Genomic DNA, 144179 nt, shown 5'->3' with positions numbered 1-144179 from the left:
AAGACCATGAGCCAACTAAAATAGTTTAATTTCAAGATTAACTATATGCTTGCCTCACTTGAGCTCACCAGACCAAAGCTACTATGTCATAATTTCTGCCCAATCCTCAACCAGTTCTCCACCTTAAAACTACCCAGCCCTCACCCTAACTTCTATAAGTATCCTCCTGACTTCTCCCTTCTGGGATATTACTAAGTCTCTGTCAAGGTGATGTTTGCCCTTATTACAGTAAGTCTAATGCATTTAGATTTGTTTGATCAATAACTTGTTTTGTTTTTCTTTTCTGGTGGTCTTTTGGAAAGACAATAGCCAATATTTTACAAATGAAGAAATCTGCCCAAACATACAGTTATTATGAACTACTTTCTTGAAGAGCCAACAGTTAAACCCAGCTGTAACTAATTCTGAAGGTCCTATTCTATCCACAGATGTATACGTTTAAGCATAAGTGTTAGATTAGATAAAGGAAACACAAGCTTTTACTGTATATTCTTAGAAGTTCACAAGTAAACAACTTTAAAAGAGATGGCAGATTAAAAATGGCAGTCTATAAATGCAAGGGAAATTCAAGTCCTTAAGTCAAGTCAAAATTTATTCACTGCCATCTGTTCTTCACAGTGACACAGCAATAAAGTGCATAAATAAATGAGTCACAGGCTTTAAAAGAGTTGCCCAAATGAGTCTTCAAACAGATACAAACAAAAAAGAACTGAAATCTAAGTATTGATTGTTAACAATAAGTGGAGCTTAGAATTTTCCACATGATCCTGAGAAAAATCTCCTAAGCCCTCTTGAGTCAGTGTTCAATTTGCTCTATGATCATAGACTTCTGAGGCCTGAGCATTGAATGGTTATTGAAAACACAAAACATCAAATAAAAATGCAAAAGTATTTCTGTTTCAAATGCATTGAAGATACTTTGTTGACTTCGAAATAAAGCAAAACAGAAAGACTGCGAGACACAGAGAAAGGTGAAGTTTGATCAATAGTCCCAGTTTGATTCATTCTGAAAGGAGGTAGAGAAGAGGTAAATACAAAAGCAGAGTCAAATGAAGGAAAACAACAAACCATTTGCCAGAAAATATAAGACACATTCTGTACTGACCAAGGGCTCTCAGCTCAGCAAGAGGGGTTCCAGGGTCAGGATGAAAAGCTGGGGTCAGGGTGTGGTGAGTATTGACACTCCACCATTAAAGAGAGTCCAGATGGACACAGACTAGAGCGTACAAGCAATTTCCACAGCAGGGAAAGTTTCTCTCAACTCCTGGTAGGGAGAGGAACCATCACCTTACCATTAAAAATATTTGAGAATGCAAATTGTACCGTTGATGAATGAGTTAATAACAATAACAGGTGGCTTATGCCTGTAAGCCCAGCACTTTGGGAAGTCAAGGAGGGCAGACTGCCCAGGAATTCAAGACCAGCCCGAGCAACATGGCGAAACCCCATCTCTACAAAAAAAACACAAAAATTTTCTGGGCATGGTGGTGCATGCCTGTAGTCCCAGCTACTCAGGAGGTTGAGGTGGGAGGATCACTTGAACCTGGAAGGTCAAGGCTGCAGTGAGCCATAACCACACCACTGCACTCCAGCCCGGGTGACAGAGTAAGACCCCGTCTCAAAAAATAACAACAAAAAAAGTAAAAAACCAAAAATAAATAAATAACAAAACAAAAATAATAGCTAACATTTTCATGTAGTGCTTGTTCTGTAGCAGGCAATGTTCTAAGCACTTTACATATATTAACTTATCTAAGTTCACCCTATGAGTACCTATGAGGTAGGCACTGTTATCGTCATTCTATATATGAGATAATTGAGGCATAGGGAGATTAAGTGACTTGTCTGTGTCTCACAGGAATGGCAGAGCCAAGATGAATCAATCAATTAATGCAGCCACTTGCGATGCTCTGCCTTAGCAGATAGAAACACATGCTATTTTTTGCCCTCATAATGTAGAAATAGACTTTACACTCAGCAGTCCACTTCAGACCTCAGTACTGAGTGCTCGTCAGTATTCATACAGAATAGAGCCTTCTCACCCTTGCTGTATGGCATTTTGTGCTTATTTATCACTTACAACGCACACAATTTGTCACATTTTATCTCCCATTTCTTTCTTATTGTATATATTTATGGGGTACAATGTGATGTTTTTATATATATATATAGTGGAATCATTAATTTAAGCTAATTAACATATGCATTACCTGACAAACTATCATTATTTGTAGTGAGATCATTTAAAAATACTCTTAGCCATTTTCAAGTGTACAGTACATTAGTATTAACTGTAGTCACCATGCTGTACAACACACATCTCTAGAACTTATTCCTCCTGTGTAACTAAAACTTTATACCCTTTGAACACCTGCCATTTCATTAGAACATCACACACACACACACACAAACGCACATGCGTGCGTACAGGCACACACACACACACACCTGGGTTGTCCTACTTAAACTGTGCTCTTGGGAGTGTATTTAGGTAGTTGGCTAAAACTGATTTATTTATTTATTTACTTACTTATTTATTTATAAAACAGGGTCTCACTTTGTCACCCAGGCTGGGATACAGTGGTGTAATCATAGCTCACTGCAGCCTCCACCTCCTGGGCTCAAGCAACTCTCTCACCTCAGCCTCCCAAGTAGCTGGTCCTACAAGCACACACCACCACACCCAGCTAATTTAAAAAAAAAATAAAAAATTGGCTGGGCATGGTGGCTCACTCCTGTAATCCCAGCACTTTGGGAGGCCGAGGTGGGTGGATCACAAGGTCAGGAGTTTGAGACCAGCCTGGACAACATGGTGAAGGCCTGTCTCTACTAAAAATAAAAAAATTAGCTGGCTGTGGTGGCACATGACTGTAATCCCAGCTACTCAGGAGGCTGAGGCAGGAGAATCGCTTGAACTCAGGAAGTGGAGGTTGCAGTGAGCCGAGATAATGCCATTGCACTCCAGCCTGGGCGACAGAGCGAGACTCCATCTTAAAAAAAAAAAAAAATTTGTAGAGATGGGGCCTTGCTGTGTTGCCCAAACTGGTCTTAAACTCCTGGACTCAAGTTATCCTCCTGCCTCATCCTCCCAGAGTGCTGGGATTGCAGGTGTGAGCCACTGTGCCCAGGCTGATTTGTTATTTTTTAATTCATTTTCAGAATTATATTTAGCCAATTTAAAGGATAATTTTTAAATGTTTATATTTGGTATAAACTTTTTATTTTGGAACAATCTCAAACTGACAGACAAGTTGCAAGTAGAGTTCAAACAACTTTTCTTCTGGAAGAAATCATTTGAGAATAAGTTTCTAACCTGATGCCCAAATACTCACAAGTACTTTAGCATGTATTTCCTACAAACAAGAACATTTTCCTGCAAATTCACAATAGAACCATCAGAATTAGAAAGCTAACACTGATACTACAATGAAATTTCATCCTCAGACCCCAATTGTCCCATTAATGTCCTTTATAGATCCAGTTAAGATCACATATTGCAGTCAGGTGCGGTGGCTCACGCCTGTAATCCCAGCACTTGGGAGGCCAAGGCAGATGGATCACTTCAGGTCAGGAGTTTGAGACCAGCCTGGCCATCACAGTAAAATCCCATCTCCACTAAAAATACAAAAATTAGCCAGGTGTGGTAGTACACACCTGTAATCCCAGCTATTTGGGAGGCTGAGACAGGAGAATCACTTGAACCTGGGAGGCACAGTTTGCAGATGAGCAGAGATCAGGCCACTGCACTCCAGCTTGGGCAACAGAGTGAGACTCTGTCTCAAAAAAAAAAAAAAAGGATCAAATATTGCGTTTGGTTGTCCTGTCTCTAGTCACCTTCAGCCTAGAACAGTTCCTCAGTCTTTCCTTGACTTTCATGGCCTTGATATTTTTGAAGATTACAGAGCACTTATTTTATAGAATGTCTCTTAATTTGGAGTTGTCTGACATTTTCTCATGATTAAATTCAGGTTATGTGCCTTCAGCAGGAATATTACAGAAATTATGATGTGTTCCTCTCATTGCATTTTTATTTGTTCCTTTACTGATAATATCAGCTTTAATCATTTGATTAAGGTGGTGTCTGCCAGGCATCTCCACTATAAACTTACTCTTCTCTTTATAATTAATGAATATTTTGTGTGGAGTCACTTTGAAACAATGTAAATAACCCATTCTTTATCAGATGTTCCATTTATTAATTTATATTAGCATGGACTCATGACTTCCTATTATAGTCAGTGGGTTATAATCCCTTAGATGATAGATACCATTTTTTGATGCTCAAATTGTCAAGTGAAATCTCCTTCAAGCTTGCTTCTGGGTAATTTTCACATGGTCCTATAATTTCTAGGATAATCTTTTGATCTCTAGCTCAACAAGACATTCCAAAAGTTTCATCTAAAAATGGAATTAGTCATATCTCTGGAAACCCCTTTGTCCTTTTTAGTAGAAAATGACATTTAAAAATCTGGGTGAAAGTTGTGCTTATTTCTCTCGGGGGGTCGTTTGCTATTGCAAGGCCACACATACACACACATGCACATGCACACACACACCCCTATTTTTAGTGCTATGTTTATCTTATTGATTTAATATTATATTTACTGAAAACCATGAGTTCACATAGATACAACCAATTCTAATCTGACATCATAGCATTCATTGTAGTTTTCTCCCTTTCTATTAGACAGTGAAAATCTTGACTTCCCTTTTTCTTGAGATCTTTACTTTTTTATCAAGCCCCTTGTTGTAATGAGTCTCCCATGACTGCTTCTGGGTCTCTCCTGCCTAGAGGCCCTCTTTATCCTGCCAGGAAACCTCAAGCCAAGCTGCCCCCATGCCTGGTGACCTTACCACCCTGCTTGGGCTCTGGCACTCCCCACCAGAGAGCCCCTCCTCATGAATGTCCTCGCTACCCCACTCAGGGCTTCACCCCTGTATGGCAGCCTCTTCCTCCCATGTGGTCTCTGACTCACCTGGTCAGATTGACCCCTAGAAGGATGCTCCTCACACCCTGCTTGTGACCTGGTTCCCCCTTGAGACTGCCCACCTCACAATGTGATAACCACCTTGCTCTGTCACAATCCTGCCTTTATAACTGAACTTTTTTTTGGAGACGGAGTCTCACTCTGTCACCCAGGCTGGAGTGAGTGCAGTGGTACAATCTCGGCTCACTGCAACCTCCGCCTCCCAGGTTCAAGTGATTCTCGTGCCTCAGCCTCCTGAGTAGCTGGGACTACAGGCACGTGCCACCGTGTCTGGCTAATTTTTGTATTTTTAGTAGAGATGGAGTTTCACTATGTTGGCCAGGCTGATCTTGAACCCCTGACCTCAGGTGATCCACCTTCCTAGGCCTCCCAAAGTGCTCGGATTACAGGCATGAGCCACCACGCCTGGCCTATAATTGAACTTTTCAGAAAGGGGAAGGGAAACAGAAAGGCAAAGGAAGCCAACACATACATTTCAAAACATCAGCATTGTTCAAAAAAAAAGAAATCACCAGAAACTTTTGTTTTCAAACTGCTAGAGAAAGATTTTCAGCAAGTCAAAGCACTGTTTTTAAAAAGGAAAACAATTCTAAGCATGAAGAAAATGTTTATTTGCCGTGAAGATCCTACATCAACCAGTAAACAAAAATGTATTAATCACATGCTACTTTCTGGAACTTCCCCTAACATTTGCATGGCCCAGGACAAAAATACAAATAGAGACCCACATACCAATAGAGAAAATACTTAGAAGTTATCGGCAACATTAATAAACTTTCAGATAAAATATATTCTAACCTCTTACCTTGACAAATTACCTTTATAAACAACAAAATTTTAAAATGTATAAAACTATGTTTTTATATGATCACAAGTCAGGTAAATATCAAAGACAATTGAATTGAATTACAATTGCACATGTCAGAGTGTTCTGTTGATGAGCCAGTGAAAACTGGGTAACAAAGGCATACATAATTCATTAATTACACTGATTCTATAAAACTACTCTTACTTCCTGGTTTTTTTTGTTTTGTTTTGTTTTGTTTTGTTTTGTTTTTGAGACAGAGTCTCACTCTATCACCCAGGCTGGAGTGCAGTGACGTGATCTCAGCTCACTGTAACCTCTGCCTCCCAGGTTCACGCTATTCTCCTGCCTCAGCCTCCCAAGTAGCTGGGACTACAGGCACACGCCATCATGCCCGGCTAATTATTGTATTTTTAGTAGAGACAGGGTTTCACTGTGTTAGCCAGGATGGTCTCGATCTCCTTTCCTCGTGATCTGCCCACCTCGGCCTCCCAGAGTGCCGGGATTAGAGGCGTGAGCCACCGCGCCCGGCCTACTCTTACTTTCATTTTACCAAAATCACTAATTATGTGGTCATAATCAAATTTTTACACAATTTGCTTCTACTATAAGTAACTCTAAATTAGCCTTTCTTGAGCCACAGAAGTCCCTATGTAAGTTTGTTTTTTCTATTTTTAGCAATTTCAATTTGGAGAGCAACAGCACTGAGACAACAGCAAGTGAAATAAAATTTCTAAAGCAATAGTTAGATTCAGAAACAAATCATGAACTTCATGTTGTATGTCTAAACATTGTAATGAAGCCACATATGATAAATTATTGTAATTGCTAAAGTATTACAGAACACTTAATTCCATCATGTAAGTCATTATCATATACTAACTTTTGCCATCTTTTAAATCAATATTAATATCCAAGCTTTTATGTGAAGAATCAGTATCATGCTTCATGCATGTTATATCTAGACCTACATATAGGTAGATTTAAGAGTAATACAAACCAGGCCGCGCGCGGTGGCTCACGCCTGTGATTCCAGCACTTTGGGAGGCCGAGGAGGGTGGATCAGGAGGTCAGGAGATCGAGACCATCCTGGCCAACATGGTGAAACCCCATCTCTACTAAAAATACAAAAAAATTAGCAGGGCGTGGTGGCGGGCACCTGTAGTCCCAGCTACTTGGGAGGCTGAGGCAGGAGAATGGCGTGAACCCAGGAGGCAGAGCTTGCAGTGAGCCGAGATAGCGCCACTGCACTCCAGCCTGGGCGACAAAGGGAGACTCTGTCTCAAAAAAAAAAAAAAAAGAGTAATACAAATAATTTAATATTGCAAAATGTTTCCCAGGTGCCATGTTAAGAGCAAGCAAGAAAATGGATGCTGGGCAGTATTGGGATATAATTCATTATGCAAAAATACATTTATATCACCTGAGAGGAAAGAATTGACAATTTTTTTTTCTCTTACCTAACCACTTCTACTGCTCAAATACTTCCCTCAGAAATGGTATGTTTCTGAAGTTGGCAGTGGCCCAATCTACAACCTTCACAGAACTCCGACACAGTCTCCTTTTATTTTAAGGACACAGGGCAAGAGATGACGAGATGAATGCTGCTATTAGTATTGAGAGGGGCTGTTGGGATTACAGGTCATAGTGTGCCACAGCTGAGACCATACCACAGGTAACTCCTGCCTATGGATTTCTTAATAAACTTATATTTTTGTTTTTGTGATATATGGAGCTCTCTAAGACATGGGGCCCAAGGCAAAAACCCCTTCTCTGGGGCTGAAGGGCCATGATGCTATGCTGTTTCCACTGCATAAAGTGCTCTGGGAAGTAAAAAGTGAGGTTATGAAATACAGCAGAATCTTCAGGAGAGTTGAAAACCTAAATAGGGAGCAGGTAGAGTACTAGGATCCATAAAGGGAACAAATGCAGTAAGAGAGACGGTTGCCCAAATGCTGGAGATATGAGATTCTTTGTACATACCCATGAAATCCTAGACTGCCCCAAGGGCAGGGACAGTTTCCAGAGCCTCAGAGCCTTGCAAAGCACCTGGTGCAAAATCAATGCACAATAAATGCTGAGGATGAAAGAAAGGAGCACACGGCCCCTGAATTGATGAACTCAAACTTCTGATGCCTTAAAATAAATGTTCTCCCCATTTGTCCTCCATTTCTTTCTCTTTCTCCCCTGTCTGCCCAGAGTTTCTCCCTATTATCCTTTCTTGTCTCCCATGGACACACCCTTAGTAGTTAACCTTATCCCCTCTCTTAGGTTCAAGATACCAGTGGGTATTTGATATTTTCCTTCCATTTAAATTTCTTTTAATTAGTGTTTTCCATGGGGATGTTGTACATACTTATATACGCATTTAACTGACATTAGGGTTTTTTTCCTATGCATCCTATGTAATATCATTTCCATTAATGGAGTTTCTAACAAGGAATTGGGTCACAGAATTGTTAACTTTGTTAAAGATGCTTTTACAACAAAGTGACATTTTTGAGGTGACTTCCTGGGCCCATTAAAAACAGGAAGTCAGGCCAGGCGCGGTGGCTCACGCCTATAATTCCAGCACTTTGGGAGGCCGAGGCGGGTGGATCGCCCGAGGTCAGGAGTTCGAGACCAGCCTGGCTAACATAGTGAAACCCTGTCTCTACTAAAAATACAAAAAATTAGCTGGGCACCGTGGTGGGCACCTGTAATCCCAGCTACTCTGGAGGCTGAGGCAGGAGAATCGCTTGAGCCCTGGAGGCGGAGGTTGCAGTGAGCCGAGATTGTGCCATTGCACTCCAGCCTGGGCAACAACAGTGAGACAATGTCTTAAAAAAAAAAAAAAAAAAAAAAAAAAACCGGAAGTCTTCATCATCCTCAGTAATTAAGAGAAAATAAATAGCTAATATGAAATGAACCCAAATTGTTATTCATCTGTTTTGGAATGGAGAGATGTACTGTATATGCACAAACATTCCCAGGCATGCTCTAATTCATCCTCTTAAATGCCTGATATTTTATCCTATCTTGGTTTAGTTCTGGCAGCTTTAATTATGATCAAATGCTGAGAGTCAAGAAATAAACCAGATATTTGTCAAGCACCCACAAAGTTCATGGTACCACATGAGGTTCTCAGAACACAGTGCACAGAAGAGCCAGTCTTCTTAAGGAGTTCATAATCTAAGAAGAAAGGAAACAGAAACACGCAATTACAGTAACTGCAAAATGAATAGGTCAAAGACTGCATTTGTAAATTAGAGAATGGACTGAATAAATTCAAGTCCTACCTAAACACTGGTTTGCATGAAAGCGTACAAAAAAGGAAATAAAGAAGCCAACTGAGAGCATGACACATTCAATTTAATTTTTTTTATTGAAGTAAAATTTACTTACAGTCAAATGCATAGATCTTAGGTATGTAAGTCAATGAATTTTAACAAATGCATATACACATAACAATATATCATTCATGATGCTCTGGTTTCTCTTCAGAACGAACAAACCTTTCACCTTTTATAATATATCATTTATGATATAGACTATTTCCATCACCCTGAAAAGTTCATTAACATCTTGGCCGGGTGCAGTGGCTCACACCTGTAATCCCAACACTTTGGGAGGCCGAGGCAGGTGGATCATGAGGTCAGGAGTTTGAGACCAGCCTGGCCAAATGGTGAAACCCCATCTCTACTAAAAATACAAAAATTAGCCGGGCGTGGTCGTGGGGCCTATAGTCACAGCTACTCCGGAGGCTGAGGCGTGAGAATCGCTTGAACCCCGGAGGTGGAGGTTGCAGTGAGCCAAGATCGCACCATTGCACTCCAGCCTGGAGAACAAGAGTGAAACTCCATCTTAAAAACAAACAAACAAAAAAAAAAAAGTTAATTAACATGTGTAGGATCTATATAGTGACATCCCTCTTTCATTCCTGATTTTAGTAGTTTGTGTTTTCTCTCTTTTTTTCTTGGTCGGTTAATTTTATTACTCCTTTCAAAAAAACAGCTCTTAACTGTGATTCTTCATTGCCTGTTCATTTTCTATTTTCTTTATTTCTGCTGTTTATTATTTTCTTTCTTGTACTTTTTTGGCTATAATTTTCTCTTTTTTTAGGTTTTTAAAGTAGAAAGTGAGATCACTGATTTAAGACATTTCCCGTTTTCTTTCTTTTTTTTCTTTTGAGATGGGGGTCTCACTGTGTTGCCCAGGCTGGTCTTGAACACCTGGCTTCAAGCAATCCTGAATCCCTCACCTCAAGCGATCCTCCTGCCTCAACTTCCCAAAATGTTGAAATTACAGTCATGAGCCACTGTACCCAGCCTAATCTTTGCCTTTTAATTGGGTGTTTAATCTATTTATAGTGAATGTAATTATTGATATTATTGGGATTGAGTTTACCATCTTGCTTTTGGTTTTCTATATATCCCATCTGTTATTTCTTCTCATCATACTTTTTATGTTTCTTTTGGTATAATCAAATATTTTTAAGACTACATTTCAATTCTTCTACTGGTTTTCTAGCTATATGCCTTTGAATTGTTTTAAGTGGTTGCTCAGAGGATTATATGTACCTGAAACCTACTATAGTCTAATTAGGGTTAATAGTGTACACATAAAATGCAAGACAGTAAAATTGTGTTCCTATTCCTTCGTTTGTTTTTTTTTTTTTTTTTTTTGAGATGGAGTTTTGCTCTTGTTGCCCAAGCTGGAGTGCAATGGCATGATCTCGATTCACTGCAACCTCTGCCTCCCGAGTTCAAGCGATTCTCCTGCCTCAGACTCTGGAGTAGCTGAGATTACAGGCTTGCACCACCATGCCCAGCTAATTTCTTGTGTTTTTAGTAGAAATGAGGTTTCACCATGTTATCCAGGCTAGTCTCAAACTCCTAACCTCAGGTCATCTGTCTGCCTTGGCCTCCCAAAGTGCTGGGATTACAGGCATGAGCCACCGCACTCGGCCAATCCCTTCATATTTTGTGGCATTTTTGTGATACACTTCATTGCTACATATGTAATAAATTCGACTGTGTAATGTTACTATGTTTGCTTTAAATAATTTCTAAGAAACTAAACAATCTAATATGTATGATTGGAATTCCAGAAACAGAGAAGAAAATGAAGGGAAAAGAAAATACATTTGAAGAAATAATTGCCAAAAACTTCCTAAATTTTGTGAAAAACATATACAGACTGAGCATCCAAATCTGAAATCCATATTACTCCAAAAATTCACATCTTTTTAAGTGTTGACATGATCTTCAAAGGAAATGTTCACTGGAGCATTTTGGATTTCAGATTTTTGGATTTTGGATGCTCACTGATAAGTATAATGCAAATATTCCAAAAAAAAAAAAAAAACCCACAAAGCCTGAAGCACTTTTTAATCCAAGCCTGGGTTCACTAAACACACACAAACACCCGAAGTACATCAAAGTCAAACTGCTAAAAAGCAAAATAAACAAAATTCTTAAGGCAGCCTGAGAAAAAGAGATACATTACATACAGGAGAGTAATGATAAGAAAGATAATTAAATTTTCATTAAAAAAAATGGAGACCAGAGAAATGAACACCTCTTTAAATGCTAAAAATAAACAAGAAAATCAACACAGCATTCTAAATGCAGCAAAAATACCTTTCAAAATTAAGAGTGAAACTCTTGTTTTCCTTATTTATGGAGTGAAGAGTTCAAGCAAATTCTTCCACAGAGAACAATTATGAAATCCACAGAGAACAATTATGAAATCTGAACAAAATATTGCTTAAAAAACAACTACTTAAAGGCATTTAAAAGCGACCAGAAGCAGTCAGAAACCAGAAGTGAGTTTACACTTGAAAATCCACTTTGGAAATGGGTCAGAATTGTGAATTTGTGATGGTTTTGCCCTAGGATGTTTCCCCAAACTCCTTATCTCCAGAAGCAGAAAACTGAAGCCTTACCCACTCAGTGTGACAGAGGACAGAGTTCTTTCAGGGATGAAAGAGCAGCTGGAAATTTATAACTCTGCAAGTGCAAGAGTGTCAAAATCTCTGTAGGCTCTACACATCTTTCCATATCCCTGATCAACCATTATGAGTGCATGGGAGAAACTGATGGGACGATAATAGTTTTAGTCCAAGCAAGTTAATTGCCTATTAAAGTAAAAGCCAACAATCATCAGAAGAACATAAGAGTGTCCAGTGTTACTACAATGTATCACCTACAATATTCATTTTTCAACCAAAAATTACTAAGCATGCAAAGAAACAGGAAAGCATGACCCATATTCAGGATGAAAGGAAATCAATAGACAGTGATTCCAAGTGGGGCCAAATGCTGTATGTCGGGGTCCCCAACTCCTGGGCCATGGACCAGTACCAGTCCGTGGCCTGTTAGGAACCCCCCTGCACAGCAGGAGGTGAGCTGTGGGTCAGCGAGCATTACCACCTGAGCTCTGCCTCCTGTCAGATCAGCAGCAGCATTACATTCTCATAGGAGCACGAACTCTATTGTGAACTGTGCATGCAAGGGATCTAGATTGTGCTCCTTATAAGAATCTGACTTGGCCCGGCGCAGTGGCTCACGTCTGTAATCCCATTACTTTGGGAGGCCGAGGCAGGCAGATTGCCTGAGGTCGGGAATTCGAGACCAGCCTGGCCAGCATGGTGAAACCCATCTCTACTAAAAATACAAAAATTAGCCAAGTGTGGTGGCAGGCTCCTGTAATCCCAGCTACTCGGGAAGCTGAGGCACGAAAATCACTTGAATCTGGGAGGTGGAGGTTGCAGTGAGCCGAGATCACGCCATTGCACTCCAGCCTAGGCAACAGAGCAAGACTGTCTCAAAAAAAAAAAAAAAAAAAAGAGATCTCAGGTGAAACAGTTTCATCCCGAAACCATCCCCCGCCCCCATGTAAAAATTGTTTTTGACAAAACCCATCCCTGGTGCTGCTGCTATATACAGAAGTCAAAGATTTCAAAGCAGCTATTATAAAGAATTAAAATGTGTCCAAATAATTAAAGGAAAATTTTGTCTCAATACATGAACAGATAGAGAATCTCAACACACAAGTGGAAATTACTTTCTAAAAAGAAAAAGTTGAAATTCTAGAGTGAAACGTAAAGTGATAGAAATAAAAAGTTCACTACATGGACTCAATATCTCATTTGAGATGACAGTGAAAGGGGCAGTGAACTAAAAAGAGATCAAAAGAAACTATCCAACATGAAGAACAAAGAGTATAAAGATTGACCCATTTCAGAAACCTGTGAGACAAGGTAAATGGAGTCTCAGAACACAAGAGGAGAGAGGAAGGGTCACGCAAAATATCTGATGAGTAATGAATGAAAATTTCCCAAATTTGGTGGAAAATATTAACTTACAGATCTAATAAGTTCAACAAACCCCAAGCAGGATAAATACAAAGAAAACCACAGCTAGTTAGCACACTGGAGTCAAACTGCTAAAAATCAAGAAGAAAAATCCAAAAAGCATATATTTTGTCTGGTTTTCTTATTGTGTGTGGTAGGAAAGAAAATCCAAGACCAATTACTTTGGTAATGATTGGAAATAAAAGTCCCATACATTCCTTTTAAATCTGGCTCTCAAAAGACCTACTGATTAACTTGTACTCATTCTATCTCTATTTCTGTTATGCTTTATGTGCACCATCACTTACTTTTAGGATGCTCTGTGCATCCCATGACAACTACTCCTTTAAACCTGTCTATATTAGTCATCTATATGGTATAACAAAATGCCATAAATTGGATGGCTTAAACAACAGCTGTTTATTTCTCACAGTTCTGGAGGCTGGGAAGTCCAAGATCAACATGCTGGGAAATTCACTTCCTGGTGAGATTCCTCTTTCTGACTTGTAGCTGCCTGCCTTCTTGCTGTGTCCTCACGTGATGGAGAGAGAAAGAGCTCTGCTCTCTCTTCCTCTTCTTATAAGGACACTAATCTCATAATGAGGGCACTACCCTCCTGATCTAACTATCTGCCAAAAGCTCCACCTCCAAATACCATCATATGGGGGGTTAAGGATACAACATAAGAATTTGGGCAGGGGGGAACACAAACATTTAGTCCATAACAATCTCACTGGTCCTCTTAAAGTAATGAAAACAATCTGAATTTATCAGTAACTTTTGATAGAGTTGTGGTTAAGCCCCTAGCATTAAAAGAATAAACGAACCCTTGGATTTCTAAGGTAAAACAAACGTTGTTCGAGCAACAGGATACATTCAAAGATTTCAGTTTAGGAAGAGTGATGGAAGAAATGATGCTGTCTAATCCAGTGCTTTTAAACGTTGTCAAACATTCCAGAATGATTCTTCATCTGAACCTTTCCTTTCCTTCTGTTATCTCCTTCTGAGTCACTGCCTTGGGGTTGGAATAAGAATACAATTTAACATATTGTTCAAATAATCATAGGAGGAGAGAGACAGAACATTCTGTGCCCTTCCGCCCTTTTTGGACCCTAAGGTGTTAAACTGTGTTAGCATCTTTTTAACCCATAAGCATCATTGACTTGGCACTTCTCAATCTGTTTTTCCTTTACTTCACAGAAAAGACTCTTCTCTTAGCAAGGGCCAAATGCTAGCACAAAATAAACTTATTTAATTGGACTTGTCCTTTTATTTCCAAGACTGATTTAACTGAGGTAGCCTAGGCTGACACACGAACAAAATTGAAACAATTCAAACCTGGAAACAAATTGCACCCATTTGCTGAACTTGAGTACTACATTTTAGCTGCACTTCAGATAAATTTAAAAGATTTTCGAAGTACTTTACCACTTCAAATTGGAAGTGAATGTGTAGCTATTTTTATAAAACTACTGAGTAAATTTGGACATTAAAATATTCTCCAAAACATCCTAAAGTGAAGTAATACTCATATGGTGGAGTTTCTGTTCCTTGAAAAGTGAAGCGAGTGTTTTTACCTTGGATATATGGAATGTCTCTAGGAGGAATGGAAGTTTTGTTTTTGCTTTTTAAAGAAATTACCACCTTTAATACAGTGACAAATGGCATGCTATGAGGGAAGAATAAGGGGTGGAAAAATCAAGAGAAAGAGCCATGTCGGAACTCCTTCAGGCTAGCCACAGTAGGATGGCGATCCCCCAGGCCACAGTCAGCACATTTCAACAGAACCACACTCTGGTCTGAGTTTGGTGGCTTTCATTTTCATTTGTAATTCTAATCACATTTTTATTTGTTCCACACTGTCTTCTTGGCACCTCCTAATTATTGACACAAAGGACAAATTGGTCAAACTTCTGGCTAGAATTGGGATGCCTCATACCTGACAGGACTTTGTGTTTATCTTTTACTGCCTAGAGTATAAGATTCTACCAGAAATTGGGCAAGTGAGATGTTTAAGATGCAAAGGGTGGAGATGGAAATTTCCAACCCTTGAAATGCACGAGAGAACAAAAAACATGTATTCTTGTACTTTTAGTTTAGGCTCATTTATTTTTCACAGTACATTTTACCCATGTGAAATATGAGGGGAAAATTACTTTACTTTGGATCTCTGTAAATTTCAAACTTCTTGAGCTGTAATACAGAGAAAATTTGACAACTGGCCCAGATGGTTAACTGTCTATTAATCTGATTTTGCTCTCCATGTTGAAACAAACTCAACAAGCTTGTCAGGGAACCAACAGCCTCCTCAGTTTGCCTACACTTTCTCTCTACAGAGTTCCCTTCTCACCTGTCCAACTGTTTGAAACCTTTTCCATCTACCCTAACACTCCAAATTCTAGACATCAGTTTTTTTCCATCTCCCTAGCCAGAGTGTGGATAAAAGGCTTATCTCCTACATCTTGTTTTAAGGGGTCTGACCACATGCTCACTTAAAGGATAAAGCAGGCTCAAAGCCTGCCTATTAACTATGATGTATAAAAGGAACCAAATAGCTTCTTTTTTTTTTTTTTTTTCGAGACGGACTCTTGCTCTGTCACCCAAGCTGGAGTGCAGTGGCATGATCTCAGCTGACTGCAACCTCCACCTCCCAGGTTGAAGCGATTCTCCTGCCTCAGCCTCCCGAGTAGCTGGGATTAAAGGCGCGCGCCACCATGCCTGGCTAATTTTTTTGTATTTTTAAGAGACAGGGTTTTACCATGTTGGTCAGGCTGGTCTCGAATTCCTGACCTTGTGATCCACCCACCTCGGCCTCCCAAAGTGCTGGGATTACAGGCCTGAGCCACCGCGCCCAGCCGCATTTTTAAATTAAACTCAGGAAGTTATTCAATACTTGTATCTAGAGCATGTGCCTCCAGGTTCATTGAGCCAATACCTGGGTAAATGAGAGAAAAGTTGCATTTTGAAGTTAGAGAAGAGTGGTTTTTGTTATATGAAGGTTTTTCAACTCTATTAGAAAAGCTTCTGTGCGGAGGTCAGAATTTCTATGAACTGTTAAATTTCCCTTACGAAGTAAATCTGTCTCCCCAAGAAGTATAGAAATAGGTTACCCCAAGGATCAGGCCCGCATGATTCATAGCTACTTATAGGATCTGAGCCCACACGGTCAAGCAACACGGAGTGCATGGCAGTCCTTTGTTGTTTACAATGGTGATCGTGGGCAAAGTAAACAGCTGGTATGAATCCTTTAGGACAGCTGAGAAGCCCACAGACAATCACACAATTCAATTATTTTCATTTTGTGAGAAATCTGTTGGTATGGGAGAGGGAAGGCTGGAAAAACTCTCAAAACTGGCTTGATCCAGTGATTTCCAAACCTGAGTAATTATAAAAATTATCTGGGAGTTTGTGAAAATGCTGATTTCTAAGTGTCACCTCATCTACTTGAGTCAGCAAATAGAGCTCTGATAATTATATCATTTTAAAAGCTCCCTGGGGCCAGGCAGGGTGGCTCATGTCTGTAATGCCAGCACTTTGGGAGGCTGAGGCAGGTAGATTGTTTGAGCCCAGGAGTTCAAGACCAGCCTGAATAACATGGTGAAACCCTGTCTCTACAAAAACTATAAAAATTAGCCTGGCCTTGTGGCACACACCTGTAGTCCCAGCTACTCGGGAGGCAGAGGTGGGAGGATGGCTTGAGCCCAGGAGTCAGAAGCTGCAGTGAGCAGCAATCGCCCCACTGCACTCCAGCCTGGGTGAAAGAGCGAAACTGTCTCAGAACAAAACAACAACAACAAAAAACTCCCTGGGTGATCAGAGGGCAGCTAGGTTTTGGGGATCTACTATTTTCTCATTTATTCTTATGTAGAATAAAAGAATTATTAAATTACAATGATAATATATCACATTATAGATTAATATCTGCATAACTCAGTGGTTTTGCATAATGACCAAAATAATGTTGGCAAAGTTAGAAAAGTTTTCCTGGAGTTATTCATGAATTCATGGCTGTGCACAAAGCCAGCCTGACTCTGGAGGGCTTTCTCTGCTTAGTTGCCCTTCCCCTCGCCACCATCCCCTTCATCTGAAAAAATTACTCTTGTTCCCCAATAAAATCTGTATTGTTATTTGTTAGATTATACAAACAGTGTATGCAGGGCAAAAAATAAAATAAACAACACATAAATGAAACAAAAGATATAAATGATTTCAAACTCTATCATGTTTAGATAACTCTCATTCATTTGGGACCCATTATTTCATAAAAATCTTTATGCATATGTATAAATGTATAGCTCTAAATATATATATATATTTTTTTACATATATATATATTTTTTTTTTTAACGGAGTCTCTCTCTGTCACCTAGGCTGTAGTGCAGTGGCACGATTTCAGCTCACTGCAGCCTCCGCCTTCTGGGTTCAAGCAGTTCTCCTGTTTCAGCCTCCCGAGTAGCTGGGATTACAGGCGCCCACCACCACAACTGGCTAATTTTTATATTTTTAGTAGAGATGGGGTTTCACCATGTTGGCCAGGCTGGTCTCGAGCTTCTGGACTCAAGTGATCTGCCCTCCTCGGCCTCTCAAAATGCTGAGATTACAGGCGTGAGCCACCGTGCCTGGCCTAAATATATATATTTATGTAACTGTTGTAGAATAGATTATTAATCAGAAATATTAACCCCCTCCCCTACCCCCACATCCATGAGTAGAATATACTTCCCTATCCCTTGACTTTGTCACTTGCTTTGGCCAATGAAGGAGGAAGTTGACAATGTGCTAGTTTCATAGATGTCCTTCACTTGACATCTTGAGTTTCTGCCATTCCATGAGAAGAGCCCACAAGACAGCCTGCTAATACCAGGAAGAGGATGAGAGCCACATCCAGCGAAGCCTTCCCTGTAGGCCCAGCCCCACTTCCACTGATGTGGAAGCTAAATAAATATATGTTGCTCTATGGCACTGAAAGTTTGCAAATCTTTGTGACATAATAGCTAGGCAATGAAAAATCTTTTTTTTTTTTTTGAGACGGGTCTCACTCTGTCACCCAGGCTGGAGTACAGGGGCATGATCTCAGCTCACTGCAGCCTCCGCCTCCCCAGTTCAAGCAATTCTCCTGCCTCAGCCTCCCAAGTAGCTGGGATTACAGACACGCACCACTACGCCTGGCTAATTTTTTGTATTTTTAGTAGAGAGGGGGTTTTGCCATATTGGCCAGGCTGGTCTCAAACTCCTAACCTCAGGTGATCCATCTGCCTCAGCCTCCCAAAGTGCTGGGATTACAGGCGTGAGCCACCATGCCCAGCTGAAAAACTTTTTTAAAATAATAAATTACATTATATTATCCATGCATACATGGTCATGTTGCATGATACCGTATTTTTGTAAGTTTTTGTGGTTGATTTTTGTTTCCTTGCTACATCTTTCCCATCCTCCTTACCATAACCTCCCCTCCAATACCCATGTAGCCAATGTTACCAATCTAGATTATATCTTTCCATACCTTTATCCATATAGCTATACACAAACATAGAAATATCTACATGAAGGAAGTCGTCCTAGTTTGTTTTATGAAAACGGAATAATATTATAATTATGATGTCATGAGAGAGAAGTATGGTCAGATACCTATACATATATACATGCTTATGTGTATCTATATATGATACACATGCATATGTATACACACATACATATATACATACATACATATGACAGAGGGATGTAGACCTCTCTCAGGATGAGAAAAGGCTTCCCTGAGGGACTGATACTTAAGCTGAGCCATAAGGATGGTGTTATAGGCTAAATTGTGTTCCTCAAAAGTACATAAATTGAGGTTCTAACCTTCATTAGCTCTGAATGTGACTTTTTGAGGATAGGGTCTTTAAAGAGGTAATGAAATTAAAATGAGTTCATTTGGGTGGGCCCTAATCTAATAAAACTGGTGTCCTTGTAGGAAGAGGAAATTTGGACACAAACACACAGAGAGAAGACCATGTGAAGACCCAGGGAGAAGACGGTGACCTATAAGCCAAGGAGAGAGGCCTCAGAAAAAACAACCCTGGCCAGGCGTGGTGGCTCACACCTGTAATCTCAGCAATTTGGGAGGCCAAGGTAGGTGGATCACCTGAGGTCTGGAGTTCGAGACCAGCCTGACCAACATGGAGAAACCCCATCTCTACTAAGAATACAAAATTAGCCAGGCATGGTGGCATATGCCTATAATCCCAGCTACTCAGGAGGCTGAGGCAGGAGAATTGCTTGAACCCGGGAGGCAAAGGTTGTGGTGACCCGAGATCACACCATTGCACTCCAGCCTGGGCAAAAAGAGCAGAACTTCATCTCAGAAAAAAAGGAAAGAAAGAAAGAAACCAACCCTGCTGACACCTTGATCTCAGACTTCAAGCCTCCAGAATTGTGAGACAATAGATTTTTGTTGTTCAAGCCATCTAGTCTGTGGCACTTTATTACGGCAGCCCTAGGAAACTAATATAGATGAATAGGAGTTTTCCATTACAGGGAGATAAGGAAAAGGGTACTTACACATTGCTGGTGGAAATGGACATTTTAACAGCCTTTTTGGATAGCAATTTGGCAATAGCTATGAAAAATTTGTTTCCAGTTCTTTTGCCACTACAATGCAATTTAAAAAACACTTACATATTTATCCTCACTTACTGAATGGGCTTTTATTTCTATGAACAGATTCCCAAGAGTGAAACTGCTGGCATGAGATCTTGTTAAAAAATGCTTTTCTTGTGGGTTTCCCCAGAGTCCTGTTGTCCCTACAATTATACTATAAAACTGCTGATCTCAGAATATTTCATTTCCTAAAGTTCAAGTTGTATATCAAGCATAAAAATCAGTTCGAAAAATTGCTCTCAACAAAATAAGAGGTAGCAAAAGTCTATAACTATGCAGATTATATTAGTTTTCTATCGCTGCATAAAAATCACACAAACTTAGGGGCTTAAACAACACACATTTATTATTTCACAGTTTCTGCAAGTCTGGAGTCCAGGAAGGGCTTAGCTAGGTTCTCCTCAAGGCTGCAATCGAGGTGTTAGTTGAGCTGTGTGCTCATCTGGATGCTCAACTAGGGGAAAATCTACTTCCAAACTCATTCAAATGGTTGGCAGAATTCATTTCTTTGCAGTTGGAAGGCTGAGGGCCCAGCTTCTTGCTGGCTGGAGGCTGGAGGTCATCTGCATGACCTTATCATATAGGTTTCCCCAATATTGCCATTGACTTCATCAAGCCAACAAGGAGAGTCTGTAAAGTGAGTCTGTTAGCAAGACAGAGACTTACATAATCACAGAAGCGACACCGCATCAACTTTGTCATATTCTATTGGTTAAAAGTAAGTCACAAGTCCTGTCTATGTTCATGGGAAGGGGATTACACAAAGACATGAACACTAGAAGGCAGAAATCATAAGGGCCACCTTACAGTCTGTCTGCCACACAGATTTGAAACCTTCCTTGTCTGTGGCTAGGTGAGGTGGCTCACGCCTATAATCCCAGCACTTTTGGAGGCCAAGGCAGGTGGATCACCCGAGGTCAGGAGTTTGAGACCAGCCTGGCCAACATAGTGAAACCCTGTCTCTACTAAAAACACAAAAAATAGCCAGGCGTGGCAGTGCACATCTGTAATCCCAGCTACTTGGGAGGCTGAGGCAGGAGAATCGCTTGAACCGGGGAGGTGGAGGTTGCAGTGAGCCCAGATTGTGCCACTGCACTCCTGCCTGGGCAACAAAGTGAGACCCTGTCTCTAAATAAATAAATAAAATAAAATAAAACAAAATAAAATAAAATAAAATCTTCTGGGCCAGCGTGGTGGCTCATGCCTGTAATCCCAGCACTTTGGGAGGCCAAGTCATATGGATCACTTGAGGCCAGGAGTTCAAGACCAGCCTGGCCAACATGGCAAAACCCCATCTCTACTAAAAATATAAAAATTAGCTGGGCGTGGTGGTGGGCATCTGTAATCCCAGCTACTCAGGAGGCTGAGGCAGGAGAATCGTTTGAACCTGGGAGGCAGAGGTTGCAGTGAGCCGAGATCATGCCACTGCACTATAGCCTGGGCAACAGAGAGATACTCTGTCTAAAAAAAAAAAGAAAGAAAGAAAAGAAAAGAAAAAAAGAAATCTTCCTTTTCTGTGAATGAAAATACATAATCTTTTTTTGGTATTCCACTAATCAAATGTATCAATGTGCCTGATTTCTCAAAACAAGACAGTAAAGATACCTGACGTTCCTTGCTTCCTTCCTTGGCTTTCTATGGCTTGATGTTTCTTTCACTTTATTACAATTAAATTGAAGTCAACAAACATTTGTGAATACCTGCTAAGTATCAGTCTTTTCGGAGGTATTGAGAGGCCTAATCACTTCCATTTTTTAAGACTACCCTTATACTATAAAATCTGAAGAAATGAGTAATAATGGTTACAACATTGCTGTATATTTTAAATGGAAAGTGTAGAACTGAAAAAATGTAACATCCAAAATTAAAAAGTCACTGGATGAACTTTATAGCAGAACAAACATAAGAGGGGAAAGTCAGTTAATAGAACAATAAAAATTATCCAATCTGGAAAACAAATAAAACATTTTTTTAAAAAACTAACAGAGCCTGAGGAAGCTGAAGGACAATATCAAGGGGGTTGATATAGGGGCAACTGGAGCCCCAAAAAGAAAGAAAAGAGAAAATGCAGTAGAAAAGAAATGTATGAGGAAATGATAGCAACAAAACTCCACAAATTTGGTGAAAGACAGATTGATAGATTCAAGAAACCCTAATCAGGATAAATACAAGGAAAACCACATCTAGACATATCCTAGTCAGACTGCTTGTGATAGACAGTTTTGACATGGCCCCCACTGACCTCAACCTCCTGGTGCTCATGCCTTTGTATAATCCCCTTCCCTCAAGTGTGAGCTGAACCTAGTGACTTGCTTTTAATGAATAGAATACAACAAAACTAATGGGATGTCACTTCCATGATTAGGTTACAAAAATTGTGACTTCCATTTTGGTAGGGCGCTCTCTCTGTCTCTGTGTCTGTGTGTGTATGTGTGTGTGTGTGTGTGTACATGAAGCAACCTGCCATGTTGTGAGATGCTGTATGGAGGGGACCATGTGTCAAGGAACTAAGGGAAGTCTCTGGCCAATAGCTCATGAAAAACTGACATGTCTCTGGCCAACAGCCACAAGGAACAGAATGCTGGCAACCACCACGTGAATGAACTCTGTGAAAATTCTTCACAGTCAAGCCTGAGAAGACCATAGCCTTGTGAGGAGACTCCAAGCCAAAGCAGAGGACCAAGAACCCTTAGCTACACCCAGATTCCCAATCCACAGAAATTATGAGATAATAAGTGTCTATTGTTTTACCAGCTAAGTTTTGGAACAATTTGTTACACAGCAATAAATAACCAATACACTGCTGAAAACCAAAAATTAACAGGAAACTGTGAACGTAGCCAGGAAAAAAAGCAATATATTACATTCCAGGGGGAACATTATTCAATGGCATTGGACTTTGTATCAGAAGCTGTGGGGGCCAGGAGGCAGTGAATGATATTTTTCAAGTGCTTGAAGAATTAAAGTGTCATTTCAGCATTCTATATCCAGCCAAAATATCCTACGAAAATGAAAACAAACAACAAAAAAACTAAATAAGTGTTTAAATAAAGGAAAACTAAGAGACTTCATTACCACCTGATGTGCATTACAAGAAATGCTGGACCGGACAACTCATGGCGGCGGTGGCGGCAGCTGCTTGGGCGCGGTGCGGTGGTGACTGAGTTACAAGCCTGGCGGCGGGTGTGCGCCGAGCCCCGGCCCAGCGCGGCCCCCGCGTGCCTCCCAGGCTCCGCACCCCCGATGCTGCGCGGGTGCTGAGCCCGCTCCGGCCGGGACGATGGTGAAGTATTTCCTGGGCCAGAGCGTGCTCCGGAGCTCCTGGGACCAAGTGTTCGCCGCCTTCTGGCAGCGGTACCCGAATCCCTATAGCAAACATGTCTTGACGGAAGACATAGTACACCGGGAGGTAACCCCTGACCAGAAACTGCTGTCCGGGCGACTCCTGACCAAGACCAACAGGACGCCCCGCTGGGCCGAGCGACTGTTTCCTGCCAATGTTGATCACTCGGTGTACATCCTGGAGGACTCTATTGTGGACCCACAGAATCAGACCATGACCACCTTCACCTGGAACATCAACCATGCCCGGCTGATGGTGGTGGAGGAACGATGTGTTTACTGTGTGAACTCTGACAACAGTGGCTGGACCGAAATCCGCCGGGAAGCCTGGGTCTCCTCTAGCTTATTTGGTGTCTCCAGAGCTGTCCAGGAATTTGGTCTTGCCTGGTTCAAAAGCAATGTGACCAAGACTATGAAGGGTTTTGAATATATCTTGGCAAAGCTGCAAGGCGAGGCCCCTTCCAAAACACTTGTTGAGACAGCCAAGGAAGCCAAGGAGAAGGCAAAGGAGACAGCACTGGCAGCTACAGAGAAGGCCAAGGACCTCGCCAGCAAGGCAGCCACCAAGAAGCAGCAGCAGCAGCAACAGTTTGTGTAGCCAGCCCACCACCACCACAGCACCCCAGACAGCTAGGCTTAGCCCCTCTGCCCTCGCTCCATTGTACTTGATCATTAAAAATCAACTTCCAGCCCTATCTACTGTCTGGGTGGTGGGTTGTGGGGATGCAGTTTGGCATCTGCAGTACACCAAGCACATGATTCATGTCTGAGCCAGGTCTGCTTATTCTCCCATTAGGCAGCTGAGGACCGAGGCACAGAGGTGCGGTGACTTGCCCGGGGTTCCAGGTAGCCTCCAGGTTAACTGGCGGTAAGTGCTAGACTGTAAGCCCGACGAGGGCAGGGCTTTTGGTTTTGTCCTCTGATGTGTCTCAGTATCTAGCACATAATAGACACTCAATAAATACTTGTTGAATTCAGTCAGCCCCCCCCCCCCCAAAAAAAAGAAATGCTAGAGGGAGTTCAGCAGATTGACAGAAATGACACCAAAGGAAAACTCGCATCTTTAGGAATGAATTTATTTATTAATTTATTTAGCGATAGGGTCTCGCTGTGTCACTCAGGCTGGAGTACAGTGGCATGATCGTGGCTCACTGCAACCTCTGCCTCCCAGGCTCAAGTGATCCTCCCACCTCAGCTTCCAGGTAGCTGGGACCACAGGAGCATGCCACCACACCTGGGCAAATTTATTCGTATTTTTAGTAGAGACAAGATTTCGCCATGTTGCCCAGGGTGGTCTCAAACTCCTGGGCTCAAGTGACACGCCCACCTTGACCTCCCAAAGTGCTGAAATTATAGGCATAAACCACAGTGCCCAGCCTAGGAATGATTTTAAATCATCAGGAATGGTAAATATCTGAACACATTACAATTTTTCCTCTTAATTTATTTGGAATACATATAGATGTTTAAGTTATAGCATTTATAGCATTATTTTTTGAAGTTTATAATGTATGTAGATGCGTTACATATGATACCTATAGCACAAAATGGCAAGTAGAGTGTTAAATGGACCTATACAAATGAAGTAGGTCCTATACTAACAGAAAATAAATTAAAAAAAAGCAGACCTAAATCAAATCATGTTAATTATTATATTAAATGTTACTGGATTATGCACTGAGAAAAGGGTCGGGGAAGGAATTATAAGAATAGTTTTTTGTTTTTTTTTTTTGAGACAGAGTCTTGTTCTGTTGCCCAGGCTGAAGTGCAGTGGTGCAATCTCGGCTCACTGCAACCTCTGCCCTCCCAGGTTCAAGCAATTCTCCTTCCCCAGCCTCCCGAGTAGCTGAGACTGCAGGTGCATGCCACCACGTCCAGCTAATTTTTGTATTTTTAGAGGAGACAGGGTTTCGCCATGTTGACCAGGCTGGTCTCGAACTCCTGACCTCAGGTGATCTGCCTGCCTCAGCCTCCCAAAGTGCTGAGATTAGAGGTGTGAGCCACCATGCCCAGCTTGAGCCACCCTGCCCAACTCAGAATAGATTTTAAAAAGGAAGATGCATCTCAGAAATGTATTTAAAATAATGCTTGTTAACTTTTATCTAGTATTTCCAGGTATTTTGAGCTGAAAGATTTTTATAGCTACTATTTTTCTGGTATCAGAAATCTTGAAGTCTTCTTTTATTGTGAGATTACTTGGAAGAGGAAATAAAATGACAACAACTGTGTACCAATTCATACCCTAACTTCTACTCATGGTTGGAGGGTGGCCTTAAACAATAGAAGAGGAGGTTAGAGGCAAATGAGGTCATGGGCATCTAGATCAGTAGGTAACTTCTAAACAGCGGTATGTTGGATCATGTTCTTTGTGGTCTTTGCGTCTTATCTTTTTTCCTCTTGTTTCTTATTTGACCAAAAAAATAATAATAATTAATACCTGTGCACCAGGCACTGTGCTATAGCACAGCGGAAAGACAGGAAAGAACAATATAGACACAGTCCCTGACCTTAAAAAGCAGCCCAGTCTGATAAACAAACATTTAAAAATTCTCAAATAATTATTTCATAACCATATGACAAGTGTTAAATACAAGTTACCATGAGAGCCAGGTACAGGGCCAGTCAGCTGAATTCCTAAGCCTCATCACCTGGGTCCACTCAGTTATCTTAGAGAACCAAAAAGAAAACTCAAAAAAACAAAAACAAAAACAAAAAAAGCCTAAGTAAGGTAAATACAGGAAAAGCCTGAAGCTAGTTTAAAATAGATGTCATACAAGTCATGCACTTTATGTAGACATAAGATATTCAAATTAATATTATACTTAATACTTATCTGGTTTCCCTTGGCAACCATGCAGGAGTGGCTCAACAGAGAGGAAGAGAAAAAAAATTGTATCATTCTGGCAGCTTCAAGAAGTTACCATGGAGAAGAGAGATGCCAACAAGAAAGAAGACATTGTTATGACCAAAACCAGAATAACAGTATGTAATGTGCAAGCTCCCCGCCTTACACACCACACAATTTCAGAGGCATCAGTGAGGGAGAAGACAGCACAACTGTGAATCAAGATAACACAGCAGTGATGGCTCATGCCTGTAATCCTAGCACTTTGGGAGGCCGAGGCGGGCGGATCATCTGAGGTCGGGAGTTCGAGACCAGCCCGGCCAACATGGCAAAACCCTGTCTCTACTAAAAAAATACAAAAATTAGCCGGGCGTGGTGGCATGCACCTGTAATCCCAACTACTTGGGAGGCTGAAACAGGAGAATTACTTGAACCTAAGAGGTGGAGGTTGCAGTGGGCTGAGATCATGCCACTGCACTCCAGCCTGGGTGACAGAGACTCTGTCTCAAAAAAAAAAAAAAAAAAAAAAGATAGCACAGCAGCCTGGCAGTACTCAGGAAGAAGAGGGGTTAAGTTCTACCTGCCTCATCTCCCTGAGGTATGCCATTTTTATCACAGACTAGAAGAACATGTATCTGTTTACCTCCATATTCTCAGTGCCTGGAAAAAAATAACATTCAATCAATGAGTCATGTATAAACACAGTGATGCCTCAAAAAGTGTTAAAAATTATGACCAATATATTCTAGTGGCAAATGCAGGTGTGTATCAATTGCATTTTGAAAAGTACTGTTATGATAAGCACAATCTGAGAGATATGCTACAGAAGACAGGACCAGAGAGACTTATTGGGTTGGTGAAAAGTAATTGTGGTTTTTGCCATTAAAAGTAATTTAAAAGTAATGACAAAAACCACAATTACTTTTGCACCAACCTAATACTTCCTTAAGAAGGAAAATGGCCTGATAGAGGCCACTACCCTGATTCACAATGGGTAAAAGGCAAAGGTTTGGTTCAACATTGTTTACTTAAGAAAGAACTGGGCCAGGTGCAGTGGCTCACGCCTGTAATTTTAGGACTTTGGGAGGCCGAGGTGGGCGGATTGCCTGAGCTCAGGAGTTAGAGGCCAGCCTGGGCAACATAGTGAAGCCCCGTCTCTACTAAAATACAAAAGAAATTACCCGGGCTTGGTGGCGTGTGCCTGTAGTCCCAGCTAACCTGGGAGGCTGAGGTTGCAGTGAGGGGAGATCACGCCACTGCAGCCACTGCACTCCAGCCTGGGTGACAGAGCAAGGCTCCATCTCAAAAAAAAAAAAAGAAAAGAAAAGAAAGAACTATATTTCTCCCTTTCAACTAATCCATTTGGCAGTTTTTGTTTTGTTGCTAATCAGACACCCTTCTGTTGGGATGGATGTAGTGGAAGAGATAGATACACAATGATCAGTTGTATGATTATCCCGCAAGTGAATAGGGCAAAAGAAATGCTTTAAGAATTACAAAAGCCAGCTGGGCCCAGTGGCTCACTCCTGTAATCCCAGCACTTTGGGAGGCCAACGCGGGTGGATCACCTGAGGTCAGGAGTTCGAGACCAGCCTGACCAATATGATGAAACCCCATCTCTACTAAAAATGTAACAAATTAGCTGGGTATGGTGGCATGCGCTTGTAATCCCAGCTACTCGGGAGGCTGCCAGGAGAATTGCTTGAACCTGGGAGGCAGAGGTTGCAGTGAGCGGAGATCGCGCCATTGCACTCCAGCCTGGACAACAAAAGCAAAATTCCATCTCAAAAAAAAAAAACTACAAAAGCCATCAACTATTTGGTGTAACTAGAACATGTGAACAATTTAAGAGAGCCTAGTAAGTAGCAATTGGAAATGGAATGGGTCTTTTAATATTAAAAGGCTATATAGGCTTTAGACTTTTACTTTTTAAGTCTAAAGTTAAGCTTTTTGGCCTGATGCAGTGGCTCACGCCTGTAATCCCAGCACTTTGGGAGGCTGAGGCGGGCAGATCATGAGGTCAGGAGATCGAGGTCATCCTGGCTAACACGGTGAAACCCGTCTCTACTAAAAATACAAAAAATTAGCCGGACGTGGTGGCAGGCGCCTGTAGTCCCAGCTACTCGGGAGGCTGAGGCAGGAGAATGGTGTGAATCCAGGAAGCGGAGCTTGCGGTAAGCCGAGATCGCGCCACTGCACTCCAGCCTGGGCGACAGAGCGAGACTCCGTCTCAAAAAAAAAGAAAAAAATTAAGCTTTTTAAGAGAAACTCTTATCAAATGAACACTCTCATCAAGAACAGGTATAAAGCTAGATAAAAATACGAAAAAGGCAGTTATTTGAAGATATTGAGAAGCTACCAAGGTAACCAGGGCAGGGAAGTCAAGATCCTAGAGGAAAAGGAAACAAATTGGAATAAATCAGACATTCTCCACCAATGTTTTCTCTTGGGGCACTTACCATTTCCTGGCTAGGAGATAGAGATATAGCGGAAAGTAGTGGCCAGGAGTTTTCAGTAAGTTTGTGGGGATAGGAAGACAAAAATTGGGGTTCAAGACAAGTGGAGCAGCCAAGACATGAACAGCCAGGGTCCCAGAGAGAAGAAAGTCACAGAAAAATAAGTGTGAAATTTTGCAAGGATTTTACCTCAAGGAATCTTCTGAATCCTAAGTCACTGAAGAACAGGGAAAGGAGTAGGAGCAGTTACATAAAAATAAACAAACAGGCCGGGCACAGCGGCTCATGCCTGTAATCCCAGCACTTTGGGAGGCCGAGGCGGGTGGATCACAAGGTCAGGAGATTGAGACCATCATGGCCAACATGGTGAAACCCCATCTCTACTAAAATACAAAAAATTAGCTGAGTGTGGTGGTGCACGCCTGTAATCCCAGCTACTCAGGAGGCTGAGGCAGGGGAATCACTTGAACCCGGGAGGCGGTGGTTGCAGTGAGCAAGATTGGGCCACTGCACTCCAGCCTGGCAACAGAGCAAGACTCCATCTCAAAAACAAACAAACAAACAAACAAACAAAACACAGTTGTTAAGGTGTTTAAGGGATAAGCAGTGATTTGGGAAATCTCAGAGAACTAAACAGACAAAAACTGGAGTTCAGAGCCTGAAATGGAGAAAGAATCCTGGACAACATGCCAGGTTTTAAGTAGAGATCCCTGAAGGACTATTTTCTAGGTTCAAGGGTGTAACCGTAATATAGCATGCCTCATAGAGCCTTAAACTCAGCCTCTAACCATCTCAAAGCCTGATCAAAATGAATGACATCTATCTCTAGTTAACTGCTGGCAAGGCCGGTGCAGTGGCTCATGCCACCCAACACTTTGTGAGGCCAAGGGAGGAGGATTGCTTGAGCCCAGAAGTTTGAGACCAGCCTGAGCAACAAAGTGAGACTCCTTCTCTACAACAAATTGTAAAATTAGCCAGGTGTGGTGGTGCACATCTGTGGTCCAAGCTGCACAAGAGGCTGAGGGAGGAGGATTGCTTGAGCCCAGGAGGTCAAGGCTGTAGTAAACCATGTTCACACTACTGCACTCCAGCCTGGGCAACAGAGCGAGACCCTGTCTCCAAAAAATACAAGGATCAAAAAAATATATATATTGTAAAACAAACTTATAAGACATGGTTTTAAAAAAAAAGGGAGGCCAACATATGTCTAAATGAGAAGAAATAGAATGGTCCAAATAATATTTGAAGAGATAGTTTCTGAGAATTTTCCAGAATTGATGAAAGACCTTGAACTACAGATTCAAGGATCTCTAAAAACTTCAACCAGAATAAATACAAACAAAATCAAATCTGGACATTTCATAGTAAAATGGTTTAGAATTAAGGAGAAAGAAAAAAATCTTAGAAGTGACTGAAATAGGAGAGATGCATAATTTTAAAGGAGTAACAATAAAACTGATAGCTAGCTGGGCATGGTGGCTCGTGCCTATAGTCCCAGCACTTTGGGAGGCCGAGGTGGGGTGGATCACCTGAAGTCAAGAGTTCGAGACCAGCCTGGCCAACATGGTGAAACCCCATCTCTACTAAAAATACAAAAATTAGCCAAGCATGGTGGCGCACACCTGTAGTCCCAGCTACTTGGGAGGCTGAGGCAGGAGAATCACTAGAACCCAGGAGGTGGAGGTTGCGGTGAGACAAGATCTCGCCACTGCACTCCACCCTGAGCGATAGAGTGAGACTCTGTCTCAAGAAAAAATAAAAATAAATGAAAAATAAAACTGATAGCTGACCCTTTCATAGAAATATAAAAGCAACTAAACAATGAAATAAAATCTTCAAAGGGCTGAAAGAGAGTGACAACCAACCTGGAAATCTATAACCAGGCCGGGCACGGTGACTCACGCCTGTAATCCCAGAACTTTGGGAGGCTGAGGTGGGTGGATCACTTGAGGTCAGGAGTTTGAGACCAGTCTGGCCAACATGGTGAAACCCTGTCTCTACTAAAAATACAAAAATTAGCTGGGCATGGTGGTGGGTACCTGTAATCCCAGCCACTCAGGAGGCTGAGGCAGGAGAGTTGCTTGAACCTGGGAGGTGGAGGTTGCAGTGCACTGAGATCGCACCACTGCACTCCAGCCTGGGCCACAGAGCAAAACCATGTCTCAAAAAAAAAAAAAAGAAAAAAAGAAAAAGAAAAAGAAAAAAATTTATATTCAGTTATATATATATATATATATATACTTCAAAAGTGAAGGTGAAATAAAGACATTTGCATATGCACAAAAACTTGGAAGAATTTAATGGCAGCACATCTCCACCCAAGGAAATACAAAGAGTTTTCCAAGCAAAAAGGAAAAAAATCCCTAATTGAAGCTCAATAACACAGGTGTGTAAAGAAATGGTAGTGATATAGTTAAAACTAAATGAATATTGACTGTTAAAACAATGATAATATCTTGGGGAGGTTAAAATATATGTAAAAATACAGAAAATTTAAATACATTATATCTCCTGCTATACTTCATGGTAAAAAAATGAATAAATACATGATAAGGATGCCAAAAATAGGTGCGAAGGGAAAAGGAGTTTAACTACAATATTTTTCAAGAATAAGGGTAAAATAAAGTACTTTCAGTCATAAAATAACTTTTTTTTCCTTTTTAGAGGGAAAGAGATGGGGTTGTCACTCTTTTGCCTAGGCTGGAGTGCAGTGGCATCATCATAGCCCACAGCAGTCTTGATCTGCTAGGCTCAAGAGGTCCTCTCTCACCTCAGCTTCCCAAGTAGCTGGAACTACATGCACATGTCCCCACATCCAGCTAAGTTTTTTATTTTTTGGAGAGACAAGGTCTCACTGGGTTGCCCAGGCTGGTGTGGAACTCCTGGGCTCAGGCAATCCTTTTGCGTCAGCCTCCCAAAGTGCTGGGATAACAGGCATGAGCCACCACGCCTGGCCATAAAAAACTATGAAAGTTTAGTACTAATAAGCTGTTGGTGAAAAAACAACTAAAGGATTTTCTTTGGCAAAATTTAAAGGAACCCAGAAAGAAGTGGTGGGAGTAAATATATTGGTAAATGTTTTGGTAACGTTAAACAAATATGGACTATAAGGGAAAAAAGGAAAGAAGGAAGGGAGGAATGGAGGCAGAGAGAGAGAAAAGAAAGGAAAACAAAAGAAAACGAAAGAGGGAGGGAAAGAAGAAGAGAGGGAGGGAGAAAGGGAGAGAGTAGCAATAATAATAAATCACTAATTTGAGAAAGTTTAAAAACAAGCTAGAGGCAACATGAAAATGGGGACAGTGTTGTATCTAAAGTTATAGCATTCAAGTTATATTTTTCTCTATGCTTTTTGTCTTTTCAACATTTTCTACTCTGGTGTGTGCATTATTTTTGTAATCGGGATAAGCTATAAATGCTGGGGGTATTGGTTTTCATTTTTGTTAATAAGATTCTACATCTGTAGAATGATTAACTATAAGGTCCAAACATATGTTCTATAGATCCATGATCATAGATAATACAATTAAGATTCAAGAAGTTAATAAACTTGTTAAGATTGCACACTGAGCATAGGGTGGGCTAGAAGAGAATTCTGACATCCTCCCTTCCAATTTCACAGTGGATTGAAAAAAACACATCAGTTCTTACTTAACACCTGTCACCAAAATCTTACTCATAATACAGACTATGGACCAGGATCTGGACTTTTTTTTTTTTTTTTTTTTTTTTTTTGGAGACAGAGTCTCGCTCTGTCGCCCAGGCTGGAGTGTAGTGGCACGATCTCGGCTCACCGCAAGCTCTGCCTCCTGGGTTCACGCCATTCTCCTGCCTCAGCCTCCCGAGTAGCTGGGACTACAGGCGCCCGCCACCACACCCAGCTAATTTTTTGTATTTTTAGTAGAGGCGGGGTTTCACCATGTTAGCCAGGATGGTCTCGATCTTCTGACCTCGTGATCCGCCCACCTCGGCCTCCCAAAGTGCTGGGATTACAAGCGTGAACCACCGTGCCCGGCCAACCTGGACTATTTTTAAGCAGGTTTTTATTTCCCTCAAAAAAATGAATTAATAATGAAAATAACTCAGGAGGAGTAATAGTTGGCAATTTAACATTTTAGGTTTTCTCTATGACCTGTAATACCAGCTAACAGCATAACCTTAAAAAGGGTACTCTAAGTACTATTGCTTTTTAAGACATCCACGATTGGACGAATCTCTTATCCCTAATTAGACTCTGGGTCAACTTGTACATAATGTTCTTACCAATAATACAGGAAAGCTCTCTTGCTCAAGGAAACATGGCCAGTAATCTCAAATAAGTAAATATGTGCTATGCTGTGAAGAATATGCAAAGGCAAAGAGGATGATTCTCTTATAATCTCCCTTGGTTATCATATTTAACACACTTTGGAAATGTATTTTTTGGTTAATTATGTAGTTAGGCCATCACACAGCATAGCAAGTAAATTGAGGCAGTTCTTTGTTTCAAAACTTAGCAGATTTTGGCATCCAAAAAGTATAGATGAGGTATGCTAAGGTTCTGAATATTTGGGCTTACCTCATGTAAAATAAACTTTATTCATTTATTCAACAAATATTTACTGACCACTTCAAAGGGTCAAGGACAGTTTTAGGGACTGGAAATTTGGCCATGCAAGGTCACTGCCTTAAAAGAGCTCACATTCTAGTGGATAAAGCTAAGAAATAAACCTTTTATTTTTTATATATATATATATTTTTTTAAGACAGGGTCTCGCTCTGTCACTCAGGCTGGGGTGCAGTGATGCAATCATAGCTCACTGCTACCTCAAAACCTCAAACTCCTAGGCTCAAACCATCTTCCCACCTCAGCCTCCAGAGTAGCTGGGACTACAGGTATGTGCCACCACACTTGGCTAATTATTTTTATTTTTGTAGAGATAGGGGTCTCACTATGTTGCCCAGACTGGTCTTGAACTCCTGGCCTTAAGCAATCCTCCCGCTTCAGCCTCCCAAAGTGCTGAGATTACAGGTATGAGTCATTGTGTCCACTGGAAACCATTTTTTTAAATTTACAAGGCACCTACTGAGTGTGTTGCATGCTATGATTGAACTCTACAAAATGATATGATGGAAGGAAGTGGGAGTGCTATTTTAGATAGGTAACAGGGAAAGCCTTTAAGGAAGGTATTTGGGATGCTGGAGGAACAGAAACAAGACCTGGATGGCTGGAACCCAGTGAATGAAAGGGAGGGTGGCACAAAATAAGGATGGAGAGGCAGGCGGGAGCCTGATCATGCAGCTTCATACAAACATTTGCTTGGCATCTCCCCCTTTCCTGTCTTTCTCTGTTTACTAGGTTTCTGTTCATTTCATCCCAATGGCCACAGTCTTTGCTCTTCAGAAAAAGATATCTTAGGAACATAACCTATAGTTCTAATATTCTTGTCTACTTATCTCTAAAATTTAGTCATGCATTCTTCATAGTGCTTAAAATGCCCTAATAGAACGAATTTCTCTGCAGATCCAGGATAATTGGCAAAGGAGTCAATGAAAGTGATTGTTGAAGACAACAGATAACTTGGGTCTAGCGGTGGTAGAGGTCCTTGGCAGAATTTTCTTTGCTATTTGAAATGTAAATTTATTCTCGCTGTAAAGGCAAACTCAATATTCAACACAAAAATATAATTATTTTATCGGTACAAATTTACCATCTCTTTAATGCCCCCTACTGTGGTATCCTGTTAACCACAGTAATATATTAAAACCGGGATGGAGTCAGCTAAGCTGTAGCTTTCCAGAAGAATGCTTTTTGAAGCTTACCTCCTTCTTCTAAAAACAACATCCTTACTTAACTCTCTGGGTTATAAAATGTTTATGTGAAAAACCTTCCAAAAGAGTTTTAATCAAAAGTCAGAAGCTTATTAAACTTTTTTCTTTCTTTAGTATTAGGATACAGTGCATTAAAATGCATAAGAACAGGTAACAGATGAAGCTTTGTTCTTCAACCCCCTTGATACCTGCAGATTTGATACTTAAAATTACCTTAAGTTCGAGGTAAGAAAGACTTTTCTTCTTGTTTCAAAGCCCTTCCATATCAGCCTCTTACCAAAGCACTTGGAGATAATGTGATGAGAAATGCAAACTAGGAAAGGGAGAATAATCAGTATTTCAAAAGTAATTTCTCTTTTCAAGGATCCTAAAATGTTTAATAGAATATTATTTTAAAAGGCTGGGCATGGAGGTTCACGCCTGTAATCCCAGCACTTTGGGAAGCCAAGGCGGCTGCATCATGAGGTCAGGAGTTTGAGATCAGCCTGATCAACATGGTGAAACCCTGTCTCTATTAAAAATACAAAAAAATTAGCTAGGCGTGGTGATGCATGCCTGTAATCCCAGCTACTCAGGAGGCTGAGGCAGGAGAATCGCTTGAACCCAGGAGGCAGAGGTTGCAGTGAGCCAAGATCGTGCCACTGCACTCCAGCCTGGGCAACAGAGCAAGACTCCATCTCTCTCTCTCTCTCTCTCTCTCTCTCTCTATATATATATATATATATACGTATTTTAACATGTTATCAGGGCCTCACAGACAGGTTGCAGTGAGCCGAGATCGTGCCACTGCATTCCAACCTGGGCAAGAGAGCAAGACTCCATCTCAAAAAAAAAAAATACATATATATATATATATATATATATATATATATATGTAATTTTGAAACATGTTATCAGGGCCTCACAAACACTTGATATTGAGCAAGAAAGTTGCTTTCCAAAAAATTGGGGGAAAACTTTAGAAAATCCTCTTCTGACCTCACTTAGGATGTGTTATTCTATCTACCCAAAATCTACCAAAAATTTGAAATAAAACTACATATCTAACAGTGATTATAGAAATGTGATATACTTCACAGGAATTTGTACCAATATGGAATATAGCCCAATGTCTTTGTTGCCATATAATATCCAGAAATTGTTTTTAATAATTAACAATGATGTAATTTGTAATACTCCCTAATTAGTTTTGCATAGCTTCTTATAAAATAAATTAAAATTTATTATTGCTAAAAGCTTATAAGTTGCTAAATCTCATGTCAATTCCCTGTCCTCACCTTGTTTACACAACCACAGCATTTAATGCAGATGGTCACAGGAGTGACTTGTCTCGTGGTTTCCTGGACACCACACTCTCCCGGTTTTCTTCACCCTTTCTCCTCTGTTGGCCCCTCCTCATTTTCTCAATCCTTTAATGCCAGAGTGCCTCCGGAGCCAGCGTGTGGTCCTCTTCTCTGCTCCATTTACACTCACTCCCTTGAAGATCTTGTCCAATCTTTAAGTACCAAGTGTATGCCAATGACTCCAAAACAGAGCCAGCTTCCTTGTAAGCTGTGCACTCACAAGCCCCTCCCTCAGAAAAGCCCTGTGCTTTAATGCTCTGCTGTTGCTGAGACAGGGTCTTACTCTGTTGCCCAGGCTGGAGTGCAGTGTTGCAATCATGGCTCACTGCAGCCTCAACTTCCTGGGCTCAGATGGTTCTCCCACTTCAGCCTCCTGAGTAGCTGGGACCACAGTCATGCACCACGACGCCTGGCTAATTTTTTTAATTTTTAGTAGAGATGGGATATCACCATGTTGCTCAGGCTGGTTTCAAACTCCTAGGCTCAAGTGATCTTCCCACCTCAGCCCCCCAAAGTGCTGGGATTATAGGTATGAGCCACCACGCCCGGCCATTGAAATTCTCAATAATTTTTTAACAAGGAGTCTTCATTTTCATTTTGCATTAGGTCCTGAGTATGACTTATCCTTCTCCCAGATGTATGTATCCAAACTAACCCTCTCTCCAGACTTTTATAATGAACTGCCTACTCCACATCTCAACTTGAATGTCTAATAGATATCTCAAACTCAACAACATCAAAATCAAACTCGCATTTCCTTCCCCAGACCTGTTCTACCACTAGCCTTCCCATCTCAGTTAGAAATACCTTCATGTTTCCACTTGCTCAGACTACACACTTTGCAGTCTCTTTTGATTCTGTGGCTTCTCTTTTTTTTTTTTTTTTTGAGACAGAGTTTCACTCTGTTGCCCAGGCTAGCGTGCAGTGGCGCGATCTGTACCCACTGCAAACTCCACCTCCCAGGTTCACACCATTCTCCTGCCTCAGCCTCCTGAGTAGCTGGGACTACAGGCACCCACAACCACACCCGACTAATTTTTTGTACTTTTACTAGAGACAGGGTTTCACTGTGTTAGTCAGGATGGTCTCGATCTCCCGACCTCATGATCCACCCGCCTCGGCCTCCCAAAGTGCTGGGATTACAGGCGTGAGCCACCACACCTGGCCAATTCTGTGGCTTCTCTTACAGTCCACCACCAATCTGTCAGCCAACCACATTGGCTCTACCTTTAAAACCTATTAAGTAGTCAACTGTTTCTCCCCATTGCCACTACAGCCATCCTGGTCTGAGTCACCATCACCTTTTTTCCTGGATCACTGCAGTAGTTTTGAGAGGTGAAGCTGGCTGGGCTTCTGGGTCGGGTGGGGACTTGGGGAACTTTTCTGTCTAGCTAAAGGATTGTGAATGCACCAGTCAGTGCTCTGTGTCTAGCTAAAGGTTTGTAAGTGCACCAATCAGCACTCTGTAAAAATGGACCAATTGGCTCTCTGTAAAATGGGCCAATCAGCAGGATGTGGGTGGGGCCAAATAGGGGAATAAAAGCTGGCCACCTGAGCCAGCAGCAGCAACCCACTTGGGTCCCCTTCCATGCTGTGGAAGCTTTGTTCTTTCACTCTTCACAATAAATCTTGCTGCTGCTCACTCTTTGGGTCCGCACTACCTTTATGAGCTGTAACACTCACTGCTAAGGTCTACAGCTTCACTCCTGAAGTCAGCGAGACCACAAATCCACTGGGAGGAACAAACAACTCTGGATGCACCACCTTTAAGAGCTGTAACACTCACTGTGAAGGTCTGTGGCTTCAATCCTGAAGTCAGCAAGACCACGAACCCACCAGAAGGAAGAAACTCTGGACACATCTGAACATCTGAAGGAACAAACTCCGGACACACCATCTTTAAGAACTGTAACACTCACCGCAAGGGTCCGTGGCTTCATTCTTGAAGTCAGCGAGACCAAGAACTCACAGAAAGGAACCAATTCCGGACACATTTTGGCAACCCAGATGGGACTACCACCTATCGCCAAGCGATGAGTACCATCGGACCCCTTTCACTTGCTATTCTGTCCTATTTTTCCTTCAAACTCAGGTGCTAAATACCAGGCAGCTGTCAGCCAGTTAAAAGCAACTAGCGCAGCCACTGGACTAAAAACATGGGTGTCAGGCTTTCTGGGAAATGTATCTCTAACAACCCCCAACTCTTCAGAGTTGGGAGTGTTGGTTTCCCTGGAACCAGCTTCCACTTTTCCTGTACTTCTGGGCTGAGCCAAGGGTCGACAGAGGAAAGCCATTCAGCTCCAGAGTCCTGAAAACAAGTTGCTTGATCCTGCAGCCATGAGCAGAACTCTCTGAAGGGGTTTCCTGCCCCTCCACACCTGTGGGCATTTCTCGTCAAGTGGGACGAGAGACTGAGAAAAGAAAGAAGACACAGAGACAAAGTATAGAGAAAGAAAACTGGGCCTAGGGGACTGGCGCTCAGCATATGGAGGACCCACACTGGCACTGGTCTCTGAGTTCCCTCGGTATTTATTGATCATTATCTCTACCATCTCAGAGAGGGTTATGTAGCAGGACAATAGGGTAATAGTGGGGAGAGGGTCAGCAGGAAAACATGTGAACAAAGGTCTCTGTGTCATAAATAAGTTTAAGGAAAGGAAAGGTACTGTGCCTTGATATGCACGTATACGAACATCTTGGTGCATTAAAGAGCAGTATTGCCACTAGCATGTCTCACCTCCAGCCCTAAGGCGATTTTCTGCTATCTCAGTAAACAGAACATACAATCGGGTTTTATACCGAGAAATTCCATTGCCCAGGGACGATCAGGAGACAGATGCCTTCCTCTTATCTCAACTGCAAAGAAGCCTTCCTCTTTCACTAATCCTCCTCAGCACAGACCTTTTATGGGTGTCCGGATGGGGGACGGTCAGGTCTTTCCCTTCCCATGAGGCCATATCTCAGGCTATCACGTGGGGAGAAACCTTGGACAATACCTGGCTTTCCTAGGCAGAGGTCCCTGCAGCCTTCCGCAGTGTATTGTGTCCCTGGGTACATGAGATTAGAGAATGGTGATGACTTTTAACAAGCATACTGCATTCAAGCACTTTTTTAACAAAGCACATCCTGCATAGCCCTAAATCCATTAAACCTTGAGTCAACACAGCACATGTCTCTGCGAGCACAGGGTTGGGGCTAGGGTTACAGATTAACAGCATCTCAAGGCAGAAGAATTTCTCTTAGTACAGAACAAAATGGAGTCTCTTATGTCTACTTCTTTCTATGCAGACACAGTAACAGTCTGATCTCTCTTTCTTTTCCCCACACTCTCTAAGTCATGTTGCCCAAGTGAGACTTGCCCATCTAACCTATCTATACTGACCCTTGCCTCCTGGGTCCTAATGCCTGTCAGACAAACTTCCTCCCCACTCTCTTCTCTGAGGCTAGTCCCGCTTCTAAAAACCACTCCTTGTCTCTGGTGCTTTTCTAGTTTCTCCTGTAAGAATGATTTCTAGTATAAACTTCAGAACTCTGTTACCTTCTTTAGGCACCCAGGCTCACCAATCAGAAAGACATAATTTTTGCCCAAAGCCCCATCATAGGGGGACTATCTGGAATTTTAGGATCCCTCCTCAGACAAGCAGGCCTAACAAAAGCTATTCCTGAAGCTAGGATATGGGGAGCCTCAGAAATTGTATTCTTCCTATTCATATAAGTGAGGACAAAAGGCATCATTCTTCCAACTCTGGAAATCCCTTCCCTCCCTCAGGGTATGTCCCTCCACTTCATTTTTGGGGCATAACATCTTTATAGGACATGAGTAAAGTCCCAATACTAACAGGAGAACACTTAGGACTCTAATGGGTTTTCAAGAATGCATCGGTAAGGGCCACTAAATCCAATTTTTCTCGATCCTCTTTGTGGTCTAGGAGGACAGGCAAGGGTGCAAGTTTTCGAGAATGTGTCAGTAAGGGCCACTAAATCCGACATTCCTCGGTCCTCCTTGGGTCTAGGAGGAAAACTAGTGTTTCTGCTGCTGCGTCGGTGAGCGCAACTATTCCGATCAGCATGGTCCAGGGACCATTGCAGGTTCTTGGGCAGGGGGAAAAATAAACAAACCAAAACTGTGGGCAGTTTTGTCTTTCAGTTGGGAAACACTCAGGCATCAACAGGCTCACCCTTGAAATGCATCCTAAGCCATTGGGACCAATTTGACCCACAAACCCTGAAAAAGAGGTGGCTCATTTTTTTCTGCACTATAGCCTGGCCCCAATATTCTCTCTCTGATGGGGAAAAATGGCCACCTGCACCTGAGGGAAGTGTAAATTACAATACTATCCTGCAACTTGATCTTTTCTGTAAGAGGGAAGGCAAATGGAGTGAAATACCTTATGTCCAAGCTTTCTTTTCATTGAAGGAGAATACACAACTATGCAAAACTTGCAATTTACATCCCACTGGAGGATCTCTCAGCTTACCCCCATATCCTAGCCTCCCTATAGCTCCCCTTCCTATTAATGATAAGCCTCCTCTAATCTCCCCCACCCAGAAGGAAATAAGCAAAGAAATCTCCAAAGGACCACAAAAACCCCTGGGCTGTCGGTTATGTCCCCTTCAAGCTGTAGGGGGAGGGGAATTTGGCCCAATCCGGGTACATGTCCCCTTCTCCCTCTGTGATTTAAAGCAAATCAAGGCAGACCTGGGGAAGTTTTCAGATGATCCTGATAGGTACATAGATGTCCTACAGAGTCTAGGGCAAACCTTCTATCTCACTTGGAGAGATGTCATGCTATTGTTAGATCAAACCCTGGCCTTTAATGAAAAGAATGTGGCTTTAGCTGCAGCCTGAGAGTTTGGAGATACCTGGTATCTTAGTCAAGTAAATGATAGCATGACAGCCAAAGAAAGGGACAAATTCCCTACCAGTCAGCAAGCCATCCCCAGTATGGATCCCCACTGGGACCTTGACTCAGATCATGGGGACTGGAGTCTCAAACATCTGTTGACCTGTGTTCTAGAAGAACTAAGAAAAATTAGGAAAAAGCCCATGAATTATTCAATGATGTCTACCATAACTCAGGGAAAGGAAGAAAATCCTTCTGCCTTCCTCGAGTGGCTATGGGAGGCTGTAAGAAAACATACTCCCCTGTCACCTGACTCACTAGAGGGTCAATTGATCCTAAAAGATAACTTTATTACCCAATCAGCCACAGATATCAGGAGAAAGCTCCAAAAGTGAGCCCTGGGCCCTGAATAAAATCTGGAGACATTATTAAACCTGGAAACCTCAGTGTTCTATAATAGGGACCAAGAGGAACAGGCCCAAAAGGAAAAGCGAGATCAGAGAAAGGCCACAGCCTTAGTCATGGCCCTCAGACAAACAAACCTTGGTGGTTCAGAGAAGACAGAAAATGGAGCAGGCCACTCATCCAGTAGGGCTTGTTATCAGTGTGGTTTACAAGGACACTTTAAAAAAGAATGTCCAATGAGAAACAAGCCGCCCCCTCTCCCATGTCCGCTATGCCAAGGCAATCACTGGAAGGCACACTGTCCCAGAGGGCAAAGGTTCTCTGGGCCAGAAGCCCCCAACCAGATGATCTAACAATAGGACTGAGGGTGCCCAGGGCAAATGCCAGCTCATGTCATCACCCTCACTGAGCCCCAGGTATGTATAACCATTGAGTGCCAGGAAATTGACTTCCTCCTGGACACTGGCGTGACTTGCTCAGTGTTAATCTCCTGTCCTGGACAGCTGTCCTCAAGGTCCGTTTCCATCCGAAGAATCCTGGGACAGCCTGTAACCAGGTATTTCTCCCACCTCCTCAGTTGTAATTGGGAGACTTTGCTCTTTTCACATGCATTTCTTGTCATGCCTGAAAGTCCCACACCCTTATTAGGGAGGGATATATGAGCCAAAGCTAGAGCTATTATCTACATGAATATGGGGAACAAGTTACCCATTTGTTGTCCCCTACTTGAGGAGGGAATCAACCCTGAATTCTGGGCATTGGAAGGACAATTTGGCAGGGCAAAAAATGCCCACCCAGTCCAAATCAGGCTAAAAGATCCCACCAGTTTTCCTTATCAAAGGCAATATCCCTTAAGGCCTGAAGCTCATAAAGGATTACAGGATATTGTTAAACATTTAAAAACTCAAGGCTTAGTAAGGAAATGCAGCAGTCCCTGCAACACCCCAATTCTAGAAGTACAAAAACCGAATGGTCAGTGGAGACTAGTGCAAGATCTTAGACTCATCAATGAGGCAGTAATTCCTCTATATCCAGTTGTACCCAACCCCTATACCCTGCTCTTTCAAATACGAGAGGAAGCAAACAGTTCACTGTTCTGGACCTCAAGGATGCCTTCTCCTGTAACCCCCTGCACTCTGACTCCCAGTTTCTCTTTGCCTTTGAGGATTGCACAGACCACACATCCCAACTTACATGCACCGTCTTGCCCCAAGGGTTTAGGGATAGCCCTCATCTGTTTGTTCAGGAACTGGCCCAAGATCTAGGCCACTTCTCAAGTCCAGGCACTCTGGTCCTTCAGTATGTGGATGATTTACTTTTGGCTACCAGTTCGGAAGCCTCATGCCAGCAGGCTACTCTAGATCTCTTGAACTTTCTAGCTAATCAAGGGTACAAGGCATCTAGGTCTAAGACCCAGCTTTGCCTACAGCAGGTCAAACATCTAGGCCTAATTTTAGCCAGATGAACCAGGGCCCTCAGCAAGGAACGAATGCAGCCTATACTGGCTTATCCTCACCCTAAGACATTAAAACAGATGTGGGGGTTCCTTGGAATCACCGGCTTTTGCCAAATATGGATCCCTGGATACAGTGAGATAGCCACGCCCCTGTATACTCTAATCAAGGAGGCCCGGAGGGCAAATACTCATCTAGTAGAATGAGAATGAGGGGCAGAAATAGCCTTCAAAACCTTAAAGCAGGCCCTAGTACAAGCTCCAGCTTTAAGCATTTCCACAGGAAAATACTTCTCTTTATACATCACAGAGAGAGCAGGGATAGCTCTTGGAGTCCTTACTCAGACTCATGGGACAACCCCACAACCAATGGCATATGTAAGTAAGGAAATTGATGTAGTAGCAAAAGGCTGGCCTCACTGTTTATGGGTAGTTGCAGCGGTGGCCGTCTTAGTGTCAGAGGCTATCAAAATAATACAAGGAAAGGATCTCACTGTCTGGACTACTCATGATGTAAATGGCATACTAGGTGCCAAAGGAAGTTGATGGCTATCAGACAACCACCTGGTTAGATACCAGGTGCTACTCCTTGAGGGACCAGTGCTTCAAGTGCATACATGTGTGGCCCTCAACCCTGCCACTTTTCTCCCAGAGGATGGGGAGCCAATCGAGCATGACTGCCAACAAATTATAGTCCAGACTTGTGCCTCCTGAGATGATCTCTTGGAAGTCCCCTTGGCTAATCCTGACCTTAACCTATATACCGTGGAAGTTCATTTGTGGAGAATGAGATACAAAGGACAGGTTATGCCATAGTTAGTGATGTAACCATACTTGAAAGTGAGCCTCTTCCCCCAGGGACTAGTGCCCAGTTAGCAGAACTAGTGGCACTTACCCGAGCCTTAGAACTGGGAAAAGGAAAAAGAATAAATGTGTATACAGGTAGCAAGTATGTTTATCTAATGCTACATGCCCATGCTGCAATATGGAAAGAAAGGGAGTTCCTAACCTCTGGGGGAACCCCCATTAAATACCACAAGGAAATTATGGAGTTATTGCACGCAGTGCAAAAACCCAAGGAGCTGGTAGTCTTACACTGCTGAAGCCATCACAAAGGGGAAGGAGAGGAGAGAACAGCAGCATAAGTGGCTAGCAGAGGCAGGGAAAGACCAGCAGAAAGGAAAGAGAGAAGGAGACAGAAAGTCAGAAAGAGAGAGAGAGAGGAAGAGACAAAGACAAAGAGGAAGTCAGAAAGAGAGAGACAAAGAAGTCAAAGAGAAAGAAAGACAGACAGAAGTAGTAGAGAAAAAACAGTATACCCTATTGCTTCAAAAGCCAGGGTAAATTTAAAACCTGTAATTGATAATTGAAGGTCTTCTCCATGACCCTATAACACTCCAATACCACCTTGTTGTCAGTGCAAACAAGGGCATAGCCTGAAAGCACTGAGGCCACTGACAACCCATAGCCTTTCTATCAAAAATCCTTAACCAAGCAGGTTTCCTAACAGGGGATCTAAATCTTAATTAATTGCCATACAAACGTGTGAGTTGTTTGCACTCAGCCAAATCTTAAAGTACTTACAGAATCAGGAAGGAGCCATCTATACCAATTCTAAGTTAACACGGACTGAAGGAGGTTTTATTAATAGCAAAGAAAAATTAAAATCCCAGACTTACAAGGTTTTCAATAAAAGTAAAGTTTTGCTAAAAGTTAACAGTGTAACATGTATTATCCTAATATCACACACTCTCAAAGGATTTCTCAGACAGTTTGCAAGAAATAACAAAATCTATCCAGTAAGGATAGTAACTACAATCCCAAATAGACTCTTTGGCAGCAGCAACTCTCCAAAACCGCTGAGGCCTAGACCTCCTCAATGCTGAGAAAGAAGGACTCTGCTCCTTAGGGGAAGAGTGTTGTTTTTACGCTAACCAGTCAGGGATAGTACGAGATGCCACCCAGCGTTTACAGGAAAAGGCTTCTGAGATCAGACAATGCGTTTCAAACTCTTATACCAACCTCTGGAGTTGTGCAACATGGCTTCTCCCCTTTCTAGGTCCCGTGACAGCCATCCTGCTATTACTCACCTTCAGGCCATATATTTTAACCTCCTTATCAAATTTGTTTCCTGTAGAATTGAGGCCATCAAGCTATAGATGGTCTTACAAATGGAACCCCAAACAAGCTCAACTAACAACTTCAACCAAGGACCCCTGGACCGACCCACTGGCCCTTTCACTGGCCTAAAGAGTTCCCCTCTGGAGGACACTACAACTGCAGGGCTCCTTCTTCACCCCTGTTCAGCAGGAAGTAGCTAGAGCGGTCATTGGCCAATTCCCAACAGCAGTTGGGGTGTCCTGTTTAGAGGTGATTGAGAGGTGAAGCTGGCTGGCCTTCTGGGTCGGATGGGGACTTGGGGAACTTTTCTGTCTAGCTGAAGGATTGTAAACACACCAATCAGCGCTCTGTGTCTAGCTAAAGCGTTGTAAGCGCACCAATCAGCACTCTGTAAAAACGGACCAATTGGCTCTCTGTAAAATGGACCAATCAGTAGGATGTGGGTGGGGCCAAATAAGGGAATAAAAGCTGGCCACCTGAGCCAGCAGCAGCAACCTGCTCGGGTCCCTTTCCACACCGTGGAAGCTTTGTTCTTTCACTCTTCACAATAAATCTTGCTGCTGCTCACTGTTTGGGTCTGCACTATCTTTATGAGCTGTAACACTCACTGCTAAGGTCTACAGCTTCACTCCTGAAGTCAGCGAGACCACGAACCCACAGGAAGGAACAAACAACTCTGGACGTGCCACCTTTAAGAGTTGTAACACTCACTGCGAAGGTCTGTGGCTTCACTCCTGAAGTCAGCAAGACCACGAACCCACCAGAAGGAAGAAACTCTGGACACATCTGAACATCTGAAGGAACAAACTCGAGACACACAATCTTTAAGAACTGTAACACTCACCACGAGGGTCCACGGCTTGCAAGACCAAGAACCCACAGGAAGGAACCAATTCCGGACACAGTTTCACACTATTTCGTGTACTTAATGCCATAGGTCTCATGTCTTTTATCCTTACTCCTTCCAGTCCATTCTCAACACTGGAGCCACGGTGGCCCCTTTAAAACATAAGCCAAATCATGTCCTCTTCTGATCAAAACAGAGGAGGCCCCCTATGTGACTCACAGTTAAAGACCAAAAGTCCTTACCAAAAATGGCTCAAGATTCTACTGGATCTTGTTCCACCACCACCACTACACCCCAACCAATTTCTCTTCCACTCACTCACTGCACTTCAGCCATCCCGGATTCCTTGCTTTCCCTTGAAAATGGCAAGCTAGCTTTCATCTTAGAGCCTTTGCACAGTCTGTTTCCTCTACCAGCAATGCTGTTGCCCTGCTATCTTCATGGCTAACTCCATTACCTCCTTCAAATCATCTTGAGTTTCAACTACTTATCAGGACCAACTTTGAACACCTATTAAAAATTTCAACCCACCCACTCTGCACTCTCAATGCCCCTTATTATGACCCACTTCTCTCTTTTTTCTATAGCACATATCACCTTCTAATATGAAATACTGTAATATAATACATTATATACTATATATTTCTTTTTTTTCTTTTTCTTTCTTTCTTTTTTTTTTTTTTAAGACAGGGTCTCACTCTGTTGCCCAGGCTGGAGTGCAGTGGTATGAACATGGCTCACTGTAGTCTCAGCCTCCTGGGCTCAAGTGATCCTCCCACCTCAGCCTCCCAAGTAGCTGGAACTACAGGTGCATACCACCATACCCTGCTAATTTTTATATTTTTTTGTAAAGATGAGGTCTCCCTACGTTGTCCAGGCTGATCTCAAACTCCTGGGCTCAAGCAATCCACCCACCGCAGCCTCTCAAAGTGCTACAATTGTAGGCATGAGCCACCGTGCCCAGCCAATTGTATATTTCATATATATTTTATATAATGTTTATTTGTTTCTTTTTATTTTTATTTTGTTTCTTTTGAGATGGAGTCTGGCTCTGTCGCCCAGGCTGGAGTGCAGTGGCATGATCTCAGCTCACTGCAACCTCCGCCTCCCGGGTTCTCACTGCAACCTCTGCCTCCCAGGTTCCAGCGATTCTCCTGCCTCAGCCTCTCAAGTACCTGGGACTACAGGCATGCACCACCACACCTGACTAATTTTTTGTATTTTTAGTAGAGATCGGGTTTCACCGTGTTGGCCAGGCTGGTCTCAAACTCCTGACCTCAAGAGATCTGCCCACCTTGGCTTCCCAAATTGCTGGGACTACATGAATGAACCACCGCACCCAGCCATAAAAATTGTATTTAAAAAACTATATATTGGGCCGGGTGTGGTGGCTCATGCCTGTAATCCCAGCACGTTGGGAGGCCAAGGCAGGCAGATCATGAGGTCAGGAGATCAAGACCATCCTAGCTAACATGGTGAAACCCCGTCTCCACTAAAAATACAAAAATTAGCCGGGCTTGGTGGTAGGCGCCTGTAGTTCCAGCTGCTCGGGAGGCTGAGGCAGGAGACTCACTGGCGTGAACCCAGGAGGCGGAGGTTGCAGTGAGCCGAGATTGCACCGCTGCACTCCAGCCTGGGTGACAGAGGGAGACTCTGTCTCAAAAATAAATAAATAAATAAAAATAAAAATAAAAAACTATATATTTATCATGTACATGTTGTTTTGAAATACGTATGTATCGTACAATGGCTAAATCAAGCCAGTTAACATATTAATTACCTCCCATACTTATTTTCTGTGGTGAGAACACTTAAACTCTACTCTCTTAACAATTTTCAAGAATACGATACATTGTTATTTACTATAGTCACCATGCTGCTCAATAGATCTCTTGAACTTATTTCTCCTAACTGAAATTTTGTATCCTTTGACCAGTGTTACTGAAACACTCAGTTCCTGGTTACCGTTATTCTGCTCTCTGCTTCTGTTAACGAGTTCAACTTTTTTAGATTCCACATATAACCAAAATCATGCAGTATTTATTTTTCTGTGCCAGGCTTATTTCATTTGGCATAATGTTCTCCAGGCTCACCCATGATACACACACACACACACACACACACACAGAGTTTATCGTTCATTTTCTCTGACTAATTTGTAAGGCTCATAAGAACGGGGATATTTACTAAGAACAGTATCTGACACATAGTAAGCACTCGATAAATATTTGCTATTAAATGAACAATGTAGCGTACAATCCATATTTATTATGGAAAAACTTTACACATGGGAGTTAATAAGCATTTGAATTGTTCCGTTATTTATGTAGAGGCCAAGGTGATCCACTTAAACTCCTTCCTCAATATTTAGCATAATGCAAAGATAAAAACTTTTCTTTAACTGTTCTTTAATTGTTTATTATTCACATAAATGCTATTCTCAACTGTTCATTATTCAGATAAATGGTATTGCTGTCAAAGAGGGCACAGTGAGTGAGCAGATCAAGAACAAATCACTGTTAAGTAGGATGCTCAAAGACGATATGCTATAATGATGCTGATTTAGTAGCATCTTATACAGAAAAGGGAAATACAGGAATTTTGCAATAACGGAGTATAACATTTCCCCTTTAGGTTTCAACTACAAATAAGCTACTTAGAAGTCTGTAGATCATAGGTTTCTGAGGCTGGGAAACAGTATTTGCTGGTGAGCAGTAAGGCAGTCAATCTCATTTGGATGTTGACAAAAGCAATATTGCTTCTTCCAGACTTAAAACTTGCCATATTTTTCTTTGGATCAGGGGATGTTAAATATTCTCTGTTATTTAAAATAATTTCAAAATTAACTATTTCAGGGCTTTCAAAGAAAAGTTATTGAGAACAGTAGCGTGAATGAGTCTAATGCTACAGTGAGGAGAATGCAAATGAGTGAAAAATACTCCACCTCTCTGAAAGCTAGAAATCTAAGTCAGGCCTAGGAAGTCTATCCTGGCCTGGCAGAAGGGCATATGAGACCTAAAGAATCAGTATGGGGCTATATTTCTGACTGCAATTTAATGGGTTTTCAAAAAAACAGTATCAAGAATTAGTGTGGGCCAGGCGCGGTGGCTCACGCCTGTAATCCCAGCACTTTGGGAGGCCGAGGTGGGCGGATCACAAGGTCAGGAGTTCGAGGCCAGCCTGGCCAGCCTGGTGAAACTCCGTCTCTAATAAAAATACAAAAAATTAGCCAGGCATGGTGGCAAGCGCCTGTAGTCCCATCTACTCAGGAGACTGAGGCAGGAGAATTTCTTGAACCCGGCAGGCAGAGATTGCAGTGAGCCGAAATCACACCATTGCACTCCAGCCTGGGCCACAAAGCGAGACTCCATCTCAAAAAAAAAAAAAAAAAAAAGAATGTGGTTGGAAATTAAGACCTATCAAGAAACGTCAGAGTCTTGCTCTGTCATCCAGGCTGAAGTGCAGTGGCACGATACATAGCATACTGTAACCTCCAACTCCTGGACTCAAGCAATCCTCCCACCTCAGCCCCCCAAGTAGCTGAGACTATAGATGCACATCACTGTGCCCTACTAATTTTTATTTTATTTTATTTAGTTTATTTTTTATAGAGACAGTGTCTCGCTACGTTACCCAGGCTACTCTCAAACTCATGACCTCAAGTGATCATCCTACCTCAGCCTCCCAAAGTGCTAGGATTATAGGCATAAGCCACTGCACCCTGTCAGAAGATTCATTCATGTCATATTTTACAAGTTACGTATTGTTTCCCTATATATTACCTCATTTTGTCATTTTGATCATGACTAAGCTGTCTACCAAATAGGTTACATAATTTAAAAAATAATAAAAATGAGTTTTTTTAATTTTAAATGAGATGTAAATATCTTTTTGTTTTGTTATTTTTACAGACATGACTTCAGATATATTACATTTCAAAATTATTGTTACGGTATAAGGACTATTGCTTTTTATTACATAGGACAGATGGTCCCCAAGTTTAGACAGGGTTGAAGTTAAAGGAAGATGAGACAGCCCTGGCTGGCTATGCCTGGGTGAAGGGCAGTCTGTCCCTGAGACTGTCCACACTCAATTTTGTCGTGTATCCAGAGTTGGTTCAGCTTTCAGGCTTCCTCTTACTAAACAAAAACTCAACAAAGCTGAAAGAAGTATTTCCCCATTGTAATTAATACAATTACTTCCCATTTTATACATATTCAAGGACTTTGTGCTCCAACAAAAGGAGACAAAGAAATACATAAACTCTCTTTTTTTTGAGAGAGAGAGTCTCACTTTGTCACCCAGGCTGGAGTGCAGTGGTGCGATCTCAATTCACTGCAACTTTCGCCCCCCCGGGTTCAAGTGATTCACCTGCTTCAGCCTCCCAAGTAACTGGGACTACAGGCAGGTGCCACCACACCCAGCTAATTTTTGTATTTTTAGTAGAGACGGGGTTTTGCCATGTTGGCCAGGCTGGTCTCGAACTTCTGACCTCAGGTGATCTGCCTGCCTTGGCCTCCAAAGTGCTGGGATTATAGGCGTGAGCCACCATGCCTGGACTTTAATACATTTTAAATGTGAAGATTAAACAGTAAGTACAACTGAAAATTATAACAATTTAAATATTAAATGCAAATCATCAGTCTGTTATCAGTTGTCGGGTAAAATGAATAAAGTATTACAAACAAGCTAAGCTAAATGCTATCTAAAATAAAGAAAATGTAATACATGTATTACAAAAAATAATTTTTTTTCAAAAGTTGTTTCTCTAAGTGTGTTGATTGGTTACTATTAGTGAACTTATTTTTGTGCGAATTTTTCCTGCTGCTGGAAAAGCTATTCGTGGTTCTATAATAGCTGGAAAAGAGTACAACAGACAAACCCCAGATGGAGAGGGAGAGGCAAGCACCATGAGCTGGAGCTGAGATATTGCCAGGATACACCGAGGGGAAGCTGAAAGAATGCACAGAGAACTGGTTGTCACAGAAGCGGGGGAATAAAAGATGGACCAGGTGAAGCCAAGACACTCTGAAGTGTGGCTGGGCACGGTGGCTCACACCTATAATCCAAGCACTTTGGGAGGCCAAGGCGGGTGGATCATTTGAGGTTGGGAGTTCGAGACCAGCCTGGCCAACATGGTGAAACCCCGTCTCTACTAAAAGTACAAAAATTAGCCAGGCATGTTGGTGCGCACCTGTGATCCCAGCTACTCGGGAGGCTGAGGCACGAGAATCACTTGAAACAGGGAGGCGGAGGTTACAGTGAGCTGAGATCGTGCCACTGCACTCCAGCCTGGGCGACAGAGCGAGACTCCATCTCAAAAAGAAAAAAAATTGGGCCCACCCATCAGGAATGAGATTCACATATATCTGTGCAGTCTGACTGGTGGTCCTGGGTAAACTAAAGAGATAGTCTTTCCTAGTCCTATGTCTTCCCTACTCCCATGTCTTCCTGGAAGGATACCATGCCCCAGATTTCTTCTCAGGGCCCAGTAGTACAGAGAGCAGTGACACACAGCTGAACTAGGGAAAATGCAGGCACCTAAAGAGATCCTAGGCAGGCGTTTAAGGGAGAAGTTAGATTGAATCAGCCTGGCATGGTGACTCACGGCTGTAATCCCAGCACTTTGCGAGGCCAAGGCAGGCAGATCACCAGGTCAGGAGTTCGAGACCAGCCTGGCCAATATGGTGAAACCCCATCTCTACTAAAAATACAAAAATTAGCTGGGCGTGATGGCGCATGCCTGTACTCCCAGCTACTTAGAAGGCTAAGGCAGGAGAATTGCTTGAACCCAGGAGGCAGAGGTTGCAGTCAGCTGAGATCGCGCTACTGCACTCTAGCCTGAAGACACAGCGAGACTCCGTCTAAAAAAAAACAACAAAAAATAAATGGAACCTGCCCCACAATCCTTCAACAGTAGATGACATTGACCTCTATGAGGAAAAGGGAGGTAGAAGCTTGGGTTATAATTTGGTGGCAAAGCGTGTGATGGCTTCTGGTTTTACAGGGAGTGGTATAAGCTAAGAAGAAAGATCATCTATAAAGAATAAGGATAGGTGAGTAATGGGGTTGTAGAAGTGAGAAAGATGGAGAAAATCTGAAACCACCCTTGTTGAGAATGAGAAAATGAGCTGACTTTTAAAAACAGTAGGATTTCTGGGAGGCTTGGAGGATCACAATGAGGTTGGTGCCAGTCACTGGCATAGCAGTTTGCCCGGTGGCATGATTCTCAAGCTGTGCTCAGACCCAGGTGCAGGTTCACAAGAGTGGGTCCCTCCCCACTTGGTAGATTGCTTCTTACTGGTGATCTCAGTCATTAAAATCTGCTCAACCGATATAGATTTTTGTGTCTATTTCTCCATCTGTAAAAGGAGAAGGAACAGGAGTATGTGACTGAACAGAGACCTCTGACATGCCAGGATTATGTTTTTGGCAAGTCTGTTTTACAAGGCTATGGGCCCTTAAAGCAATGGACTATGCTTTATTCACTTTTGGGTCCCAAATATCTCACAGTTATGTTGGATAAATGGTCGTGGGATAAATGATGGAATGAATTTTAAAGTCTGTACATTCCTCAGACTTAGTTTGTGACTTTTTTGCTCCTTCAAACTAAGACATTATTAAAAAGTAGGAAAAAAAATTTAAGAACTAGAAAAGCCATTTGTGTTTTATCAGTAAGTAGAGAGGAATAAAATGAAGAATGAGGTAACCTTAAAACCCAACTTAAGCCAAGCATGGTGGCTCACGCCTGTAATCCCAGCACTTTGGGAGGCCAAGGCAGGCAGATCACCTGAGGTCAGGAGTTCAAGACCAGCTTGGCCAATATGGAGAAACCCCATCTCTACTAAAAATTTTTTTAAAAATTAGCCAGGTGTGGCGCATGCCTGTAATCCCAGCTACTTGGGAGGATGAGGTAGGAGAATTGCTTGAACCCGGGAGGTGGAGGTTGCGGTGAGCTGAGATCATGCCACTGCACTCCAGCCTGGGCAACAAAAGCAAAACTCCATCTCAAAAAAAAAAAAAAAAAAACGAAAAAAAAAACTTAAAACACAGCTTTCAATTTATAAGAAAAATAGTTTACAATTTTGAACATTTGGTTGGCATAAATAATCATATGTGTATTTGTATTCCATTCTGTTCCATGGGGATTTGAAATTGCTTTATGTGTTTGTAGAAAAAATAATACAATTACATAAGAGCCTTGTTTAAAAAGGAGTCATGTGCTTCATAATAATGTTTTGGTCCAGGGTGGACAGCATAAACATGGTAGCATACAATGATAGTACCTAAGTTGTTTTTGTTTTTGTTTTTTGAAACAGGATCTCTCTCTGTAGCCCAGGCTGGAGTACAGTGGTGTGATCACGGCTCAGTGCAGCTTAGGCCTCCAGGGCTCAAGTGATCCTCCCACCTCTCAACCTCCCGAGTAGCTGGGACTACAGGGCTGTGCCACCATGCCCAGCTAATATTTTGTATTTTTTGTAGAGATGGGTGGGGTTTCACCACGTTGCCCATGCTGGTCTCAAACTCCTGGGCTCAAGTGATCTGCCCGCCTCAGCCTCCCTAAATGCCGGGATTACAGGAATGAGCCACCACTCCCAGTCAGTAGTCCTTAAGATTATAAAGGAGCTGAAAAATTCCTATCACCCAATGATGTCGTAACCACGGTAAGTTGTAGTGCACTGCATGACTCACATATTTTTGGTGATGCTGGAGAAAAACAAACCTACCAAACTGAGCTGCCAGTTGTATAAAAGTGTAGCACATACAATTATGTACAGTACATAATACTTGATAATGATAAACAACTATGTTACTGGTTTATGTATTTACTGTACTTTATTTTTTTTTTTGAGATGGAGTTTCGCTCTTGTTACCCAGGCTGGAGTGCAATGGCGTGAGCTCAGCTGACCACAACCTCCACCTCCCGGGTTCAAGCAATTCTCCCGAGTAGGTGGGATTACAGGCAAGTGCCATCATGCCCAGCTAATTTTGTATTTTTAGTAGAGACGGGGTTTCTCCATTTTGGTCAGGCTGGTCTCAAACTCCCGACCTCAGGTGATCCACCCCCTAGGCCTCCCACAGTGCTGGGATTACACGTGTGAGCCACAGGGCCCGGCCACCATATTTTTATTGTACTCTTTCTATGCTTAGATACACAAGGACTTACCAAGTGTTCAGGATAGTAACATGCTGTACAGGTTTGTAGCTGAGGTGTATAGTAGTCTATATCATCCAGGTTTGTGTAAGTATGTACTATGATGTTCAAACAATGATGAAATCACCCAGCAACACATTTCTCAGAACATGTCCCTGTCGTTAAGCGACCCAACATTGTATTTACAGTGAGTTATTAAATCCCTAAGGATGCCGGGCACGGTGGTTCATGTCTGCAATCCCGCACTTTGGGAGGCCGAGGTTGGTGGATCACCTGAGATTGGGAGTTCCAGACCAGACTGACCAACATGGAGAAACTCTGTCTCTACTAAAAATACAAAATTAGCCAGGCGTGGTGGTGCATGCCTATAATCCCAGCTACTCAGGAGGCTGAGGCAGGAGAATCTCTTGAACCCGGGAGGTGGAGGTTGCGGTGAGCCGAGATTGTGCCATTGTACTCCAGCCTGGGCAATGAGAGCAAAACTCTGTCTCAAACAAACAAACAAACAAACAAACAAACACCCTATGGATATTCAGTGGTGGGCTGGGGATTCACAAAACTACAGGATGAATATGGCACATCTTCAAGAAACAACAGCCTTACAATGATTTTCATAGGTGAAGGTGTGGAAGGAGCTGCCTGAGATGTACATTGGAGATGGTTACCATTCTCCTAAAAAGCTACAGCATAAAGAGGCTATGATGTTTATTTTTAAATTTTTATTTATTTATTTATATATTTTGAGATGGAGTCTTCCTCTGTCATCAGCTGGAGTACAGTGGCATGATCTCAGCTCACTGCAACCTCTGCCTCTCAGGTTCAAGCGATTCCCCTGCCTCAGCCTCCTGAGTAGCTGGGACTACAGGTGCACATCACTGCACCCTGCTATTTTTTTTTTTTTTTGTATTTTAGTAGAGACAGGGTTTCACCATGTTGGCCAGGATGGTGTCATCTCCCTACCTCATGATCCACCCGCCTCAGCCTCCCAAAGTGCTGGGATTACAGCATGAGCCACCACAGCCAGACTTTTTTTTATTATTATTATTTTTTGAGATGGAGTCTTACTCTGTCACCCAGGCTGGAGTGCAGTGGCACAATCTCAGCTCACTGCAACCTCCACCTCCCGGGTTCAAGTGATTCTTCTGCCTCAGCCTCCTGAGTAGCAAGAACTACAGGTGCGCGCCACCACACTCGGCTAATTTTTGTATTTTTAGTAGAGATAGGGTTTCACCATATTGGCAAGGCTGGTCTCGAACTCCTGACCTCGTGATCTGCCCACCTCAGCCTCCCACAGTGCTGGGATTACAGGCGTGAGCCACCACGCCCAGCTGATGTTATGTGTCAACTTTACTGGGCCAAAGGGACCCCAGGTATTTATTTGGTCAAACATTATTTTGGGTGTGTCTGGGAGGGTGTTTCTGGGTGAGATTAACATTTAAATCACTAGACTGAGTGAAGTACATTATCCTCCATCATGTGGGTGGGCCTTATTGAATAAGTTGAGGATATCAGAAGAGATAGGGCACATTCAGGGTGGTATGGCCATAGACGAGGATATCAATACAACAAAAAAAGCTGACCCTCCTTTGAATAAGAGAGAATTATTTTGCCTGATAGCATTTGTTTGAGCTAAGACATCAGCTCTTCCTGGATCAAGCACCAGCTAGCCTTCAGACGGGAACTACGGCATTGCCTCCCCTGGTTCTCAGCTATTCCGACTCAGACCAGAAGTAAACCATCAGCTCTGCTGGGTCTGCACCTTGCAGACTCACCCTGCAGATCTTGGAACTTACCAGCCTCCATAATTATGTGGGCCAGTTTCTTATTTCATATACACATACATATATATATATTTCATTATAGACGTATAGACATTATATATATATATATATATATATATATATATATATATATATATAATGTCTATATATATAATGTCTCCTGTTGGTTTTGTTTCTCTGCAGAATGCTGACTAAAACCCAGGCTAAGAACTTTAGTATTTGGCCTGTTGATTTAGAAATAACTTCTTTCCCGCAAAGTAGGCAAGATGGCGTCGAGCGGCGGGGAGCTAGGGAGTCTATTTGATCACCACGTCCAGAGGGCGGTATGCGACACGCGGGCCAAATATCGAGAGGGACGACGGCCTCGTGCTGTGAAGGACAGCCAAGAGAAAAATGGATGAACAGAGTTTCTTCGGTGGATTGCTTCATGTGTGCTATGCTCCAGAATTTGAAACAGTTGAAGAAACTAGAAAAAAACTACAAATGCGGAAGGCATATGTAGTAAAAACTACCGAAAATAAAGACCATTACGTGACAAAGAAGAAATTGGTTACAGAGCATAAAGACACAGAGGATTTTAGACAAGACTTCCACTCAGAGATGTCTGGATTTTGTAAAGCTGCTTTGAACACTTCTGCAGGGAACTCAAATCCTTATCTTCCATATTCCTGTGAATTGCCTTTATGTTATTTCTCCTCAAAATGTATGTGTTCATCCGGGGGACCTGTAGACAGAGCACCAGACTCCTCTAAGGATGGTAGAAACCATCATAAAAAAATGGGGCATTATAACCACAATGACTCTTTGCGGAAAACACAGATAAACTCTTTGAAAAACTCAGTGGCCTGCCCTGGTGCACAAAAGGCTATTACGTCTTCAGAGGCAGTTGACAGATTTATGCCTAGGACAACACAACTGCAGGAGCGCAAAAGAAGAAGAGAAGATGATCGTAAACTTGGAACTTTTCTTCAAACAAACCCAAGTGGTAATGAGATTATGATTGGACCTCTGTTACCAGACATCTCTAAAGTGGATATGCACGATGACTCATTGAATACAACGGCGAATTTAATTCGGCATAAACTTAAAGAGGTAATTTCATCTGTGCCAAAGCCTCCAGAGGACAAGCCAGAAGATGTACATACAAGTCATCCATTAAAACAAAGAAGAAGAATATAGAGTGCCAGCAGCAACTTAGTATTTTCTAAAGGGAACATTTATTATTTATTTTTAGCCTGTCATTTTAATTCTTCAAGAGATCTTACTGCTGGTATTTTTTAATGCACTCCTCTTTGTAATTTCATTCAAGCTATTTGTCTAAAGTCATTTCTTTGTTTTTTTGGAGATGGAGTCTTGCTCTGTTGCCCAGGCTGGAATGCAGTGGTGTGATCTCAGCTCACTGCAACCTCCGCCTCCCGGGTTCAAGCGATTCTCCTGCCTCAGCCTCCTGAGTATCTGGGATTACAGGCGTGCACCACCATGCCTGGCTAGGTTTTGTGTTTTTTTAGTAGAGATGGGTTTTCACCATATTGGTCAGGCTGGTCTCGAACTCCTGACCTCGTGATACACCTGCCTCAGCCTCCCAAAGGCATGAGCCACCGCGCCTGGCCCATTTCTTCTTTTTTTGACCCATACTTAATGTTGCAGAAACTATTCTTGTCATAACATTATCTCTCATGTACAGTAATTATATGTAAATTAATTGAAGCAAATATGGAAACTTTACAATAGAAATAAAGATAGGCAGCCAGCGTCTGTTTCCAATTAAAAAAAAAAAAAAAAAAGAAATAACTTCTTTCCCAATGTCTTCACAGGTATCTGCTAACCTTGGTAAACAAAATTATAATCACTTCATTTCCTAAAAGCTTCAAATTGAAATTGACATAAAAATAAATTATAGAATGCAGGTGGCGGGTAAATTAATTCTCCCTGTATAATTCTTTCTACTTTTCTGTGTGTTTGATAATTTTTATAACAAAATATTTGGAAAAAGAAATTGCTGGCCAGGCACAGTGGCTCACGCTTGTAATCCCAGCACTTTGGGAGGCCGAGGCAGGCAGATCACCTGAGGTCGGGAATTCGAGACCAGCCTGACCAACATGGATAAACCCCGTCTCTACTAAAAATACAAAATTAACTGGGCGTGGTGGCGCATGCCTGTAATCCCTCCTACTCCAGAGGCTGAGGCAAAAGAATTGCTTGAACCCGGGAGGCGGAGGTTGCAGTGAGCTAAGATTGACACCACTGCACTCCAGCCTGGGCAACAAGAGCGAAACTCCGTCTCAAAAAAAAAAAAGAAAGAAAGAAAAGAAAAGAAATTGCTTTGAAGTACATAGGTTATGACAAAAAATCTCTAATATTAAAGAGAAAAAATATTTATAAAATAGAATAAACTGATAAAACCTTACTAGGATTTTAAATAAATGTAGTTTAATTCAAATCCCCCCAATTCCAAAATGGCAGTAACAAGACAAAAATAGAGCAGTGTGAAGTTTTCTATAACTTCACTGCTCCTTTCAAATACCCTACTCAAAACCTACCCCTTCTCTCTTTCTGCAAATGGCCTTTCCTCTTCTCTGAGAAGAGTGATACCATCAGGCATGAAATGCTCCACTGTCAGGCCAGGCGCAGTGGCTCATGCCTGTAATCCCAGCACTTTGGGAGGCCGAGGTAGGTGGATCACTAGGTCAGGAGATGGAGACCATCCTGGCCAACATGGTGAAACCTTGTCTCTACTAAAAATACAAAACTTAGCTGGGCATGGTGGCACGTGTCTGCAATCCCAGTTACTCGGAAGGCTGAGGCAGGAGAATTGCTTGAACCAGAGAGTTGGAGGTGAGCCGAGATCATGCCACTACACTCCAGCCTGGTGACAGAGTGAGACTCCGTCTCAAAACAAAACAAAACAAAACAAAATTAGCTGGGCGTTGGTGGCAGGCGACTCTAATCCCAGCTACCTGGGAGGCTGACTCAGAAGAATTGCTTGAGCCCAGGAGGTGGAGGTTGAAGTGAGCTGAGATCACACCACTGCACTCCAGCCTGGGCAACAGAGCAAGACTCCACTTCAAAAAAAATAAAAAAATTAAAATTAAAAATTAAAAAAAGAGAAATGCTCCACTGTCCAACATGGTTACCTAGAAACTTATTGGTGGGTGTCCCCTTTTTAGTTTTCTCTAGTCTCAGGGGAGGAGGTATACTGCCTCCTATTCCAACCAATCTAGTCACTTTGTCCCTATTCCCTCCTCATTCTCCAAAATCTTGTTCTATCACTTAGTCCTCTGTTCTTGTTTCTTGGGCCCCTTTCTCATTACCAGTTTCTTTCCCTACAATATTTATGAAATGCCTAACAATCCTCTTCTCCAAAATACTCTTCCTTTGTCTCAGATCCACAAGGTAACTATTTTATGGAGATTCCTGTCTAGAAGATTCTGGGCATTCCTTAGGTAATGCCACTCAGAGTGCTGGTCTGTGAACTGTTTGTTACTAGTCAGATTGAGATAAAGAGCTTTCATTAGAGTGTAAAGCAACTATGTCAGTAAGTATGCAGTTTCATTTACCTGGCTTTTTTTTTTTTTTTAAGTAAGACTTCCTCAATGAAAGAAGCAGTGTGTGGATTTACATTCTGGCATAGGTCTCTTATCTCACTGTGGACTGGTAATGAATAGTTTGTGGATTGGTACCTGTCTGTGAACTAGCTTGTTTGTGGACTACATCTTGAGTAACACTGACTAGAGTAACACTAATGCAACTCCCTATATCCCCACACCAATATCCTACCCTAGTTAAATGAGGCTAGAGAGAGAACTATCAGGATTATTTTTGTTTGGTGCTCAGTTGATGCTTCTAAGATGCAGATCATGTGTGTCTGTCTGAATCAGTTTTTGTCTAGGGCATTGTTTTTCAAACTACAGATCTTGAAGGGTTGTGAAATCAGTGCAGTGAGGGTTAACCAGCAAAATAATATAAAATAAAATAGAAAATATTTTAAGGCATCACAAACCACTTGTTAAAAATTGTTTTATGAAACTTTTGATTCAGTTATATTTATATTTTTTATAGATTAGATTATTGTTCAGAGGGATTCATCTCTCACCTCCATGGGTGGAGTATACTTTTCTGCCCCTGAACATTGGGCTTCCTATATGACTTGCTTTAGCCAATGGAATGATAGCAGATGTGACATGATCAAAGGTCTGAAGAGTAGTTGTGCAACTGGGCTTACTCTTTTGCACTTCTACCATTTCCATGAGAAAAATATGCCCAGGCTAGTCTGCAGGTATCAATAATAGGATAAGAGGTATGTGGGGCAGAGCCACCTGAGCTAAACTACCTAGCCAGCCTCAGCTTATGTTAGCCTACCACCAACTACCCTCAGATACATGAGCAGCCAAGATCAGCAGTGCCACCTAACTGAGTCCAGCATAGATTGGCTGGCCCTAACTAACCCATAACAATTGAGTGGAAATTAATGCTTATTGTTATAACCTCTGCTTTTCTTAACCTATTTCAAGATATGTTTCTGTCTCTCGCAAATTAAGCAGCAAGTTCTTATTAATACAATAGTATTAGGGACATGGATGAAGCTGGAAACCATCATTCTGAGCAAACTGTCGCAAGGACAGAAAACCAAACACCGCATGTTCTTATTCATAGGTGGGAATTGAACAATGAGAACACTTGGACACAGGGCACGAACATCACACACTGGGGCCTGTCGTGGGGTCGGGGTGGCGGAGGGATAGCATTAAGAGAAATACCTAATGTAAATGCGAGTTAATGTGTGCAGCACACCAATATGGCACATGAATACATATGTAACAAACCTGCACGTTGTGCACATGTACCCTAGAACTTAAAGGATAATTTTAAAAAATAAGAATAAAAAATACAATAGTGTTTATAGGGCGGGCGCGGTGGCTCACACCTGTAATCCCAGCACTTCGGGAAGCCGAGGCACGCAGATCACCTGAGGTCAGGAGTTTGAGACCAGCCTGGCCAACATGGTGAAACCCCATCTCTACTTAAAAATACAAAAATTAGCTGGGCATGGTGGCAGGCGCCTGTAATCCCATCTAGTCAGGAGACTGAGGCAGGAGAATCGCTGGAACCTGGGAGGGGGAGGTTGCAGTGAGCTGAGATTGCGCCATTGCACTCCAGCCTGGGGGACAAGAGCAATACTTAGTCTCAAAAAAACAAAAAACAGTATTTATAAATAGTATTAAGCCCTGGTGTTCACACTGACATATTTTATTCATTCTATTTATAATCCATCTCCTCAGGCTGGGTGTGGTGGCTCATGCCTGTAATCCCAGCATTTTGGGAGATCAAGGCAGGCGGATCACGAGGTCAAGACATCGAGACCATCCTAGCCAACATGGTGAAACCCCATCTCTACTAAAAGTACAAATTAGCTGGGCATAATGGCGCTTGCCTGTAGTCCCAGCTACTCGGGAGGCTGAGGCAGGAGAATCGCTTGAACCCGGGAGGCGGAGGTTGCAGTGAGCTGAGATCGCACCGCTGCACTCCAGACTGACTCTGTCTCAAAAAAAACCAAGCAAGACTCTGTCTCAAAAAAAAAACAAAAAATTCCATCTCCTCACAGTGTTCCTAGCTTAAATGCTATATAAAGTTATATATTAGAAGCAAAGGTAAGACTTTTCCCCCACAACTTAATTCAACTTAATACTTTCTGGCGGGGTGCGGTGGCTCATGTCTGTGATGCTAGCACTCTGGGAGGCCAAGGAGGGCAAATCGCCTGATGTCAGGAGATTGAGACCAGCCTGGCCAACATGGCAAAACCCCGTCTCTACTAAAAATACAAAAAATTAGCCACGTGTGGTGGTGCATGCCTGCAGTCCCAGCTACTCAGGAGGTTGAGGCAGAAGAATTGCTTGAACCCCAGAGGCAGAGGCTGCAGTGAGCCGAGATCATACCGCTGCACTCCAGCCTGGGTGACAGAGCTAGACTCCGTCTAAAAATAAATAAATAAATAAATAAAACAACTTAATACTTTCCTATCGCACTCATTATGATTACACTTCAGTCTATAAAATATTAGATCCTTCACAGAGGCTTCAAATATGTCACAACTGAAAAGCTGTGTTTTCAAAATGCAATTCATAGCTCAGAAGTAATGGGAAGTAATTTCTAATAACTGTCGGAAATGTATAATTCCCATTATTATGAACTTGATACTTACTATGTTTTTGATACTCCATCCAAGAGGGCTGTCCATTGGGTGAGAGGTCACAGTAGTAGAGCTATGAGGTGCATCACCCCCTGTATGGGCTAAGGGACAGTGGAAGAGGTAAAGGTTGAGCTGTATCTCTCATATCAAGGAGCATCTCTCATACAGGTGGAGGATTCTAGAGGGACTTCCAATAACCAACAAAAATATCCCATGCATTTGGGTCTGCTATACCCAGTGACTGTTACTCAGAGAAACAGCAGTAATTAACAGCATAAAGACTACAACCTGGTTATAGATGGTGAAGTATTAATAAGAAGACAATCTCCCTGCTTCCTCCTCCTCAGACCAGATCAGAGCTGTAAGTACTGAGGGAAGAGAGTGAAGGGCACGGCATGAAGGCCAAGTCCTGAGAGCCACAAATTTGGTTTATGCTGAATAGAATGACATTATTCTGACAACCAAAATAATGGAATAATATCAAAGTATATCTAAGAGAGCCCTATATGCAGGGGTGGGGGGGAAGGTGGTGGTGTGTGTATGTGCATGTGTGTGTGGTGTGCCAAAGATGGCAACAGTTACTTTTTCTCATGCCTGTAATCCCAACATTTTGGGAGGTGGAGGTGGGAGGACCATTTGAGTCCAGGAGTTTGAAACCAGCCTAGGCAACATAGGAAGACTCTATCTCTACAAAAAAAAAATTAAAAATTAGCAGAGCATGGTGACACATGCCTGTAGTCCCAGCTACTGGATAAGCTGAGGTGGGAGAATCACTTGAGCCAAGGAGTTTGAGGCTGCATTGACCCATGATCATGCCCCAGTACTCTAGCCTGGGCAATACAGCAGGACTCTGTCAATCAATTAATCTTCTTTTTGTCCTAGTAAGATTCTCCAGGGGACCCGTTTCTTTTTATTATTATCTACAGGAATATTCCTATCTAAATAAGAGACCACTGTATAGATTCAGGGTGCCATCTCCTTCGCCAATTCTGGAGAAGCTTTGACGTTATTTCTAATGTCTATATTTAATACTACTAATAATAATTAACATCCTATCAATAATTAACATTAATGACTGTTTCTGTCATTATGCCAAATTTATAGATTATTCTACACATTATATTTAGATTACTACCTCCAATCTCCAAGAAAGTATTTTAGGGCCGGGCACGGTGGCTCACGCCTGTAATCCCAACACTTTGGGAAGACAAGGCTGGCGAATCACAAGGTCAGGAGATTGAGACCATCCTGGCTAACACGGTGAAACCTCGTCTCTACTAAAAATACAAAAATTAGCCGGGCATGGTGGCACGCACCTGTAGTCCCAGCTACTCAGGAGGCCGAGGCAGGAGAATCGCTTGAACCCAGGAGCCGGAGGTTACAATGAGCTAAGACCGTACCACTGCACTCCAGCCTGGTGACAGAGCGAGAATCCGTATCAAAAAAAAGAAAAAGAAAGTATTTTAGGAGCCTTCTAATCTCATGAGCAGCAAGTTTCTGAAACATTTTATTTTCTAGGATTATTTCCACAAATCAATTTAATGTTACTTTGTTTCCATTTTAGTGGTTGATATATCTAATTTTATCCCCAGATCTTCAGATTACCTCATAATTTGGATCCCGGAGATCTCTACAGACTGATTTTAATGAATATATTCCTTAAAAGTCTTTTTAAACAGAAAAAGGTTGTGAATTCTATTTTATAATTTGTGAAACAAAGAAGAGAATGTGGCAGGGCATGGTGGCTCACGCCTGTAATGCCAACACTTTGGGAGGTCGAGGCAGGTGGATCACCTGAGGTCAGGAGTTCGAGACCAGCGCGGCTAACATGGCGAAATCCCGTCTCTACTAAAAATACAAAAATTAGTGGGGTGCAGTGGCGCGTGCCTGTAATCCCAGCTATTCAGGAGGCTGAAGCTGGAGAGTCTCTTGAACCTGGGAGGTGGAGGTTGCAGTGAGCCAAGATGGCGCCACTGCACTCCCACCTGGGCAACAGAGTGAGACCATGTCTCAAAAAAAGAAAAAAAAGAAAAAAAAAAAGACGAGAATGTGTTGGTAAAGAATACAGCATATTGAGGCAGACTTAAAATGCAAACTTTAGCGTGCCTGTAATCCCAGATAGGAGGCTGACGCAGGAGTATCTACTTGAACCTGGGAGGCAGCGGTTTCAGTGAGCCGAGATCGCGCCACTGCACTTCAGCCTGAGCGACAGAGCGAAACTCGGTCTCAAAAATAAATAAATAAATAAACAAAATAAAAAATAAATAAAACGTAAACTTTAAAGTTTTCACTGTCTAGTCTTTTTATTTAGCCAAATAAATCCTTATAAAATCATATAACAGGAAGAAATTTACATACCTGCTAACTTGCCTGTTTAAAAGACCGTATAAATATTAAATGGAATTCTTCCAGACGAGTAAATGTCTATATTATGGTGAACCCTGAAAATATGAGACAGGTCTCAGTTAATTTATAAAGTTTATTTTGCCAAGGTTGAAGACGCGCACCCATGCGCACGCAGGTTCTCACAACAGATGCCCAAGATGGTCAGAGCATGTTTGGTTTTACACATGTTAGGGAGACGTGAGACATCAACATGAACATTGGTTTGGTCCAGAAAAGGCGGGACAACTCAAAGCAAAGGCAGGACAACTTGAAGTGGGGAGGGGGCTTCCAGGTCATAGGCAGATAAGAGACAAATGGTTGCATTCTTTTGAGTTTCTGATTACCCTTTCCAAAGGAGGCAATCAGACATGCATCTCAGTGAACAGAAGGGAGACTTTGAATAGAATGGGAAGCAGGTTTTCCCTAACCGGTTCCCAGCTTGACTTTTCCCTTTAGCTTAGTGATTTTGGGGCCCCAAGATTTACTTTCCTTTCACATTATTTTAGGAGATAGAGAGGTTTCATAGTTTCCTGTTCACAAATAACTCCAAGATTTTTAAAAATATATAGAAAATGTTCTTTTTTTCTTTTTTTTTTTTTTGAGACGGAGTCTCACTCTGTCACCCAGGCTGGAGTGCAGTGGTGCAATCTCGGCTCATTGCAAACTCTGCCTCCCAGGTTCAAACCATTCTCCTGCCTCAGCCTCCTGAGTAGCTGGGACTACAGGCGCCCCCCACCATGCCCGGCTAATTTTTTTTTGTATTTTTAGTAGAGACGGGGTTTCACCATGTTAACCAGGATGGTCTCGATCTCCTGACCTCGTGATGTGCCTGCCTCGGCCTCCCAAAGTGCTGGGATTACAGATGTGAGCCACCGCGCCCAGCCAGAAAATGTTATTTATTTTCAACTGCAGTATTCATTCATTAAACAGACATTGAGAATTTACTCTGAACTAGACATTTTACCTGATGCTGAGGATATAAATTAAGATTCTGTTCCTGCCCTTAAATAGAAATTCAGTTTACTACAGGTGCAAATGCCCACATGTGAGACATTTAATACATTGGGTAAGAAAGTTAGAATTCAGGAAGTTCCCAAAATGTTCAGATAAGCTAAAACAAGCCAGGTGAAATTAAATAGCAATACATTTATACACACTCAGGAGGGAAAAAAAGGAAAGTAAAAAGCCTGCTGGAGTATAAATGGGGAGAGATCAGGCTAAATAACTACAGATGTAAAAAAGACCCAGGGGATGCAGATGACACCAAATTTAGTAACCATGTGCACTTGTTGCCAAGAAAGCTAATTTTACGATGGATTAATAAAAATATGCAAAGTCCCCAAAATATTTCCAATTGATTTTGCATCAATCAGATCTCACAGAAGGCAGGGGGTTATCTTATTTGAAGTACAAATTAGAACATTTTCATGAGACAATCAAAAAGGTGAAGGATCTGAAAACAATATCAGTGAAGATTTGTCAAAGGGAATAATGATGTTTAGTCTGTAAAAGAAGCTTAAGTGGGACTTGATTGCTGTTTTTAAGTCTTTAAAGAGCTAGTGTGACAGAGATTGCTAGCTGCTTTTCAGTACTCATTTCCTTTGTAGTCCTTAGCAATGGAACCCTGCTTTTTAGTGGGGCACTTTGAAATTTCCCACCCTCCTTTGAGATTAGATGGATCATGTGACTAGGCTGTGGATGTTGATATATCAGCATAAGTGGTTTGCAAGACTGCCGGGAAGTCTCCTTAATGAGAGGGGTGTGCTCTTTGGCTTTTACTCCTTTGTTCTGCTGCATGTAGCAGGGTCCTGACTGGCACTCTAGCAGCTATTCTGGATTGCAAGGGCAAAAGTTATGCTCCAGGAACAGTGGAGGGCAAAATGGAAGAAGTCTGGATTCCTCACCAGTTCATTGCAGTTGTCATGTCGGCCCAATATTGCCTACCTCTGTACGTCTTTTACATGAAAATAAATAAAATTTCATTTTGTTTAAGACACTGCTGTTTGGGGTTTCTTTTGTATGTAGTTGAACTTTGGGTACAAAAAAAAACACATGTTTTCTAAGACTTAAACATTTTTATTTTTGGCCAGGCGCGGTGGCTCATGACTGTAATCCCAGCATTTTGGGAGGCCGAGGTGGGCAGATCACAAGGTCAGGAGTTCAAGACCAGCCTGACCAACATGGTGAAACCCTGTCTCTACTAAAAATACAAAAATTAGCCTGCTGTGGTGGCGCATGCCTGTAGTCCCAGCTACTCGGGAGGCTGAGGCAGGAGAATCGCTTGAACCCAGGAGGCGGAGGTTGCAGTGAGCCAAGATCACACCACTGCACTCCAGCCTGGGTGACAGAGCAAGACTCTGTCTAAAAAAAAAAAAAGGACTTAAACGTTTTCAAAAATGAAATGATCAGCCGGGCACAGCAGCTCACACAGTGGCACTTTGGGAGGCCGAGGCAGGCGGATCACCTGCGGTCAGGAGATAGAGACCATCCTGGCTAACATGGCAAAACCCCATCTCTTCTAAAAGTACGAAAATTAGCTGGGCGTGGTGGCACACGCCTGTAATCCCAGCTACTCGGGAGGCTGAGGCAGGAGAATCGCTTGAACCTGGGAGGCAGAGGTTGCAGTGAACCGAGATCGCGCCACTGCACTCCAGCCTGGGGGACAAGAGTGAGACTCTGTCTCAAAAAAAAAAAAAAAAAGAAAGAAAGAAAGAAAGAAATGATCTACTCTGTGATGCAGAGTTATCTATCTCTGTATCTGTTTAAATGGAGATATTCAAATGAAGATCTATTTAAATTTCTAGTTTCAGAAATGGTGACTATTCCAGGAGGTGAAGATAAAGAAGGTTACCAGACCTCTAAAGTTCCTATCAGCTCTTAAGATTACATGATTTCTCTGGCTGTGGGGATCAGTAGCTCTAAAACAATTAATTAAAATTACAATTTTAAAATTTAAAAAATTAAAGTTCCTTCTCCCTATTATGTTTGTGTCCAACTTGAGCTGGCTTAATGTTAGGCAGTCCCCTGGCCATGCTGCTCAGGATCACTTGATTCTATTTTGGAGTTAAACTTATTCTAAGACCAACACTTCTAAAGTAATAATTAGGCTGCATGATGTGGGTCACACCTGTAACCCCAGCACTTTGGGAGGCCGAGGAGAGAGGATCACTTGAGGCCAGGTATTTATCAAGACAGGGAAATTGCAATGGAGAAAACATAATGAACGCAGAGCCAGCAGTGTGGGAGATTGGAGTCTTATTATTACTCAAATCAGTCTTTAAAGACAATTTGTGGGGTAGGGGCTTGGGAAGTGGGGAGTGCTGATTGGTCAGGTTGGAGATGTAATCGTAGGGGAGGGCCAAGTGAGTTTTTCTTGCTGTCTTCTGTTCCTAGGTAGGATGGCAGAACTGGTTGAGCCAGATTACCAGTATGGGTGGTGTCAGCTGATCCATCCAGTGCAGGGTCTGCAAAATATCTCAAGCACTGATGTTAGGTTTTACAATAGTGATGTTATCCCCAGGAGCAATTTGGGGAGGTTCAGACTCTTGGAGCCAGAAGCTGCATGGCCCCTAAACCCTAATTTCTAATTTTGTAGCTAATTTGTTAGTCCTGCAAAGGCAGACTGGTCCCCAGGCAAAAAAGGACTATTATCAATTTCATTTCGGAGTCAAGCCATGAACTGAATTCCTTCCCAAAGTTAGTTCCACCTACGCCCACGAATGAACAAGGACAGCTTAAATGTTAGAAGGAAAGTGGAGTTGATTAGGTCTGATCTCTTTCACTGTCATAATTTACTTAGTTATAATGTTTGCAAAGTTGGTTTCAAGACAAGCCTGAGCAACATGCAAGACCCTGTTGCCGCAAAAAAAAATTTTAAAAATTAGCTCCGTGTGGTGGTGCACACCTGTAGTCGTAGCTACTCAGGAAGGAGGCTGAAGCAGGAGGATTGCTTGAGCTTAGGAATTTGGGGTGGTAGTCAACTATGATCATGCCACTGCACGCCAGCCTGGGTGACAGAGCAAGATCCAAGATCAGTCTCAAAAAAAAAAAAAAGTAATAATGAAGGAAAACCAAAGAACACATCAATGAACTCTTCAGCATAACTAGTAGCATAAAGAAAATCATAATTAACCTGAATAATATGAATAAAACAGGAGTTCAATTGAGGCCTTTCCTACATGCCTAGTACAGCTGGTGAATCAAGGTATAGTCCACAATGACTGCCCTGCTGAATTTTTTTTTATTTTTTAAAATGAGAATACTAACACCCCATCCTCTTTCCATCTTGCCTCTTCCATTCTACTTTCTAACTTCAATTAGTTATAACTTTACTTTTATATTAATTTTTTTACTATAAATATCTGTGTTTTGTCTATTAGTTGATTCTTTAAACACTTATTTCCTTGAAACAGTAACACCTATACATGGTAAGAGTCCAACCATGCAAAAAAATACAGAGGAAGATAAAGTCCCCCTTTCCATCCCAGACTGTGACACCTCTTCCTCAGAGAGAACCCGTTTTGATGTACTCTTTCAAAAATATTCTGAGGCTGGGTGCGGTGGCTCACGCCTGTAATCCCAGCACTTTGGGAGGCTAAGGGGGCAGATCACGAATTCAGGAGTTCCAGACCAGCCTGGCCAAGATGGCGAAACCCCGTCTCTACTAAAAATACAAAAATTAGCCAAGCGTGGTGGTGCATGCCTGTAATCCCAGCTACTCAGGAGGCTGAGGGAGGATAATCACTTGAACCCCGGGGGTGGAGGTTGCAGTGAGCCAAGATCGTGCCACTGCACTACAGCCTGGGCAACAGGGTGAGACTCTGTCTCAAAAAAAAAAAAAATATATATATATATATTATATATATATATATTTTGAACATGTATAGGCAGCTAGAAATAATATATATATACACACAAGTATACATGAAAATATGTGAATGCTTTATTTATATTTGAACATTGACTTTTTTACTTAAAATATCTTTAAGATTGTTCTATATTGGTATAAATAGACATGCTTCATTCTTTTTGAAAAGTTCACGTACACCCTATTATATGTATGTGTGTGTGTGTTAATTTTAAAGGCTAAAAACCAATAACAGCAACAACAAAAATACAGATAAAAGTTTTAATTGTATTACAGAAAAATATTTTAGAAGCTTACATTTAGAACTCAATTTGTTCAATTCAGCAAACATTGAATAAGCATCTACTGCCAGGCGTGGTGGCTCACACCTGTAATCCCAGCACTTTGGGAGGCCAAGGTGGGAGGATCATCTGAGGTCAGGAGTTCGAGATCAGTCTGGCCAACGTGGTGAAACCCCTGTCTCTACTAAAAAAATACAGAAATTAGCCGGGCATGCCAGCTACTCAGAAGGCTGACGCAGCAGAATCACTTGAACCCAGGAGGTGAAGGTTGCAGTGAGCTGAGATTATATCACTGCACTCCAGACTGGGCAATAAGACTGAAACTCTGTCTCAAAAAAAAAAAAAAAGAAAAAAAAAAGCATCTACTACATACGCAGGCCCCAATTACTTACTCTTTACTCTTTTTTTTTTTTTAACATAAAGTTGCAGCTTTAAACATCCATCTGATAACGGGGGGAAACGATAATAGCGGAGAAATAGCATTTGTACTTCAACTTTAAAATGTTAGATATATATGCTGGGCGTGGTGGCTCACACCCTTACACTTTGGGAGGCCAAGGCGAGTGGATCACCTGAGGTCAGGAGTTCGAGACCAGCCTGAACTATGTGGTGAAACCCCATCTCTACTAAAAATACAAAAATTGGCCAGGTGTGGTTGTGTGCTCCTGTAGTCCCAGCTACTCAAGAGGCTGAGATGGGAGAATTACTTGAACCTGGGAGGTGGAGGTTGCAGTGAGCCAAGATCGAACCACTGCACTCCAGCCTGGGCAACGGAGCAAGATTCCATCTCAATAAATAAATAAACAGATAAATAAATAAATAAAATGTTAGATATATACATATTGTTGGCTGTATCTCTATAGTCACTTTGCTTCAAGACACTATGTGTTGTCACGTGCGTGTGTGTGTGTGTTCCTTTCCTTATCCATATGAGTACTTTTCTGGAGTAGGCTCACATTTTTTGTTCCTATTTCCTTCCTCCACTTCTCAATCCACTGCAGCTTGGCTTTTCAGCCCATTAATCCCAGTAAAATTGCTTTTACCAGAATCATTCATGACCTCTTACTTGCATAAGCATTTAAGTCTTATCTCTCTTGGCCTGGTGACCCTGTTTCTCTTTGCATCTCTCTATACCCCTGGTTTCAGTAAAGCACAGTCTCCTAGTTCTCTTCCTATTTCTCAATTCCTTTTAACTCTCTTTCATGGATTTTTTTTTCCTCTTTTACACACTTTAATATTGGTGTTCCCTTGTTTTTATTTATTTATTTATTTATTTATTTATTTATTGATCATTCTTGGGTGTTTCTCACAGAGGGGGATTTGGCAGCGTCATAGGACAATAGTGGAGGGAAGGTCAGCAGATAAACAAGTGAACAAAGGTCTCTGGTTTTCCTAGGCAGAGGGCCCTGCGGCCTTCCGCAGTGTTTGTGTCCCTGGGTACTTGAGATTAGGGAGTGGTGATGACTCTTAACGAGCATGCTGCCTTCAAGCATCTGTTTAACAAAGCACATCTTGCACCGCCCTTAATCCATTCAACCCTGAGTGGATACAGCACATGTTTCAGAGAGCACAGGGTTGGGGGTAAGGTCACAGATCAACAGGATCCCAAGGCAGAAGAATTTTTCTTAGTACAGAACAAAATGAAAAGTCTCCCATGTCTACCTCTTTCTACACAGACACGGCAACCATCCGATTTCTCAATCTTTTCCCCACCTTCCTCCCTTTCTATTCCACAAAACCGCCATTGTCATCATGGCCTGTTCTCAATGAGCTGTTGGGTACACCTCCCAGACGGGGTGGTGGCCGGGCAGAGGGGCTCCCCACCTCCCAGTAGGGGCGGCCGGGCAGAGGCGCCCCTCACCTCCCGGACGGGGCGGCTGGCCGGGCAGGGGGCTGACCCCCCTACCTCCCTTCCGGACGGGGCGGCTGGCCGGGCGGGGGGCTGACCCCCCCACCTCCCTCCCGGACGAGGTGGCTGCCAGGCGGAGACGCTCCTCACTTCCCAGACGGGGTGGCTGCTGGGCGGAGGGGCTCCTCACTTCTCAGACAGGGCGGTTGCCAGGCAGAGGGTCTCCTCACTTCTCAGACGGGGCGGCCAGGCAGAGACGCTCCTCACTTCCAGGATGTGATGGCGGCCAGGAAGAGGCGCTCCTCACTTCCCAGGTGGGATGGCGGCCGGGCAGAGACGCTCCTCACTTTCCAGACTGGGCAGCCAGGCAGAGGGGCTCCTCACATCCCAGACGATGGGCGGCCAGGCAGAGACGCTCCTCACTTCCCAGACGGGGTGGCGGCCGGGCAGAGGCTGCAATCTCGGCACTTTGGGAGGCCAAGGCAGGCGGCTGGGAGGTGGTTGTAGCGAGCCGAGATCACGCCACTGCACTCCAGCCTGGGCGCCATTGAGCACTGAGTTAACGAGACTCTGTCTGCAATCCCGGCACCTCGGGAGGCCGTGGCTGGCAGATCACTCGCGGTTAAGAGCTGGAGACCAGCCCCGCTGACACAGTGAAACCCCGTCTCCACCAAAAAAATACGAAAACCAGTCAGGTGTGGCAGCGCGCGCCTGCAATCGCAGGCACTGCGCAGGCTGAGGCAGGAGAATCAGGCAGGGAGGTTGCAGTGAGCTGAGATGGCAGCAGTACCGTTCAGCTTCGGCTCGGCATCAGAGGGAGACTGTGGAAAGAGAGGGAGAGGGAGACCGTGGGGAGAGGGAGAGGGAGAGGGAGACCGTGGGGAGAGGGAGAGGGAGAGGGAGAGGGAGAGCGTTCCCTTGCTTTTCATTCTCAGCTCATTATACTTTTCATCTTGTATGCTCTTCTTGTGTGGCTTATTTAGGTCTTTCTATGGTCTGAATGTATGTGTTCCCCCGGAATTCATATGTTGGAACTTAGTACCCATTGTGATTGTATTAAGAGGTGGGGCCTTTTGGGAAACGATTAAGGCATGAGTGGGGTTAGTGCCCTTATAAAAGATGTTGAAGGGAACTGCCTTGCCTCTTCTGCCTTGTGAGGACACAGCAACAAGGCAACATCTATGAAGCAGAGAATGCTCCCCAGACACCAAATCTGCTGATTCCCTGATCTTGGACTTGCCAGCCTCCAGAACTGTGAGAAATAAGTTTCTATTGTTTGTAAATGACCCAGTCTAAGGTATTTTGTTATGCAGCCTGAATGGACTAAGACAGGTCTTACAACCTTGGTTAGCTACAATCAATCACTAGCAACTCCTCTCTCTCCAGTGCTGATATTAATTTTATATCCAACTGCATATTGGATATCTCACTATGGAGTACCCAATATATGCAGAAATGAATTCATTCTTTTTTTTTTTTTTTTTTTTGAGACAGAGTTTAGCTCTTGTTACCCAGGCTAGAGTGCAATGGCGCCATCTTGGCTCACCGCAACCTCTGCCTCCAGGGTTCAAGTGATTCTCCTGCCTCAGCATCCCGAGTAGCTGGCATTACAGGCATGCACCACCATGCCCAGCTAATTTTGTTTAGTAGAGATGGGGTTTCTCCATGTTGGTCAGCCTGGTCTCGAACTCCCAACCTCAGGTGATCTGTCTGCCTTGGCCTCCCAAAGTGCTGGGATTACAGGCGTGAGCCACTGCACCCGGCGACTCATCCTTTTTGTCCCATAAAATGGCAAGTCTTCAGTATTCATCATCTCAGTTGTTGACACAATCATCTATCCAGACACCCAAGCCAAAATCCTTGTATCAGATTAAATTCATCCCTTCCTTTTGTCTTTCTATATTCAGTTGGTCCCCAGATTTTGCTAATTTTAGCTGCTAAATATTTCTATCTGTCCCTGCCTCTAGCCTTGCTATCACTGCTGTAATTTAAGCCTCATCATTTCTTGATTACTTCGATAGTGTCCTTTTTTTGAGGGGGGGGTACAAATTCTATTCCATCTAAAATACCAGTTGGACCCAATCTCCTGCTTAGATCTCTCTGATCCTGTTTCATTATCTGTAAATTGCCTGACCCTTTCGAATGCTATAAAAGACTTAATGTGATTCAGAACTTGCCTAACTCTGAGTTCGCTTCATGTTCTAGGAATACAAAACCGTTTTTAGTTCTCTGACATAACATCTTAATTCAATATTCTTTGCCTTTCCCATACTATTTTCTGTATCTGGAATGCTCATATTTTCCTTTATAAATAGTACTTTTTTTTTGAGATGGAGTCTTGCTCTGTCACCCAGGCTGGAGTGCAGTGGCGTGGTCTCAGCTCACTGCAATCTCCACCTCCTGGGTTTAAGTGATTCTCCTGCCTCAGCCTCCTGAGGAGCTGGGACTACAGGTGCATGCCACCATATCCAGCTAATTTTTGTATTTTTAGTAAAGACAGGGTTTCACCATGTTGGCCAGGATGGTCTGAATCTCCTGACCTCGTGATCCTGCCCGCCTTGGCCTCCCAAAGTGCTGGGATTACTGGTGTGAGCAACCACGACCGGCATAAACAGTGCTTTCTCTATCCTGTTTAAGAAATGTTTGACTACCTGAAATTATAAAAGTGTTATTGTTTTACCTTTTACATTGAGGTCCACAACGTATTTTGATTTTTTTTTTCAGTATGAGTAGGCATCAAGGTTACTTTCTTTCCACATGATATGCATTGCCCCAGCATTACTTATTGACATGTCAAGTTTTCTCCACATTACTACAGTGTCACCTTTGCATAAATAAAACGTTCACATAAGCATCTGTTTGGGAACTCTATTCAGATCCATTTTTCTATTTTCTATCCTTACGCCAGTACCACAATAATTTTTATAGATGCTTTAGCAGTAATATCTGGGGGTATAAATCCTCCAACTTTGTTCTTTTTCTAGATTGTCTTGGTTGTTCTTGACCTTCCCAATTTCCATATAAATTTTGGAATCAGCTTGCAATTTAATACACACACACACACACACACTCACACCCTGCTGGTATTCTAGTAGAGATTAGCCTAAATCTACTAAATCAATTTGGGTAGAACAGTATCTTTAGAATATCTAGTCTTCCAGGCCGGGCACCGTGGCTCATGCCTGTAATCCCAGCACTTTGGGAGGCCGAAGCGGGTGGATCATAAGGTCAGGAGTTCGAGACCAGCCTGACCAACATGGTGAAATCCCATCTCTAGGCCGGGTATGACGGCACATGCCTGTAATCCCAGCACTTTGGGAGGCCGAGGCGGGTGGATTACTTGAGGTCAGGAGTTCGACACCAGCCTGGCCAACATGGTGAAACCCTGTCTCTACTAAAAATACAAAAATAAAAAATTAAAAAAAAAATAAAAAAATAAAAATACAAAAATTAGCCGGGCATGATGGCAGGCACCTGTAATCCCAGCTACTTGGGAGGCTGAGGCAGGAGACTCACTTGAACCCAGGAGGCGGAAGTTACAGTGAGCCAAGATTGTGCCACTGCACTCCAGCCTCGGTGACAGAGCAACATTCTGTCCAAAAACAAAACAAAACAAAACAAAACAAAACAAAACCATCTCTACTAAAAGTACAAAAATTAGCCGGGCGTGGTGGTGCATGCCTGTAATCCCAGCTACTCAGGAGGCTGAGGCAGGAGAATTGCTTGAACCCAGGAGGCAGAGGTTGCAGTGAGCTGAGATCATGCCACTGCACTCTAGCCTGGGTGACAGAGCAAGACTCAGTCTCAAAAAAAAGAAAAAAAAAAAAAGAGTATCTAGTCTTCCAATCCATGAGTACAGCCATTCATTTGGGTCTTTAATTTTTCTCAATAATATAATTTTCAGTATAGAGTTCTTACACATCTTTCATAAGATTTATTCCTAAGAGTAGTGGGCTGAATCACATCCCCAAAGACATGAGGTGTTAATCCTTGGAACCTATAAGTGTTACCTTATTTGAAAAAAGGGTCTTTGCAGATGTGATTAGGGTAAGGATCTTGAGACAAGGAGATGATCTTGGATTATCCAGGTGGGCCCTAAATATCATCACATTGTCCTTATATAAGAGAGGTAGAGGCTGGAGTGATGTGGCTTCAAGCCAAGAAATGTCAGCAGACATCAGAAACTGGAAAAAGCAAGGAACAGATTCTTACTCAGAGCCTCTGGAGGGAGCACATCTCTGTTGACACCCTGACTTCAGACTTCTGGTCTCCAGAACTGAAAGAATACGTTGTTTTTTTGTTTTTTTGTTTTTGAGACGGAGTCTCGCTCTGTCACCCAGGCTGGAATGCAGTGGGGCCATCTCAGCTCATTGAAACCTCTGCCTCCCAGGTTCAAAGGATTCTCCTGCCTCAGCCTCCTGAGTAGCTGGGACTAGAGACACATGCCACCACGCCTAGCTAATTTTTGTATTTTCAGTAGAGACAGGGTTTCACCATGTTAGCCAGGATGGTCTCCATCTCCTGACCTGGTGATCCGCCCACCTCAGCCTCCCAAAGTGTGAGCCACCGTGCCTGGCCATAAGTTTGTTTTAAATCACAGAGTTTGTGGTATTTGTTACAATGGCCATAGGAAACTCAAACACTAGATATTTGAAATTGTTGATGCGTTTGTATACCATTTTTTAAAAATTCATTTTCTCTTTTTTTTTTGAGATGGAGTCTTACTCTGTTTCCCAGGCTGGAGTGCAGTGGCGTGATCTCGGCTCACCGTGAACTCCGCCTCCCAGGTTCAAGCGATTCTCCTGCCTCAGCCTCCCAAGTAACTGGGATTATAGGCGTGCACCACCATGCCTGGCTAATTTTATTTATTTATTTAGAGACAGAGTTTCACTCTTGTTGCCCAGGCTGGAATGCAACAGCAGAATCTCAGTTCACTGCAACCTCTGCCTCTCAGGTTCAAGTGATTCTCCTGCCTCAGCCTCCTAAGTAGCTAGGATTACAGGCACCCACCACCACGCCTGGCTAATTTTTGTATTTTTAGTAGAGACAGGGTTTTACCATGTAGGCCAGGCTGGTCTCGAACTTCTGACCTCAGGTGATACGCCTGCCTCAGCCTCCCAAAGTGGTGGGATTACAGGCATGAGCCACCATGCCTGGCCAAAAACTCATTTTCTAATTGTTTAATGCTAGCACATAAAAGTTTAATTGATTTTTATAGCTAACTGTACCCAGCAACTTGCTTAAAATCACTTAATACTAAGTGTGTAGATTATTGTAATTTTATGCATAAAATGATAGACTATCATGCTTTCTCTAGACAACACGTTTATGTATTTCTTTCCAATCCTTATACATCTTTCCTTGCCTTTATGCATTGCTGGAATCTGTAGTACAATACTGAAGTACATCCTATCTTTTGACTTTATAACTATGAGAAAGTATTCTGTTCCAAATTTAAAATATGCACCCAGTAAAACTTTCAAAAATACAGTAAAAACACCAGCCAAAAAAATAAACAACAGCCTTCTAGTTAAATCCAAAGGCCTTTTCTTAAGCCCTTCTCATGATTCTGCATCAGTGGACACTGTTTATTAACCCATTTTTTTTTTTTAGTTTTTTTGAGACAGAGTCTCGCTGTCACCAGGCTGGAGTGCAGTGGCATGATCTTGGCTCACTGCAATCTCCGCCTCCCGGGTTCAAGCGATTCTCCTGCCTAAGCCTTCTGAGTAGCTGGGATTACAGGAGCCTGCCACCACATCCAGCTAATTATTGTATTTTTAGTAGAGACGGGGGTTTCACCATGTCGGCCAGGATGGTCTCGATCTCCTGACCTCATGATCCGCCTACCTCGGCCTCCCAAAGTGCCAGGATTACAGGCGTGAGCCACCGCGCCTGGCCTATCAAGCCATTCTAAAGCATTCGTTCCATGTCCAGCTTCTTCTTTCCTCTTCTAACCCATTACAGTCAGGCATTTCCAAGATTTCGCCTTAGACCTTTTCTCTTTGTATATTAGTCCTTGTTAGCTATTGGGAAACATTTTAAGGTCCATTATTATTCAGAACCAGGCCAGCTTCAGGTGCTTTTCTTCAGGAACAAAACAGAAACCTATTATACTTTCCTGTTTAAAAAATGCTATACTCTCCCCTCGCCCAGGTTCTTTTCCTAACTGTGGAATGCAGTCTTCTCTGCGTCTGCCCTTTTGTGCTGTGCTCGAATGGAATCTTCTCACTTTACAGGTTTTACTAATAAACAGAAGTTACAAAGGTCCCTAAATCTTTCCAACGTTTTGGTTCCTGATCTATATGCAGATTCCCTTCTGCAGGAAACTGCATGGAGTGCCACAACGTTGGGTGTTAGAAAGCTGGCTGGCTCAGAGGCCTCAGAGTGAAGAGCATTTGACAGGGTCTAGCTTTTGTGTTACAGGACCAAAGAAGCTGAATCATGTTCATTAGAAACTGCTGCATAAAGACCAACATACCAGTGTATTAATTTGTAATGAAAAATAACGACTGTCAAGGAAAATGGCTATTCATTTCATTTGGCCAGGGCATTCTCTCCTTGTAGGAAAACTATACGGGAATTATTCAGAACTGCATTTATTGAGAAAAGGAACAGAATAAAAGGTCCAGTTTTATGATTCAAATATTTAATGGAATCACATTAAGCTTTAATAGAGAGATGAGACTATCTGTACTACTAGAACCAGATAGTTTTGTACACACACAGGAGACTTTTCACTTCAGAAATATTTACTTCCCAGGGTTTTCTTGGCTCAATTCCTGAGTTAGATATATTATTTCTCTCAGTAAGGTTTGCTCTGGCCAGAGACGTTCATTTCTGGTTTGATCCACTCTGGATTGACCCATAATAGAATTATTACAAGACAGTATTTTCAAGTGTTTGGAGAGTATCTGCTGAACCCCAATACCGCTCAGCATACATCTGCATACTAGAGGCTCACAGTTAAATCCTCACTTATTTCTACTTATTCGTCAGTGGGGGGGAAGGAATGAGAAAAAGAGGAAAAGAAAATCATAAACAGCCCCCAATGCCAGGCGGCCTGGCACGCAGCAGATGCCCTCAAATCTGGTGAAGGAATAAACGCAGTTTCCTACTCCTTTCGCCGAATGCAATTCAGAAAAGCATTACAGAGCACAACTCCTTCCAGGCTGGAAACGCTGCCAGAAAGCAGCTCTCGCTTCACCTCTGCCGGGGGACTCCGCCCTCTCCCCCAGCGCTCCAAGCGGAGACCGCAGGTCAGCAAGAACTGAAAACGCGTCTACTGGGCCAGGTCTCATGTTTATCTTATTTCCCCCTCACTCCACAGCACTCACTCCCCAGCTATTAAAACAGAGAAGAAAAAAAAGGAAAGAACGATGGTAAGAACAAGACAGTAGGGTTAGGATCGGGGAGAGGGGCTTCAGCAAAAAACAGTTGCATCGCTCAGCCCCGGAAACTCATCCCGTCATCCCCAGACTCTCTCTCGGGAACTGGGCCCCACTTCAGAGATCCAGAAACAAAAATTGTAGCGTCGAGATGGTTAGGGCCGAGTCTACTTCTTTCGCCGGTTGGGCCTCAGAGCCCCAAGGCCGCCCTGCTATACTGCGCGACTGCACCGCGGACCAGAGCGCGCCCCCAGCTCGAGGCTGCCAGCGGACACCAGGAAACTGAGCGGCCTGCGGGTCCATACATCTGAGGAACGCCGCGCTCAGGCCCGTGCCTGCAGCCCGGTCCGCAGAGGGGGGGCCGCTCCCCCCGGTCGCCCAGTCGGGTCGCGCCGGTCCTTTCTCAGGGTGACCGCGTTCCTTCCGCCCAGAGAGGGCAAAGAGTCCCGCTCCCTCGTGTGCACCTCCCGCCCGAGCTCCGGAGCGCCCCCTAGGAAGAAAGCCCGAGCGGCGGCCACGCCTCGGTGGCGATTTTATTAGCGCTTGGTTGGGGTGGCCCGGCTGCCTGCGAGCGGGGTTTCCCCGCCCCTCCCCCCTTCCCCTCCCCCCAGGCGGCCGGAACCTCCCTGCGGGGCGGAGTGATACCGGCGGCGGCGTAGAGCTCGGCGCGGCCGAGGGGCGCCCGGGACTGCGCGGGGCGGGCGGCGGCGGAGGGAGGAGGGGAGAGAGGCGGGGCCGGGGCGGGTTGTTGTGAGGCGACTGCGCTACTGCCGGAGCGGGGCGGTTATGGCGGCTCCGTATTAACAGCCTCCTCCTCCTCCGCCGCCGCCGCCGTCTCCTCCTCCTCCTCCTTTCCCTCCCGCCCGCGCTCTAAGCCATCTCCGCCTTCACCCTGACGCTTGCCTCTTCCCCTCACCTTTCCCCCTCCCCTGTTCTACCATGCCCGGCATGATGGAGAAAGGGCCCGAGTTACTGGGGAAGAACCGATCGGCCAACGGCAGCGCCAAGAGCCCGGCAGGCGGCGGCGGCAGCGGCGCCTCGTCCACCAACGGCGGGCTGCACTACTCAGAGCCCGAGAGCGGCTGCAGCAGCGACGACGAGCACGGTGGTAGCCTCGAACTCCTCCCCGCCAGCCCGCCTGCCCCCCTCCCTCTTCCCCTCCCCCAGCCCCCTCCCCTCGCCGCTCTCCCGCCCTCCCTCCCCTCAGAGCCTGGGCGCTGCGGTAGCCTCGAACTCCCGGTGCAGTGCAGCAGCACCCCCGCGACCCCCCGTCCTTCCGCCCTCGACCAATCCTCCGCCTTCCCCCCCCCCCGCTCCCCGCCCCCCATCCGCTGCCATCTCCCGGAGTGCCCCGAGTTAATATCTTCCCATCCACCCGCCGCTTCTTTCCTCCATCTAGCGATTTTTATTTTTTATTAAGTGTCTCTTCCTTTTTCTTTCTTTTCTTCTTTTTTATTTTTTATATATATTTTTTGGCATTGCTTTGCAGATGTTGGGATGAGAGTCGGAGCCGAATACCAAGCTCGGATCCCTGAATTTGATCCAGGTAGATATATTTGCTTAAGCAAAATCTCATATCCCCTTTCCTGGGCTTGGTTTGGGGTGGACGGGCTAGGGGTCCGGGCATGGGGCCGGGAGGGGATGCGGGGTTGGGCTGGGCAGGCATCCGTGGCGGGGAGGCTGTCAGGCTTGGCCGGGCTGTGACACTGGGCGTGTGGGCAGATGTGTGCACTGCAAGGTTAACATGGTTCCCTTCGGAGGCCACTTGCCCGCTGGTGGCATCGCCTTCCTAACCTTTGAGCCTGGAGCAGGGTCGGGGTGAGCAGAGGGAGACGGCCCTTGGCGGAGTCCAGGGTCCCAGGCCGCGGGCTGGAGGAGCAGGCGTGCGGACTGTATGGACGAACCGTGCAAATGTCAATTGCCACCTCGCTCGCCCCGGCGCCGAGGGCCGCGCTCTGTCGGGCGGGCGGCAGAGGCCAGGGCGGCTGTCACCGGCCGGGGAAGCCAAGAGCGAGCCCTGCCGACCTGTGCACAGCCGAGATTGTCTCTTTTCTTTCTTTTTGGCTAGGTGGTGTAGCTTTGGTCGCGGCAGCTCTGCGGAGTGCAGGAGCCGCGGAGAAAAAGGGGTGGGGGAAGGGGGTGGGGAGACGCCAGCGGCAGGCACACCTCGCTCGCCAGCCAGCTCTGGGAAGTTAGACCACAGGACAGTGGCTGCAGCTGCCAAGGAGACATTTTCTCCCCGACCAGCCAGGTTCCAGCGTCCTCTGCCAACCCAGCTTGCGGGCTCCCTGTCTACTTTTCTCCAAACAGGCTCCCCGTTGGTCACGAGATTTGAGCCTGTGCAGGGATTGGGCGAGAGTTCCGCATATGGAGGCGCCCTTGCTGGAGCCTCTCGGAGTGGAGCGCGTTTCCTTCTCCCCACCCTGCCCGAGACCTTTCTCAGTTAAGGCTTTGGACAGACTTTGAAAGGGACCCACCTTTTTTTTTCCTCCTTACAGTTTGTCAGTTTTTGCCCAGTGCCCATAATATTGCGTTTGTGTCAGACGTTGGATTTCTATGTTAGATATTAAAGAGCTTACTTGTATTTTCTTGGGGAGAAACAATGTTTAATTATTAGGATACAGAGGCGTGTTTTTTTGTTCCTCCTCTCCCCATTAAGACAATGCAAAATGATATTTACCAACCATTTGGATTTCAGATAGCAGCTCTTCCTCCTGTCCCAAGTGAGGACGATGAAAAGTAATGAGTCGGGACAGTCTCATTTTTTAATAGGTGAAAACAGTGATGCAAGAGTGTTCACTAGATTTGGGTTGCCTTCTAAATGACTGGCTGGGAATACATTTTATTCAAAGACTATCAGTGTGTATACTGATGGGCTTCAAAGAAAATTATTGATGTTGCTAGTAGGTGAATGGCACTTTCACACCACTCTGCTCCCTTTGGGTTTACATGACATTTGGAAAGAGTACATTTTGGCTTTAAGAGACTGAATTCAGGCCAGGCGCGGTGGCTCACGCCTGTAATCCCAGCACTTTGGGAGGCTGAGGCGGGTGGATCACGAGGTCGGGAGATCAAGACCATCCTGGCTAACACGGTGAAACCCCGTCTCTACTAAAAATACAAAAAATTAGCCGATCGTGGTGGCACGCACCTGTAAACCCAGCTACTCGGGAGGCTGAGGCAGGAGAATCATTGCTTGAACCCGGGAGGCGGAGGTTGCAGTGAGCCGAGATCACGCCATTGCACTCCAGCCTGGGCAACAGAGTGAGACTCCATCTCAAAAAAAAAAAAAAAAAAAAAAAGCTGAATTCAATTCCTAACTCCCAACTCTTCTTTTTGTGGTCTGAGCAAGCCACAGGCTTTCCCTGAGCCTCAGTATTCCTAACTATAAAAACTTTTTTTTTTTTTTTTGAGGTGAAGTCTTACTCTGTCGCCCAGGCTGGAGTGCAGTGGCGTAATCTCGGCTCACTGCAACCTCTGCCTCCCGGGTTCAAGCGATTGTCCTGCCTCAGCCTCCTGAGTAGCTGGGACTATAGGCACACGCCACCAAGCCTGGCTAATTTTTGTATTTTTAGTAGAGATGGGGTTTCACTGTGTTGGCCAGGCTGCTCTCGAACTCCTGACCTCGTGATCTGCTGCCTCGACCTCCCAAAGTGCTGGGATTACAGGTATGAGCCACCACGCCCAGCCTATAAAAACTAATGGAATTCTTGCCAGGATTAAATGATGGGCATATGGCAATTATTCTATAAACATTAAAATTTGTAATTATGAAGAATTATTCTGGATATATTCACACCTTTCTGATTTGGAGCTTTCATTGGGAGTCTGTGTTTTTTTTTTGGTAGTGATAGTTATTTCCAAATTATACCTCAGCAGCTACAATTATTTTTTAAGTTAATAAACATACCTATATTTTTGCCCCAGTGGGTAGATTTCTGAGTCAATATTTATTTCATAGACAACTATATACAGTTGGATTAGTGGTCTTGTGTTTAAGAGCCAGACTTAATGCTGGAACAAACTTGTACATGCCATAGCATTACATTGGAAAGCATTGATCTGATCATTGGAAAGCGTCTTTTTTGTTTCAGGATAAACACTGGAACAAATTTCAAAATTTTGAGAATAATCACTTAAACAGAATAATATTAATGTGATTTTACATGGCCACTGGTTTTTTTTTTTTTGAAGAAGCTATTTTTATATTTATTTTTTAAACAACTTTTTTTTTTATTATTATACTTTAAGTTTTAGGGTATATGTGCACAATGTGCAGGTTAGTTACATATGTATACATGTGCCATGCTGGTGTGCTGCACCCATTAACTCGTCATTTAGCATTAGGTATATCTCCTAATGCTATCCCTCCCCCCTCCCCCCACCCCACAACAGTCCCCAGAGTGTGATGTTCCCCTTCCTGTGTCCATGTGTTCTCATTGTTCAATTCCCATCTATGAGTGAGAACATGCGGTGTTTGGTTTTTTGTCCTTGTGATAGTTTACTGAGAATGATGATTTCCAATTTCATCCACATCCCTACAAAGGACATGAACTCATCATTTTTTATGGCTGCATAGTATTCCGTGGTGTATATGTGCCACATTTTCTTAATCCAGTCTATCATTGTTGGACATTTGGGTTGGTTCCAAGTCTTAGCTATTGTTAACCAACTTAATTGACAATAATATTTTGCCTATTTTGAAACCTAAGTAGAATATTTGAGGAGGAAAAAAATCACTGAAATGTTACTATTTTTAAAGTCATTGAAGTCATTTTCAATTTATTTACTCAGACTGTAATTGAATTTTATTATTAGAATAAGGATAAACATCACTTTCTGTAAGTTCACTTAACTCATTTTCTGCTTAATAGTCTTCTACAGAAGCATGCCAAACCTAAGGACACAATTAAAACTAGCTACCATTTAAACTTAGGAGGGCTTTTCTTATCTGGTAAAAGCTAATCTTATCAATCAAATGTAGATTATCAGTTATTGGGCATTTTTTACAGGGAAATACTGGGCCTATGTCATTCAACATTATACTGCTGATCTATTCTTATAAGTGTTGTGCTGTTGTGTGAAGTTTTTCACATCAGTATAATTAGGTGAGAATATAAACACATTACCTTGGGAAAAATAATAGATGAAAAGTTTTTTGTGTTTTTTTTTTGTTTGTTTGTTTGTTTTAGGCAGAGTCTTGCTCTGTCCCCCAGGCTGGAGTGCAGTGGTGCGATCTTGGCTCACTGCAACCTCCACCTCCTGGGTTCAAGCAATTCTGCCTCAGCCTCCCAAGTAGCTGGGACTACAGGCACATGCCACCATGCCCGGCTAATTTTGTTTTTTGTATTTTTGTAGAGAAAAGGTTTCACCATGTTGGCCGGGCTAGTCTTGAACTCCTGGTCTCAGGTCATCCGCGTGCCTTGGCCTCCCAAAGTGTTGGGATTATACGGTTGAGCCACCACACCCTGCCAAAAAGATATTTATTAATTATGGAAATTGAGAAATGGTTAGATCCTCTCTCTTCTCTTTCTCATTATCTTTGTCTCCTAAGCCACTCAATCCATCTTTATGGAGATTGTTGACCCATAGCTCTAGAAGTCATTTGGAAGAAAAATTCTTTGGGTGCTGAGACTGTAAAATCTGCTATGTAGAATGTAGAAAAATTGAGAGGATTTTTTACAGAGACTAATTTTATTGGAAAAGGTTATAGTGATGATGATAAGAGTTAAGCAGGTAAAGAATGAATTGGCCAGGGGCCATAGCTCATGGGTATAATCCCAGCTCTTTGGGAGGCTGAGGTGAGAGGATCTCTTGAGCCCAGGAGTTTGAGACCAGCCTGGGCAACATAGTGGGACCCCGTCTCCACACAAAATTCAAAAATTAGCCAAGTGTTGTGGCATAGCACATCTGTACTTCCAGCTACTTAGAAGACTGAGGTGGGAGATCACTTGAGTCCAGGAAGTTGAGGCTGCAGTAAGCTATGATGGCGCCACTGTACTATACCCTGGGTGACAGAATGAGACTTGGTCTCAAAAAAAGAAAGAATTATTAAAGTGATTATTTTAGGAAATATGAGAAGAATTGAGATTTATATTGGAATTACTGAAGTTAAGAGATTAGGAACAGTTTACCTTAATTATGGAACCATTGATAATAATGTCTTTACTAACTAGATTTCTGATTATTTTCTTTCCGTTCACTAGATCTTCCCAACTTTTATTTCGTGCCTACTAACTGTACTTACATCATGGGGAACAATTTTTGTGTGTAGAGCCTAATTTTTTATCATATGCCTTTAATCTAATATGGCATAATAACCTTGGATGAACTACCTGACTTCTCTAGGCCTTAGTTTTCTCGTTTGTAAAAGGTTGATGATGTTAAGTATATCACAAGATTAAGTGAAAATTAATGTGTGTAAAGTAGTGGTTTTCAAAATATTTTACTTACATATCCATGAAATAATTTTGAAAAAAGATTCACGTATTTTTAGTCGACATCTGTTGTCACTGAGTTTAAATAGTTGAAAAATATAATCTGTAGTGTATTGAAAATATTAAGTTTGATAATAAAATCTTTATCTGTATTTTAAATGTATCCAATTAAATATAAATACTACAGTGATGTGATAGTACTATTTTGTAAAATATGTAGACAAGCTTCTAACATTCTCAAAGTTTACATTGTTCCTTTTTGTCTTTGAAGTCATTTCCATGCATTTTCTCCACAGAATTTTATCGTATATAATTTTTTTTGTGCTTTAAAGTGCTTTATTGGGCCCGGCGCGGTGGCTCACGCCTGTAATCCTGGCACTTTGGGAAGCCAAGGCAGGTGGATCCCTTGAGGTCAGGAGTTCAAGACCAGCCTGGCCAACATGGCAAAACCCCATCTCTACTAAAAATACAAAAAATCAGCTGGGCGTGGTAGTGGGCACCTGTAATCCCAGCTACTTGGGAGGCTGAGGCAGGAGAATTGCTTGAACCTGGGAGGCGGCGGTTGGAGTGAGCCGAGATTGCACCATTGCACTCCAGCCTGGCAACAGAGCGAGACTCTGTCTCAAATAAATAAATAAAATAAAATAAAAGTGCTTTATTGATCACCTGTGAGTAAGGTTCTGAGTGTTAAATCTCTTCTGGCTTGAGTTATTACAATTAGTGCATAATTGATTAAAACTCTAGTAGTTATGGTGCCTTGAGTAAAGGAGGGTTTTCCTGACACCCTGTTTGAAACCCTGGAGGGTTTAAAATTTGGGGCCATGTACTCTTGTAAGATTTGGAATACATGAGAGATGGTGCCCTTTTATTTTTTTTTAAGTGAGAGAAGGGTATTTGTGAAGAGAGATGATGGAAGTAGAATGAATCTAACCTCTTATCATTTGACCACAGGTGAGTTTTCAGGCAGATTGTCTTGGGAAAGAGAAAATAGGGAAGCTAAAGTTGTGAAAATTGATTCTCTTAAAATTTTCTCATGCTCATGTACCCTGGGAAAGTCTTTGTTTACCCAAGTTTGAAGTTAGTACATATTAAGTATATAATTTAGAACCTAGTATATATAAATAGTAAAATGTTAAAATATATTTAGTACAGCTTAATATTCTCAATATTTAAGTTCTTTATATAGTATATTTGTTCCATGATCTTCGTCAAAGTCCTTATTTTTAATGTCTAGATTTTTATTTTTATTGATGTAGAAATCCTAGTTTATCGAATTACATTTTCCTTTCCTAGTTGTTGGTTTTCTCCAGTAGTCTTATAAATGCAAGACTCCAGTTAAAAGATCTAATAATTTCAAAGGGATTAACCTTTAAATGTTTTTATTTAAAACTGAAGACAACTGATTGTTCAACAATTTCATTTTCAGAACTGATAACGCTACTATAGTCTTTTAAAATTATGGTAGCTTGCTATCTAGGTTTTGGTTTTTTAATCTATTCAGAAGATAAGGTACTTCTAAGGCATGGTTGTTTTGTTGGTGAGTCAGGTTTGAGTCTCAGTACTGTTTCTAAATATCAGATAGTTTTGAGGTATAGTCTTAAATATTGTTACTGTTAAAGACAAAATAAACATGGGGTTAATGTCTATTCAATGTTTTAGTTCGTTCTGACTTTTACAATGAAAAAGGTAAAACTTATTGGACACAAAGTGTCCCAAGAGGTAGATAAGTTATTTTTAATAGCACATGTTACTTTCTCCTATTTTATAGGAAAGGAATCACGTCTGAATTGTGAGAAAAACATAATGGGTCATTACAGCTATTCAATTTCATTTTCAAGGGGTTGGTGAGAGAGGACATCAGCCATTTTTGAGATACAGCCCCTTGAGGATTTATTCATTTATTTTGTAGTTGATAAGGTGAGAAGAAGCCTTTTTAGGATAAAGAAGGAAGGAACTTAAGAAAGAACTGTCTTCAATAAGCATATACTAGTAATAATTAAGTGTTAGGTAATGCTTACCATATGCCACGTACTTACATTAATTCATTTAATTTTTGAGCAACTCTGTCAGGTAGGTACTTTCATCATCCATATTTTTAGAGAGAAGGAAAACTGAGGCACAGACAGATTAAATAGATTTATCCAAGGTGACACAGCTACCAAGTAGCAGAGCTGGTATTCAGACTCTGGGAGTTGGGCTCCGTAGTTCATATTCTTAACCATTGCACTGAAATATCCCTTACTTCCTGTATCAGTCATCTCTTGGGCCTAGTTGACACATATATAATTGAAAATAGTAGAGTCCAGTTCAGAGTTAGGGAAGGAAAATTGTGAAATGCTTAATTAGGCATTCTCTGCTATCAGACAGGATTGCTCTATGTATGCTGCTCTTCTGTCTACCTGCTCACCGATATTGGAAGAGCTGTTAGTTCCCACAACCTGGATACCAGTTTCTGTCAGATGGGGCCCTTAATTACAATGCTAATAATTTTTTGGAAACTTATTTATTTATTTATTGAGACAGGGTCTTGCTCTGTTGCCCAGGCTGGAGTGCAGTAATGTGGTCATGGCTCACTGCAGCCTTGAACTCCTGGGCTCAAGCGATCCTCCCACCTCAGCCTCTTGAGTAGTTGGGACTACAGGTGCACACGATCACATCCAGCTAATTTTTTGTGTTTTTAGTGGAGACAAGGTCTTGCTATGTTTCCCAGGCTGGTCTCAAACTCCAGGGCTCAAGCCATCCGCCCTCCTTGGCCTCCCAAAGTGCTGGGATTATAGGTAAGAGCCACTGCACCCAGCCTGTAGCTGTTACTTTTTATGGGGAAAAATTTAAAAAAAGTTTAATATCTCTTTGAGAAGGGACATTTAATGAAGATATTTTAATTCAGACTTTCTGTAAGGCAAGAATGAGATGTAGGGAAATTATGTTTAAATATTTAGCATGATATGCCATTAAGACTTGGGACTTAATGGAAAACTTTCTTTGTTGCATTTCGTGTTCTATTAAGTAGGATTTAAATGATCTTATTGTCATGACCATTGTGCAGAATAATCAGTTCCATGTTAAAGGATTGAAGTTTAGGATATTCACTTTATATAACATTAGATTTTATGAATTAAGTAAAGGCTTCTGACCAACTTAAATAGGATTTTTATTTTATTACCATTGAGTGGGTTGGCTATTTTGTGTTTGTATTTTTATTTTACAGGGTTAAAACTTAAATATGTATCTTAATATTGAAGTTTTAAAAAGATATATCAAAGTTTCTTTCTTTTTTTTTTTTTTTTTTTTTTTTTTTGAGATGGAGTTTCGCTCTTGTTGCCCAGGCTGGAGTGCAATGGTGTGATCTCGGCTCACCGCAACGTCCGCCTCCCGGGTTCAAGTGATTATCCTGCCTCAGCCTCTTGAGTAGCTGGGATTACAGGCATGCACCACCACACCCGGCTAATTGTTGTATTTTTAATAGAGATGAGGTTTCTCCATGTTGGTCAGGCTGGTCTCGAACTCCCGACCTCGGGTGATCCACCCACCTCAGCCTCTCAAAGTGCTTGGATTACAGACTTGAGCCACAGGGCCTGGCCAGTTTATTTTCATTGAATATAAATTTTACATAATGAACCTTAATTTGGCATTTTCCTAAATTCTCAGCTCATGCTTTTGTGTCCTCTTTTATTAAAGATATGACAAAATACAAAAGGCTTTCGAATACTTTGGTAGTGTTTCTTCTTTCAGTTCTCTTTTCTTCTTAATTTTCCTTATAACATACATAGAATTTTAAGATAAATTTATATTTTATAGCAATGTATGATTTTTTAACTAAAATTTGTTGATCAGTAATGATATATGATGCTTCTCTAAAAATAAAAATATTTAGTGATATTATATTATTGCCTGATAGATAACTTCTCTAGCTGGAGATTATAATAGTAGTTCTCTGACCCCTAGAAATGAATGTTCTTCATTCCAAGTATCTTATAACTTTATAAAGGATTACAGTTTAACCTCGGAATTATTTTAATATGTCAGTAATTTTGGAATTCTGGCTATTAATGGTAATTATCAGTACCACATAAAAGTCATTTATGAGCCGGGTGCAGTGGCTAACACCTGTCATCCCAGCACTTTGGGAGGCTGAGGCGGGTGGATCATCTGAGGTTGGGAGTTCGAGACTAGCCTGATCAACATGGAGAAACCTTGTCTCTACTAAAAATACAAAGTTAGCCAAGCATGGTGGCGTGTTCCTGTAATCCCAGCACTTTGGGAGGCTGAGGCAGGCGGATCACGAGGTCAGGAGTTCAAGACCAGCCTGGCCAACATGATGAAACCCTGTCTCTACTAAAAATAACAAAAGTTAGCTGGGTGTGGTTGTGCATGTCTGTAATCCCAGCTACTTCGGAGGCTGAGGCAGGAGAATCGCTTGAACCTGAGAGACAGAGGTTGCATTGAGCTGAGATCACGCCATTGCACTCCAGCCTGGGCAACGAGAGTGAAACTTCATCTCAAAAAAAAAAGTGGCAGCAATGCTTCATTTGTTGGCAGTTTTAATGAATTAAATGCAACTAAGAATTAGGTAGACCAGAAAAATATCACTGAATGATTAAAATAATAGAATCTACAGGCATGTAACTTGGCTCTGGCGTAGCTGTCTCAGGCCTTCATGCTATTGATTCTTAATTTATATGAAGTTTTGATAGGGCTTGATTTTTCTGACTTTCTAGGCTATAAAATATTAGAAATAAATTAGAGGCTAGGTGTGGTGGCATGCAGCTGTGATCCCAACTACTTGGGAGGCTGAGGCAGTAGGATTGCTCAAGGCCAGTAGTTCAAGACCAGCCTAGGCAGCATAGCAAGACTTCACATATTTAAAAAGAAAGAAAGAAATTAGAAAATGTTACTATTATTCCAGGTTAGAAGTAGACTTTCAGATTATATTAAGAAGAAGTTGCGTTAACTTTTTTATCTTGACTTTTTTTTTTTTTTTTTGAGACGGAGCCTGGCTCTGTTACCCAGGCTGGAGTACAGCTGTGTGACCTTGGCTCACTGGCAACCTCCGCCTCCTGGGTTCAAGCAATTCTGCGTCAGCCTCCCGAGTAGCTGGATTACAGGCGCGCGCCACCACACCTGGCTAATTTTTGTATTTTTAGTAGAGACGGGATTTCACTATGTAGGCCAGGCTAGTCTTGAACTCGTGACCTCAGGTGATCCACCTGCCTTAGCCTCCCAAAGTGCTGGGATTACAGGCGTGAGCCACCACACCCAGCCTTTTATCTTTTTATCTTGACTTTTCTTCTAATGTAGATCACAAACTTTTATATAAGATGTAATAAATGAACTTAATTTAAAAGTGAATAGCTGGCAGACCCTTAGCAAGAAATAAAATTAAATAAAAAGCAGACATAAGTGTTTAAAAATTACAGCAATCTTGGTCCATTTAGACATGGGGCAAAAAAAAAAAAAAAGTACCTGAGGCATTCTCTCTCGTTTAAGTCTTGAATTTTTAATGATGATCTCTAAGTAATGTATGGAAGTTTAAATCAGATTTATTACCTTCTGTCAAGTAGAGAGATGTAATTACTGAAGAAAGTCTTTTTTAGTTTAAAAGAGATAAACCGGCATTTGCAAAATTTCCTTAGTTTTTATAAGCAAGATATTTACTATATGTAATGTAAATCTGTTTTCCTATATTTTCTTTACTTGTCCTCCTCTGCAGGTACTGTACTAAAACAGAAATAAAGCTTACTTTTTTTTTTTTTTTTGAGACGGAGTCTCGCTCTTTCACCCAGGCTGGAGTGCAGTGGCGCATCTCAGCTCACTGCAAGCTCCGCCTCCCGGGTTCACGCCATTCTCTTGCCTCAGCCTCCCCGGTAGCTGGGACTACAGGTGCCCGCCACCAGCCTGGCTAATTTTGTTTTTGTATTTTTAGTAGAGACGGGGTTTCACCATGTTAGCCAGGATGGTCTCGATCTCCTGACCTTGTGATCCTCCTGCCTCGGCCTCCCAAAGTACTGGGATTACAGGCATGAGCCACTGTGCCTGGGCAGCTTACTTTGTTTCTACTTATTTTCAGTGTAAATAAAATCCATCATATTCAAAGTAATTATCTTTTTCCCCCAGGTGCTACAAAGTACACAGATAAAGACAATGGAGGGATGCTTGTATGGTCTCCATATCACAGTATCCCAGATGCCAAATGTAAGTTTTCTGAAGTTGAATGTTAATGTCAGCAGGAGTTTATCAGCCAATTCAAAATATGACTTACATTTGTTTTTGGGTCTTATAGATTCTCATAAGAAAACAGTTTTGTCTTTGTTTTATTTTTTATTTTTTAATTTTTTTTTTTTTAATGGAGGTTGTTATATTAGAATGTTTTTCCTTTTGGAAGATAGTGGGTTGATCATTCCAATTTGTGTCAGGCCCATGAAGAATGAAAAAACCTAGGATCTGATGGCATTGCTGCTTAAATCCTCAAGCAGGGGAGGGAGTTACTATGTAGACATCTGCCCAGGCTTTTCCTCAGTATATGGAGCGGTAAAGACATGCCTTCAAACTTCAAAGAGCCCACTATCATTACCATTTTAAAGAGGAAAGGGGAAAGAACTGACTTCAGCAGCCATCAGGTCATCTTTGTGCTCTCCATTTCTGGACGGAGACCTTCTGGATCATTGACCATGCACTTCTTGAATCATGGTGTGGCTTTAGACTTCAATGTGATGTAGCGGACCTGATCCTTTGCGGCACATCAGATATAGGAAACGTGCAGGTAACAACACTAAGATACCCACCCCTCCATTCAGTTATCATTTAGTTTATTAAATAACATCAACAACAACGACACTGAACAGTTAATTCTAGCAGCTGTAAGATAAACTTGTTTTAGAATATTTACTAACATCTTAAAGGTGTCTGATTTATTTAGTCCCATGAAAATTAATGATATCCTATCATGAATAGTAAGTTGAATCATACTTATTGATGCAATAGAGCTAAAAATTGAAAACTGAGTATGTTTCTGCTTACCTGATAAATCTTTCTATTTAAGAGCTATAAAACACCAGCTAAAGGTCTAGCTGGCAATCTAGAAATTGTGTGCCCTTGAAGCATTCCTAACAGAAAACATGAAATTATTCATCTGGCCTGAGACTGTTTAATGAGAACCTGAAAGAGACTATTGGTTTCCCAGGTTCAATCCTCATTACAGACAAAGGTTTTCATTCACAAACTGAGCATCAGGGTATCATTGAATTTTGCTGGCTTAGTTCTGTTTTACACAATGGTTCATTTCTTAGCAAAGTGGAAAACAAAATTCAGCCAGAGTGTCCTGGCAGTGTAGTGTTCATGTGGAATATTTAAATGAAGGTCTAGTGCAATGGTTTTCAACCCTGGGTGTGCATTGGAATCACTTGGGGAATTTTTTTTTTTAAGTACTTATGTCTAGTCTCTTTCTCAGACCAATTAAGTTAGGGGCTTCAAGGGTGGATCCTGGATGTCTCACTTTTTAAAAGCTCCCACACTGATTGTAATGCATAGCCAGGTTTGGAAACCACAGGTCAATTGGTATTGTTCAGCATATATTTAGACCTGTCATGTATTTAAGTGCTTTGGGCTGTAAACAAAATATAATATTTGGGTTTTCTACACAAAAAGCTTACCCTTTGGGGGGAGATTTGATAGCATACATTTAACAATTTTATTCTAATAGCATTATTATAAGAGCGTATTCATATATGAAGACTATACTGACTAATAATCACAGCAAATACTTAAAAAATTCTTAAAATGGACCAGGTGCTGTTCTGGGCATTTTCCATTTATTAACTCATTTAATCATAGGAGGAAGGTACTGTTTTTAACAACTATTTAGAGTGAGGAAACTAAGGTACAGAAAGGTCAAAAGTTACTTGGCCAAAGTCAAAAAAATAGCAATAAGCCGATAATCAAACCCAGGTAGACTAGCTGTTCCAGAATCAGGATTCTTAACCACTGCTTCTCAAAAATATTTCCAAAAAGTTAATTTATATATACATACACATATATAAATTAATTAGAATCAAGGCAGAGTGATTGATTATATGGAGTTCACATAAAACTGAGTTCTGGTGAATGTGTCAGACTTCTCAGCAATGAGGCCTTGAAATAATAGCCAGTTTATCATCATTGAAACTGCTTATCTAAATAATTCTGTTGGCTTAATTACATATGGAAGATAAATGAAAGTGGAATACTCAAACATGCTTTGTGTAACAAGCAGGAAGAGCTGAAGAAAATTTAGAGTACTGAAGCATACATAAATGTGTCATTATTATGTATAGCTGGCAAAACTATAAACTATCCTTTATACATCAATCAAAAATGGAATGGTAAAGGCTTTGGATCAACTGGAAATATGTGAAAGTGTCTTAAACAGCTAAGTCTCCAAATAAAGACTATTAAAAAAGGAATTATCTTAATATTTTATAAAACAATTAGATCTATTGGCTACCCATAGATTGGTCTTTTTCTGCATACAAAAATATAGTAGTGTCATTGAATTTAGTAAGTATAATGTGTAGTCATAGAGATAAGTTATACTAAATAAAATTTTAAACCAGGTGAGCATCTGATCTTGCTATGATAAGTCTCTTTTTGTAACATTTCATGGGAGGTGCCTTTGGCTTTTTTTTTTACCCTGGAATATAAATTGTTTTAATTTGCTATGTTAAGAACAAAAGTAGACCTAGGTAAATGAAGTAAATGAGAATAATTAATTATATAACATTATTTCATTGCAGTGGATGAATACATTGCAATTGCAAAGGAAAAGCATGGCTACAATGTGGAACAGGTATGTAGAGAAACACTTCAGTAATAAGGCTTGTCCCAATATTTACCAAATCTAGATTATCTCATGATAGTTTCTGTCCTAACAACGTGCATAAGCTTGACCAGCTATTTTATAGATACCACAAAAGTCCTAGCAAAGAGTGACCTTTCAATATTAAGGAGTTTGCTTTTATAAACATTATTCATCTCAAGGGCTTAAATGATTTCTTTCAATATATCTATTTCTTATTCTACTTTGAGTTCTGAAAGTTTCTGGAAGCCTTCAGTATTCCTCTGGCAAATGCTTACCAAAATGAAAAGTTAAGGTTTTGGTGTAATTTGGAGTAAGTGTACACAGATAGAACTTTAAAACAAATCTTTTCTTTATAAAAAATTTTAATGATACAGGTAATTCTCTTTTGACTTTTTGTTCTACAGGATCTAAAAGTTAAACTTTACGTTTAAAGGAATATTTAAGACTTTTAAATTTTGAATGAAATCACAAAAGGCTTTTTTTGTTAGGTAACTTTAAAAGGATATATCTATATATAATATATGTCTGTATGTAGAGTTAAGTCTCTTCAAATAAAAATTGTAACAAAATCAAGAAATTATCTCAATATTTTACACTATAATTAGATCTATTGGCTACCCACAGATTGGTCTTTCTCTGCATACAAAATAGAGTAATGTCATTGAATTTAGTAAGTATAACATACATAGTTATGGAGATAAGTTATATTAAATAGACTATAATGTATTTATATGATGTTTATTATGTAATACACTCTATTATATATAATATAATATACTATATATAGAGAGACAAATATATGGTACATTACCCTTAGTAATGAGGGAATGGAGATTACGGAATAATGAAATGAAAGAGATCTTAAATCTCGTTTCAACTAAGTATTATTTCAACCTTTATTAGAATTAATACTAAAATAGGTAGATTTGTTTTAAGATAAGTAAGAAAGGTAAATTATCTGTAACCTGGGTTATCAAGAGCTAACTTTATAGTCCAGTTACATGGTAAAGGAATGTTTTTGTGAAATTGAGATGTTTATTTTATATCTATCTAAAGGTAGTTAACTTTTTTGTGGATTTTGAAGCCTTTGATTGCCTATTTTGTTTTTAAGCCTTGTCTTTCTGTTTAATGTTTGAGAAAGTTAATCCTTTAAAATAGGACTATACCTTAATATGTTTGTTTTCCTGTGTATTTTAAAGGACTGTTATCAGAGTACAGAAATTAACAAACTCACTATTTATAAAGTTCCTATATCTCTTGGAAAATAAAAGTTTGTGCCCTAAATGATGCTTAATACCTTATAATAAAGAGAAAGGCCTACTAAAAATAGAGGGGGAAGTTATGGAATTTTTGGAAATTGTCCATTTCAGTCTTTGTTATGATTTGGTAATCAAGTCATTGAAGTTATTTATATGCCTCCTAATAATTCTATTTATATGTTCTGATAATAAGTAAGTGTGGTTTAAAAAATTGTTAAAGTTGCAGTGGAGGTACTTTTACTTCTTGGACATGGTTAGCCTGTGATACACTTGTAAAAGATTAAAACTTAAATATCTCTCTACTAAACCCCAACTGAGCATTTCTGGCTTTGTGGCATCTGATCATTTCATTCAAGTATGGATTTATTGGAAATTTTCCTTTTAGCAAATTTTTTCCTACATATTGACAAATTTTAAAATGTGGGTTAAACTCTTGGTGTGAACCTACAAATCTGCTTTGTAGTCACTCTCCTCAGCTCACTGTTTTTCCTAGATTCTGCAGCAAATATGGTATGTAAGAACATTCACTGTTCTGAGGCCCTGATTTAAAAGAAATAAATAAATGAGGTCTGCTACCTGGGCGCCCCTGATTTAAAGTCCCAAACTGTGAGTCTATCTTCAGTTGAAGTCATAGGCTTAAGATTTTAATCTAATTTGTGTTTAACTTTCTTAAGTGTGATGGAACATAAGTCCATTAAAACCAAAGGGGAATGATTTCTCTTCAAAGGCACTTGGCATGTTGTTCTGGCATAAACATAACATTGAGAAGTCCCTTGCTGATCTCCCTAATTTCACTCCCTTTCCGGATGAGTGGACAGTGGAAGATAAAGTCCTATTTGAACAAGCGTTTAGTTTTCATGGAAAGAGCTTTCACAGGATTCAGCAAATGGTATGGTAATTTTAATCTTACTGTGGTTCATATGTGAATGATATCTTAAGCTACTATTAAACACTTCCTAATTATTAAATACAAAAACATTCTTCAATTTAATTTTAAAAACTATTTGTAAATAGGTATATTTATATACAATCCTATTTTCTGCAACCACTCTTACATGACAGTTATGTGCTATTGCATTATAGTAAATTAGCTTTTATTTTGACTTAAATAACATGTAATAATATACATGTAATAAGAGTTATTTCGTATGTTTATTGTTCCAGGAAAAAAAATAATTTCAACTTTATTTTTAAATGTTTCACTCTTTGACACGAGGATTTTTTCCAATTTATATATTTTTGGATATGGAAGCCCCTTTTAAAAAATCCCATATTAGGCCGGGCGCGGTGGCTCACGCCTGTAATCCAGCACTTTGGGAGGCCGAGGCGGGCAGATCACGAGGTCAGGAGATCGAGACCATCCTGGCTAACACAGTGAAACCCCGTCTCTACTAAAAATACAAAAAATTAGCCGGGTGTGGTGGCATGCGCCTGTAGCCCCAGCTACTTGGGAGGCTGAGGCAGAAGAATAGCTTGAACCCGGGAGGCAGAGGTTGCAGTGAACCGAGATTGCACCACTGCATTCCAGCCTGGGCAACAGCGTGAGACTCTGTCTCAAAAAAAAAACAAAAAAAACAAAAAAATATATTATTTCAATATTGTCCAGATGGTGCTGCTTTTTTTCTTTCTTTCTTTTTTTTTTAATGGAGAGAAACTGCTCTGTATTTCTAGTTCCTACATTTTTAGTATTGTGTCAAAATAATGTAAATCCGAGAAGTTCCTGCATTAAACGATTTTAACCTGAGTAGATGAAAATTAGATAATATTTGCAAATATATCTAGGTGTCTTCCATAATGGAAGAGAACATTTTTGGTGGGGAAGTTGCATCCTTGTTTGTCACTCTGACAGATCAGTGCATGATCATTAGTCATTTTAATACTCAGAGACTTCATTTGATGGCCAAAGCCTGTTTGCATTATTTACCATTTTAAGACCTGGATTTAAAACAAAGTTATTCAGAAAAATTTGTTAAGAATTGAATAGCTTTTCTTTGAAACATCTTGCTAATTGAAAGAAGCAAGACACAAAAGGTCACATATTGTATGATTCCCTTTATGTAAAATGTCCAGAATAGGCAAATCCATAGAGACAGAAAGTAGATTAGTGGTTGCCAGGGACTGGTGGAGGGGGAGAATAGGGAATGATTGCTAATGGGTACCGGATTTCTTTTTGAGATTATGAAAATGTTCTGGAATTAGATAGAGGTGGTGATTGTACAAGTTAGTGAATTCACCAAAACCACTAATATGTACACTTAAAATAGGGAATTTTATTTTATGTGAATTACATATATTGAATACTAACATGGCTGCACTGGGAACTTCTGGGGACATTCTCACCAAATTAGTTTGTGACCTCTTCCCCTCCTCTCCCAGAACAAATAGGAATATTCATTCAGAAATGTCAGTGAAATTGATATGGGATACTGACTGTAGTAGTACTTTTTAGCTCTATAATTCATAAAGGTACCCATGAAATATTTTTTGATTATGCCTTTACTAAATAGTAAAGAATATCATCAAAATTATTCATTTTGTTTATGAATTAAACTTGCTGATATTAACATGATTTTTTTTAAGCTTCCAGATAAGACAATTGCAAGCCTTGTAAAATATTACTATTCTTGGAAAAAAACTCGCTCTAGGACAAGTTTGATGGATCGCCAGGCTCGTAAACTAGCTAATAGACATAATCAGGGTGACAGGTAGGTTGGTTACCTTCATATAGTTACATTGTTAGGGACACTGCATTGTATTGCTTACATTTCCTAAGGCAGAAAAGTTATCACAACACATTGTAAATATTCCTTATTCTTACATTTATGTTTCTACTCTGACAAGAAGAGCCAAGTGGTTAGAAGTTTTAATATTAAGAGCTCTTTCACCTCTTTTAATTTTAATCACAAATGCTTCCTTTTATTATTGATATATTTAATACACATATTTAGAATATATTAAAGAATATGTTCTATGAAAAAGGTCTTTTTATAATTACCTGAGTAACTGAAACCCTTATTATTGAGGCTAAATCTTTTGATAGTATAAAATCATTTTGTTTCATTTTTGTCTGTTTTTATTCTCCAATGAAATTTAAGTATTATGTCAATTTGTATGTGTTCCCATTTCCCAAATGATATTTCTTTTTAAATCCCTTTCCCACTGGGTCTCTGTTTTTGAGCTAGAAGTGTTTGCTAAAAGAATTCTGTATACCCAATGAGATAAGTGTTTCTGAACACTACAGAAATCTGAATTAAAAGCTCATCTTCCCAAGTACAACTCTTATTCTGTTAAATAATATTTAGTAAAATTATTTAGATATATATATTACAGTTTGATAAGAGCACTAGAATACAATAAAAAGAAGGGAATTGGTTGGGCACAGTGGCTCACGCCTGTAATCCCAGCACTTTGGGAGGCTGAGGCGGGCAGATCACTTGAAGTCAGGTTTAAGACCAGCCTGGCCAACATGGTGAAACCCCGTCTCTACTAAAAATATAAAAATTAGCCAGGCGTGGTGCTGGGCGCCTGTAATCCCAGCTACTTGGGAGACTGAGGTGAGAGAATCGCTTGAACCCAGGAGGCAGAGGTTGCAGTGAGCCAAGATCATGCCATTGCACTCCAGCCTGGGCAATAAGAGTGAAACGCTGTCTAAAAAAAAAAAGCAGGGGGAATTAAGTGTACTAATTTTTGTTTCTTCTCAGTGATGATGATGTAGAAGAAACACATCCAATGGATGGGAATGATAGTGATTATGATCCCAAAAAAGAAGCCAAAAAAGAGGTAATGATGATCAGTAGAAGTACTTGTGATTGTTCTACAAATCTGCTGAGAAATAATGAACAGTACTTCATATTAAGAAAAACTTTTTAATGTAATGTTTTATGAGATAGTAAATTTCAGTGTTAATTAGCAATACAGTCACATCTAGAACCCCAGTTAACCAAGTTATTGAAAGTTGAAAATACCATTGAAACTGGAAAAAGATCTGAGTTTGTTTAAACTTAGCATTTACTAGTTATGTGACCTCATTCAATTTAGTCACTCTCATTCTTCTGAAGAAACCCAATGCCATGGGCCATTCATCACCTTAAGCTCTTTCATCAATGTTATTTAAAAAATTCTCTTCTACTGTAATTTTGTGTTTTACTGATTTTCTTTCTACTGCTAAATATTCTCAAATTCCTTAATTCCTTCATTTTCTCCCCCAAGTCTGCCTTACCTTTGTTTCCCAGAGCCGTGGTCCCAATGATCAACTATTCGAATCTCCTTCTTTCCCATTTCCCCATTCCTTTAACTCCCCACTTCCCTTATCCTTCTGCTATACCATCCCTAACCCTGTAAACTCATGGTGCTGGATTCGTTGCTATTCACGGTCTAAGAGATGCAGCAGGAGAAAATGATACAATTATGTAAATTGTTGCTACTATGAAAAACAGTTTCCAGTCTCACTGTAGTCCTTAAGTGCCTCAGTTTTTAATCTCTAAGTTCCAGGTTTTTTTCTTAGTAAAATGAAAATAATAGGATTGTTTTGAGAATCAAAGAGGTAATATGTGTAAAAGCACTTTTTATAGTACCCAGGACATAGAAATCTTGGATACAAGTTGCTGTTGTTTTATCTGGGCAGCTGTTTTGAACATTCTTCCCTTCCTACACATTGCCTAATACCCCTCCACCCCTAAAAACACTTGGCAGAAAACTTCATCCATGTCACAGAGAAAATGTCAGACAGAAGCTCCCTTAAATTCCAGCCCTTCCTCTAACCTCTGTGCTACCATACTGGCCTTTCCACTGTGGTATATTAGTACTTAGAACATATTACAGTTACTGTATTTTGCCCACTAAGCTGCTAACTCTTTGAAGTCAGGGACTGAGTTATTCATTTGTATCCCCTAACACTTTGCACAGTACCTGGTATATGGCAAATATTCAATAAATGTTGATTCAATAAATCGTTGTTGAATGAACAGTCTTGGGCCTTAATATCCGTCTCTCACAGTAAGAAGGATCTTTTTTCTTTTCCTATACAATTTCACTGCTTATGTGATCCTATCCATCCCTTCCTTATCTACTCTGAGACTTTCTCCACCAGTTATCCTTTGTCTTTCGCATATTTTCAACCTTTCAGTGCAGCCAAAAAGTATGTTCAAGTCTTCCATTTAAAAGCGTTTCTCTGGCCGGGTGCAGTGGCTCACGCCTGTAATCCTGGCACTTCGGGAGGCCGAGGCAGGCAGATCACCTGAGGTCAGGAGTTCAAGACCAGCCTGACCAACATGGAGAAACCCCGTCTCTACTAAAAATACAAAATTAGCCGGGGCGTGGTGGCACATGCCTGTAATCCCAGCTACTCGGGAGGTCGAGGCAGGAGAATTGCTTGAACCCAGGAGGCGGAGGTTGCAGTGAGCTGAGATTGCGACATTGCACTCCAGCCTGGGTAACAAGAGCGAAACTCCATCTCAAAAAAAAAAAAAAAAAAAGCATATGTCTTAACCACTCTAGAAAACAAATCATCCTTCTTAGCACTACGTCACTTTTGAGTTTGCTTTAGTCAGGCAGCTTCTGTCCCACCACTTCACTGAAACTGCTGACAGGTTACCAGTAATTTCCTAAATGCCACATCCAGTGATCAGTTGTATTCTGCTTGTGCTTTCTGTATCAAATTACTGACCGCTCCCTTCCTGAAAAGCTGTCTTTGACTTTCGTAATGCCGTTCTGATTCCCATCTACCTTTTTAACCATTGTGTCTCAATTTTAGTGGCATCTTTTTCTTACTCTATTCCTTTTATCATTATTCTTTTTTATTCTGTCTCTCAAAAAACTGTGAGATTTGATCTCTCTGTTCTTCTCTGTGTGATTGCCTTCTTCTTAGGTTCTCGTCTCCTCTGAATTATCCTAACAGTTTTCTCTCCGATTATCTCCGTGCCTCCCTTTCCAGATTCTCCACACCACCCTTTCCAGTCCATTGACTGCCCTGTTGCCAAAGCAATCCTTTGTAAAGTTGCTGATTCACTGCTTGCAATCCTTACATGGTGTCGTCTGTAGGATAAAACACAAACTCTCCAGTTAGGCATTCCTTACCCTTCCCCATTTATTTCAGATTACTAACAGTGTTTTAGATATGTCTTTTAGTTCCCTGGCTTTTGTCCTGTGATTATGTTGGTCCCTTTTTTTCTGGAATTCCTTTCTTCCCAAATCTGCCTAGGAAATTTCCTCACAACTCTACAAGATGTAGCTTCTCTATGAAATCTTGTGCCTTATCTTGAATTGACAACCTCCTTATTTCTCCTTAAATCTGTTGCAGTACTAATTCTACTGAGTGGTACTTGTTTACTCATAGTTTCCCCTCCCTGCCTTCCTGTCCCTGCGTGGTGAGCTCTTTAAGAGCAAGAATATATTTTAACTATTTTCCACTCCCAGGGACTGATGCATAGTAAGCATTTAGTAAAATTTTAATGAATGAGAATACATGCTATATGCTCTTAATTGTGATATAAACCTGAAAACTTAAGAATTTGCTACCTAGAAAATATATGTATGTATATATGTATGTGTATATGTGTATGTATATATATGGAATATATAGTTTTGCCCAACTATGCAAGATGATGCATACTCATTTGGTCTTTTGTTTGCTTATGATCTCATCTTACCAGAAAATAATATGAGGGGAGTATAAGTTAAAAAGTTTTAAGAGGATACTGCAGAGGTGTGGTCCAAGACTAGCACTATGTGTCAGCAGCTTCATTCATTTCTCTGCTCATTCCAAACAATAAGGATACCAGGCAGGGAAAGAAACTACATTATTGCTTTTAATATAGATCTTTGTAGCTGCTTCTGCATGTTGTTAACATATTACATAGAAAGTTTTAATTTTAACTTTTAAAAGTTGTGAACTATTTAAAGAAAAATAATAGATACCAGTGTATCTACCACTGAGCCGAAGAAATAGAAGTCCTGTTTGTGTTTCCTCAAGTGGATATTCTTGTTTTTTTTTTTTTTTTTTGAGAGGGAGTCTCACTCTGTCCCCCAGGCTGGAGTGCAGTGGTGCGATCTCAGCTCACTGCAACCTCCACCTGGGCTCAAGCAATTCTCCTGCCTCAGCCTCCCGAGTAGCTGGGACTACAGGCATGCGTCACCATGCCTGGCTAATTTTTGTATTTTTAGTAGAAATGGGGTTTCGCCATGTTGGCTAGGCTGGTCTAGAACTCCTGACCTCAGGTGATCCGCCTGCCTCAGCTTCCCAGAGTGCTGGGATTACAGGCGTGAGCCACCGTGCCCGGCCTCAATTGCATAGTCTCACCTTCTCTCTAGAGGGAACCACTATAATGAAATTTCTAAATTATTCACTTCATTCTTTATAGTTTTATCACGTCTATATAATCACATATGATGATATGATTATCATTTAGTTTCATTTATTTCATACTTTACTTAATTGGAATCATATTGTATGTATTCTTCAGTACTTGCCTTTTGTTATTATTTTTGCGATTTATTTTTATTGCTATATTATAGTGTTCCATTGTATACATATACTGCAACTTATTCACTCTCCAATTAATAAACTTAATTTCCAGCTTTTTATTACGGACACTGCTGATATGAACATGTTCTGGATACACATGTCTGAGAGTTCCTTTGGTACAATAGTTCTCAGCTAGGTTTAGCACTGACCCCATAGGGGACATTTAGAAATTGTGGAGGTGTTTTCATTGTTAACGGTGATTGTGGGGCATTTTAGTTGTCGAGTGGGCAGGAGAAAGGGGTGACAACCATACTGAAGTGCAAAGCACAGATTGTTTCACCAAAATGCCAACAGTGATTTACTGAGTAACAGGGTCCCAGGATTCTTTGGAATGGAATCACTCTATTTTAGGGAATAGCCGCATTAAACTTTCCTAGGTAATGGCATAATTGTTTTCTATAGCTGATATACCTCCACTAGGCTGTGAGAATACCCATTGTCTACTTCCTTGCCAATGCTTGATCAGACTTTTAAAATGTTCCAAATCTGGCAATATGAGAAGGCATTTCATTGTGTCCTCAGTTTCATTCATCAGGTAACTATTGAGGCTGAATGTTTTTCTATCTGTTTATTAGCTGTTGTTATATGTTTCGTTCGTGGAGGTTTTTGTTTTGTTTTTTTAGAGACAGAATCTTGCTTATTGCCCAAGCTAGTGTGCAGTTGTGTGATCATAGCCACTGCAGCCTCAAACTTCTGGGCTCAAATGATCCGCCTGCTTCATCCTCCCAAGTAGCTGGGATTGCAGACGTGAGCCAGCATGCCTGGCTTGTATTTTTTTTTTTTTTCACCCATTTTTCCACTGCGTATTTGTCTTTTTCTTAAAGACTGAATGTAAAAAGTTTTTTCTTATTGAATTCTTTGTATATTCTGGATACGAGTCCTTTGGTTAACAGCAAATATCTTTTACCAGTTTGTGGTTTGTCTTTTTACTCTCTACAGGGAAGTAAACAGCTATTTCATCAAAAGCACATAAATTTTAAATTTATTATTTATTTTATTTTATTTATCTATTTATTTATTTTTTTGAGATGGAGTCTCGCTCTGTCGCCCAGGCTGGAGTGCAGTGGCGCGATCTCGGCTCGCTGCAAGCCCTACCTGCCGTGTTCACGCCATTCTCCTACCTCAGCCTCCTGAGTAACTGGGACTACAAGCGCCTGCCACCACGCCTGGCTAATTGTTTGTTTGTTTGTTTGTTTGTTTGTTTTTTGTATTTTTAGTAGAGACGGTGTTTCACTGTGTTAGCCAGGATGGTCTCGATCTCCTGACCTTGTGATGCATCCGCCTCAGCCTCCCAGAGTGCTGGGATTACAGGCATGAGCCACCGTGCCCGGCCAATTTTAAATTTAAATTCCAGTATTCTTTTACATTTTCTTTTGAAAATTTTAAACTTTTTCTCTTTTTACATTGAAGTCCTTGCTGTAGCAGTAAATAAGTTCATGTTGTGAGGTAGAGATCCTTTATTTATTTATTTATTTATTTATTTAACAGTTGGGGGTCTTGTTTTGTCACCCAGGCTGGTGTGCCAGTGACACAATCATAGCTCACTGCTGGCACAAATTCCTGGGCTCAAGCCATCCTCTTGCCTCCTAAGTAGCTGGGACTACAGGCATGCACCACCACACCCAGCTAATTTTTTAAAAAACTTTTTGTAGAGATGGGGTCTTGTTACATTGTCCAGACTGGTCTTGAGCTTCTGGGCTCAAGTGATCCTCCCACCTTGGCCTCCCAAAGTGCTGGGATAACAGGTGTGAGCCCTACCATGCCTGGCTATTTATTTTTTAATACGGAATTGAATATCTTTTTCAACTGGTCTGCAATACCAGCTTTATTGTATATGAGGCTTACGCATATGCCTGGCTCTATTCTGCTTCTGTTGTCAGTTAAATATTCCTTGCTAATCCCACATTTTTTCAATTACTTATAATAAGCCTCATAAGTCTTGATAGTTGCTAGGGTAAGTTCTGCTATTTGGTGGTTCTTCTTAAGGAGTGTGTACCTTGGTTATTCTTGGACCTTTGCTCTTCATAACTTATTTGTATTACTTTTGATTTCGTATATAGTGATTTATATTACCTGAAAATAATAGCTATTTTGTTTCTTTTTAGTCCTTGTATCTTATTTCTTCTCTTGCTGAACTGGTTAGTATCACCAATATAATTTGAATAGAAGATATGATAGGGAACATTTTTCTGATCGTAAAGAGAATCGTTTTTGTTTCAACATCAAGTAGGTTGTTATTAAAGGTTTTTGACTCATTCACATTGCTGGTAGTTGATGCTAGCTGTAGGTTGGAGCAATTCCATTTGGCCTCTCCAATTTGGTGGTCTCTGAGTAATCTAACTTCTTGCCATAATGGCTGGTTTCCTCCAAAGTAATCAATCCCGGAAGCACTAAGTGGAAACTACTCAGCTGTTTCTGGCCTAGCCTTGAAAGTTACTCAGAGTCACTTCTCTTGCATTCAGTGGTTATAAGTGAGTTACTAAAGTTGGTTCAGAATCAAGGGGAAGGAATATAGACCCCTGCTTCCCCATGGCAGGAATGTTGAGGAATTTGTTGACATGTTTTAAACCTCCAAGCCCAGAGTATGGAATTTTCATAAATGTTTTCCCATGTGTGCTTAGGGATATTATCTTGGTAACAAGGTTTTATATATGTCCATTAATTTAGGTTTGTCAGTTCTGTAGTTGAAATCCATATTCTTACTGCTTGCCTACTTGATAGCTTGGTTTTTGTTGTCTGCTTATGTGATCAATTATTCTGATCACTCAATTACTGAGAAGTAGTTTTTTATATGTTGAAGTTAGTGTTATTAGGTGCATACAAATTGTTTTATCTTGCTGCTGAATTGAGCCTTTTATCAATATGTAGGGTCTCTCTTATTGGCTTCTGCCTTGAAGAGTATTTTATCTGTTATGTTGATAGCGCCACCATTTTTCTTCTGTTAAGTATTTGCCTGGCTTATCTTTATCATTTTACTTTCAACATTTCTGTGTCCTCACATGTTAAGTATGTGTCTTATAAGGAGCATATAGCTGGGCGTATGTATTAATATTTTATCTGAAGAGTTAAGCCCATTTATATTGATCACGTTTAGCTGATGTATTTTTGTTCTTTCTTATTTTTACCTTCTATTCAACTTGCTTTTCCTAGTCTTCTTTCCCTTCATTCGTGTCCTATTTTTGGGGATTAAGAATCCATCTCTTACTCTGTTTTCTTTCCCTCTGTGTTTGTTTGGGATGTTTCTATATTTCTTTTTTTTTTTTTTTTTTTGAGACAGTCTTGCTTTGTCACCCAGGCTGGAGTGCAGTGGCGTGATCTCGGCTCACTGCAACCTCTGCTTCCCGGGTTCAAGTGATTCTCCTGCCTCAGCCTCCTGAGTAGCTGGGACTACAGGCGCATGCCACCATGCTCAGCTTATTTTTCGTATTTTTAATAGAGATGGGGTTTCACCGGGTTAGCCAGTATGGTCTCGATCTCCTGACCTCGTGATCCGCCCCCCTCGGCCTCCCAAAATGCTGGGATTTACAGGCATGAGCCACTGTGCCCAGCTGGGATGTTTCTATATTTCTATTCTTATTGTATACTCTGAAAATTTTATCCTGCATATTTAACTTAAAATCTAATATTGATGTCTTTATTGACTTTCTGATTAATAGAAGGCCCTTAGAATGCTTTGACTGCATCCACTACCATCCTGATTTATATACTAGTTTTGTGCACAGTTTGTTACATCTTGGTTTTTTAAATCTCACAAATCAAACATATAGTCCGTTTTGTTTAGATTTACCCACATTTTTAACTTCTATTTTGCCCACCCTTCTTTGCTGAATCTAAGGGCTTTCTTTGAAAATAATTTCCTTTTTCCTGCAATATATCCTTTAGAAGCTCATTTAGTGAAGACCTGTTGGTCATAAACAGATTTTTTGAGACCTGGGTTTAAAGTGCATTGTTCTAGAGAGGATTTGCATTTGCTTCTGTTATTTGTCTCTAGGCACTACCAATCTAAGACACTTTTAACTAAAATCTTGATTTGGGGTTTTTCAGGCAAACAGATCATATAAATTTAGGCCCTAAACCTGCCTGAATGGAGGACTGTGGTTGGGGCACTCTTGGGAGACTTTTTTTTGGTTTCTTTCCACCCAGCCAAGAGTGAGATGGACATGGCTCCCATTAATCACCCCCTCCCTCTGCAGAGCAGGGGTGTTTTTTTCCTACTTCACAAAGTGATGGAGTTCCCCTTTTAGCATTTTGGCTTGTCTCCTGTGCCCTGCACCTGTTGTCCATTGAAGCCAGGCTTTAGGCAAATGACAACTACTGCGTACTTGATTCTCCCTCTGGATTCTTGCTTTCTCATCATTTCTGGCCTTGGAAGAATTTCCTCACTTCCCTGCCAGCTCAGAAGTGAATGTTAAAAGACTTTAAAAAATGTTTGATCAGCAATTTTAGTAGTGCCCTACTGGGAGGAGTTTCTCTGAACATCAGATCCGCCATGTGTTGCTTGGAGTTAGCTTCGAGCAATTAAGTGGATTATGCTTCATAATAAATTTTTAGTGGGTGCAGTGGCTCACACTTGTAATCCCAGCACTTTAGGTAGCCGAGGCAGGTGGATCACCTGACGTCAGGAGTTGAAGACCAGCCTGCCTATAATGGTGAAACCCCATCTCTACTAAAAATACAAAAATTAGCTGGGCATGGTGGCAGGTGCCTGTAATCCCAGCTACTCCAGAGGCTGAGGCAGGAGAATTGCTTGAGCCCAGGTGGAGATTACAGTGAGCCGAGATCCTGCCACTGCACTCCAGCCTGGGGGACCAAAAAAAAAAAATTTTTTTTGTTAACGAATTTTACTAAGAGTTCCTTTTCTAAGAAATTGGAGTATTAGGCTGGGCGTGTTGGCTCATGCCTCTAATCCTAGCACTTTGAGAGCCCAAGGTAGGCAGATCACTTGAGTCTAGGAGTTTGAGACCAGCCTGGGCAACATGGTGAGACTCCCGTCTCTACAAAAAAAGAAAAATTAGCCAGGCATAATGGCACACAACTGTAGTCCTGGCTACTCAGGAGGCTGAGGTGGGAGGATCATTTGAGCCCAGGAGGTCAAAAGACTACAGTAAGCAGTGCCCATGCCACTGCACTTAGCCTGGGTGACAGAGTGAGACCCTGTCTCAAAAAAAAAAAAAAAAATTGGATTATTAAATATATTCATTTAAATAATCTTCAACCTAAAAGATATAGTTTCTAGATTATTCTTTCAGAATAACGTGTTTTTATATCATACTTTAAGAACAACTTATAATGAAATAATGCTTAAAACTTCACAGTCATCATTGTTATACTTTTAACTCTTCCGAGACATAAATTTACTTTTATCATAGATATATTATTTTTTATTTTATTTATTATATTTTTTATTATATTTATTTTATTACATTTTATTTATAAAATAAATTTATAAATATTTTATAAATAAATTTATTTATAAATAAATAAATTTTATTATAAATTTATAAATTATAAATTTATAAATATTTTATTTATATTTTATTATATTTTATTTATTATATTTATTATTTATTTATTTTATTTAATCATAGATTTGGAAGTTAGAAATATTTTCAGGGTTAAGATAATTGTGTCCCTTTTAACCTTTAGAGGCGTAGTTTTCTTTCAGCAACTGTAAAGTAAAAATGAAATGTTATCTCTCTTTAACCAGCTGTCTAATCTGCTATTGTCATAATTTCTAAATTGCCCCCTTTTTTCTTTCTAATTTTTATTTTTAGAGGAACTTTGCATTTAATAAGGTGGCTTTTCGCCCCCTTTATTGCTGAGGGAAAATATATCACATCTTGAAGTACATAGGAAAGTTTAGAGTCTTAACTTATTTTTTCACTTATTCCTAGTCCTCTGGGCCTAAAAATCAAACATTTGATTGAGTGGATTAAGCAAGGATATATTATGTTGTATGCTTTTCCTCCCAGTTGGTGAGTGCTATGTGTGTGTGTGTATGGACTTGTACGTAATATATAATTGGTTAGAAGTGCTTTTTTATGTGTACTTATTGCAGCAGATACTTCTAATATTAATAGACTGTTTTCACTTTATACATTTGTGAAAACCAAGTGACCTGTTATTCTGCTTTTATTCTCTTAGGGTAATACTGAACAACCTGTCCAAACTAGCAAGATTGGACTTGGAAGAAGAGAGTATCAGAGTTTACAACATCGCCATCATTCTCAGCGTTCTAAGTGCCGTCCACCTAAGGGCATGTATTTAACCCAGGAAGATGTGGTAGCAGTTTCCTGTAGTCCCAATGCAGCCAACACCATCCTGAGGCAACTGGACATGGAGTTGATCTCTCTAAAACGTCAGGTATTTTATAAAAATAATATTTTTAATGATTCTGTGCATTTTGGCTATCCGCTTTTACCTTTTACCTAGGTTGAGCTCAGTTGTTTGCAGATTTTTCTCAGCCATCCACTTATGCAGGTTTCATTTTTTAAAGTTTATCTTAAGTCCAACTTAGAAGATACCTCTGCCTGTTCTAGATTTGAATCCCAGCATTGCTGCCTGTTAGCTCTGTGGTCTTGGGCAAATTAACCTCTGTAAGCTTCAATGTTCTATCTATAAAATCGGGGATAATAATCATTCTTCTCTTGCAGGTTATTGGGAATTATTTGCAGTGATACATGTAGATTGCTTAGTAGTGCTTGGCACACTTGGAGTGCTCAGTGAGTGATGGTTGTTGTCTTCATCATCATCATCATCATTATCAGTAGTAGTACTAGTAGTATTGTAAGGGCAGCATCATCATAATCAGATAGTAGTTAAAAATCAGCATCTAGAGTCAGTGAACCTGTTAAGTTCTAACCCTGGCTATACCATCTTCCTGTGTAACCTTAGAGGAGCTCTTTAACTTCTTTCAGCCTCAGTTTTCTCATCTGGAAATGTGGATAATAGTATAGTGGTTGAGAGGAATTAAACAAGATAATATATGGTAAGTGCTTAAAACAGTGGCTGGCACATATTAAGTACTCAGTTATTCGTTGCTATTAGATCTCTGGCCTTTCTTAGTTGTCTTTTCCTATTTTTTGTTTGTTTTGTTATTTTTTTCTTATCCCTTAAATCTAGATATTCTTCTAAATCTGTACTTTCTTGGTCTATATCAACCAACCCTATATTCTATGCCAGTGACTTCTGAATCTTATTTCTCAAGCTGTGGCTTTTCTCAAGCTCCTTAGCTATAGTTCCAGCTGCCTGCTAGGTCTTCCCCAAAAGATTTTTTTCTCTGTTTCCTGTCTGTTGAAACATCCTTTATTCATCCCCTGCTGTTATCCCTTTCCCAACACATGTAAACCAAAGTGGTAACCAAGTTATGTGAGTTTTGTCTCTGAAATTTCCTTTAAATCAATTCCCTCTTTTTTATTTCATCACTACTGCCCATTTAGGCTCTTGCTATCGCTTGCCTGACAATAACTATCTTGTGGATTCTTTTTTTCTCCTTATATTTTTTATTTTAATTTTTTGTAGAGAAACGTTCTTGCTATGTTACCCAGGCTTGTCTCGAACTCCTGGGCTCAAGCGATCTTCCTGCCTGCCCCTCAAAGTGCTGGGATTATAGGCATGAGCCACCACACTCGGCCTCTTGTTGATTCTTTCTATTACTCTCTTTAGCTGGAGGTTACACATTGTTGCCAGTGTTATCTTTTTAAAGCACTGGTCTGATCACTGTCACTCATCTTAAAGCTCTTTGTTAGTTTCTACTTGCCTTTAGCAGGTTACAGTAGAGGTAGACAGGGATTTATAAGAAAATCATGTTAAGAAATTTGAAATTCATCCTGAGTTAGGAAACTGCTGAAGGACTTTAAGGAAAGGTGGACCATGGTCATATTTACATTTTCCAGCTATATCTTTTGCATTTTCTTGTTTGTTTGTTTTTTGCTTTTATAGTTGCTTTAGTGATTATAATATTCATCCTTAGCTTATCACTGCATATTTAGTTAATATTACAGTAGTCCTCCCTTAATCCGTAGTTTCACTTTCCATGGTTTCAGTTACTTGCAGTACAGTACAATAAGATATTTTGAGAAACAGACTATATTCACATAGCTTTTATTACAGTATATTGTTATAATTTTTCTATTTTTAATTAGCTATTGTTATTCTCTATTGTTCCTAATTTATAAATTAAACTTTATCATAGGTATGTATATATAGGGAAAAACAGTACAGGTTGAGCATCCCTAATCTGAAAATCTGAAATGCTCCAAAATTTGAAACTTTTTGAGCACTGACATAATGCTCAAAGGAAATGGTCATTGGAGCATTTTGGATTTTGGGTTTTCGGATTAGGGATGTACAACTGGTATATATTATGCAAATATCCCAAAATCCCCTGAAATTTGAAACACTTCTGGTTCCAAGCATTTTGGATAAGGGAATACTCAACCTGTATATGTTTTGATTTGGTACTATCCACAGTTTCAGGCATCCACTGGGAGTTTTGGACTGTATCCCCTGCGGATATGGGAGGACTACTATATTCTGCTTACAAAATGTAAGAACCTTGCAACAGTATAGTGTGGGATCAAGATTCTCTATCTTAAACATGTTCAGATTTTTCTATTTCTTGGTCCTGGTTATTCACTCAAACTGCTTTTCCGATTCTCTAACATAGGCCACATTTGCTTCCTCTGCTTTTTTACCAAAACTTATTCTCCAACCCTTTCTAATCTAGTTTCTGCCCCGTATGGTATTCCAGTTCTACTGAAACACCTCTCCGAAGATCATTTATGGGCTGACATGGTGGCTCATGCCTGTAATCCCAACACTTTGGGAGGCCAAGACAGGAACATCACTTGAGGCCAGGAGTTTGACACCAGCCTGAGCAACATAGTGAGACTTCATCTCTATAAAAAAAATTTTAAAAATAGCCAAATGTGGTTGTGTGTATCTGTAGTGTAGTCCTAGCAACACGAGAGAGTCTGAGGAGAGAGGCTCGCCTGAGCCTAGGAGTTCAACGTTTACAGTGGAAAAAAAAAATCACTTATGAACAAGTGGCCAACATCTAATGCTGCCTTCCTGGTTTTTAGCTCCTTTGACTACTCAGTAATGTTTGACACTGTCAGTCATGTCTTTCTTTTTGGAATTTCTTTCACTTGACTTTGTGACTCTCTGGAGTATGTGTGTGTATAGTACATATTTAGAAGGCAGCTATCCTCACCACTATACCACCAACGCATCTCATATTTGGTTAAATGCTTAGCCTTTAGTCAAACTATGAATGCAAGATGCCTATCTTCCAAACCACAGCAATCCTCTTTAGAAAACTTCTAAATCATTTGCTGTAATACTTTAAATGCACTAAAAACATAAAGGAATAAAGTGTACTCAGTCACCTGTATTCATACTTCATTCTCAGTACTACTACTCCTACACTTAGGGACTATTTTTATTGATTTTTTTAGAAGGCACTTTAAGCTTTAACTTCCTAACTTGGTTATTCATTTGATGTGTGACACAGTAAAGGTTTGCACTCATGGGTTTACAAATCCTGTTAACCACTGCTACTTTTATGTCACAAACATCTCATATGCAGTGTTCAAACTGAGTTCTTCCACACTCACCCTAGTTATCTGTTCCACGTTTTGTATTCTCTGTCTCAGTGAGTAGTGCCACATACTCTCAATTACTGAAGCCAGTGACCAGTTAGCCTCAATTCCCCCTAATTCTCCGCAATCAGGGGTTTACAAAGATGTCTTGGCCGGGTGCAGTGGCTCATGCCTGTAATCCCAGCACTTTGGAAGGCCAAGGCAGGTGAATCGCGAGGTTAGGAGTTGAAGACCAGCCTGGCCAACATGGTGAAACCCCGTCTCTACTAAAACTACAAAAATTAGCCAGGCATGGTGACAGGCGCCTGTAATCCCAGCTACTCAGGAGGCTGAGGCAGGAGAATAGCTTGAACCCTGGCAGCAGAGGTTGCAGTGAGCCGAGATCGCGCCACTGCACTCTAGCCTGGGCGACAGAGTGAGACTCTGTCTCCAAAAATAAATAAATAAATAAATAAATAAATAAATAAATAAATAAATAAATGAATAAGTCTTAATTTTGTTTCCAAGGTATTTCTTTAATCTCTGCATACCACTACCATCCTTCCTTCATTCCTACAGTTTTAATGAAAGTTTTCTTAGTTATTTCTCACCTGGATTGTTAAATTAATTTCCATCCTCTTTACCCTATTTTCTTCTTCACATTACTACCAGAAGTGTCTTTCTAAAAGGCATATATGGTCATTTTGTTCCCTTGCTTAAAAATCCTTTAGGTTTCCTTCAATCTTTAGGCAAAATTAAAATTCCTCGGTCTGGCCCCAGTCTAACTTCTTGCCTTTTTGCCTTAGGGCTTTTCTGTCTTCCTAAGCGTTATTCTGCCTGGAATGCAGTCCCTCCTCCCAAGCTTGTCTGCCAGTTTAATTCTTTAAAACTCAGTTTAGCTGTCCTTTTCTTTGGAACACTTTCCCTAATCTTCCCCACCACCTGTTCATCAACATATATAGAAGCACATTTACTCTCTCATTCTCTCTCTTTCTCTCTCCAAGTCTATGTTAGGTGTTTTAGCATTTATCATAGGTTTATGTTTACTTATCTCCCCACTAGTCTATGAAATCCTCGAGAATTCAGACTTTACATTTTATCTCCGTATGTCTATCTAACATGGCCAGCTGACTACCCTTGAACCATCCTAGACTTTATGCATTTTAGCTGTGGTTTTAAGATCTCTAGTGAAAATAGTTCATAAATTACTTTATAAGTATTTCGTTGTCCACACTAGGGGGGAAAAACAGAGGAAAAAAGTAAACAATCCTAACCCTTAACAGTCTAAATGGAGACTAATAATATTGCTAGTAGAGTAGAAGTTAAAAACTTGGTATAGTTTAAATTCAGGTTGCATCTCCTAGCCTTAGGAAGGTTTCTTAACTTCTCTGTGCCTTATATTCCTCATCTGTAAAACTGTTATAAGTAGAGTCTGTTCTGCTATAACTTTTTTTGAAAATGTGGGTTTGTCCTAATGCAGTTAATATACTCTGGAAAAATTTGAGCATAACATGAATTTTTTGTTTGTTTATGTATGATTTTTGTCAGCAAAACAAAATGTACCCAGCTGAACTGAGCGCACACACATCTCAAACATGTACCAGCTACCTCAATTCACTGTGTGTTATGAACCATACATATATGGTGTTAAAACTTTTCATCTGATTTCAAGTAACCCTCCTACCACTTCCACAATAATTCACAAACTACAACCATTTTGACTCCCACTTCCATAAGCAACCTTCAGGTTTTTTTTCAAGGTAAAGTACTGTCTTTGTTGTAGCATTTATGGATTAAAAACAAATCATTTAGATTGTGTAAAACTGTGTTGCCATTTTTATTAGGTTCCTGTCTTATGTGTCATTGAAGTTTTTTAATGTTGTGTCCCAACCTCCTTTACCCTACAAGCCCTGTGGTTTTTATTATGAATTTTGCATAGCACACTGACTTTTCTTTCTTTCTTTTTTTTTTTTTTTTTTTTTTGAGACGGAGTCTCGCTCTGTTGCCCAGGCTGGAGTGCAGCGGCGCGATCTCAGCTCATTGCAAGCTCCGCCTCCTGGGTTCACGCCATTCTGCTGCCTCAGCCTCCTGAGTAGCTGGGACTACAGGCGTGTGCCACCACGCCCAGCTAATTTTTGGTATTTTTAGTAGAGACGGGGTTTCACCATGTTAGCCAGGATGGTCTTGATCTCCTGACCTCGTGATCCGCCTGCCTTGGCCTCCCAAAGTGCTGGGATTACAGGCGTGAGCCACCGCGCCCAGCCTTTTTTAAGACAGGGTCTTGCTTTGTCGCCTAGGCTAGAGTTCATTGGCATAATCACAGCTCACTGTAACCTTGAACTCCTGGGCTTGAGCAATCCTCCCACCTCAGCCTCCTGTATAACTAGGACTACAGGTTCATGCCACCATGACCAGCTAATTTTTTTTTTTTTTTTTTTTTTTTCATAGAGACAGGTTCTCACTATATTGCCAGGGTGGTCTCAGACTCCTGGCCTCCGAAAACACTAGGATTTTAGGCATGAGCTACTGTACCTGGCTAGTTCAGTGACTTTTAATGTATTTATCATGTTATAGCAGAACTGATTGTACTTACCTCACAGAGTGGTTTTGAGAATTAAGTGATTTATTACATATAAAGGACTGAGAATGATGTTTTATATATAATAAATATCTAATAAATGTTAGCTACCATCATCATTACTATTGGAAAAATTCTTATTTAGTCAAAACACTATGGTAATGAGAAAAATTGATGGAATTTAATTCCTATGTATGCCAGTTGTCTTTGGTTATAAAAGTTGTTGCTAAAAGATATTCAAAACCATGATATTCAAAGATATTCAGAGTGTTTTAGTCTGTTAGATGTTTAATTAGTTCATACATGTATAAGTTGAATTAGTGGCATGTCATACCCCAAGTGTGATTAGTATGACTATTCTCCTAAAACAAGATTTAAGAGGGGTTTGGAATATATTCTTTTCACTTAATTGAGTACTCACAAATTTACCTAAGTATGCGATCTGATTCACATTTGGGGTTATTTTGTTGAAGGTTCAGAATGCTAAGCAAGTAAACAGTGCACTTAAACAGAAAATGGAAGGTGGAATTGAAGAATTCAAACCTCCTGAGGTATGTTATTGAAGGATACATGTGATTAAGTATAGTGAAAACTTGTTTTTTCAGTTATCTAGTGCCCAAGTACTATTTTGGTCACATGCATCATTAATACTTTGAAGGTTTCATAATATGGATAATTTATTATGTCTCTTTTTATTTAGATGATCTTATGAGGCTTGGTTAATCATTTTGTATTTAAGTTAAATTATTTATTTCCTGCCCTTAGAAATTCACAGCAAGCAAACAATTAGGGAAAATAGTAGTAGGAACAGTGTATGTGAAACTAGAAACTCATTGACGAGCAAGCTAGTGTATTTCTGGGTTTACAGCAATGTTTGCTGAAAGCCCTTTCCTGCTTGTGTGAATTGGTAACACGGCAAGAAAAATATCATGAAAACAAGCTAGATTATTTTAACGAATTTTTATTTTAATTTAAGATAATTGTCTTTGGCTCAGCTTCCACTTATGATTTTAGTATGTGGACTTACATTCTTGTACTTACAAAAACAAGGTATAGATTGACCATTTTCTCAAGTCTTCTATTTCAGTTGAAACCTAAATATGTTTTTGATACTTGTGGTAATTATAGGGGTACTTACATTCCCTTAAGGTCCAATCAGGTCTTTTTCTAGGAGCTTCTATTATATCTTTTTTCTCTCTTTAACATTTCCTTATTATGCTTCATATCCTGGTTTTGCCTGTGTTTGTGATAATCAAATAATCTTATTTGGTCTTATTGGGACTTTTTTTCCCCAGAAGGGGAAAAGAACTTGGTTGACTGAAACATCTACAGATGAAATTTATGTGAGGGGCTATGGGGAGGCAGAACAGTAGTACTTCAGAAATTATGTACCATATGCCATCTTAGTCATCAGTGTCTTTCAGAAAGGAAGACTTATGAAAAAAGTTGTTTTTTACTGTTTTGAATAATCTCTTTCAAGAAGGTTAGGTTATGGAAAAGAGTGAAAAATAATACAAAGACTGATATCTCATTCCTGGCCCACAGGTAGACTGACAAACATTCTAGTAACAATTATTTAAGGATAATATAATACCAAAAATTACTATTTTATTTTGTTATATTATTGCAACAAAAATTATTTTAATTTTGTATTATGCACTAAAATGCATGAAAGCAAACAATTTTAACTGTCTATAATTTTGTAATCTAAAATGTAAATAAAATACCACAGATATTAAAAACATTATGGGAATAGCAGGAAGAACTTGATACTAGTAAGTGTGAAAAATAAAACTCAGAAATTCCTAGGAAAATGTGTCTTATCAAAATTGCCTGAAAAAGAAAGAAAAGCTGAATAATTAGTAATCATTAAATAGAACGAAAGAATAATTAACATTTTTCTCTCACAAGAAAACTCCAGGCCCAGACAGTTTTACAGAAAACATTTACTAAGTTTTCAAGAAAAGGATAATTCTAATCTCATATTTTCCATAAAATTATAGGACAGTCTCACTCATTAACTTTATATAAAGAAAGATGTTAAAAGTCCAGTAGCATTTTATAGCTTCCCTATGTGCTATCTCATTTGATTTTTATGTAAATCCATACAGATAGGTGAACCAGATACTATTATTTTACATGAGGAAACTGGAAATCAGGGAGGTTAACAACTTGTTCAAGGTGACAGAACTAGTAAATAATGAAACTCTGGCTATAGCTCATCTTTTCAGAGTCCTGATTGGACTTCTATATTAGTATATGTCATGTTGCCTCTTACATTTGGAAGTTTTTATGTAATAGCAAAATTATATATTACATTTCCACATTTTAATGCAGCTATTGGGTGAGAAGTTATCAAACATTTATTGTAATTTTTGATTTATTACAAAAATAATGATCAAAATAAAATAACCAAAATGTTAACACTCCACCATCCATATACTGAAGTTTGGATATTACTTTGGGTTGATTTATTGAACTTATATGATGTGAAAAATGTATATATGTTGTATCATCTAGAGAGTCCTCAGGATATACTTATATTTGTCATATTATTCTTACTGCTTTGGAGAGGAAGGCAACTTGAATAGATGTGTTTCAGATTAACAAGTACAGTAAAGAACTTGAAGAATCAGGTAATCTATCTCCTTACCTTTAGTTTAAACCATATCTAATCAAAGAATGTTAATAAGCTTTGAAATAATTACAATAAGCCATCAAATGAAGTAACTCTACTAAAAGTAAGCTGTTAGTAAAGTGCTTTACTTATTAATTTGGTTGTATTTCTTATTTTCATTTAGGGAAAAATGGGTTAAAGAAAGTCCATTCACTTCCACAAGTATTTATTGATTAACTGTTTCATATGAGGCACTGTGTTAGGCCCGGTGAGAAGTGTGTGGGAAGGGGGAACACAAAGATGTGGACAAGATGATGTGATTTTTCCATCTGCTGTTTAAAAAAAAGAACTTGCAGTCTAGATGTTATAAGACAAACTGATCAAAGTTGTATGATAGATTTATAGGCAAAGTATACAGGGAAACAAGTGGGCATTATTCATTCTGGCAAGGACAGTTAGACAAGACTTCTTAGAGGGGGAATACTGCAGCTGAGGTTTGAAGGATAAGAGGGATTTTTTTTGCACATACAGAAAGGACCATAGAGGTCATTCCAGGCAGAGGGAATAATAGCAATGGTTTAGTGTTGAACAGTACATTCAAAAATATAAATCTAGTAGGGGAAAATTAAAAGCACTTTTAAAAATGAGTCAACCGGTATTCCCTGAGCACTTATTATGTGCTCATTATTGTGCTAATTAATTGCTATTGAGGATTCCATGGAAATGTAAAACAGTCTTTTCTCAAGAAGCATATTGTCTACTTAGGAAGGCAAACTTGGGTGCAGAGAAGGAATGAACATGGTATATGAGAGATGTTAGCAGGGTTGAGTAGGGGCATCTTTGTGATAGACGTCAGTGGGCAGGGCCAGAGTATAAAGTCCTTGTGAAAGCCAGAAAGAGGGCCGGGCGTGGTGGCTCATGCCTGTAATCCCAGTATTTTGGGAGGCCGAGGCGGGTGGATCACGAGGTCAGGAGATCGAGACCATCCTGGCTAACACAGTGAAACCCCGTCTCTACTAAAAATACAAAAAAATTAGCCAGGCCTGGTGGCGGGCACCTGTAGTCCCAGCTACTCAGGAGGCTGAGGCAGGAGACTGGCGTGAACCCGGGAAGTGGAGCTTGCAGTGAGCTGAGATCGCGCCACTGCACTCCAGCCTGGGTGACAGAGTGAGACTCCGTCTCAAAAAAAAAAGAAAAGAAAGCCAGAAAGAGAAGTTTGCCTTTTAAATTAAGTCAAATGGAAAGACCCTGTAGTTTCTTTAGTACAGAAGGACGTAAAGAAAATTTTTAATTTTAGAAAAGTTATGACATTATTATAAAGGATAAATTAGAACAGGGAAACTTGATAGCTGCTAAAATATTAAGCATGTAAGTCGTCAATGATAAAGGGGTATCAGTAGGGTTGGGTATTAGTTATACGAATGGAAGCAAGTAGTAAACCCAAAGAACATTGCAAGGTAGGAAATTAATATGTCTCCTTGAAAGTATGTGAGAGTGTTGAGGGTGTCGCTGGCATGTCTTCTGCTTTGATTTGTTTTGGATGGAGGTAAATGGGTAGGTGGAGGAAAGATTGATGAATCCAGAAGGAAGAATAAGTGTAACTGAAAAAGGAGTGCTTTTTGAAGCTGTAAATTCCCCATCTATAGTTGTTTTCCTGCAAAGGTAGACGACATCCTTTCATTATGGATGTTGGGTGGAATTTTCAGCATCGAGTAGAAGGTTTAATTTGGTGACATTTTCCATCTCTTTCAACTCAGAGGTAGTATGAATCTACCACTCACGAAAATGGGAAAGATGTGAAAACAATTTAGCGGGGAAAGGATGGAGTAAAAATGCCGAATTCACTAAGGGTGTCATAGATCGTTCTAGAAGGCTTTTTGGGACCTTTCATATTATTATATATTAGATTGTCTTATTTTATATTATTATGTTATTTTTAAATCAACAGCATTTCAGATAGGTGTTTTTGTAGAAGAATATACTCTGTGATACCATGTAGCTAACTACAGCTACCACGCAGTTTTAGATTCCTAGATATATTCTAGTTTTCTTTAATCTCTACCAAAGTTTCTCAGGTTTAAAAGACAATATTAAAATCAATAACTTATGTGAGTCCTGTATATTTAAAATTTTTGACCCTATTTTTTCTTCACTCTTCCCCCTCTTCTGCTTCCACTTGTCACACACTGACTGTTTAATCCTATACAGTTTCAACCGTCCCCTCTGCATTTTTCTTTTTCTTTCTTTCTTTTTTTTTTTTTTTTTTTTTTTTGAGACACTCTCACTCCCATCACCCAGATCACCCAGGCTGGAGTGCAGTGGCGTGATCTCAGCTCTCTGCAACCTCCATCTCCTGGGCTCGGGTGACTCTCCCACCTCAGCCTCCTGAGTAGCTGGGACCACAGGCACACCACCACATCTGGCAAATTTTTTGTAATTTTAGTAGAGACGGGGTCTTGCTATGTTGCCCAGGCTGGTCTCAAACTCCTGGGCTCAAGTGATCCGCCTGCCTCGGCCTCCCAAAGTGCTGGGATTACAGGTGTGAGCCACCACGTTCAGCCCCTTCTGCATTTTTCCACTGAGCTGCCTCTTATAAAGGTTAGCATTGGCACTGATGACCACATTCCACAACTTTTAACTTCTGATTCCCCTTGTCTTTTTCTGAACCCTTGATATAGATGACTACCCTTCTTTTTCTTCCTTTAACTTTTGAGAGGTTACGTTCTCTTTTATAACTCTTCTGTTCCCTGGTTTGTCTTCTATACATATAGGCATTCTCCAAGTTGTTCTCAAAATTCATTTTCCCTGTCTTGGATGCACAATCTCATTATTTTACTGTGTTAAAGTCATATCATATGTTCATTTAAATTACACAAATTTATCCAGACATTCAGTCAAATAAAAGAGAGAAAGAATATTTAGCAATAGCAAGTGCAGTAGTGCTGGCAATTCTGCTTACACTCCATTTATTGAATGTATGCCCCACAGTGAGCAGTAGTGAGCTGAGTATTGAGAATCCACTATTTCTTTAGTCAGTCTTAGTTTCTGCATGCCTTCTGTGTGTCTCTTTGAACTGAGGGAGACTTTAGTGTGTGTGTGCGTGCGTGTGTGTGTGTGTGTGTGTAAAACACTACCCTAAATTCAAGCCAACAGCTTCATCTGTGGTTTAACCGAAAAACTAGTGGTCCACTCCAATGCTGGAGGAATACCTGGCTGTGTGGGTGTGTTGACAGACTGTGTGCCTGTCTCTGGCTACCTTTTTAAAGACATTTCAAGAGTAATCTTGAAAAAAAAATTTAAAAAAAATTATAGGCCAATTTTAGACCTGAGTAAGATATGACTCCATTGTTTTTTCTTATAAACATTTCCCAGAGTCTTCAAAATTGTGTTTAAATAAATGAATCTGATTTTAGCCTCAAGTGGAACCTGAACTCCACCTGAATGTCGAATACCTCATTCTCATTGTATCCCAAATTAAATTAAATCTTAACCTCACCTTCCCACATCTCCCACATCAGCATTTCTTGATTTCTCAGGTTCTTAACAGCATTGACCCTCTCCCAGCTTTCCAGGATTAAAGTCTTATTTTAGTTATGATCATACCCCTGACCCCTTGCCCCCCAAAACAAAACACAACTATTGCTTATTAAATTTTGTGTGAACTTATCAACCTTGATTTTTACTACCCTTCCAAAAGTGGATGGCCCTTATCGTATTTTAATTTAGTTAAATATCACCAACTTTCCAGGCTATCACTTCTTACTGACACAAATCCCGTTTTCCCTTACGTGTGGATTGCCTTCCGATTATTTGCCTTTCAGAAGCTTTTCCTATTCTAAAACCCATCTCAGTCTCCAACCTTTCCTTGTTCTGTTTCCCCACTTAAATCATTGTGACTTTTTCTCCCGTCTTGAAATTCCCCTGTATACTCTGTACTTTTTAACTTTAAAGTTATTTGTATTCATTCATCTTCTGATTTGTAAGCTTTCTGAAGTTTAGATGAGAAAAAATTTTCATAATGCATGTTTTCTTTCATTTTTTGTTACCTTTTCATTAATGATACCTTTCCCTCCAGTTTCTTTCAGATTTAATAAACATGAATTGATCAACTTTTATTTGCTTAGGCAGTGTGCCAGATGCCTTTTTAGATATAGTCTAAATATATCCTCATATTTAGTTATATTTAATCCTTAGAGCAACCTACAACATAGTTACTGCAAGTTGTGTGTACAGAAGATCCTCGATATCCAACTGGTTATTAATCCATGTAATGCATGGAGAAGCAAAAATTGCCAAACAAAAACACTGACTAATAAACCAATCATTTATAAAATTAGGCTCTACTCACCAACTCTTCCTAATTAGCTGTAGCTGTTATCTGTCCCATTCACTACATCATTATCCTTCTCTGTCACTCTCTTGCTAATACAATGCAAATACAACACAAACCAAAATGAAATTGCATACTTTGCAAAAGATGAGAAACTTCATGAAGTCTGTTAAACTGCAAGAGAATCACATTAGTCACCTGCAGAATTGACAGATGAGTATCCAGCAGAATTAACCATTAAAGAAAAAAGTGATCACTCACAGGCAAGCACTTCACAAAAGAATAATTTGAGAACAAAGTATTAAGAGAGGCCCTTGAGAAAATTATTTCAATAAGCCTTTAAAACAAAAAATGACCCATTTTATGATCATGTAAATTTCAAAGCCAAAGGATGTTGCACCATTGTATAGTCAGAAAAGATACGCCAAAAAATAAAGTGTATTAAACACGTCATTAACTATTTTTAAAAAATAACTAATTTCTACAGGTTTTAGTTTCACATTTCAGATTGAACTGCAATCAACCTTTTATTTTCTTACCATTTACTATAAAATATTTTGACCTGTTTTAAATTGATTTCAGTACCAGTTATCCTTGGGTACCAAGGGCCTTTTTTATCCACCTTCCAAAGCCAAGGTAGCATCAGATTGCTTGTGCATGAACTCAGTGTGAACTTCCTTAGTGTAAAGTTAGGGTCTCAATTAACAATATATATCCCTTCTGAATAGAGTTCCTCCTCCATTCTTATTACTTCCCTTTTAGGGGAACATATGTTTACCTAATTTTTCCTATCTCCTTTTTCTTTTTTTTTTTTTTAACTTTTTTAGATTTGTTGTGCTCTTTTATTACTGTTTCTTTATGTCTCTCATAGTTTTTGTCCTATTCTCCCCTTTCTCTTTTCCTTTTTACTGTTTTTCCTTTGCCTTATCACCAGGTTCCTAACCTTGAGGCGTATCCACTGTCTACTACCTTGCCTGCCCTGCTGTCCCTTTTTAATCTCCTCATCTGGAATACAGTGGTTTGTTTTAGGTTTTTCTCTCCTTAATTCTAAGTCCTTTTTTTTACTTTTTCATTTCTCCTCTAACAAATTTTTTTTTAACTTTGGGTTTTTGTTTCATTCTTCATTCTGAGTACTTGCACCTCCTTACTTTTGGTGAGAAAGCTGGTGTTACCTAGAACCTCTGTGTGCTATAGAAACTCTTATTGCTAAGACCATGAGTGAGGTAAGACCTAAACGCCCCTTCTCAAAGGAAGCCCTCTTTCTGTTTTGCCCAACATGCCCCGGTATTACACCAAGCCACTTTATCTTGGCAGTTCCTTCTGCAAACCCCTGCATGCTGGTGTAGTTATTTCTGTCCATCTACTGTCAAAGGTCCTTGATTTACCACTCAGTGGGTATACACTAATGAAGTCTGATTAGATATTTGCTGTTGTAATATTACCATACTGAAAATCCTAAATTTAGGATTTTTGTGGGGAGAAATATTGGGGGGTCTGGAGAAAAAATATTCTTACCAGGATCACTTTCTGCTTCAGAAATTTTAAGAAATATTTTGGCTGGGCGTGGTGGCTCACGCCTGTAATCCTAGCACTTTGGGAGGCCGAGACAGGCAGATCACAAGGTCAGGAGATGGAGACCATCCTGGCTAACACAGTGAAACCCCGTCTCTACTAAAAATACAAAAAAATTAGCCTGGTGTGGTGGCGGGCACCTGTAGTCCCAGCTGCTCGGGAGGCTGAGGCAGGAGAATGGCGTGAACCCTGGGAGGCGGAGCTTGCAGTGAGCCGAGATCATGCCACTGCACTCCAGCCTGGGCGACAGAGCCAGACTCCGTCTCAAAAAAGAAAAAAAAGAAATATATTTTAGGACTTGGGCCTGTTCTGTAGTCCTGTGATAATTTATACCACTGTTTTCGGGGAGTAAGGATAGGTTTAATCTTAAATATGAAGGGAAGAAATTTTAGAGTCATAGATCCTCTGTAAAGAAAATAAAGTTTCAGCTGGGTGCAGTAGCTCACATTTGTAATCCCAGCGCTTTGCGAGGCCCAGACGGGCAGGTCACTTGAGGTCAGGAGTTTGAGACCAGCCTGGCCAACATGGTGAAGCCTCATCTCCAGTAAAAATACAAAATTGGCCAGACGTGGTGGTGGGTGCCTGTAATCCCAGCTATTCAGGAGGCTGAGGCAGGGGAATCAATTGAACGTGGGAGGCGGAGGTTGCAGTGAGCCAAGATCATGCCACTGCACTCCAGCCTGGGCATCAGAGGGAGAAAGAAAATAAAGTTTCTTGCTTATGGCCAGAAGTTTGAGACGAGCCTGGCCACATAGCGAGACTTCATCTCTTAAAAAAAAAAAAAAAAAAAAAAAATTAGCTGAGTGTGGTGGCACGCACCGGTGGTCTCAGCCACTACTTGGGAGGCTGAGGTAAGAGGATCGCTTGAGCTCGGGATTTTGAGGTTGCTGTGAGCTGTGATCATGTCACTGCACACTCCGGCCTGGGCAACAGAATAAGACCCTGTCTCAAAAAAAAAAAAAAAGGAAAAGAAAAGAAAGTCTCTTAAATGTTTAAAACGAGGCGAAAATTAGTATCTGCAGTGTGTGATAGGAATATTATAGTTGGGAAATGGGAAACTAATAGACTTTCTCATGTTTTGATATCTCTAATTAGAGCATAAATGCGAATGTTGTTCCTTCTTGCAAATTGGTACATTTCCCTTTCATTATCTTTCTGCATGGGTAAAAGGTAACTCAGAATATATATTTTTAATCTTTCTAAAAATGGAATCTTCATGAATCAGAGTTGTAGTAATCTCATGTCTGTGATTTGATGAAAATTTAAAAAAATAAGCGCTTTGGAAAATGTCTGTCTTCATATCCTCATTAGGAAACTTCTCTTTAATTTTGTAGTCAAATCAGAAAATTAATGCCCGTTGGACCACAGAGGAGCAGCTTCTAGCAGTGCAAGGTATATTAAAGATAAGCAGTTATTGTTGTTAATAATTATTTAATTTGTCATGAAAGGTGACTACTCTAGTTCTTCCCTTCCTTTAGAAATTGATCAAGAAAGGGCTCTTGTGTTTATCACAAAGTCCTGGTGACCAGGAATTCTGTGTTGTATTTGTGGATGTGACATACTCAAGTCTATGTGCATTTTGAGTCCTGAACAGCACGTAATGCATTCTCAGCACTAAATAATTGATGGTGATAATTAAGCATGAAAAAGTCACATGGGCTCTCTGTGCTTCTCCTTTGGTATTCCTGCAGTTGGGTTCGTTCTTACTGTATATCATTCATTGATAACTCATAGTTAAAAGCATCAATAAACTATAGATGTTTCTGATTTCTCTACTCTGCAAAATAGTGTTTATCTGATAAATGTCAGGATTGAAAATATTAACTACATGTTTAACTTTCAGTGTTTCATACTTCCCTTAAGAGATGTACCACTGAATGCTTAGAAACCTGATTTTAAATAGGTATATTTTTTAAAGGAGACTTAAGAGCGATATCAAAAAATCACATTCAGCATTTTAAATGCACTATTTCTAAGAATGTTTTGTTGAATTATATGGTAGAAGACTTTTTGTATTATGAATACCCATGGGCAAATTGGAAGCATAAACTTGGATTTTCTCATGTTTAAATGACTTAAAGACAAGTTGTATATTTTTATTCATTGTTACGGATTTGTTTCCTCTTCATGATAAATTTATGTGCAGGTCTGATTGTACAGTTTAAAGTTTGGTCTACATTTTGTTTCTTCCTGGCTGAGCACCTCTGTGTTGAGTGCTAATAGGTTTTTTTTTTAATCTAGGTTAACTACTGTGAGATAGTGGGGCCCCAATGAAACATATAAGCATACCTTTTAAAATGTTGCCAAATAGTCTTCAGAGAACATACTTAATACAAAAATGCTGTGCAGACATCATTCCGATTGATCGACTGATGGATGACTCCACAGTTTGGATTAGAGAGAGTAAGAATTAGCCAGCCAGCATGATTTGAAAATGTCACAGGAGGGTGCCAGCAGGATGATGTCAGCCCTTGCTTTGGCCTATGCAGCATAGCACAGTCATTTCATAAAGAATTGATACTATGACACAGGGTGCTGGATGTGCATTGGGCACATCTGTAATTATAGAACTGAGTTTCTGAATGAGTCAAAACAAGGTTTAGTTAGTTCATAATGTTCAAAAATAGCTGTTTTTAAATTAGACTCTGCTAATTTAAATTATTGTTTAAAAAATTAGCATTTTCAGTGGCTGCTTTATATTCCTTTAGAGCAATGGCCTACATGTTTAATATAGTCATTTTGAATAGGCATTGCTTTTTATTCATGTAAAGTCTGTATTTCCCTCTATCTTAGTAGCCTGGTAAAAACTGAACCCTGATTTCCAGTATTCAGTTGTTTAAAGATTAGTATATTAACTCTGTATTTTTAAGAAATTTTCCCAGTGAAAGAATTTTCTGAAAAGAATGTCATAGGAAAATCTAGGCTAATACTTCTCTACACAGCACTCAGTATTTGATATTGCTCTACAGAGTAATTTAAGTTATAGAGTCCATTGAATCTTGTGGCTGGGTTGGATATTACCCAAAGCTGCATTCAAAGGAAGAGCAGTGGTAATATCTAAATATATAGTTTGAACTATATATGTGGACATAACTTACAAATATTAAAATAAAAGTAGTCATATATATAACCAAACATTTCCTCTGTACTGAGGTATATTCAGTATTATACTATGTACATTTAAAAAGTAACCCTGTAAGTTACACTAATGCAGGAGTTTGTATGGAAGTACGCATGTTCGCAGGATTTCAGAGGCACTTTCTTAATAATGTGTTAATGGTGTTAATGTCCGTTTTATTTATTCTTTGGATTTTTTTGTTTTCATTTTTGGGTTTTTGTTGTTGTTACATAAAATAAAACTATATAAGGCTATTTGTGCCCTATATAAAATAGCTATTTTAAAGAGAATTTTAAAGTGTCATATTGTCTTATGTGCCCATGCATTTATATAGTGGTCAGAAGTGTGTCTTATAAATAGTATAATCATGTAGTAACGTCCCCTGTACCTGAGTTTCAGTGCATTTAAGGGGCGTAATTGCAGGGTCTTTTAATACACAGTTTACTATCTAGAAGTACTTACCTTAGCAGGCAATTGTTTTTGTTTTTTCTTTTTTTTAAAAAAAAGTATGGTAAACCTTCATACTTTAGTTTTACAAAGTAATAATAAACTGTTTTGATATTAACATGTTTTAATTTGTATAGCACTTTATATTCAAGACATTTTACACATATATTTCTGATTTGACACTTATTTGTTAAATGCTTTATTTTATCTGGCTCATAGTAGAAGACTATTACAGTGACCTGCAGAAAAAAATATTGACTCTGGGCAACTAGTGAGATTTACAACTTTACTATTAAATAAGCTTTTTTATTACAACTCTTTTGAAACCAAACATATTGAGATCATTTCCTTTTGTAGGGCTTAAATATGTATTTCCCACCTTATTTTCCTGTTCCATCTACTCATATTGTTGTTAACTAAATGTTAACCATTTAAATAAGTTTCCCTTCTTTCTCTCTTAATTAGAAGAGAGGGGAACCATGCTCAGATCAAATAGGAATGTCTGTTTACACTTTTGTAATCAGTCACTTTATTATGTTAATTCTAGTTCTACCTATGTTGTAATTTTAATAGAATTCTTCAAGAGTCTCCAGGTAGGATATCATTAATACTGCTAATTTAATCCTCTTAAAATATTTGCCAGGAAAGGTTTTTCTACAGTTTTTATCATGTGTTCCAACCCTAAGTATCTAAATTTTTATTATGACGAAATTTTATTATGACCAATAATGATCTTTCCATATTTGTGTTAATGATAAAATATTCCTGTTTGTAGCTTATACATATATACATATTTTTTCTAACCTATAATGCTTTTAGAAGTTATCCTAAAATCCAACTTGATATTCATATGATAAACAGAATTCAGAAATTAAGAATTTTTAAAGGAGCTGGGTGTGGTGGCTCATGCCTGTAATCCCAGCACTTTGGGAGGCTGAGGTAGGTGGATCACTTGAGGCCAGGAGTTCAAGACCAGCCTGACAACATGGTGAAACCGCATCTTCAGTGAAAATACAAAAAATTAGCCAGGTATGGTGGTGCACACGTGTAGTCCCAGCTGCTTGGGAGGCTGAGGCAGGAGAATTGCTTGAACCTGGGAGGTGGAGGTTGCAGTGAGCCAAGATGGCACTCCAGCCTGGGCAGCAGAGCAAGACTCTGACTCAAAAAAAAAAAAAAAAAAAAAAAAAGAATTTAAAAAGGAATTTAAAAAGGAATTTAAAAGAATTTAAAAAGGAATTAGATTATTCTAGGTGTATCTTTTTTCCATGTAAAATGGAATGATGGTTAGCTGTTTTCAAAAAACAAGACATTTAAATTATAGTACAAAACACCTTTTTAAAGTGTGTAGAGGCTAGAAGCATGGTATACAGTATTTGCCATTTTAATTATAAGCCACCTCTTAAATATATTCATTTCCTAGTCATTACTGCTTAAAAAAAAATGCTTCCCAACTAAAATTTATGCTACTTTAGGATAAACAAAATTTTTTCCAATTATATAAAGATGTCAACTTTAGTTATTTTTTATATAATTATTTTTTATATTTAGTTATTTTTTATAATTACTACCTTTTAATATAAAACAGAAAATGACGAACTATGTTCAGGTGGCTTATGCTTATAGTAAAAGTTACCTTTTCTTGTAGTTCATTCACCTTTTTAAGATAAATGAAGTTGCAAGTCTAGAAATTGTCTTCTCTCTTGTACTAACAAAAAGATAGAAGGGTTTGTAAGGGAGAAAAAGTAGATTTGGCAGTTGATTAAAAATAAAAGGATGGTAACATAGTACATGAATGATCAAAAGGAAGTGGAACAAGGAGATGCATATCTTTCCATCTGAAAAGCACCCTTTTGCTTTAGAGATTATTTTTCTATTATAACAGACACCATAAGAATGGAGGTTCAAAAGTATAATTGTCAGCCCTCTGATACACTTACATTAAATAATTAATGATTCAAAATTTCCAGCATTTTTGTAATGGAATGTAACTTATAATGTGATTTTGACTTTTAGCCCCTTCCATGTATACATCAGTCACTGTTCTGCTGCTATTGCTACCTTTTCTACCTCTTAATATGAAGAGATTTACAGGAGGTGGAAAGAAATACATGCTCCCAAATGGCTTGAGTTTAAAACGTATGTCTTAATGATAGAAAAGAATCATATCCCTGGAGTTTCTAGATGTTATTGTATTCCTATTATTTCAAAAATATATTTTTGAAAAATTAATGTTTCCCAGTTAAACTAAGTACATGTTCACTTTAAGAAATTTTGCTGTGAAAGCCAGAAAAAAAATCCTCTGAAATTTCACTACCCATAAGCAGCTTACCATGTTTCGTCTTTTGGATGTGTTTTTTTTTTTTTTTGTAGTCCAAAATCAATTTTTTTTTTTTTGAGACAGAGTCTCACTTTGTCACCAAGGCTGGAGCACAGTGTCAGTATCTCAGCTCACTGCAACCTCCACCTCCTGGGTTTAAGCGATTCTTGTGCCTCATCCTCCCGAATAGCTGGGACTACAGGCATTCACCACCACACCCAGCTAATTTTTGTATTTTTAGTAGAAACTGGGTTTTACCATTTTGGCCAGGCTGGTCTCGAACTCCTGACTTCAAGTGGTCTGTCTGCCTTGGCCTTCCAAAGTGTTGGGATTACAGGCATGAGCCACCATGCCCGGCCCCAAAATCAAATTTTAAAAAATTGTTTTAAACATACCAAAGGTAGCTATCCATGCTATCCTTTCTAGCTAAACATAAAAAAAAAAAAAAAAAGAAGATTCAGATTCCATTTTCACAGTTGGGAAATACCACATAAATTCTCCTGAAGTTACCACAATCTTACTAGCCAAAGATTAAAACAAAAAAATTGTATGGACAGACTCCACTAATTCAGAATGTCTGATAATTCAGATAATGGCTATGCTAAAGTCTCTACTGCTAATAAAAATATCTTTAGCAAGTTAAAAGTGTTAACAAGAAATGTTTAAAAAAGATGTTTTTGTGTTGGGTAATATAGATTCCTGGTTGGAATATGTGGGCTTTCATAAAATGTAATGATAACAGAATATCCTAATGACTTATATTTTTATGTTAATTCCCAAATAAAACTTTACATATTAAAGATTATAAGATATCATCTGCCAGCATAGAAAGCCAAGTTGTTTCATTGTAACTTTCAAATGAAATTTAGAAATTTGACTGAAAACAATTTTTTTCTTCCTGGGAAACTTACTATTTGCCTGTTTATTCCACCAACCTTTGAAAACGACCTCTTTTCCTAGAAGTGAGACTTTAACAACTATGGTTCAAGCATACCTTTTACATCTTCAGGAAGAGAGATTGACTTAATCATATTTAACTCCCTTCCTGAGAAAGTAATCAGATTTTATCAACTATGAAAAAATAATGGAGTGCCCTTCCCCCAGGGACAGACTGAAACTCAGGTAGCTCTGATGCCGTAAGTTGTTAAAGTTAGTTGCTGCTTATCACTACCACCTGCTAGTTGTTTCAGATGCCTCACTGGAGATTCTTTTAAAGGAGCAGTCTCATTGAGTCAGTTGGGGTTTCACTAGAGTTTGCTTAGTTGCTAGCAACAGTATAGAGCTTAAGAGTTCCATCTTCTAACCAAAGTGCTCTTGAGCCATGCCGTTCTGAGTGTGAAGGTGATGAAGCATTCAGCCATATATATCTAATACCTCTTGTGGTTTAAGGAAGAACAATAGAATGAGGCTTTATAGGGAAGAAAAATCGTATTTCCTTATTTCCTAAGCACTTCCTGTGTACTCAGCATTGTAGTAATGCTAGTGCTGCTTTGTATTTTCTAGGACAGTACTTTCCAACCTTTTTCACATCATGGTACACAGAGAAAATTATGAAATTTGTCACAACACACTAGGGCAAGCAGATGAAGCTGCTCTTGTCCAAATGAGACTGCCAAGGAGCTCCAGCTATTCCAGACCCTGTCCAGCCATCCTAGACCCTGTCCAGCCATCCTTCAGCATGAGGGGATTAGAACAAATGTGGATGAGAACAGGATGAGAACAAATGTGCCTAGATATTTGTTGGAATATCTAGGTTGGAATATCTGAGGTTGGAATCCTCAGCCGAACTACAGAAGTCTACAGTGTGGTCTGAGCTTTAAGAGTTTAGACTGGCATACGTGAGTTAATTATAAGCATATTATAGTTAATTATAAGCATACCTGGGTGAGTTAGAAAAAGTTGTTGACATTGAACATCTCTAGAAACACTAAAGCTCTTACAGGAAGTAGTTTTGAGTTTAAGGTGTATAATTTTACAAATGTAACAATATTGGTGACAAGGTAAAGTCCATTGAACAAGGGAAAATTAAGAAGTGGAAGATCAAGGAGTATAGTCAGAAGAAGGGGCACTTATTTAATGGAATCAGACTTGGGGACAACGTAGAGTTTTGGAATATATTTTGCAAAATAAGTGTTCTGAGGTTTATAATATCTTTAGACTTGGAGTCAGAGTTAGTTTTAATGTGACTTCTTCCTAGGAATACAGTCTAATCCTAGACTTATTTAAGGTTTTCACTTCTAAACTCACGTATTCAGTAGGTTTGGCCATTGCTAGAATGTAAATTAAGCGTCCCTTATGAAAATTAGTAACTGATAGAACACTATATTTGGTTTCTAATTAGTAGTTATTCTTCACTGCAGCAGACTCAAATTTAGAATTTAGAAATGGCACAGAGACTCACCCTTCTAAGAGCTGCTATTCTCTAAAATGTAAAAGTAGTAGAGAAGTACTTGAATATATAATAGTAACTCCTGTGAAATAACCTTGGATTTTTATTACCAAATAAACTCTCAGTGGAATCTAGTCACTATTAGAATTTATACTTAACTGTGAAGTTCAAACTGGAAATCAACCTCATGGGTTTAAAGGGAGTATAAATTCATTTATGCTGATAAAACATTATAAACAATGTCTATCATTGTTACTTTATTGTCATGTACATGTATTTTCCTTTGAGAACACAGCAAATGAGCATAGCTTACAAACCCAAAACTCTACCTTAAAAATGGGATATAATTAGAGGATAATAATGTCAGACCTCCTGTCCAGAATGCTCTTAGATAAAGGAATTCCCCTTAGAGTCAAGCCCAGCTAGTTTAATGTAGTCAGAAATGCTTATTTCCAAATTCTCAATTTAAAATAAAGCAGAATTTAAAAGTGGGATTGTTACATCATGATAGTGCTTTAGGGTAATTGAGTATTTCATATTAATTGGTATTGGTAAGAATAGCATTTCTGCTGGGTATTAACATATCCATATATTATTCTCTCATCTGTGATCATATACATGTTATTAATTTAAGCCCCCATATTTTTGTCTCCTTTCTCATCTCTTTCATTAATGAGTTACTGTTTTCTGGTATTTTTAAAAGCAGTTATCAAATTATAAAAATTTTCAGCAACTTTTCTATTTTGAGCTAAGTGCATCTCCTTCTAGAATGAGTCTGTGAACTTCTTTTAGAATTCCCTTGAGAGGAAATTATTATCTATTTAAAATTCTATAGTATAGTTAACAATCTCAACTTCTTAAATCAATTATTACCCTTTATTATAATGAAACTTCCTTAGTGTAAAGTTAGGTTCTCAATTAACAATAAATATCCATTCTTAAGTTTAAGGTAGTGATGATGAGCACAAGTGCTCTTCAGGTAGTCATTACTGTTACCTTATTCTTTAAGCTATCATCTTTCATCCATTCAGTCTTTAAAACTACTAGATGAGTTAAAATCCAACTGACTCTGAAAAAAAATCTTCTCTTTTTTTAAAATCCACCAACTTGTGATGATTCTCCTGCTTTTCATGTTTAAGTTCTTATCTAATTTCAATTTGTTGGTACCCTGGTGCTATAGGCAAGTATTCATGTTGAAGTTAGTATTAAGACCAAAATTATAATGCTTTTCTTAATGGGGGAACCCTAAGGCTACTCACTCAGTCCATTGAGGGGATAAGAGAGATGGCTCATTCCCATCCAGTTTTGTTTACAAACGATGTTGCTCAAATTTAGGTGACTGGCTACTAGGGAAATAAATGAATGTGGAATTGAGGATGGAACAAAGAATTCAATGCTTTACAATAAATGGACTGTATTTGAGAGTTCAAGAGAGGATTGGAGAAAATAACTGAGTATGTAAAAAATGGTAAGTTTCTGATTGTTCAGTTGAAGGCAAGTGGCTGGCTCGATGAAATGACATAACTGATAGTTTTCATCTGTGACCCTGATATCTTAGCCTCTATCTCAGAATTGAGAAATGAGCAGAGTTTATCAGAAAGGAATTTCATTGCTGGTATCTTTTGTGTGTGCATGATGTATAGTACACACAGCTCTCCTTATTGATCCTTCACAGGTGTATTATTTACTTTGCCTTCCAGGTGTCCGCAAATATGGTAAAGATTTTCAAGCTATTGCAGATGTAATTGGCAACAAGACTGTTGGCCAAGTGAAGAACTTCTTTGTAAACTACAGGCGTCGGTTTAACTTAGAGGAGGTATTGCAGGAGTGGGAAGCAGAACAAGGAACCCAGGCTTCTAATGGTGATGCTTCTACTTTAGGGGAGGAGACAAAAAGTGCTTCTAATGTGCCATCAGGGAAGAGCACTGATGAAGAAGAGGAGGTGTGTTTGTGTATGGAATTTGAGCTAATATGAGTTGAGGAATCACCATTTTGTGTGGTATTCTGTAAGGTTAATTTGTCAAGAGGACTAGCTAAATTGAGCATGAAAGGTTGACAATACACTTCCTCAGTGGTGCATCTCTCGTGACTCTTAAGTCATAATGACATGCTAAGTTCTGATTCTAGAAGAATGGAGAGTGTATTGTTCTTTCATAGTCTTATTTTTATTTTCAGTGTTAAGCTGTTTACAAATAAAGATGCCTGTTTGGTAGCCTCGTTGGTTTTTGGTTTTTGGTTTTGTTTTGTTTAAAATAAAAGAAGCTTGTGCTTCCAATAAACACTGGTGTTATGTTTTTGTTTTGTTTTGATTTGTTTTGTTTTTCCTGTGACAGCCCAAACTATATTGTATTAAGTTCATTAGGACTTACATCTCATACGTGTATTTTTGTTTCCTCACCTCTAGGCACAGACCCCACAGGCTCCTCGGACACTGGGTCCATCACCTCCTGCCCCATCATCCACTCCAACACCAACAGCCCCTATTGCCACTCTGAACCAGCCTCCACCACTTCTTCGTCCAACACTGCCTGCTGCCCCGGCTCTTCACCGGCAGCCTCCTCCACTCCAGCAGCAGGCTCGGTTCATCCAGCCCCGGCCAACTTTAAATCAGCCTCCACCACCTCTTATTCGCCCTGCTAATTCTATGCCACCCCGTCTAAACCCAAGACCGGTGTTGTCCACAGTTGGTGGTCAACAGCCACCATCACTTATTGGAATTCAGACAGATTCACAGTCCTCACTGCACTAAAAATTAAATTGGACACAGCTGCAGTAACTTTTCATCCCATCATTATACCAATGCTCATCTGACTGATGAAAAAGAGGAAAGAATAATCATTTCTAGATACTGAGGCTGCAAACTAGTTCTGTGGCAGTGGACTAGCATAAGTGGATGTCTAAGAAATTTTTCAGTTCACTAGACTAAAATGTTATACAACAAAAAGCCTCCAGGTAGCCTCCTTTCTAGAGTATATGTTCAGCAATGTTGATCTCATAAAAGGAAAAAAAAAAAGATTTAAGTATTCTATATACCAAGTTTTTGTTTTGTTTTTACTGTATTTATTTTATTGAGGTTCTTTATATTCCTGCCTCTTCATAGTCAAGGCTCTTAGTACAGGAATATTGACTTAGGAATTGTGAAAACTCCTTAAGTTTCTTAAGTTAAGGATGTTTGGCTTTTTTCTTTAATTTAATTTTTTAAAAACCATTTTCCTATGTTAGGAGTGCAAGAATAGCCAGCGTTTCCGATTTTGACATATGTTCATTTTATGCATATTTAAGAAATTATAGCTGCATATCCCTTCTTTCAAAAAATGTTGCTTTTTTTTTAAAGGAATTTTAATATATTCCTTTAAAAGAAAGCAATTTAATCAATTGCAAAGCAATTATATAAAACCACAAAGAATGTACTGAACCTACTAACCCTTTAACATACAGTTTAGGGTCCTAGCGCAGAGTCCTTGTTTAAAGGTCATTGATTCATCATCTGTCAGTAATGAGAGGATTGGAAGAATAATTTTGCATACAAATGAGGACTTAATTTGTTGAAATATAATCTCTTTAAGTTCCTTGAAAATGGAGTTGGTTTTTTTTGTTTCTAAATGCTATCTGCTTTTAACTAGTAGTTGCCTACATCTGGGGACTTCAGAGAAGAATTATATTTTGTTAGTTATGTAGACACAGTGGTTATGGAAGCATTTCTTTACAGTACCCTTTACGTGTTTGGTTTCTGAACTTAAAATTGCCCTCATACTTAATAATATGGTCTGCATTTAATATGAAAGGTGTTTTCTTGATAAATCTATTGTACTATTTGGATACATTTGTGTATTCCTTGCAGCCAACCTGTATTCGTGGGATTGGTGTAGGGTTAAATCATCAACATTATTTCATAAAATAAGAATTTGTTCTGTGTTATCTAAAGATGTATCAGTATATTGTCACAGTTGTGCTGTTAACTAAAAATGCTGAGACCCCTTTTTATAGAAAAACAAAAAGACATCAAGTCTTCTTAATTCAACCCATAATCATTAAGTACTTAACAAAGAATATTTTACAAGTGATAGTATTTCAACAATGTGTAATTAATATTTTTGATACAATGATTTCATATTGGAATCATTCTTTGTGCAAAGGGACAAACAGATCACTTAGATTGCTATACTAGTGGACATAGGCTAAATGTTTGCACATTCACATTCTTATCACATGTAGAATACTTCACAAAATAGTCAACATCTAAGGCCCTAATTTATGTTTTGAAAGATCATGTGTTCCCAAAGTATTCCCTATTGTTGGCTCCACAGCCTTAAAGTGCTATAGATTTAAATTCATTGATGAGTTTTAATTTTTAATTTTAGACTGCGTATTTCCATAAATACCCTACGTACTGGCATATCTGAAACTCTTTTTCCAGGTTAGGTCCTTTTCTTTCTCATTGAATCATCTTAAATAGTTCTTGGCCCTGAATTTAGCTGATTTAAAATTCTTAATATTCAAGAATTTATACTTATTTTTTCTTCAAAAGCCACGGGACAGTTATATATCTTAAAATATCTAAAACATTTTTTAAAGCACTTAGACTGTCTTATGTATGTGCATACTATACCTTTACAGCGTTTATTGTCTTGTCTCTTGTCAGTAGACCTTCAGTACACAGTATGTGGGATATGTCAGTCAAGTTGGTCAGCACCAGCATCTGTCCAGCTGTTCAGTATATTGTGATTCATTAAAAAATCTGTTCTATCTCAGACATGGGCCAAGGTGCTGTATCTGAGGGATGTGCTGTAATTTGATTTACATGCATTAGAGCACACAGTAGAAAAACGTTAGCTTCATTAGTAATATGACACATGTATATAGTGAGATGTCTTTATTGTGTGCTTTGCATATTTTGTAAATATTTTGCACGTCATTATTTTTCTTTTTTGTTTAAGCAGTGTTTGGCCTGGAAGAGTGATATGCTTGCTGCTTAATCAAAGGATTAAAGATTTAAAGATGTCTATGTCTTCTATTTTTATATAATTTCATGTTCTATGAGGAATTTAGTACCTCTTCACTGTGAAATTCGAAATAATGATTTTTATAAAAGCAAAACTAGAAATCTTTTAATGACAATTTTCATTAATTTCAGGGTTATCATTTTTGAGAAATCTACACCAAAGTGGTTTTTTAAAATTACATAACTAAAAATAAACCACACTGTGGATACATCTTACAAAACTAATGGAAAAAATGTTTTTCTATATGATTTAATTCTAGTGTAATATGGATGAGGTAAGAGTAAGTTATGATCAAACTTTTTATGTTCTTAATAAGCTTGCAATTGAGTAAAATAGAATATAAAATAAAGGTGAAATAATATAAAATTTTGTCTTAATGTAGGCCTACATTCTTTTTAGGAATAGATGTAGAGAGCAAGCCAAGAACGTGACTATCATTTTTAAGAATATTAAAAATTGCAAGTATAGTCATGCCCTTAACAACTGGGATATGGTCTGAGAAAGGTGCTGTTAGGCGATTCTGTTGTGCTGTGAATCAGATTGTACTTGTACCAACATCGGTGGCAAAGTCTACTACACACCTAGGCTATATGGTATAGCCTTTGCTCCTAGGCAACAGTCCTATGCTGTACAGTAATATACTGTACTGAATATCATAGGCAGTTATAACACAGTGGTAATATCTGTGTATCTAAACATAGAAAAGGTATAGTAAAAATACAATATTTTATATATTTATTTTTTGAGACAGGTTCTCACTCTGTCGCACAGGCTGGAGTGCAGTGGCGGGATCTTGGCTCAGCAACCTTTGCCTCCCAGGCTCAAGCAATTCTCCTGTCTCAGCCTCCCGAGTGTATGGGATTACAGGCGCCCGCCACCACACCTGGCTAAGTTTTGTATTTTTTAGTAGAGATGGGGTTCCACCATGTTGGTCGGGCTGATCTTGAAGTCCTGATCTCAGGTGATCCACCTGTCTTGGCCTCCCAAAGTGCTGGGATTACAGGTATGAGCCACTGTGCCCTGCTGATGTTATTATTTTAAAGAACATCAGTGTATTTGCAGTCTCTGACCGAAATATTGTGTGGTGCATGACTGTACTTGGGTTAAAGTACCTAGTTTAGTTATTAAGTATGTTGTATTAATTTTATGGTCCCTCCTGTTATCAAAAGGTTATTTATGAATATTAATAACTGCTAACTAGTTAACACTGGGGTGTCAGGATCTCCTCAAAAAGAATAGTAATCTGACTTAGAACTCTAAGAAGAATCTATCTTTCTCTTTGTGCATGCCCAAAATAAATGACAAATACATTCTTATTAGAGGACACACAAGAAAAAAAGTGTTTTTAAATTTAGCCATTCATTATAGATTACATCGTTTATAAGAAAATAACAGAATAAATGAATACAGAAAGAACCCAAGAATCAAGTTTGAGAAACCATTCCATATTAGAAAATGCCTACAAGAAACTTTTGACATCTGATTTATGGTAGTACCTGAACTGTTTTCACCTAGGAAAGAGTAGGTCATGTGTAACTCCCCACAACTTCTTTATCATAACTGCCTTAGGGAAGGAATGTTCTGCAGCAGTATATTAGTGACAATGGAGTTTGAGAATTAAACATGACAAGGAATGCTCCTAGATGTGTGAGTTTGTGTCTAAAGGGCCGTGTGGCTTTATCTGCCCTTTTCTGCTCTCCTAAGTCTATATAGCTAAGGGAGAAACAGTGAAGATCAGAAGCTAATATTGGGTTGAGATGTTTGCCAATTGTCATTACTTGGTTTAAAGTAGACAATTGTTTATTAATAAACGGAACAGTCTTTACAATGCAGTAATTTAAACTTTAGAATCCTAAAGCAGGAATCTGGGTGAGCAGGGTCTCTAAGGAAAAAAATGCTGGTGATGTGAAGTGGAGAGATCTAAGAACAGTCTTCACAATGTAAATGAGGTCAAAGTTGATGTCACAGAATGCTTCGTATGTTTCCTTCCCTTGGACTATTTTAAGAAAGGTGAAATTTTTTATTCTGTACAATGTAATCTTATTTGTAAGGTACAGTTACCAATAACTAAGAAGATGCTGAATAATACCACAACACAAGGTATCTCTTGAGGGATCTGTCTAGTTTACTACCTGGAACAGCTTTCTTATTTGACAGGATTTGGCTTGAAGAGGCCTTTAATCCAAAGACCATTTTGTTGATATCCTGCCTCTTCATCTTTTCCAAAAGAGTTTGAAAATAATCAGAATCATTGAGGGCTGTGGCCTATATATGCAAAATAATTGCCCACCAACCTTTAACACAATGATTTTTCCAACTCCACTAAACAAGTTACTTAATCTCTGTGAGCCTCATTTTCCTCATTTGGGGAGGAATATATAAACTGGGGCATATAGTACCTGCCTAATGTATGTTAGAGGTTTTTACATGTCTACTTATACCATACCCTTCTTAATAACGGAAATGTATTGTGACTTTTTTTTTTTTGGACAGAGTCTCGTTCTGTCACCCAGGCTGGAGTGCAATGGCACAATCTCAGCTCATTTTTTAAAAAAAATTGAAGTGCAGTGCAAAAAGGAGAGATTAATTTCAGTTCAAGATGACAGACTGGACAGTCTTTTACTTTTCTTACCCATAATCTCCCCCCGCCAGTCTTACTGAAATGACAAGAAATAGAAAAACCAAAATAACCCTTAGCAGTGCTAGGAAGCCAGAGGAGGAGCTACCGGCAGATGGGGATACATTTATGACAAAAGCCAGCAGAATTAAGGAACCTCTAATGTGACAAAGAGCTGAAGCCAGCCTTTTGCTAACAGCCAGCAAAGAACTCAGGCCTTCAGTTCAACAACCTGCCAGGAACTGAATCCTGCCAACATCCATGTGCACTTGAAAATGGATCCTTCCCCAGTTGGGTCTTGAGATGACCAGAACCCAGCTAACACCTTGATTGCAGCCTATGACTTGAATAACACACCTTTACCTAGTTGAAATGTGGGATCATTCTACCCAACAGCAGAATAAACATTGTTTCCATGTGCACATGAAATATTGCTCAATATCAGCACTACTGACATTTTAGGTTAGATAATTCTTTTTTGTGCATTTAGAATGTTGAACAGAATCCTCAGCCTCTACCCACCAGATACCAGTAGAACCCCCTTCCCCCGTTTGAGAATCAAAAATGTCTCCAGACATGGTCAAATGTCCCATAAGGAGCAAAATCACCTCCAGTTGAGAATCATTGCAATATATCATATTAATAAAATAAAGGAAAAAAGCCATATAATTATGTTGATAGACACAGAAAAGATATTTGACAAAATCCAACACCTATTCATGATTAAAACTTAGAAAACTAGGAATGCTTCCCCTCAGGATGGAAATCAAGGCAAGGATGTCTGCACTCACAACTCTATTCAGTGGTTTACTGAAGGTTATAGCCAGTGCAATAGGCAAGAAAAAAGTATACAGATTGGAAAGGAAAAACTAAAATTGTTTTTCTGTGCAGATGACATGAAATTGTATGTAAAAAATCCCAAGAAACCTGCAAAAACTAGAATAGTAAGCAAGCTTAAGAAAATCAGAGGATACAAGATCAATGTACAATCAATTGTATTTTCATATAATGGCAACAAGTGATCTGAGAATGGAATTAAGAAAATTTTATTCATGATAGTATCAAAAAATAGGAATAAACAAAAATGTGCAAGACTTGTCCATGAAAAACTATATTGCTGAGAGAAATAAGACCTAAATAACTAACTGTTCATGGATTGGAAGACTTGATATTGTTAAAACGGCATTTCTCCCCAAACTGATTTATAGATTCAATCTAATTCTTATAAAAATCCTAGCAGGCTTATTTTGCACAGACTGGCAAACTGATTTTGAAATTTATATGGTAATGCAAAGGACCTAGAACAGGGGCCAGTAAACTTTTTCTATAAATAGCCAAATAGTAAATATATTAGGCTTTGTGGTCCACAAACTGTTGCAACTCCTGGCCTCTACCATTTTAGTTCAAAAACAGCCAGAGAAAATACATAAATGGACAGACATAGCTATGTGTCAATAAAACTTTATTTACAAAAACAGGCAGCAACTCCTAACTTAAAATAGACAAAACAATTTTGAAGAAGAACAAAATTGGGTGATTGGCACTAACTGATTTCCATATTTGTTATAAAGATGCAATAATCAAGATTGTGATATTGGTGTAATGATGGACATATAGATCAATGGAACAAAATAGAGTCCAGAAATAGACTCATACATATGTGATCAACTAATTTTCAATGAAAGTGTCAGTGTAATTTAATGGCAGAAGTGATAGAACATCTGCATGCAAAAAAAAAAAAAAAAACCTCCAATAAACCTTGATCCTTCCCTCACATCATGCATAAAAATAAACATGAGATGGAACACAGACCTAAATATAAGAACAAAAATGGCCGAGCATGGCGGCTCACACCTGTAATCCCAGCACTTTGGAAGCCCGAGGTGGGCGGATCACCTCAGGTTGGAAGTTTGAGACCAGCCTGGCCAATATGGTGAAACCCTGTCTCTACTAAAAATACAAAAATTAGCCGGGTGTGTGGCGCACGCCTGTAATCCCAGGTACTCGGGAGGCTGACGCAGGAGAATTACTTGAACCCAGGAGGTGGAGGTTGCAGTGAGCCAACATCGCGCCACTGTACTCCAGCTTGGGTGGGACAGGGTGAGACTCTGTCTCCAAAAAAAGAAAAAACCAAAACAAACAAACAAAAAAGAACACAAATATAACTTTCTAGAAAAAAAACACGAGAAAATATATCAGTGAAGCATGATCCATAATAGAAAAAATTGATAAATTATATTTCATCAAAATTAAAAATGTTCCTTTTCAAAAGACACAAGAAAATGAAAAGGTTAGCCATCGGTCAGGAGAAAATATTTGCCAAACATATGTCTGATCAAAGATTTGTATCCAGAATATATAACAAACTCTTACAATTCAAATATAAGCGCTCTTTCAAATCAATAATAGAACAAAAAGATCGGGGTGGTGGAAGATTTGGATAGACATTTGCCGAAGAAGATATGCAAATGGAAAATAAGTATATAAAAAGATGATCACATCATTAGTCATAAAGGAAATGCAAAGTAAAACCACAATGAGCTACCTGTAACACCCACTAGAATAGCTAATATTAAAAAGACTGACAATAGCAAGTGTTGTCAGGGATGTGAAGAAACTGGAACCCTCTTACATGGATGGTAGAAATGTAATATGACACAACTACTTCGGAAACCTATTTGGCAACATCTAAAAGACTAAATGTACACTTACAATACAACCCAATAATTTTACTCCTAGGCATCTACCTAAAGAGAAATGAAAATGTATGTGCACACAAAAACTTCTATTCAAATGTTCACAGCAGCATTATTTATAATTGTAAAAACTAGAAATAATCCAAATGTCTATCAGCTGGGGAGTAAACAAAATGGTCTATCAATACAATTTTTCTATTATGGATCATGCTTTGGTGATATATTTTCAGGTGTTTTTTTCTAGAAATTTATAGTTTTGTTCTTATATTTAGATCTTATGCTCCATCTGGTTAATTTTTATGCATGGTATGAGGTAGTCAACAATAAGAAAGAAAACACTAATGACTTATGCACCAACATGGATCAATGACAAAAGTATTTTCCTACTTGACACAAACTGCTACATATTTATTCATATTAATTTTCTTCTTTTTTTTTAGATGGAGTTTTGCTCTTATTGCCTAGGCTGGAGTGCAATGGTGTCATCTCGACTCACCACAACCTCCGCCTCCTGCGTTCAAGCGATAATCCTGCCTCAGCCACCGGAGTAGCTGGGATTACGGGTGCCTGCCACCACACCTGGCTACTTTTTTGTATTTTTAGTAGAGACAGGGTTTCACCATGTTGGCCAGGCTGGTCTTGAACTCCTGACCTTGTGATCCACCTGCCTCGACCTCCCAAAGTGCTGGAATTACAGGTGTGAACCACAGCGCCTGGCCTTATTCATATTAATTTTCAAAAAAATGCAAAGTTATAGCGACAAAGGAGATCTCTTGCCTGAGGCCAGGGCTGGGGGCGTGGACTGACTGCAAATGGACACAGGGGGCGATGGATTTGTTCTAAAATTTCATTGTGGTTATGGCTGCACAACTGTGTACATTTACTAAAATTCATCAATTGGGTGAATCTTATGTTATTAAAAGTACATCAGTAAAGTTGTTTAAACAAGGAAGAAGAAGTATGGAACTGGAAGGGCTGTACAAAACCTGTATCACAATGAGAGGCCCTCATTTGTGCCAACAGAAAGTAGCATGGGATTTCAGAGGATAGAAGTGGCAAGGTCATGGAATACTGAGGTGTGATTAGAGTCAAAGACCCTTGAACTTTGTGTTTTTTCCTAGGATGGGCCCTTCCTGAGCTTATGCCTTTCTTTCTAATGCTTCTGTCCTGTTTTCTGTGAAATGGAAGATGTGACTAACCAGGGTTCCAAGATCATTGCTTGAAATCTCAGCATATAGAGTAAGCACCATTCTCAAAAATAAATACCAAATAAATGGTCTTCCTTGTTACCAACCTATTACAAAATCCAAGACCAAACTGTGCCAATCAAACCTATTATCTTACTTCATGATTCCTAAGGCTAAACAATAACTTTTAAATCTATATTGTAATGGCTTCTGGTGATTATGCAGAATTAATATGTTAAAATGTTTTCCTAGCAGTGATAGGAATTGCATGTGTGAATCTTATTAAAGAAACTGTCAAAGAGGACAGAATTCATACTTAGGTGTACAATGAAGACAGGAGGTCTAATGTAAAAACAATAAAAATCTCATTTCTCCAGCCAAGGCTGACCATCAGACAATCAAACCATGAACAGGAATAAAGAAGGGTGTGTTTATGTATCAAGCAGGGGATCCCCTGGAATAAATACATAATATATGGCCATAGGAACAGTACAGGTCTGCTTTTTTCAACTGGTGCTGACCCTATAACACAGTAAATAACAATAGAGTAAAACAAGGTAGAACAAAAGAAACATGGTTTTTTCTTAAGCTCCTAAGTTAAAGGTGCAGCTGCTGAATGCACATACACAGGTTCTTTTGCAAAGGGAGGCTTAAAAAAATTTACATCAGTCCCTGCCCCATCCCAGTACTCCCCGCCTCTCTTCTTGTGGTGGTCAGCACACCGACAGGCAGAGCTGAGCTAAAGGTTATTTGATGGAAGCAGAGGGATCAGTCATTCATATATTGTCTCAATACAACACCTACTTAGTGAGCAAGCTGAGTATTCTCTGTGCACAAGACCGTGAGATCTGCATTTTGCCTGGAAGTGGTTTGCTGCTACAGTATATCACATTTTCCATGTGTGGTTCTGTTTACAAAGACTTTCCATTGTAACTTGCAATGGAGTCAAAGTCGCAATCTATGGCCCAAGGAGAGGATTTTCCCTCCTTATCTGATCCCACTGATCTCTAGGTGATGGGAAGTATGAACTTTTGCCCTGCAAACTAACTCACTACATTGATCAGTCTCGTCACAGAGGAGCAGCCTGAGGAAGATAATGCATCCATCTACTATTCCAGTAGGCGGCGTCCTCACCTCTCCATCAGCACCATCTTTACATTGGCAGCCAGGGCGGCAGTCTCTCACCCTAATTTATACAGCAAATTAAACAGCTGAAATCCATGTCTTCGGGCGTCTGGGGCAATCTTACGGTGTCTAGAAGCAACAGATAAAAGGGTTAGTGCTTTTCTTCTGCATAAAACTGTAGTGTATAGTTCAGCCCTGGTCTTATTTTGTAGCTGAATTTAGTTTGAAGGTTGGATTCTGTTCAATGTTAGATTCAACATTATTGTTGAACTTAATGCTGAATATTTTCAAAACACTAAAAGTACTAAAATTTGTCTTTAAGTTGTTTTGTTTGAATTCACATCAGTCATTTATTTGAGGGGTAGGGTATAGTGGCTAGGAGTACCAGAACCAGACTTCCCAGAATTCAAATTCTGCCTCTCTCAA

The 144179-nt window shown here is 40.2% G+C and overlaps 2 protein-coding genes, 1 long non-coding RNA gene and 1 pseudogene across 7 annotated transcripts; all 4 read left to right on the top strand.

Annotated features, from left to right (window-relative positions):
- The first annotated feature begins 23007 nt into the window (after positions 1-23007).
- LOC101128987 (PRELI domain-containing protein 1, mitochondrial-like) lies at positions 23008-24090 on the top strand. The gene has a single exon (XM_055378964.2). It carries the CDS (start codon positions 23052-23054, stop codon positions 23709-23711), a length of 660 nt encoding a protein of 219 aa, XP_055234939.1. The 5' UTR covers positions 23008-23051; the 3' UTR covers positions 23712-24090.
- Positions 24091-55431: 31341 nt separating this feature from the next.
- Positions 55432-56922, top strand: LOC115936273 (RNA-binding protein 48-like; annotated as a pseudogene).
- Positions 56923-78814: 21892 nt separating this feature from the next.
- RCOR3 (REST corepressor 3) lies at positions 78815-136126 on the top strand. 5 transcript variants are annotated; one of them, XM_055370750.2, is made up of 13 exons: positions 78857-79230; positions 79615-79671; positions 87244-87339; positions 90677-90754; positions 93331-93383; positions 95382-95543; positions 97235-97359; positions 98356-98434; positions 108321-108539; positions 114809-114886; positions 124189-124246; positions 132826-133067; positions 133530-136126. In XM_055370750.2, the coding sequence occupies exons 1-13, from the start codon at positions 79065-79067 to the stop codon at positions 133872-133874; spliced, it is 1758 nt and encodes a 585-aa protein (XP_055226725.2). In that variant the 5' UTR covers positions 78857-79064; the 3' UTR covers positions 133875-136126. The 5 variants fall into 5 exon arrangements, with proteins under 5 accessions (XP_030871314.2, XP_030871320.2, XP_030871318.2 ...); XM_031015454.3 differs by lacking the exon at positions 87244-87339 and having other exon boundaries at positions 78815-79233; XM_031015458.3 differs by lacking the exon at positions 87244-87339 and having other exon boundaries at positions 78825-79230.
- Positions 124254-132592, top strand: LOC134758956 (uncharacterized). The gene is made up of 3 exons (XR_010134775.1): positions 124254-128555; positions 130240-130574; positions 132461-132592. It is a non-coding gene; the product is annotated as an uncharacterized lncRNA (long non-coding RNA).
- Positions 136127-144179: the final 8053 nt, after the last annotated feature.

This window comes from Gorilla gorilla, chromosome 1, assembly GCF_029281585.2.
Source record: "Gorilla gorilla gorilla isolate KB3781 chromosome 1, NHGRI_mGorGor1-v2.1_pri, whole genome shotgun sequence".
Taxonomy (NCBI): Eukaryota; Metazoa; Chordata; class Mammalia; order Primates; family Hominidae; genus Gorilla; species Gorilla gorilla.
The sequence above is the reverse complement of the archived record's forward strand: the minus strand, read 5'-3'. Positions and strand labels throughout refer to the sequence as shown.

Coding starts and splice junctions, on each gene's coding strand:
- LOC101128987 (XM_055378964.2), top strand. CDS start 23,052: ATGGTGAAGTATTTCCTGGGCCAGAGCGTGCTCCGGAGCTCCTGGGAC.
- RCOR3 (XM_055370750.2), top strand. CDS start 79,065: ATGCCCGGCATGATGGAGAAAGGGCCCGAGTTACTGGGGAAGAACCGA. Junction 95,544..97,234: donor TTCACAGGATTCAGCAAATG/GTATGGTAATTT, acceptor ATTTTTTTTAAG/CTTCCAGATAAGACAATTGC. Junction 97,360..98,355: donor AGACATAATCAGGGTGACAG/GTAGGTTGGTTA, acceptor GTTTCTTCTCAG/TGATGATGATGTAGAAGAAA.